At 45.8% G+C, this 144179-nt stretch overlaps 1 protein-coding gene across 1 annotated transcript; it reads left to right on the forward strand.

Annotated features, from left to right (window-relative positions):
• The first annotated feature begins 5203 nt into the window (after nucleotides 1-5203).
• LOC121003064 (cytochrome P450 2A13-like) lies at nucleotides 5204-67883 on the forward strand. Its single transcript, XM_040434620.1, has 9 exons — nucleotides 5204-5371; nucleotides 7794-7956; nucleotides 19776-19925; nucleotides 20779-20939; nucleotides 43258-43434; nucleotides 57966-58107; nucleotides 62079-62266; nucleotides 66979-67120; nucleotides 67392-67883. The coding sequence occupies exons 1-9, from the start codon at nucleotides 5204-5206 to the stop codon at nucleotides 67574-67576; spliced, it is 1476 nt and encodes a 491-aa protein (XP_040290554.1). The 3' UTR covers nucleotides 67577-67883.
• The last annotated feature ends 76296 nt before the right edge of the window (nucleotides 67884-144179 follow it).

Here is a 144179-nt window from a genome sequence, read left to right on the forward strand (position 1 = left end):
ACGCAACTTAAAGTACCATTTGCACGCTTCCCTGAACCAAATAAAATGATCAATCCCCCCAGAGAATCTATCTGGGAAAGTAACTTTAGGTTCAGGACAGGTCAGGTAACCACTACTAGGATCAGCCAACAGTGGTCTCTGCATCTGTGAGACGGTCGTGCGGAGGTCATCCACCTCCAGACACAGCCCCTGTAGCTGTCCGGTGAGTGCAGCGATAACATCCATGGCTAAACTGATACAGACAACAAAATGACGGTTATTCGGCGGTTTATGGGTACTTTCACACTAGCGTTTTTCTTTTCCGGCATAGAGTTCCGTCAAAATGGCTCAATGCCAGAAAAGAACTGATCAGGTATATCCCCATGCATTCTGAAAGGAGAGTAATCCGTTCAGGATGCATCAGGATGTCTTCAGTTCAGTCATTTTGAAGACTTGCCTGAATGCAATGATCCGGCATTTTTTTCCATAGGAACGTATTAGTGCCGGATCCGGCATTCAAAATACCGGAATGCCGGATCCGTCCTTCCGGTCTGCGCATGCTCAGACTGAAAAAAAGGTGAAAAAAAATAAATGCTGGATCCGTTTTCCCAGATGACACCGGAAAGACGGATCCGCCATTTCAATGCATTTTTATGACTGATCAGGCATTTTTAAGACTGATCAGGATCCTGATCAGTCGTACAAATGCCATCAGTTGGCATACGTTTTACCGGATCCGGCAGGCAGTTCCGGTGACGGAACTGCTTGTTGGATCACTCTGCCGCAAGTGTGAAAGTAGCCTATGATGTCACGATCTGTGTGGGGGAAAAATTCCACACTAAACACAGGAGGGAAGGGGAAGGGAACTGGGCCTGGAAACTAGGGAAGAAACAGGTCACCTCCTAAACAACCCTAATCCGGGCACTAATTACCTATCAATATGAATAGACCTTAAAGGTAGAAATATTCATAAGCTGAATACCTAGGCCCTTATATCCCTATAAGGCCCTGGAATGAGGTTAGGACCAGAGACAGCCCATTCCTCCCTAGATGGACGAATGGAAGTCTCTGTCTCAGGCCCAGATACAAATAACCAGGAAATATAAAAAACACAAAACAATAAGAAAAGACTTATCTGAAAGTAGAAAACTGGTGACTCCAGAAGCACCACAGAGAACAACCAACCAGCTAGTTAGAAGGCAGGAAGAAAATCTATAAACCGCACCTCCAAGAGTGAGACGCGGCTACTTATGGGAAAAGTAATTTACAAACAAGCAACACCTGAAGCAAGGGGTGTGGCATTCACCAAAACACAGACTCCATAAGATCAACAGTGAACTTGTCAATTTAACCCACGAGTTGCCAGTCTCTCCGATCTCTTGGTACCTGCCACAGGAACGTCCGTGACAGATATAAGGGCCTAGGTATCCAGCTTATGAATATTCTTACCTTCAAGGTCTATTCATATTGATAGGTAGTTAGGGCCCGGATTAGGGTTGTTTAAGAGGTGAAATAACTGAAATAAAGTGGCCATGGGAGGAAATACTCAAAAACCCCAAACAATGTGGCGTGTTTACAACTGGGTGAGCAATTCCTCCGCATGTGATCCGTTGCTAACGGCAATCTCCAGCAAAAATGCATACAATGGAGGATGTCGGCAGCGGACCACATGCACCACAATGGCATCCTACACAAGATGGGATATTGTGTGGACGCAAATATAAAAATACATAAATCACTGTGAAAGGTGCACCACAATGATATGCAACTGACAACACTGGCTAATCCCTCAAGCTGATGTTAAAGGGATTCTGTCACCTCTTTTTACCCTATAGAGATGCGGACATGCACAGATAGATTGCCACTAGCATGTCCGCAATATACTCGTCCCATATCTCTGTGTGGTTTTATTTAAGGGAAAAACTGATTTTATATATGTGTAAATGAGCCTGGTAAGGAGCCCAAGGGGCTGTACTAACCGTTCTGGAGCCCAGCCACGCCCCCCTGTGAAGGAGCCCAGCACCGCCTGTAACCAGCAATCTCCTCCGTGCTCACGAAATCAGATCGCCGTAATCTCACGATGCGCGAGTTCGCGCATGCGTAGTTCCTTCCCTGAGGCTGATGCTAGCACAGGGAAAGAACACTATGCCGGCACTGCGCATGCGCAAGCTCGCTCATCGCGAGATTACGGCTATCTGACTTTGCGAGCAGTGAGTTTTGTTTAGGAGGTGACCTGTTCCTTCCCTAGTTTCCCCTTCCCTCCTGTGTTCAGTGTGGAGTTTTCCCCCACACTGATCGTGGCAAGATGTGAGGGAATGGGGTCAGAATGCATATGGTAGGATGAGAAGCCTGGAGACTTCTTCTGTGACTGGGTCAAACGCGGACAGTGAGGCAGAGAAGATGTGAGGGGGGAAGGGGATCAATAACACTTAGTAGCAGGGAACTGATTTCATGGATGTTTTCTTTTTTTCTGTGAAGTAGGCGGCCAGGTCGTAGTTTCACCATAGCTGGAGTGCCGGAGGTTAGCCATCACTGTCTTAGGGTGACAGTTACTTACCAGAGAGTAGCTAGAGTAAAGTAAATGTAGAGGTTAATGAGACCTGAGAACCAGTGATTTCCGTACATATGAATTCAATCTGCTTCCAATAAGACTGAATAAGTGGACACGACCACCAGATATAGGAAAAAGATCCTGGAGACATACTGCATCTCCAACAAACATTAGGAACATTTAGGAAGATCTTATGAAGGAACTCTGGGTTCCTGCACCACCTAGTTAGCATCTTATAAGAGTTTTCCTGTATTTGCCAGAAAAAAACAAGTGAATAATGATTTAAGACCATCATTGTCTCCTCTTTAGTAAAAATAGAATCAAGTTCTCTTTCCCAACCTAAAAGAAAACTAGGTTTGGCTGGTACTTTGTCAGACTCTAAGACTCCGTAAATTTATGAGAGTAGACCTTTCGGAAGGTGCGGCAGTAAGAGGTATTGTTCAAGCCATGATGGCTCCATGGCAGTCAAATGTATAGATAGAAATTCTTTGCATACTTGGCGGAAATGTGAGATGTGTAGGAAACAAAGTCTGTTGTACTCCTTTTCATCTAATAATGTGCAAAGGTCCAGGATCTGTTTGTTGCTGAAAACTTAGATGGTATGATTAGGTAATTTATCCCAAAATGATGGCAATGAGTTGCCACTGTTTACTGGGTATAGAAGTTTACGTAGTGGTACCAGAGAAGGTACGCTGTTTGGCAAAGAGGTAAAAAAAGAATGAAAGACTGTTATGGTTCTTCTAAAAGTTGAGCATAATTTAGGCATTGTTGGAGGGAAGGAGCGCAGGCACCAAAGCAAAGTTATTTGCTCACATATGAGAGAGCCGTGATCAGCTTCAGTGTATGGGGAAGAAGTACCTATACCAGTTGGAGTCCCCCATTTACTCAGGGGGTTTGTCCTGTAGTACAACAGAAGGTCAGGAAAGGCCATGCCCTCAGGTAGGGTTTTAAAATCAATTGTCTATGTGGAAGGTGTAGAAGGCCTATTCTTCCAAAGAAACTGATTGATACTTTGGAGACAGTATTGATACTTTGGAGAGAGTTCAGAGAAGAGCTACTAAACTAGTACATGGATTGCAGGATAAAACTTGCCAGGAAAGATTAAAGGACCTTAACATGTATAGCTTGGAAGAAAGACGAGACAGAGGGGATATGATAGAAACCTTTAAATACATAAAGAGAATCAACTCGGTAAAAGAGGAAAGAATATTTAAAAGAAGAAAAACTGCTACAAGAGGACATAGTTTTAAATTAGAGGGGCAAAGGTTTAAAAGTAATATCAGGAAGTATTACTTTACTGAGAGAGTAGTGGATGCATGGAATAGCCTTCCTGCAGAAGTGGTAGCTGCAAATACAGTGGAGGAGTTTAAGCATGCATGGGATAGGCATAAGGCCATCCTTCATATAAGATAGGGCCATGAGCTATTCATAGTATTCAGTATATTGGGCAGACTAGATGGGCCAAATGGTTCTTATCTGCCGACACATTCTATGTTTCTATGTTTCTACGTAAACCTAGTGAGCAAACAGCGAAAGGTGTCAAAGAATGCTTTAGGAAGAAAAGCTGAACTGTTTGAAGGACGTATAGAAGCTAGGGAAGAATATAGGTATTCAGGTCCCTTTTTCTGCCTATCCAAGAAACACAAGGTAATTTGAGTGAATCCAGATGGGTCTGTAGTTTTCAAATCAAGGGTACATAGCAGAGAATAATTTGGCTGGATCGTTAGTTAGTAATTTAATGCATTGTACAACCCACATAGCTTTGAATGGATATGACAGGGTTAACATTCTGGAGTCCGCATCTGTAGGAAGTTAAGAGATGGACTTAAGTCCGCCCCTAACTCAGTTGGTGAAGAGTTAGCCCCATCCTAAATCTGTAACCCTCAGGTGGGAATTAAAGACAAGAACCTTATTGCTAGCCTAAGATTCTAAGAGAAATTTTGGAGATAGAGATCGGAGTACTGCAACCTCCATTCTTGCTTATAGCCCATACGTCTCTATCTGGGAAGATTTGCACTGTGAATTGTTTGGAACTGAGTTTGATACCATTGGATGTATTACAGCTATCATTCTGCACTTCAGTAAAGTGAGACTTGTCTACGTTCTAAAACTGTCCCGGTTACTGACTCCAGCTCTATTCACCGGCCACAGCACCTAGATCTCCTGCTATACAATACTTATAACACCAAGGGCACCCCAACTACCATCAGGCAGGAGCCCCAATGACAGGATATGCCCTAAGGGAAGAAAAGGTGCACCCTCCTATCACTGCCCTGGCCCTAGGGAGCATAGTTCCAGCCAGAGCCACTACCACTTCCACCCTCCGTCTCCGGGGCTTGCAGCAGATCCCCTTGACATGTAAAATCCGTGATAAACCCATAGGCCAAATGTGCCATTGAAGAACTGGATGTGTTTGACCATACATATAAAACTTGTTTGGCTCACAGGTGTCTACCCTGATCACCCCTGTAAACATGGGGAAGCATCACACTTGTATCATTGAAATGTCTCGTGGCAGGTCAAGCTGATAACTTAGGCCAAAAGTTATGTAAATGATAGTTTTTTCCATTAGTTAAAATTTAACAACTGAGCAACATTTAGAGGATGTTAATAATTGTTAGACTCCAAGAACTTAGTAAAAAAACATTATTTCTGTACATTGTGTTACAGAACATGGAGGCACCTGCATTGTATCTGGGTCTCTTCATTCTCATCTTTCTTCTAATTTTTACATGGAGGATGCACAGGAGACGGCTCTCTTTGCCTCCTGGACCGATCCCTCTGCCATTTGTGGGGAACCTGTTTCAAGGAAGTTTTTTACTTTATGAGTCTTACCTCAAGGTAACCCGATTTTCATCTTATTATATTTTTATAGGTGGGTTGTTGTATATTCTCATCTTGGTAGAACATAAAACAAGTAGATGTAATTTCATTTGGAGGGTATTATGAAGTTCTGTGGTGACCCTGAGCCATACCATGCATGGAGCCTCAAATCTGTCACCATCACAACAAAGTACTCTGCATATAACTGAAGATAAGGTGATGTATGCCGCTATATGGTGGGGGCACTTGGGACAATTGTAACCTTTATCTGCCTAATAAAGTGAACTTTAGAGGCTAACATTGTAATCATTCACTAGGGAGTCTTTACATTAGTACTTATGAGTACTGTCTACACTAATTAGGCAATGCAAAAAATATAAGTGACCGTGGTCTTGGCTACACTCTTCCAATCGTATAAATCGAAAGGCACTACTGCGCGGTATAGTATCTCAGCCCCCTTTCCCTTTAATACCAGACACAAGCTATGGACAGGTGTAGTATTCTTAGGGTCAGTCCTTGCTAAAAGGGGTCATTTGGCCATGTATGGTCCGAATTGTGATGGTGGAAGGAATCAGGAAGACACAGGTGAAAAAGGAGCAAAAAGGATTTAACTGCTCACAAATGAAGCAGCTCGCAGTTTTTCCATTGTGTTCAACTGTATCTGTGTTCTGATGATGCAAGTGCAGTTCAGATAGGGATATGCGACATCTTTAACAGCCAAAATTTGGGACTGTCCTGCCAGATCTTTGGTCTCCAGCTTAGTTCTCTCAATAGTTGTCCCTGTTAGGTCAATGGTCCATGCCTGCCACTACCCTCCTACTTACTATGCTGCCCAGCATCCTCTGCAAGCTGTTGTGTCCATTGCACCAGTCTCTATTCCTGCAGGCATGCTCACCTGTGACTTCTTAAAGGACCAGAGCACAAATACTTCCCCAGCCAATGGGTGAGTGCCCCTGAGTATGTAGGGTATCCTCTCTAGGCAGAGGGTGCCTGAGCCTAAGGTTCTCTGTGACCAAAAAAGGTGTTTGGAAGACTTAGTGCTTCAGCGATTTTATTGCATCTTACCTGCGTTATCCAGTCTGTGTTCTTGTCTGTGATCCCTTCCCACCTGTGCACTCCTGGCCTCACAGTTCAGCTTTCAGTTCAAGTCTGTGTTTAAGTTCTCCTAGTCTGTCTGCCCTGTTTGTGCTACTGTCTTAGTTCCTGTGTGTCTGGTTCCTGCATCCACAACTACCCAGCCAGCAAGCTCCCCTAATGTCTTCAGTTCTGTGTTACAAATATCTGCAGTTCCACTATTATAGACTGTCCTGACGGCATCTGCAATTGTGGTGCCAAGGATTGTACAGTCAAGGTTTGCCAAAAAACACATAATCAGTATGTGACTGTACCTGTGGTTTTTGGTGAGTTTTTTGAGCGTTTTCTGAACCTAGAGCCCTTGATGCTTGCAGTAGTTTTCCTGATCTCAGTGAATCAGTTGCAAACTCTACTGGGAATATACCAGGAGGTAGCGCTTTGGTTGCTAACCCGCAGCAAAGTCCAGATCCCTGTATAGGGGTTAAAGAGTGAATACCAGGGGAGCGCCATAATAACACACTTAAGGTTTAATCCAAAACCAATACAATTAGTTGGCACAGTGCGTTCACACTCACTGATCTGTAACACCCTCAATGCTATTCGTAACAAAACGTATCTTCTGCGGCTACAGTATATTAGGTTGGTGACTTTGGCGACTGACATATTGCATGAAAGTAGTAACTCATTTTGTATGATGTATCATAAAGGGGTGTGGTTTCACTTACAGGGAGTAGCTTAGGGTACTTTCACACTTGCGTTTTTTTCTTTTCCGGCATAGAGTTCCGTCCTAGGGGCTCTATACCGGAAAGTAACTGATCTGTTTTACCCTAATGTATTCTGAATGGAGAGCATTCCATTCAGGATGCATCAGGATGTCTTCAGTTCAGTCTTTTTGACTGATCAGGAAAAAGATAAAACCGCAGCATGCTACGGTTTTATCTCCGGCCTAAAAAAGTGAGTTTGCCTGAATGTCGGCATTTTTTTCCATAGAAATGTATTAGTGCCGGAATGTCGGATCCATGCACAGACTTAAAAAAAAAGGTGAAAAAAATAAATGCCGGATCAGTTTTTCCAGATGACACCAGAAAGACGGATCCGGCATTTCAATGCATTTTTCTGACTGATCAGACATTTTTCAGACCGATCAGGATCATGATCAGTCTTACAAATGCCATCAGTTGGCATACATTTTGCCGGATCCGGCAGGCAGGTCCGGCGACGGAACTGCTTGCCGGATCACTCTGCCGCAAGCGTGAAAGTAGCCTTAGTTTTTGCTTTGCATGTATTGTGTTACATGTTGCATGTATTGTATTGTCTGCCTTTTTGACATGCAATGCAACCTTACATATTGCTTTTTTTCTTCCAGCTCTGCAAGCAATATGGTCCAGTCTTCACTGTTTGGCTCGGCAATACACCTGTGGTTGTACTCTGTGGATATTCAGTAGTTAAAGATGCCCTCATAAATTATTCCCATCGCTTCAGTGATCGTGGACCTTTGCCAATAACAGCCAGATTGGCTAAAAGTTACGGTGAGGGCTATGAAAGTGGAAGCTTCAGGGAACATTTGTGGTATAAAATGGCATATGTTCTATTTGGATGAGAGGTTGTCCTATAGAAAAAGTGAAAATGGTGCCAAACCACTATAATGCCACATTATGGTAAAGGAGATACAGATCAAGTCAGCAAACTCTACTTGCTTGCTTGAAGCATCCATACAATTTAGATATTTGTTAGTAGATTCCATCTATTTCCAGGAGATTCGTCAATGTGTGTATCCCATAGTTTTACTGGTCATTTTTTAACCATTATGATCTATCTTTATGTGATAATTTCCACCAAATCCAAAGTGCACTACACATTTATATTTTTAATGCCATTTGCATACACTACATCTATCCAATTCAACCATTGAAGAGGAAGGTAGGATGAAGAAACAGAACAATCCAAGTTTACTGTGTTCCTATGAAAGAAGTATAAACTCTATAGGGTATGCACCAATCTACCAGTTGAAAACCACCATCCTTCTTCACTGAATTAATCAGTCCTTCATGTTTCTTTATTGATAGTGTTGTGAATTCTTACATGTGCCCCAACAGCTCGGCCATTATCCTCCTCCTCGCATTCCTGTGTCTGGCTGTATTAAGCCAACAGGCTGCAGAAGCACATAAAAGAGATCAGAGGGAAACTGAGACCTGTGTTCTCTGCAAGACCGATTGCTCTAGGAATATGCATAAAACGTTTCAGACAGAGAAATTCTGTGGGCAAGTGTATTTCCTAGTAAGAGGGTCAGTTTTTACTGTGTATCCCTTTACCTTATCTTGATACCCCACTCAAGGCTAGCATAGTAATCGAGTTATACACAGTATGATTTAAAGGTACAGCATTTTACTGCAGCTACAGCATAATAGTTATATATAGAGGCACTAAGCTTGGCAGTTACAGTCTCAATTAGGCACACATCTTGGAAGTTACAAGCAATGGCACACATTACTTCGGAACTCACAGAGCAACTCACAGTATTTAGTATTCAAAGGGCCACCATGGCTTGACACTATCTCAGTCTCTGGTTGTACTTTCAAGCAGGGATGACACGACTTCGACCTGCCTTCAGTATAGGATCACGCTGAAAGTGGTCCGAAACCACTCTGTTGAAAAATCTCCCTGGCTGATCATAGTGATGCAGCAGTCTGGTTCGAGATTAAAGAGGATCTGTCCTTGAAAAGCTGCCGGGAGCCTGAATCTCTCACCAGGGCTCCGGTGAGCACAGCAGCTCCCTGAAATACCTAATCATAGGGGATACCAGGACTTGGACCCCCGCTGATGTGTAAGACCGTGAAATGGGGAGGGCTCCCCTGGATACAGCAAAGTCACAGACGAGAAAAGCAACACCAGCATTTGTGCAAAAACTGAAATTTACAAACAGTAGTAAAAAAACACAGCAATAACAGTAGTAACAAACACAGCAATATAGAAGTATGCAAGATACCCTATACTCCGAGCTCAGAGTCACTGTTCCTGTCCAACTGAACAACCCTAACACGGCGGCGCACACAGCAGATTCTGCAAGTCAATACTGTGCCGCAGGGGAACAGACCTGACCGATGGCGCACATGACAGAGCCTACAAGTCAATACCGTGCCGCCGAGTCACTGACCTGAGTATATATTGTATCCGCTGGTTGCTCCAAACCGAACAGCAAGTCCCTGCCACAACATGTCCCTGCAGGACCTGTAATTTTGACCCTCTGTTCTGATCAGCTTCCTGACGCCGATGCTCATCAGTAGAAACAGAATCTGGATCCAAACGGTGCTCTCAGACAGCTCACAAAATGGTGGACTGTTTCTCCAGGCTGAGTAACTTCACCTCTTGTGGCAGCCCCAACCGTTGCACGGCTCTTCCAGCCTTTCGGGAACCAGTCCTCTCTCTCCTGGACGCCATCTGGATCGCTGACTGCCATCAGTCACTTCCAACAGTGACCCTGGCCACTCCAAGTCCCACTGACGCGAGGAGGGCATACAATGCTGTCTTCCAGTCTCTGACCAGACATGTCTGCTCAGCTCAACATTTCCTGCTTCTTCACAGCAGCAGCATGAGTCATCTCCACCTCTTATGCATATTCAAATACTTAGCAAAACTTAACTGTGTGGGGAAGCAGCAGCCTCTTGTGGCAAAACTGCACAATAACAACTCTAATAAGTAAAAACTCACATCAACAGTATTAGAAACCGTATTTAAGCAATGGTGGCCGTTTCACCCTCTTACAGATGTGATAATGATGACCTATCCTGAGGATAAGTCATCATTATCTTTTCCAGGACAACCCCTTTAAGATGTTGGAAGTGGTCTGCAATCACTCCACAGGGTTCTTAATGACTGCAGGCAGGGCCCAACCTAGCTCCCACCCCAACCCCCTACCATTGCGATGCCTCTCGAAACCCTTTATCACTTCCAGAAAAAAGAAGGAGAGGAAAAGAAAAAAAAATTGATAAAAAAGGGGGAGAAGAAAGGACGGCGAGGTAAAGTAAAAAAAATTCAGACACAGAAATGAGGGGATGAGGTTTAACACCTCCAAGCGTCCCATATCTTCGTCCACTTCTCATGAGTGTTTCTTTGCTTGTAAAGTGTCACGGGACGCCAAAGGCGCACTCGGTCTCCCATCAGCCGCAGACCTGCTGCTTAGCTTCGGGAGCGAGGATCTGTGTTTGGCCTCGTTCCCAGGTCGGCTTTGCTAGCTGGGAGGCTCCCTGCTCCTAGGTCTGCCTTGAGCGCCGAGCTGATCACTCGGTGCTCGACTTGTCTGTCTGTCGGTCATGTGACGCTGGCCACGTCACATGACCCTCAGACCCCACTATAAATACAGGCAGCCTGCTTGCCACAGGTTGCCTGTTAATTCTAGGTTCCTGGCTATTTGTTGGACTACTGAATACTCACCTGATCCTGTTCCCTGACGATCCTTTGCCTGCTCCTCCTGTACTGCGAATCTCTCCTGGTATTGTGGACTCGGCTCCCACCTGACTACTCTTTGCAGACTCCTCTGGTACTTCTCTACTCTCCTGGTATTTGAGCCTGGCTTCTCTTGACCATTCTTTGCTTAACCCTTTGTACTGCGTAGCTCTCTTGGTTCTGACCCGGTCCGTTCACGTTCCGTATTTTGTCTTGTCTGTCTTCCCTGCACATATCCTAAGTAAGGGACTGTCGTCCAGTTTTCCCCTGTCATCAGGACTCGTGAGGCAAGTAGGCAGGGCCAGGGGTGAGGGTGGAGCGCAGTGGTCACTATCCTTCCCCCTGTGTGTGTGTGGACGTGACTGTTACAGATTAACAGGCCCAATAACCACTGTATCATGAATCCTCTTGTGACCCTGACTGACCATGTCTCTAACCTGACACAGATGGTGCAGGAGCTAGGAGAGAAACTCCGTTCTTTTGAGTTAGGGCAAGGTTCTTCCACTCCTGGTAGCCGAGACGGCTCTTAGGGCACTGGTTCAGGGCCATATCCCTGCGGAGGAGTATTGCACCCAATTCAGATGGTGGTGTGTCCCCTCAGGATGGAATGAACCAGCCTTGAAGAGTCAGTTTAGGTCTGGTCTGTCTGATAATTTAAAAGATCTATTAGTCAGTTAACAAATTCCAGAGACCTTAGAGGAGATGATGACGCTAGTTGTCCGACTTGACCGACGAGTTAGAGAGAGACGACAAGAACGACAGTTCTGTTCTCAGATGGTGGTCCAGCCAGAGGCCTTTTCCAGGGACAACACTGAGGTCTCCACCGAGGAACCCATGCAGGTTGGCATGACCCGGGGTAATCTTCGTCGCAGACGCGGAGAGTGCTTCTACTGTGGAGATCCTGGCCATTGGATCAACAAGTGTCCTAAGAGGGTCCTCTCTGACAAGTCTCCTAAGGCAAGACAACCTAAAGACCAGGTACACCCTGATTTTTCTAAATGTAAACTTTTGGTACCCATGACAATTTTTCTGGGGGTTAATAAGTGGCTGGGTAAGGCCTTTATTGATTCCGGTTCAGCAGCCAGCTTTATTGACTTTGAATATGCTAGTAAATTGGGTATTCCAATGTTTGCTTTACCTACACCTATCCATGTCATGGCTATTGATGCTACTCCCCTTAATGGTGGTACGGTGAGGTCATGTACCTCTGAAATTTCTCTAACCGTGGGTGTGTGCCACTCTGAGAGATGTTCTCTTTTAGTCCTGGAGAACCTACCGGTTGAGGTGGTACTAGGGTTGCCTTGGCTCCGTTTACATAACCCCACAATAGATTGGTCCAAAGGAGAGTTGGTGAAATGGGGACCTAAGTGTGACTCATGCTTGTCCGTGGTCCAGGCTGGGGTTTCAGTAAGGTCTAATACATTACCCTCAGTTATTAAGGAATATTCTGATGTATTCTCATCCCCTACTCCAGAGGTTCTACCCTCCCATAGACCTTATGATTGCGCCATAGAGCTAATAGAGGGTGCCAAATTTCCTAAAGGGCGAATTTATAATCTTTCTAAGCCCGAACGCAAGGCTATGGAAGATTATATTAAGGAGAGCCTTGCTAAAGGGCATATTAGACCTTCAGTATCTCCTATGGGAGCAGGGTTTTTCTTTGTTAAGAAGAAGGATGGTGGTCTTAGGACTTGTATTGATTACCGGAGATTAAATAAAATCACTGTCCAAAATAGATACTCTCTCCCATTGATTCCGGATTTATTTAACCAGGTTCTGGGCGCAACCTGGTTTTCCAAGATTGACCTGAAAGGGGCATACAATCTAATTCGAATCAAGGAGGGAGACGAATGGAAGACAGCGTTCAATACTCCGATAGGACACTTTGAATATCAGGTGATGCCTTTTAGACTCAGCAATGCCCTAGCTGTGTTCCAAAACTTAAGGAACGATATTCTTAGGGAGTTCTTAGGTAAATTTATTATTGTCTATCTTGACGACATTTTGATATTCTCTCCTGATTTCGAATCTCATGTGTCTCATGTCAAATAAGTATTAGAGGTGTTGAGGGAGAACCAGCTATCCGCTAAGCAAGAGAAATGTGTCTTTGGTGTACAGAAGATACTGTTTCTAGGGCATGTTCTGACTCCTCACGCCTTTAAGATGGATCCTGATAAGGTATTGGCAATTAAGGAATGGGTAAGGCCTTTATCCTTAAAGGCCTTACAACGGTTTTTGGGTTTCGCTAATTACTATCGTAAATTTATCATGAATTTTTCTGTAATTGCTAAAACATTGACCGACCTTACTAAGAAAGGGGCAGATTTGGAGAATTGGTCTACCAAGGCCATTTCTTCATTTGAAACATTAAAAAAGGCATTTAGTAGCGCTCCCATTCTGATCCAGCCTGATCAGGAGAAACCCTTTATTGTGGAGGTGGATGCGTCCGAGGACGGCGCAGGAGCAGTCCTTTCACAAGGTCCTGCTAGCCTCACTAACCTGAGACTGTGTGCCTTCTTCTCCAGGAAATTCTCTCCCACGGAGAGAAACTATGACATAGGGAATAGGGAGCTGCTGGCTATTAAATGGGCATTTGAGGAGTGGAGGCATTTTTTTGGAGGGGGCAAGGCATCGGGTAACTGTTGTCACTGACCATAAAAACCTAATGTTTATCGAGTCTGCTAAGAAGTTGAATTCCCGGCAAGCCCGATGGGCTCTGTTTTTTACCCGTTTTGATTTCTCCATTACGTTCAGGCCGGGAAGTAAAAATGTGAAGGCAGACGCATTATCTCGGAGCTTCCATGCTTTTCAACCCACTGAGGCACCGCCTGAATCCATCCTACCAGCAAACATCTTCTTAGCGGCTCTAACCCAGGATATCTCGGCTCGCATTAAAGGGAACCTGTCACCTGGATTTTGGGTATAGAGCTGAGGACATGGGTTGCTAGATCACCGCTAGCACATCCGCAATACCCAGTCCCCATAGCTCTGTGTGCTTTTATTGTGTATGAAAACCGATTTGTTACATATGCAAATTAGCCTGAGATGAGTGATAGCTTGAAAATATGACTCTTCTCTGGTCACACAAGTAAGATATGACTCTTTTATGTTAATTTGCATATGTATCAAATCAGTTTTTTTACACAATAAAAGCACACAGAGCTATGGGGACTGGGTATTGCGGATGTGCTAGTGGCCATCTAGCAACCCATGTCCTCAGCTCTATACCCAAAATCCTGGTGACAGGTTCCCTTTAAGGCTGAACAACATCTGGCACCGGCATCCACCCCAACAGATAAGTTGTTTGTTCCCGTACAATTTCGTCTCCAGCTGTTGGGGGAGTGTCACGATTCTGCCTTTTATGGACATCCGGGTTTTGAGGGCACTAAGGATCTGGTTTCTAGATCTTATTGGTGGCCCACTCTGACCAGGGATGTCAAGTTCTACGTGTCAGCCTGTGAGGTTTGTGCCAGGTCTAAGACACCTAGGACCCGCCCTGCTGGTAACCTATGACCCCTACCCATTCCCAGTAGACCCTGGTCCCATATCTCAATGGACTTTGTAACTGACCTACCGCTGGCGGAGGGTAAGACAGTGGTTTGGGTAGTGGTCGATAGGTTTAGCAAGATGGTTCATTTCATTCCCCTGTCTAAACTTCTGAATGCAAAAACCCTGGCGTCTATTTTTGTGAGAGAGATTGTTCGTTTACATGGCATCCCGGAAAATATTGTTTCTGACAGGGGTGTGCAGTTTGTGTCCAAATTCTGGAGGGCCTTCTGTTAAATATGTAAAATTTCATTGTCTTTTTCTTCCGCCTACCATCCTGAGAGTAATGGGCAGACTAAACGCCTGTCTGTGGAACAATTCTTGAGGTTGTATGTTGCTGATGACCAGCAATTATGGATCAAATTCCTTCCGTTGGCTGAATTTGCTTTGAATAACCATGTCAATTCTTCTGCTGTGGTCTCCCCTTTCTTTTGTAACCATGGTTTCCATCCCCGTTTTCATTCTGGGTCGTCCCTCTCCTCCTCTAACCCTGAAGCGGATAAACTCTCCTCCGAACTGCGCACAGTTTGCGCCTGGGTTCAATCGAACCTAGAAAAGGCTCAAAGTTCTCAAACTCAAGGCCAATAGGAGACGTTCAAGGGGGGTGAACTTTCAGGTTGGGGATAAAGTATGGTTGTCCTCCAAGAATCTATCTCTCAAGGTAGCTTCTAGAAAATTTGCTCCTCATTTTATTGGACCGTTTAAGATCACGGAGGTGATTAATCCGGTATCCTTTAAGTTGGAGCTGCCTGAGTCGTTCCACATTCTTAATGTATTTTATAAATCTCTACTTAAAAAGTATTTTGAACCTGTTGTACCGTTGAAAGCCTCACCTCTGCCGGTTCTTGTTAGTGATGCTGTCGAGTATGTGGTGTCTAAGATAGTGGATGTCAGGAGAGTGCGTAATTCCTTACAGTACCTGATTCACTGGAAGGGGTATGGACCCGAAGAGAGATCTTGGGTACCCGCCAGGGAGGTTCATGCTCCTAGACTTGAAAATTTCATTTAGAACACCCTGAAAGGCCATCGCCTGAAGTCTTGGGTCCCGTGGCCCCTCGTAAAAGGGGGCATACTGTCACGGGGCGCCAAAGGCGCACTCGGTCTCCCATCAGCCGCAGACCTGCTGCTTAGCTTCTGGAGCGAGGATCTGTGTTTGGCCTCGTTCCCAGGGCGGCTTTTCTAGCTGGGAGGCTCCCTGCTCCTAGGTCTGCCTTGAGCGCCGAGCTGATCACTCGGTGCTCGACTTGTCTGTCTGTCGGTCATGTGACGCTGGCCACGTCACATGACCCTCAGACCCCACTATAAATACAGGCAGCCTGCTGGCCACAGGTTGTCTGTTAATTCTAGGTTCCTGGCTATTTGTTGGACTACTGAATACTCACCTGATCCTGTTCCCTGACGATCCTTTGCCTGCTCCTCCTGTACTGTGCATCCCTCCTGGTATTGTGACCTCGGCTCCCACCTGACTACTCTTTGTGGACTCCTCTTGTACTTCTCTACTCTCCTGGTATTTGACCCCGGCTTCTCTTGACCATTCTTTGCTTAACCCTTTGTACTGCGTAGCTCTCTTGGTTCTGACCTGGTCCGTTCACTTTCCGTATTTTGTCTTGTCTGTCTTCCCTGCACATGTCCTAAGTAAGGGACTGTCGTCCAGTTGTCCCCTGTCATCAGGACTCGTGAGGCAAGTAGGCAGGGCCAGGGGTGAGGGTGGAGCGCAGTGGTCACTATCCTTCCCCCTGTGTGTGTGTGGACGTGACCGTTACAGTAAAGAATATTTTCATAGCTTTTTACCTTATTAACCAAGTTTATCCATTTATTCAGCTCTGGAACATATCGTAAAAAAAAAACAGGCCCAGTAATCAGAAATCTAGCCAGAAACAATATTCTACCCAATAGAATCCTCTTATATTTATGGGTACTTAACTTAGAAACATCACTCAGTATCCAACATTCTACCGTTCAAGGAATCTGCAATCTCAATTTATACGTAATAAAATTATTAATAGCACTCCAGTATTCTTTTAGTTTTGGCCAAGACCAAAGCATATGTAGAAAATCTGCACCAGATAGATCACACCGTGGACACTTAGAACTATCCCTTAACCCACATTTATTAAGCCATAAAGGCGTAACATATAATCTATGTAAAATATTAAATTGTACCAAAACGTGATTAAAATTGTGAGATATAAAACTTAAATTCAACAAAATATTTCCCCATCCCTCTAATTGGATAGTTGTACACTCAACTCCCTAGGCCCTTTGTCCTGGTGATTGTATTTTAATAAATATTGCCTTAAGTAATAATTTATAAATATCTGCAATCTTAACTCTCTATTCTAAATTCATTATTAAATCATTCACAAAAGTGGAAGTATCTATCTCAAAACGTGATTTATCCTTTACACTAGAAAGTGCCGATCGTGCCTGCAGCCTATCAGAGGAAGGGAAAGGGACATGCCTCTCCCTCCCCTGCCTCAGCACAGCCATCTGTATCGCTGTCCTGAGGACGGCGATACAGATGACTATGGAGATGAAGCGCTCATCTCCCTGTGCCCCGCCGCCGCCGCCAGCTCAGGGGGGGGGGGGGGGCAATTGCCACTGTCTGTCTCAAGTCTCATGCTGCAGAATCGATGGCTGGCAATCGTATTCCTGTAACGTCCACTGCGGGATTCAGGGTTTTAGCGATACAACTGTCCAGGTCATGTTCAAGTTAGAAGGCTATCTTAACAGGGTCCCTCACTACAGTAAACTCTTAACAGCTTTTGGTAGCAGGATACCTTCCTGACACCAATGCTGAGCTATGAAGACTCTAGGTTCTCTAGTTCTCTCTTTGTCTTACGCCTTTTTTGCATCTTTAGATCATGCAGAGATCGATAAGTCTCTGTAGCACTTTGGGCCTGCAAAGAGGGAACACAACTTAGTCATACATTCCTCTCCGATCCAAACTCTCCCTATAAATGACTAGAGCTAGGGATGGAGCCAGTCCTCACCTAACCTCCTACCAGAAGTAAGCCAGGATTGTTAACCCTGGCCGTGCCATCTGAACATGGTTATCCTGGGTGCAACACATAGCATGACATAACATTACATTACATGGCATAAAAAAATGAACAATTTGCAGGCACCCCCTTGCAATTGCAAATAGCTGATAAACGGTGATTCACTTACTACTCTTCTATCCTTTATCTGCTTACCAAACCCCCATCTTTCTGCCTTTGTTCAGAGCTCTTACTTATGATAAAATTGATTTGTTAGAATCAATTTACTCATCCCTAGTAGGAAGGCAACTGGAAGTCTCTTAGAGTCGTTTTACATGGGCTGATGATCAGGATGACCTTTCATACAAACGCTCATTCCTGGTAATTGTAAAGGTTGATCTGGTGGTTGCATCTTTTATGTGACACCTAAAATCATCATTTGAGGGTAACACATCACCCTTTCTAAACAGATTTTCTGCAAAAAAAACGGTATCAGGGGTAAGCAATAAGAGTGGTGAGCATTCATTCCAATACAAAGTGGATGATTTTGTAGGTAAATGGAGCTGAATGAGCTGGCAGTCATGGGGAATGGACGATTCATCCCAATCATTGCGCTGAGTGTCAGCCCGTTTAAGTTAGCAATTTTTTTAGATTGCTGTCAGCTGAAAGGTTGTTCTGCTGACAGCAGTCCTTCCTAGCTCCTCAACAGACATGCATCTCTGGCTTGACTAAACATATATTCTTAATGGGGAGAGAAAAATTATCTGCAGCCAGGCTATGGCTAAGGTTAATTTCACAAAAGCTGACAGAGTGGGCACCGATATAGCGAGACATGCAGCAATCATTTACTCTGTATGGGGATGAACAATTGCTACTGCAGTGACCCAGTGGTTCACTGCTAAAGGATTAATAATGTTATTTACTATTAAAAGGGTTAATGTTTAAGTTCACCACTTCAAAATGTTTACTGTGATGATGATTTGTGCACTATGAGTACCAAAAAGGGATGTATAGGTAGGAAATAGTTAAAACTGTCAGTCTTTAGTTGGGTTGCCAGGAGACAAGCTGGTCCACGCTTGCTGCTACCATTATTGTTGATCTCCATACATATTAATAGTTTTTTCGGTAGCAGATTAAACAAATATTATAGGTGCTGCCTAAAAGACAAGATCCCCCAACACGTTTTCTCATTTGTCAAGTAATTGGCAACACTTTTTCGAAACGAGCAATCATAGAAAAACTTGTTTCCAAGAATTGGCCAGATCTTCAAGCTCTGTAAAAGTGTCTTTATCTTACATGAAAACAAAAAGAAAGGGCATGTTTAAGCTCAGTTGCCTGATCCCCATGTTCCCCAACATCTGCCTCTGGGGAACGTCGTGAGGCACATGAAATGGTCGACCAAGCAATGTGCACACAGCCATCCAGCCAACCGAAATCAAAGGCATGGATATAGGCTTGTACCGCTATCTGATGTTCTCTGAACTTGATTTTGACCTGACATGTAGTGACCGGTTTCCCTGACTACCTCTTGGAGTTAAGAAGAATATAAACTCCAGTTTTTGCGATTAGATAAGTTGTATTTAATAGGAAATGTGGCAAATCATATATGCGTGACGTTTCGGACGCAATTCAGCCTTCATCAGACTGGAACCGCTTTGGGAGCTGTTCAGATCGCGGGCACAAGTTTAGTAGATGCAGACTACGTGCTGCTGGTAGTAATAATAGCGCCTGCATCTACTATAGTAGTCTGCATCTACTAAACTTGCGCCTGCGATCTGAACAGCTCCCAAAGCGGTACCAGTCTGAAGGCCGGATTGTGGCCGAAACGTCACGCATATATGATTTGCCGCATTTCCTATTAAATACAACTTATCCAATCGCAAAAACTGGAGTTTATATTCTTCTTGACACTACGGGGTGGGAACCCGACTTCCAGTAGCGTATCTACATAAGAGTGCCACGAAGTTTTCTCTTCAATACCTCTTGGCGTTGTCACACAAGACTGTGCTCCGCCTGAACATTGTTACATGATCCTTGGCTTGTTTCACTATGCTCCTGTCTACTCCACATTGCTATTTTCTTTATCAGTACCACTAACCTGTCCAGGTGTTTTCTGGTTCTATCTTTTACGGATCAGCGGTTAGCAGACCGCAAAAAGACAATGGCCGTGTGCTTGAGGCTTTAGCTTGAAATTATCCAGAGGAACATTGGACTAGCTTAGTTCTGAAGTTCTGGCGCTAGGTGAGAGTACAAACAGTGAATTGTCATTTTTTGCTCAAAATCTGCACAGATGGGTCGGAGTTACCTAGATCCATTATGTCATTTAATATTTATCGGCAGTGTCTTAATGTCTGTTTAATTTCGTTTTATTGATTTAGGTATCATAGGTACCAATGGGGAGCACTGGAGACACACAAGACGATTTGCTATCACCACATTAAGAAATTTTGGAATGGGAAAAAGATCAATGGAGCAAAGAGTGCAAGAAGAAGCTGAGCACCTTATCAAGGCTATAGAAGCTACACGTGGTAAGATCACCATAGGTATCTGGTCAAGGTGTTTCTCTTTCCATTACAATCAGCTTACCTGGTCAAATGGCAACTTCTCTCTATATCTAGTCACCATTGACACTCGTCCATAGATTTTTCATGTGGTGAAACATTTGTAAATTAGGAAGGGGTATAAGCAAATTTTTATATGTATCAGGACGGGTATAGCTAAGAGATGTGGAACAGAAGCATGGTAAGACGGTCCACAAGTTGGCAACAAGACAGATTTATGGTACCAAGGTTAAACTGAAGAGTAGTCAGTAGAGCCAAGGGTCTGGTATGGTGGCTCAGTGGTTAGTTCTGGGGCCTTGCAGCAATAGGGTTCTTCATTCGATCTGACCAAGGACAACATCTGCATGGCGTTCTCCAAAAGTTTGCGTAGGTTTCCCCTGGATACTACAGTTTCCTCCAACACTCCAAAGACATACAGAAAGGGAACTTACTGTAGATTGTGAGCCCCATTGAGAACGGCAAGTGATGACAGTATCTGACAATCACTGCTAAGTATGTCAGCGCTATAGACATGAGCAAAATAAATAAGTAAGCTGGAGCAGGGTAGAGTATGTGGTACCATAGGTGGAAATTCAGGGGAGCAGTGGGTTGAGACAACAGTGATCTAGCAGAGCGAAATAGACAGTGATGCAGAAGTAAAAAAAATAATAATAAAAAAGCGGTCAATATATGAAGGTTTTGAGATATTATATTACACTATGCCTGTTAAAGATAACTAAATAGTGCTCGAAAATTATTTGTCTATGGACATTCACAATATAAGCCTTGCCATTTCCGCCAGAATGCTAGATGATTTATAAAATGTTTGCTTTGTTTCCAGGTGAAGCATTTAACCCTCAAGCAGTTCTTGGACGTGCGGTGAACAATGTTATCAATCTAGTTGTGTTTGGCAGAAGATGGGACTATGAGGACGAGACATTCCTGAAGCTCCTAGACATCACAAATAATCTGTTTAACTTTGTCCGGGCTCCTCTAGGAGTGGTCAGTGCCATTGTTTCTTTATACCGAAAGACAAACTGAGCCTTCCAGCTTTAGCTTATAATCAAGTATAGTATGTGTTCTTATTGGTGGCCATGATGGGGTCCATTGGTAATACACAAACTGGTTTAGATGTGAGTGTATCCCACCTGGCTTGAATGCTACCTATAGGGACTAGTTCAATGCCATTAGGTTATATCCAGAGGCGGTGACCTGGTGGGCACTTGGGAATCACTTGGGGAACCCACTCTATTAATGAACTGAACTTCTTCTTTCACTCTTTTGAATGCACTCACCCCTTTAGCCTGTTCTTTTAATGATATGCTGCCAGCCATACTGTACTTGCCAGTTGATTTTCTAAGATTGTGATGTCATTATAGGCATCCATGCTGGGGGTCTAGGGGGATATGAGGTTCTTCACTACCCTGAAATTTAACTCCTCCTTTAGGTAACCAAACCTTGAATGAGCTCTTTGAAATCCTTAGACACCAGTGGGAAAGCACTTGTCCCTGACCCTTGTTGCAAGGCATTAAGATTGAGAAGTTTGGGGACTAATTAGGGACCCTTCCCCTTTAGGAAAGGGCTTATGATAGACCACATCTGAGTGAGCACCTTTTTAGTTCCACTTGAGTGAAAAAGGCACAATTTCAAAGAGAAGAATTGATTAAGGGTCTGCAAATGGGTCTGCATCCGTTCCGCAACATCGGGAACTGGTGTGGACCCATTTATTCTCTATGGGGCCGGAAGAGATGCGGAGAGCACACTATGTGCTCTCCGCATCCGCATTTCCGGAGTGTGGCCCTGAACTTCCGGGCTTCGGCCCCTAACTTCCGGGCCTCGACTCCGCAAAAAATAGAACATGTCCTATTCTTGTCCACAATTGCGGACAAGAATAGGCAGTTCTATGGGGGGTGCCGGCCGGGTGTATTGCAGATCCGCAATACACTAAGGACGTGTGAATGGACCCTTAAGGGGTTTTCCAGGATTTTAATATTGATGACATATCCTTAGATACCATACAAGTGAGTTGAAGAGAGCTGTAGTAACCAGGCACAGCCACTACAGTGTGTACAGAGAAGTGCCTAGTTCTGGTGCACTGTGACATCTGCAATAAGCTGATTTGCTGTTGCGCCAGAAGTCAGATCCCCAGTTGATAAGCTTTTCAAAGTACAATATTCAATATTACACTTGATAATTTATTGATTGATCTAATATCACATGTTTGTGAGTGTTAAAAGTATGTGAACCTTTAGGATTGGAAGATAATTTGAATTAGAGTCTGGTATTTTTAATCATTGGGATGACAAGCAGGAGTGAGGGAAAGAGCTATTCTATTTAAATAACAGGCATCTATTAAAGTCTGATCTTGAAAACATGTTTGTAAAAATGTATGAACAAAGAAGATTTCTGAGAACCTCAAAAGAAGAGTTGCTGATGCTTATCAGGCTGGAAAAGGTTACAAAACTATCGCTAGACGTGGTACAGGCTCTCCTTAAAGAGACCAGCTGTGTATGGAGACTTAGTGGCAATGCTCCATGGGAAAGTAATATGTAAAGTGGAAGTGGCTCCCTATGAGTCAAAGTCTGAATTTTTAACAAGCCTTGTCACTTGACAAGGGAAAATGGCCAAGCCAATTATTAGTTTGCAGACAGCCATTTCAGCGAAAAACCATCTATAAAAAGTTTGGCTATGACCAGCCCACAGTCAGAGAGATTTAAAGATCACACCAAGAGCAAGGTGTGTAATAGTCTGTGAGGTCACAAAGAAACCCAAGGTAGTGTTTTGGATCTGGTCAAGATACCAGGTAGATTGATGAAAGGTGAAAATCTTCTTAACGTGCACGGAGAAATCAAACTCTCACCCAATTGGAGTCAAAGCAAATCTCTACATTACTGTAAGTGTTCACACAGAATATACCCCCCCCCCCCCCCCCCCCGGTGGGAGGTGACTAAATGTGGTGCATTTTTATTGGTTACTGGGAAGCAATAGCAAGAATTCAATGGGTTAATCTTATTTATTTTTTTGACTTAAGAAATCATCTAACAGCACAGCTCCGCAGCCCCCTCATGACATGTACCTTTGGCTTTGGAATGCGCTCCTTCCCCACTCCCATCTTCAAGATAGTGGGATAGCTGTGTGCGCCTGGTGATACATCCAGGAAGCAGGATTTTTCTACTAAGCAGTGGCTGAGCAGTGTATATAGAACAAGCAAGTATCTATACTGTAGTAATAGAGTAATGAGCGAGCACTCATACACTTGGCAACCAAATTGACATGTGCAGAAAATATTTATTATATCCCCATAAAATACAAGTAATAAAATTTATAAGAACAATGTAGCAATAATATACAACATTACAGTCACATATTGTGGTAGATATGATCAACACTATATTCATATGACTCAATAGTGTCGATAAATTCAATAATATATATCACACCAAGAAACTTCAAGTATATGCTGTTATTTGGGAAGAGGGGGTATTATCTTCTAGCGCTCTATCCCAATTTGGGAAACTGAATGTCACTGAAAATGTTGTAGGTGTATTCACTGGGAGCGCAACATGTTCATAAAGTGTCCACAGGAATCCTGATAATGTGAAAAGTCTCTTATAGCTGATCCTTTTAAGCTCGATATGAGCTTTGGATTGGAGAAAACTTTAAATCGATGTTTGGCTTACCGTCTAGCGTCTGCTGTCTCCCTATTGCTTCAATGGAGCTTTAAATATTTGCCGGCTTATTCAGTCGCTCCATACAGCAAGCTGGTTTAAATTTCGCAGGAGTTCCAAAGATCGCAGGAGTTGCCACTCTGTTCCGCAATTTCCTTTGGTGCAGCTTTCGACGATAAGAATAGTTAATCCTTTACTGTAGAGATTTTCTTCTGTATGGCCATACAGTATTATCGGAGGCTTTTCAATGCAGGTACATCACTTGTTTCACCATACGCGTTACGGGTAGATTCACTCTCCCTTCCTCAGTGGTCAAGTGTCTGCCTGCTCTGCCTCCATTTTTATCCATTCCTTTGATTGCTTCCCAAATCTCGGACACCTGTTGTTCATGCTACTCCCAGTTTGCAAGGGAATCCTCCCACATAATCAAGGGATAATTCTATACAGCCTTGATTTAAAAAAAAAAAAAATAATTTTTTTTTTTTTTTTCCTCTTGCAGTTTCCATGCGTTTTTTATGCGTTTTTTGGGGACACATGCGTTTTTGGCCCAGATGTCCCAATTGGTGTGATATATCATTATGTGAAATATAAACTTGATATCTGATTGCCAACACTTATAAAATGACTTTTTATAATAAAATATTATTAAACAAATTTTCAAGATTAAAATATCAATATAAGAATATAAAACAATAAATAATAAATGTGAGGAATCTTGAAAGTTTCATAGGAATCCTAGAGTTTGATACAATTATTCGGATTTGATAGAGAAAGAAGGGTGGGTATCTCGGAGCCAAGGACACGTCGCAGCGCCGATAGACGGCCTAGCATGCGACGTGCCGTCGGCCTCGAGACATCCAACCTACATAAATCCAAAAATTTCCAACTCCGAATTAAGGCCTTTCGGTTGTAGAGATCCAAATTCATAAATGCGTCTGGATTCTATCCTAGACATTTGTCTGATAAAATCACCGCCTCTCCAGTGTTTCTCCACCTTCTCCAGTGCCGTAAACACCAGACTTGATGGATCCTGATTATGCATCTCTTTATAATGTTTAGATAGGGAATGTTTATCGTACCCCTTCCTGATGTTGGCAATATGTTCGGCCACTCTTTTTTTGAATGGCCTCTTGGTACGTCCTATATATTGTCTATTACAGGGGCACTGGAGAAGGTAGATAACTCCACTGGAGTCACATGTAAGACAATCTTCTATCTCCCAATTATAGTTGTTCTGAGTCGAGGGGACATTAGTCGTCAGGTGGGGTTTTTTATTCATTCTACAACCCATACACCTTCCACATTTATAAAAACCCTTCAAACTCAGCCAAGTTCCTGAAAAACTCAACTTATTCTGTTTCCACGGTTTTACGGTAGGGGCCACCTTGATACCTAGATTGGGTGCCCTAGTGAAGGTAATCGTCGGAACAGTCGGGAGTAAGTGTCCCACAATTTTGTCATTCAACACATGGTGCCAATGGGTTTTAATAATTTTCTGAATCTTCCTATAATTCTCATTAAATGGAAGAACAACTCTCATGGCTTCTTTATTTAGTGTTTTATCTTCCTCATTATCAATCTCATTTTTATCTTTATTGTCCTCCTTATTAAAGAACTCTCTTCTATCTAATTTCCTAATTTGGTTGAGTGACTCCTCCACTAAGTTTTCAGGATATTCCTTCTCAATAAATTGTCTTTTCATCTCAATGGCTTCCATCTGTATCTATACTGTTTCAGTAGTCCATAACAGTCCCCCCTTGGAAACTTGATTGTTGGCTATCCCTAAAGTCTAACGAATCCACTGGGCATACCCTTCGTATCCTCTTCACCTGCAGTGGCGACAACTTATCTCTAATAGTTAAGGTCCCGGTTTCAGGGCTTATGGTAGTACCCCGGGATTCATCTTACCCTATCTCTGCACAGCATCATAGCTGGGAGGGGGAACCGTATTGAATGACGTTTCCTTTTGTTCTTCCTCATCGTAGAGAAGCATGATAGGTTGCTCATCAGTTTTCTTCATTCTTTTTGAAAGGCGCGTCACACAAGTAAGAACAAGCTTAATTACCATATATATCACCAATAGTATTAGGGTTACCTGTAATATTCCTTGGACAATTCCCATGAGCCAACCCCCGATACCTTTAAACCAGTTGGCGGGGTTAAGAAAGGAGAAGGTATCAGACCACCATGTATCTTTATCAGCTTTATGTGCAGCCAGCCATTTATCCCTTAGGTCCACCATTTTCTTTAGACCCACCATAACTTGCAAATTACCCTAGGTAATGGCAACAAGCGGGTCCCACAACCTGGCACATACCTCCATATTTAACTGTAACATAGTCTACAACTAATTTGTGTTGGTTGGTGACAACGATCAACTGGTTCTGCACGATGTTCGAGGTATTCATAAGTCTCATCACTTCCCATATTTGATCATCTAGATAATCAGTTGTTACCACCAAATGATCTCACATCTGCACTACCATGGGATATATGAAAAGGGTACTGAGAACTTTATTGGGAATGCTCATTTCTACAACATGTGGCTTGCCGTTTGGTCTGGGTGTGTTATCTTTGGCCCTATGGTACAAGGTGTTTTTAGGAATAGCATTTATGTCAAGTTTAGAGTGTGGTACTATAAAGGTGTCAGGAGTAAGCCTGGCAATTGTGCACAGTCCTATGACATTCTCGGATAACCATCTGTAAGCTTTGTGTCCACAATCTAAGTATATGTCCTCTGGGACTGCCACTGCTGTGCTATTGAATAATTGGGTAATTAATTTGGCTAATTTTATCCCTTTGGCCAGCTCATATCCTTTTAACTGACCTTCGGTGTTGTTAGCTAATATGCCTGTCAGGAGATCCTGTACAGTATGGCGGTTACAGGGTAGGTCTTTTCCGTTCTCGGCATCTACACCAATACACTGCACGTGGCTGTCTGTTTTTGAGTCATTGCAACCTGAGTGTATGCGTGGACTAAATGTCATGCCTTTGGTTTGTACTTGGAGATAATAACAGTGTGTCCAGCTAGGAAAACATGTGACATTAGCCCAGTATCCCTCTTGCCAGGGGGTAGAGCTATGATCTATCGAGGGTCCTGATCTGTTTATCATGAGCCATGGGGCATCTGGCCACCCTGCGACAGGCAAGGGCACTTCCCTGTCCTTATCTTTACTTAATTTAACTTGGTATATGTTAGTGAGAAAGATAGTAGAGTTAGACAGGTCAATCAGTTCAGAAAGGTCCAGGGGTATTGCAAAATAAGGCATACAGGCTGAGCTCACGGGACTGTGGGTACAGATCCAACAATCTTTCAGAGTTTCAGTCTCCTTTAAACTCTGGACTAGAATTTGATGGTGCCGTATCAGTGAATTGTCCCATTCGTCACCCAGTGGCGTGAACACTGCGGACATGCCTATGGTCAAAGTCATGATAAGTAGGTGGATCCTCATGGATTATTATTCCGGGGTCATTAGGACGGCCTTTACTCTTTTACAATGTGAGGCGTGGATCAAGGTGGGTCTCCTTTCGAGTTTCACAGAAGTTGGGGTAGTCAACAGCACTTGGTAGGGTCCCTCGTATCGTTGTTCGAGTGTGCTTCTGACGTATTTCTTGACAACTACCCACTCTCCAGGTTTCAGAATTTGGCTTCCTGCTAGGGAGTCTGGATCTGAAATGGAAGAGAGAACTTGTGCATGTATGTTAGACAATTGTTTTCTCAATGCTATCACATATTTTGCAAAAGATTCATAATGCATTTGTAGCTGCTGCGGAAAATACTGTCCCATTCTTGGCCCTGTCCCAAATAGGATCTCGTATGGGGTCAGTTTGTGTAGGGCCTTGGTGTGTGCCGAACTGAAAAGAGTGTTATAGGCAAGCACCAAACCCAATTGAGCCCTGTCTCCCTGGTCATCTTCAGAATTTTTTATTTCAACACCCTGTTCAGTCTTTCAACTTTGCCGTTGCTCTGGGTTCGGTAAGGGGTAGGAAATGCTAGGTGTGACCATACCATCTTCCAGACCTCTTGGGTTAGACTAGCAGTGAATGCTGGGCCCTGATCACTCTCAATGACCTCAGGTTCCCCGAACCTACAAACAGTTTCCTGCATTAGTTTCTTAGCAGTGGTGGTTGCTGTCTGGTTTTAGACGGGGTAGGCTTCTGGCCACCCAGAGAACAAGCCTATCACTACTAGCACATATTGAAACCCTTGGCACATTGGCATCTGGATGTGGTAGATTTGGATCCTTTGGAATGGGTACAGGGCTCTGGAAAGGCACTTGGTGGGCGTGGGTTCAGTCCTGCCTGGGTTGCACTCAACACAAATGAGACAAGACTGGGTATGTCTTACCAGGACTGGGGTGATTCCTGGGGCCATCCATATTTTGTAAATTAGTTCTTTCATGATGGTTTTGGATTGGTGGGTGGGCCCATGGGCCACTGATGCTATTAAGGGATAGAGAGCTTTGGGTAGGCACACTCTCTTTCCTTGTGTCCAGAGTCCAGATTCTTCTTCGAGGGCTGACTCTTTCAACCAGGTTTCCTTTTCCATGGGAGTGGCCTGTTTCTGCATTTTTTTTTCAGTAGGTCCCATGCGACTTCTTTTTGTTTCAGGTCTTCTTGTGCTACCATATTCTGGTCTGACTGGACTCTTTCCTCTTCCACTGCTGCTTGTTTGGCTGCTTGGTCAGCTAGGGCGTTTCCTCTGGCTTTAGACGTGTCAGCTCGAGTATGGGCTTTTACCTTGATCACTGCCACTTGGGTGGGCAGGAGTACTGCTGCCATTAGAGCCGCTACTGCTGAAGCATTCTTGATTGGGGTTCCTGCGGCTGTGATGTAATCCCGGGCTTTCCATATTACTCCAAAGTCATGAACCACTCCAAAGACATATCTAGAATCTGTGTAGATATTGGCGGTAGAGTCTTTTGCCATGAGGCAGGCTTCAGTGAGGGCAATGAGTTCAGCCACCTGTGCTGACTGGTCTGGGCGCAATTGTCATGCACAGCACCTCATGCACACTAGTGACGGCCATGCCTGTATGGAACTTCCCTTTGTTATCGGCATACCTTGAGCCGTTCCCAAAGAGAGTCCAATGCGGGTTTGTCAGAGAAGTGTCTTGGACTGATGGTGGTGTCCCCACTTCAGCTTCCATTATTGTGATGCAATCATGATCTTGTTCCTTGTAAAGAGAGTTGGTTGAGGCCCATAGTTCATCTTCCTGAAGATCCTCTTCAGCATGTACATAAAATATTCAGAATCTTGAGTATATTCCCCCCCTTGGAAGGAGTGCAGCAGGGTTGAGGATGTGGCATCTCTGAATGGTGACATTATTTGGCAGGAGCAGACTACACTGGAGCGAGAGGTGGCGCTGTGCAATGAGGTGTTTAGATTGAGTCTGCTGGAGGATGGAAGAAATATCATGGGGAGCCAGAATAGTGAGAGGGTGACCAAGCACAACATCAGATATGATGTCCAGAAGAGAGCTGGCAGCATGGACAGTTCTGACACAGGAAGGGGCGCCTCTGGCTATGGGGTCAAGGCGCTTAGAATAGTAACCATGGGGTCTATTGCGGCCACCATGAGTTTGAGTAAGGACTCCAGTCGCGTGGCCCTGGCATTCCATGATGTACAGTCTAAAAAGGAAGGTTGTAGTTGGGGATGCCAAGAGCAGGAACAGATGCAATGGCGGCCTTCAATGACTGAAAGGCTTCTCCTGCCTCCATTGTCATCTGGAAAGGAGTAGTAGCATTGCGGGGTATACACTCATATATGGGCTGCATTAGGACTGAAGCATCAGGGATCCAGGGTCTGCAGTAGGAGATGAGTCCCAGAAAGTTTAAAACTGATGAGGGGTATCCGGGAGTTGGATGTCAGAGATGGCCTTTTTCCTGGCATCAGTGAGGTGCTTGCTACCTTGAAAGATACAATGACCTAGGAAGACAACTTGGGGAGACAAAGCAGCAATTTGGCTTGTGAGACTTGACAGCCAGCAAAAGCCAAGAACCGGAGAAGTGAAACAGACATGGATTGGCAGATTTGCGGAGAAACAGCACAGAGAAGTAGGTCATCCACATATTGCAGGAGTTCAACTTCCAGGTGGTTGGACTGCCAGGGCTGCAGAACAGAGGACATAGCCTTGCTAAAGCAGGAAGGGCTGTTTTGGGCCACTTGAGGCATAACAGTCCAGGTGTACTTTTTGCCAGCATAAGTGAAAGCAAAAAGGAATTGACAGTCCCCATGTAAGGGAATAGAAAAGAATGCATTGGTGTCACGCTGGACAGGATACAAGATACCACAGAAAACCACAAACAAGTGTCTAGGCCAGAAGCTGGGGATAAAAGGTCACCTCCTTACAAATCCTTACCAGCTCTCCCTAGACTACTGTGCCCACATTCAGACCCTGAAGGTGGGAATAAACGTGTGTAACAGTCCTACAGGCTCACCTGAGTCAGAGGACAGGGTAGGTAGGAGTGGAGCCCAGTGGCAAGGACCGCAGGCAGGTAGTAGGTGCAGGAAGTCTGACAGAGGTGTAGTCGGTAGGCAGGCGGTGGGTCAGGGCAGGCGGCAGTAAGCATGGTCAGACAATCCGGATGGCAACGGTGGTAGCAGTTCAGTAGGTAGGGACAAAGCAGAAGAGTAGTTGGTAGTCAATTCCTGGTCAGCAGTGGATTTCCAGTAGTAGCAAGAGCAGCAGATGAGGAGAAGCTTGATCAAGGCTCAGGAGCTCAATAATCAGCAAGCTGGAGTGCAAGGGGCTGGACTTATATAGGGAAGTACCAGGTGGGGGGAATCAAGGGTGATGACCAAGGCTTGGCAAGACTGAGGTTAAATAATAGGCTTCAGGAAGGAATGTCCAGAGAGGACAGTAGCCTAGTAAGTAGGGCTACCGCCTGGGATGTGGCTGGTCATGGGTTCAAATCCCAACAACGTGCCCCCGTGCCTAAGGCTGAAGATACCCTAAAATCCCTAAGATGGTGACAGGGGAAAAGAGACAGCCTGCTTCCTCATGACCTGGAGTAAAGGGGCGAGTTACAGGGACTGGTAGTGATTTTTATTGCCTCATTCTGTGGGAGGGCCTGCACTTGGAGTGTAATAGCATCTTGTTATGAGACACAAAGGGGATATTACGCTTTGTATTGCAGGACTTCGGGGTCCTTCAGGGTCACAGTGACTGGTGGGACATTGAGGCTTCCGATATCCTGGGGTCCTTTGGCCCAGAGGGTATCGGGGATGAGGTGCAAAATGGTTTGCAGCGAATCCCCTTGCTCATATATATCAGTGACCTGCAGAGTTGTTAATGCCATGAGGAGGCAATTTTCTTCCGGGTATAGGGCTGTACCAAGGGTGACTGCCCCATCCTCTCCGAACTGTATGTTAGCTTGGATTTTCTGAAGAAGATCAGAGCCTATTAGATTGAAGGGGCATGTTTGGCTGACAACAAATTGCGACATGACTCCTGCTGGAAGGTGGAGCCGAGGGGTTTTGGTCTGGGAGAATCCATATGAAGTGACTGAGAGTGGCTTGGTAATGGGGTTATGCTGCACAACCCCTTCTAGTCCAGAACAGGGTAATTGAATGTCAGTGAGCCAGGAAGGAGGTATGGCAGTCTCACATAAAACACTGCGAGCTGCACCAGTGTCTACAAGGAATGAGAGTTCCTTCCCTGCCGCCTCGAGGGTGACTCATGGGGCGGGACCGACAGGAGGGGCGGAGACTGCCATACATGGAGTGTTCCTTCCCTGCACTGCTTTGCCAGGGTCCTATTGCAATGAGGGAGGCAGAGTGTCTCCCTGTCACTGTTGATTGGTTGGCCACAGATATCTGCTACGGCAGTTCCGTTTGATATGTCCGGGCTTGCCACACCCATAACAGACATGAGGTGGCGGACGTTCTCCGCCATCTTCTGACATTATGGCTATCACAGCTGCTCCAGTTTTCTTAGTGTTGCTTTCCAAGCCCTATGCAATTTGCTCCAAGACTTCCAGGGTCAAGGATTTCCACTCAGGACGACAGGTCAAAAGGGCTTTGTTTATCTCTGGTCGCAGACCATTCGCAAATGGGCGGGCCAGGAGTCTGAGGTGTACAGGACCATTCTGGCTGAAACCCATGTCCTTGTAATACTGCTTGACTCTCTGTGCAAATCTCTCAACAGTTTCGGTTTTCTCCTGAGCCATGTCCTGCAACGTGGCAGATTGAGCAGCTAACTTCGCTTTTTCCCATTTGTGTAACCTCTCTATGAAGTATTCCCCAGACTCATGATCCCAAGGGTTGAAGGTCAGACCTCTTAGGATAGGGATGGGGATATGGTCCATTATCAGTGAAGAATACTCCCCTGTCTTGTTTTCCACAATACTCTGTAGGTCTGACCATGTACATCCATACGTTTGCTGTACTGGTGACAGTTTCCTGAAAAAGGGCATGGGATGGGTTTCAGGATCTGGCAGCAGGTTCACTATGGTGAATAACTGCTGCGTGGCAAAGGACACATATTTTGGAGGTCTTTGTGGTTGGGTAAGAGCTAGGGCTTTACAACTTTGAAATTGCCCCTTTCTAAAGCTTGCATATTCCTTTGTAATTCATTAATCTGTTCCTGGAGCAGACGTGGTCTTGGCAGGTTCAAGGGTTGGGTGCTGGAGCCACTATAGTCTATTGGGGGTGGTCGCTTAGGGGTCTCTGTGTCTGAGTCTACAGAACCAACAACACTGTCTGGATTCTCTTGTTCAGGTGCTTCTGACTGTCCCCCTATCATGATCGAGGCAGGAGGTGGATTGCTAAGGGCCATAAACGTGCCATCTGGATTTATCATGCGATATAACAAAGCCACTGGTGAGACTACAGTCGGCTGGGAATAAGATGGCGCCGTAGCAGGGACTAGGAGGATATGCTTGGGGCTTACAGGGGTGTGACTATGTGGGCGTGGTGCACAACAGGCAAAACACATCTCTCAGAAGGTGGGATTTTGTTGACAACATACATTACAGACCCACCTACTTCTTTTCTTCTCTGCGCCATTATAGGGCGGTGGCTTCCCCAGCCCAAGATTCCCAGGTTTACAAAAGTATCTGCCATTAGCTTCATCAAGAGTTTGCTCTCCTCCCTTCTGTTCAAATTCCTTGCTACAGTCCAGCCACACTCGGACTGTATCCACTAACTTCTCATCTTCTAATCTACCTTTCTTTTCTGTCAGTAAAGTTTGCCATGTTGTACAACACAAAGTACCACCTTTACATTTACCATATCTTTTCTCTAGCTTGCTCAGACTTTTCACAAATCGTTTTCCTCTCCTGTCTGCCACGTACTGCTCAGATGAGCAGTAATCCTTTGGAGCCATTTAGAGACCTCTGTATAGAGTAATCACTGGACCTGATGAAGCTTTGAGTCCCAGACAAGCACACTTCTGGGCTGCTGCGGACCGCTCTCCCCCCTTCTGTGGTCGAGTCAGACAACCGGGCTGCACTCCGATACAGGCAAATAGGAGAACTCTGTGTCTCTCACTCAGTAATACTTGTCAACAGAGTCTTCACAGTTTTTAAACACAGTACATCAAGCCTTTAAAACACATGGGGTTCTTACTTTTATGCCCTCGAGGACGCCCCAAGCTGACACGGCACCCCTTCCTTCAGACAGACACAGATGTCCTACACCAAAGGACATATGGAGGTAAGATAACTCCTACCTCTTATCACAGGCTGCAGTTCCGGTGTCCGTTAGTGAAGTCCTCCTCGTCTGCTCATCGGGGGTACTGATCAGGGGGTCATGTCCTTCAATCCCCACGTTGGGCGCCAATTGTTTTGAATCTGGTCAAGATACTAGGTAGATTGATGTACTGCTCCAAATTAGTAGAAAATTGTCTTAACGTGCATGGAGAAATCAAACTCTGATGCACCCAATTGGAGTCAAAGCAAATCTCTACTTTATTGTAAGTGTTCACACAGAATATATACCCCCCTTCCCCGGTGGGGGGTGACTAAATGTGGTGCATTTTTATTGGTTACTGGGAAGCAATATCAAGCATTCAATGGGTTAATCTTACACTTCTTTTTCATCAGGCTGACTTAAGAAATCATCTAACAGCACAGCCCCCTCATGACATGTACCTTGGGCTTTGGAATGCGCTCCTCCCCCCTCCCATCTTCAAGATAGTGGGAAAGCTGTGTGCGCCTGGTGATACATCCAGGAAGCAGGATTTTTCTACTAAGCGGTGGCTGAGCAGTGTATATAGAACAAGCAAGTATTCATACTGTTTCAGTAGTCCATAACAGTAGCCTCTAAGGAACTAAGTTCCTTTCTCACATGAAAAAAATAAGGGGTTGGGTCAGCACAACCTGCCTGTAGGTGCAGATCGCTATGGCGAAATACATATACAAACGGAAAATGCAAATGTGATCGCACACTACATCCAGCACTCTGCCCTCCATGCTGGATGAGACATTGGTTTATATTTTGGCCAAAGCATAGTAAGCCACTCACCGCGGTGAGTGGCTTACTATGCTTTGGCCAAAATATAAACCAATGTCTCATCCTTTCTCACATGAGCTAATATTAATGTTCATGAGTCCACTATCAGGAGGACACTGAAAAAAATTGGTGGGCATGGCCGGATAGCAAAAAAAAGCCACTTGTCTCTAAAAAGAACATATTTGCCCTTCTGCAGTTTACTAAAGATCTCCTGGACAATCCAGAAGGCAACTGGAATAACGTTTTGTGGACACCTTCTGATTTAAGTGAGAAGCGTTATGTTTAGAGAAGGGAACACTGCATTCCAGCATAAAAAACTCATCCCATATGTGAAAGATGGTGGTGGTAGTATCATGGCTTAGGCCTGATTTGCTGCATCTGGGCCAGGATGGCTTGAAATCATTGATGGAACAATGAATTCTAAATTCTAATTACCAGCAAATTCTAAAGGAAAATATTAGGACATCTGTCTATGGGTTGAAACTCTACTAAAGAAGTACAAAGTTAAAGTTCTGGAATGGCCAAGTCAAAGTTCTGACCTTAATCCAATAGAAATGTTATGTTATTGATTACCTATTTTGAGGATAGTCCAACCGATAAAAAAAGAGATGGTGGAGACAGCAAGTCCTGTTTTTAATGCTTTTATTCCAGATGCAAAGTTTTGGCTAAAGAGCCTTATGCTTGAGAAAGGTTCTTTAGCCAAAACATTGCATCTGGAATAAAAGCACCAAGAACAGGACATGCTGTCTCCACCATCTCTAATTTATCGTTTGGATTATCCATGTACTACGGGAAAGCTTACGACTTTCTCAGGAGATTTGCACCCACCACTCGCTACAGGTGTGCTGTTCAACCCTTCCTTTTTCTTGGCTATTCTGAGAATAGGTCATCGATATTAAAATCCTGGAAACCCCCTTTAATTAGTCCAGTACATCGGCTTGGAGGAATTTTAGAATTTCCTCCATTCAAAACAACTTCAGCCCTGCTATGTTGGTGGTTTCCTCCATGAACTGCTCTGATTAAGGTCAGGACTTTAACTTGGCCATTCCAGAAATGTTCTTCTGCTTCAGCCTTCCCTTCATTGTTTAACAGCTCACCATCAACCAGCTGATTGGGGGGGGGGGGGTGCAGGTGTGAGATCCCTGCTGATCTAATATTGATGACCTATCCTGAGGAATGTTTAGTTGCAGTTACTGCTGAAAGCAAAGGTTCCCCTTTTTTTTACCACTCACAGACATCTGATTTTGGATAATTTTCTTCAACATATAAATGACCAAGTGTAATATTTTTGACTCTTTTGTTTGATTTGGTTATCAATATCTACATTTAGGACATGTGTGAAAATCTGATGTAGTTTTAGGTCAAATTTAGCCAAAAATAGAGAAAATTCTCAAGAGTTCACCAACCTTCAAGTACCACTGTGGGTCATCAATATAAAAGTCCCCATACAGCATATCCACATAATAGCATACAGATATATGAACATTATAGTTCTAGCCACCGATATTCCTAGACAGAATGATTGAAAAGAAGAGTGAGATGTATCCCCACTGATGAACATAATCAAAGTACAAATGCACTCCTTGTGTGGTTTACATGAATGAAGGTGTGAACTGTTAAGCCTCATGCAGACGTCAGTGTTTCACGGACGTGTGCTGTACGTGTTCTCCACGGACAGCACCCGTCCCTATTCATTTTATTGTGTGTATTCACACATCAGTGTTCCAGCATGGTCCGTGGGTCCATTTTTTTTTACCACGGATGCATGCTCTATTTTGTCCTTGTTCACGGATCCATCACGCCCATTATAGTCTATGGGTCCGTGAAAACCACGGATGCCATCCGTGTTGCATCCGTGTTTCACAGATCATTAACAAGAGATTCTTTGAAAATTATTTTTCAGCTGTTGAGTGTTAGTGAAACACGGATGCAACACGGACAGGAAAAAAAGGACCCACGGACCCAACACAGATCTGTCACAGGAGAAAACACGGATTGAACACGGTCCGTGTTACCACTGATCCAAAACTGACACGGACGTCTGCATGAGGCATTACAGGGACCTTTCCCACTGCAGTCCATTGGGTGCATATACTATTGTAGCTCATCACTAATCATTTCAATAGGGCTGAGCAACAGTACCAGACGCAGCCCATGGAAGCAGTGGTGCTGTTTATAGAAGAAAGTAGTTATGTGTCCATGAAACCCAGCTCCTAGGCAAATTATTCAGAACCTTGTGCTATATGTAGTCTAAGGGAGTCAAATATTTGGGAAGACCTAAGCCAGGAAATGACTAGGAGTGCCATGGCAATGCATCAGGACACTCAAGGAGAAGAAATATATTAGGGAACATAATAACATTTAGACAGAAAAGACAGGACATTCGCAAAGGGAGCCTGTCTGTGTCAAAATGGAAGAGTTGTCATTAACAACAATTCAGACCTTCATTTATTGAAATCAAAGAGGAGGACACTCGCCAAATAAAGAGAAAGGTTAATTCTCCCAAGGTGATGAGGCTTCTATACCGTAAAAGCAGTAAATACAGGCATAAAGAAAGCTGTACAAATGTTAGAATCCTCTACGTCTTGAAAGAAGGTTTTATCATCATAATCAGAGATTCTTTACTCTAACAGTGGGACTCTCTGTTAGAGGACTAGAGCAGGAGTACTTAACTAGTGGACCATGTGTGGCGTGCCAGAACCGCAGGGGCGACACGTGAGGTGCACAGTGGGCCGATGAGGGGCCAGTAATACAGTTCATCGATTTACTCACGGTTAGCAGAAAGCTCTCTGGGCCAGCAGCACAGTGATGAGGAAGACAGCACGAAATCCTCCGGGGCACACTCTGTGGTAGGGAAGCACCAGCCTAGATGGAGGTTGAGGTGCCCTTGATGACAGTGTTGTTTAGGGTGCTTGTGGTGGCTGGGTCCCTGGTGGTATTTGTCGTGACGCCAGTACCGTTTATGGTGGTACAACCAGTTGTATTGATATTGAAGAATGAAGTAGACAGTGGTAGGATACAACTCACAACTTTTATTGTAGCTGGTTTTAGTTTGCGGCATATACATCCAGACAGAATACAGTCTTTTATTCTTTGGAGGAATTCTGTTGATCCACTGTTAATAGGTTTTGCTAGGTTCTGACTCAGGCTGTGGTTCAGTAGTTCTTACTGGTAGGTGACTTTGCTTCAAGGTCCCTTTTAAACCAGAGTAATTTGGTGAGGTTGCCTGTGGCTAAAGAATCCTTCACCTGGATTCCCAAAGGTCTCGGATGCCTGGGTAGTGGCTATTATCCTTTGGTTTTCAATCTTTCTTTTTTTTTTTTACTTTTTTTTTTACTTTTCTCCTGAGCAGATGTGCATGATCTGCACTCTCTCAAAAATAACCGAAGACTGACCACAGATAAGACCTGAGATGGGCTGGATATCTTAGAGTAGTGCTATCCCCATCTAGTGGTGGGATGTATAAAGCACACTTGACCAGCCTATGAACAGGGATACAACAGGTGTTGTAATGCAAAATGACATGCAACACAGTAATACAGTTTAAAGTTATTTTGCAGTTCCCACGTGTCCGGAGTGGGACCCTGCACATGGTCCAAATCCAGACCATGGTAGCCAGTTGTTCGGACCCCAACATGCCCTGCTCTCAACAGTTGAATATAATGTAGTGAAGCAGGGAGTAGTTGGCTCATTGCTTGAACGTTCCTCTGCTGCTGGCGGTTAATCTCTGGCAGGTGAGATGGGATGATGTCACCAAGCCTGCCACAAATATGTGACAATAATCACCACTTGGCACCAGAAAAGAATTTTATTAATTTTATTTTAATTCTTAGGGTAGACTGACACTTTCCTAATGGTCATTTTACATAGGACGATGCAACAGGGAATTATCGCAAGCAAACCAAAAGTTCTGATAATTGTTTGATCATCAGCAGATGTGAGAGCTGCATGTACAGTACAGACCAAAAGTTTGGACACACCTTCTCATTCAAAGAGTTTTCTTTATTTTCATGACTATGAAGGCATCAAAACTATGAATTAACACATGTGGAATTATATACATAACAAACAAGTGTGAAACAACTGAAAATATGTCATATTCTAGGTTCTTCAAAGTAGCCACCTTTTGCTTTGATTACTGCTTTGCACACTCTTGACATTCTCTTGATGAGCTTCAAGAAGTAGTCCCCTGAAATGGTCTTACAACAGTCTTGAAGGAGTTCCCAGAGATGCTTAGCACTTGTTGGCCCTTTTGCCTTCACTCTGCGGTCCAGCCAGGGCCGGCGTCATAACCCGGCATCCCCGGGCAAGTGCCGGGGCCCAATGCTCCTGGGGGGGCCCACTGAGCTGCTATGAGCACTTCCATCAATACAGATGGGAGCTCTCACTGCTGTCATTTCACATACGCAGTACCCCTTTGGTGGGCCCCCTGAGCTGCAGAGACTCAGGACACGCCCCCTCTACACAGGACACGCCCCCTCTACACAGGACACACGCTGCCTGAGGAGACTGGAGAGAGACCGCACGGCTGGAGCTGGAGCAGAGAAGTGTGGAGACAGTCTGTGAGTCTGCACTGTGACTGTCTCTTCTCTGTGGGACAGAAGGAAAGGGGGGGACACTGCTGCTTCATTCTATTTAGTTGTGTTACTGTTTTATTAAGCTGATTGTCTCCATGACACCTGCCCCCCCCCCCCATATCCTGTCCTATATCACCCTTATGGAGCCCCTGCTGTCTCCTTTCCTCCCTCATGTATCCAGAGCTCCTGTCCCACCCTCCTATCTCCTATTGCTGCCCTGCACAGACCTCCTGCCACTACTTGTATGAATCCCCCTCAGAGCCCCTTCAACCTACTTGCTGTGTCCACCCCTCCTGTCCATCCAGGGCCCCGGGCCCCTGTCTCACTCCTCTTCCTCTCATTATGGTGGCATCTGAACCGCATTCACCATAAGGACCTTCTAACATCACAGGGTCATGTGACTGTGCCCCCCCACCCCGTACTGTGCCCCTTTATACCCTGCATTGTGCCCTCTTACCACACTCTGTGCAGTGCCCATAGTCATTCCCTGTACTATGCCCTCTTATACCCTTTTATCCGGTCACTGTATGGTGGTTTTATCCTTGTATGGCGGTGTTATCACTATATGGCGGTGTTATCACTATATGGCGGTGTTATCACTATATGGCGGTGGTATCCAATAACTGGATGGCCATAACTGTATCCCTTTCTGCCCACACCACTTTTTTTAGACCTGGCATGAGCGGGAAAATATGCAGATTGCGGTGTTAAGGACCTTTGCGCGACATCTGTGTCAGAAATACGCCTAATATAGACGTATTTCTATATAATAAATGACCCCCTAATCGTATGATTATTCGGGGGGTGGGGCTAATATCTTTATATTATATAGATTCTAGTGTATTATACTGTGCCCTGTATTTTCCAGTAGAAAATGATCCTTGGGAAGCACAGTCCTCATCCCTGACCACCGGGACCAGGCAGCGCTCTGTCAGTACATGGCGGCCTTCCCTCTCCGCCACACTGCTCCGCTGTGTACTGGGGCTTATTCTGACACTAGGGCTGGGTTCACATCACATTTTTGCCATCCATTTAATGCATACTGAAAATGTATGCATTGACAGATGCCTCAGACTGATGCCGTACAGTGGCGCCCGTTCACCATACAGTTCCATGGTAAAAAAACATATACGTTAACGTATGCATTTTTTACTTGACTCTGCAGGATACAAAAACATGGAGTGCTGCACATGTGTATACATCAAACCGATAGGAAAAACGTAATGTGAACACACGTTGGGGGGGAGGGGGGCGTACTAAATTTTGCTGTGGGGCCCAGTCAGTTCTAGCTCCATCACTGCACATCTCCTTCTCTCCTCCAGGCCTGGCTCACTGCTGCAGCGGGCCGCAGTGAATGACAGGACCACCAGCTCCCCTGCAATGATAGGTATGTGAGGGGGCCACTGGGGGGTCATTCATCACACTGTGAGGGTCCCTTACACAGTATAATGACTCCCAGTGCCCCCCATTTAGTATAATGATCCCCATTGACCCTCCATTTAGCATAATGACCACCAGATCCCCCATTAAATATAATAACCCCTCGTGCCCCCTCCATACAGTATAACCCCCAGTGTGGGGGCGACTGGGGGTCATTATTCTGAATGGAGGGTCACTGTGGGGTCATTATACTGTGAGGGCCCTTTACATAGTATAATGACCCCCAGTGTCCCCCATTTAGTATAATGATCACCAATGACCCTCCATTCAGTATAATGACCCCCAGAGCCCCCTCCATACAGTATTCCCCCCGTGTGGGGGCTACTGGGGGTCATTCAGGGCCGGCTCCAGGTTCATGTGGGGAGCTGGGAGCTGTGGTTAGTGAATGACAGGACCACCAGCTCCCCTGCAATGATAGGTATGTGAGGGAGCCACTGGGGGGTCATTCATCACACTGTGAGGGTCCCTTACACAGTATAATGACTCCCAGTGCCCCCCATTTAGTATAATGATCCCCATTGACCCTCCATTTAGCATAATGAACACCAGAGCCCCCATTAAATATAATAACCCCTCGTGCCCCCTCTATACAGTATAACCCCCAGTGTGGGGGCGACTGGGGGTCATTATTCTGAATGGAGGGTCACTGTGGGGTCATTATACTGTGAGGGCCCTTTACATAGTATAATGACCCCCAGTGTCCCCCATTTAGTATAATGATCACCAATGACCCTCCATTCAGTATAATGACCCCCAGAGCCCCCTCCATACAGTATTCCCCCCGTGTGGGGGCTACTGGTGGTCATTCAGGGCCGGCTCCAGGTTCATGTGGGGAGCTGGGAGCTGCGGTTAGTGAATGACAGGACCACCAGCTCCCCTGCAATGATAGGTATGTGAGGGGGCCACTGGGGGGTCATTCATCACACTGTGAGGGTCCCTTACACAGTATAATGACTCCCAGTGCCCCCCATTTAGTATAATGATCCCCATTGACCCTCCATTTAGCATAATGACCACCAGAGCCCCCATTAAATATAATAACCCCTCGTGCCCCCTCTATACAGTATAACCCCCAGTGTGGGGGCGACTGGGGGTCATTATTCTGAATGGAGGGCCACTGTGGGGTCATTATACTGTGAGGGCCCTTTACATAGTATAATGACCCCCAGTGTCCCCCATTTAGTAATGATCACCAATGACCCTCCATTCAGTATAAATACCCCCAGAGCCCCCTCCATACAGTATTCCCCCAGTGTGGGGGCTACTGGGGGTCATTATTCTAAATGGGGGCGACTGGATGTTATTATTCTGAATGCAGGGCCACAGGTGGTCATTATACAGTGGGGGGGAATTGGGGGTTCATTATACTGTGTGAAGGGCCACTAGTAGTCATTATACTGTATAGGGGCCACTGGGGGTCATTATACCGTGTAGGAGCCACAGGGGGACATCTCAATGTAAAAAAATGCCTCATGGGGGCCCACTGGGATTTATCGCCCAAGGGCCCACATGAACCTGGAGCCGGCCCTGGGTCCAGCTCACCCCAAACCATCTCGATTGGGTTCAGGTCCGGTGACTGTGGAGGCCAGGTCATCTGGCACAGCACCCCATCACTCTCCTTCATGGTCAAATAGCCCTTACTTTCAAAGTTTTCCCAATTTTTCGGCTGACTGACCTTAATTTCTTAAAGTAATGATGGCCACTCGTTTTTCTTTACTTAGCTGCTATTTTCTTGCCATAATACAAATTCTAACAGTCTATTCAGTAGGACTATCAGCTATGTATCCACCTGACTTCTCCTCAACGCCACTGATGGTCCCAACCCCTTTTATAAGGCAAGAAATCCCACTTATTAAACCTGACAGGGCACACCTGTGAAGTGAAAACCATTTCAGGGGACTACCTCTTGAAGCTCATCAAGAGAATGCCAAGAGTGTGCAAAGCAGTAATCAAAGCAAAAGTGGCTACTTTGAAGAACCTACAATATGACATATTTTCAGTTGTTTCACACTTGTTTGTTATGTATATAATTCCACATGTGTTAATTCATAGTTTTGATGCCTTCAGTGTGAATCTACAATTTTCATAGTCATGAAAAAAAAAAAACTCTTTGAATGAGAAGGTGTGTCCAAACTTTTGGTCTGTACTGTACATGCAGCAATCATCTCCTCTGTATGGGGATAAGTGATCACTACTGTGATTGCTCATCCCTATAGAGAATAATTGTTTGCTGCCAGCACATTCCTGATGATATGATGCTCAGAATTGATGATTTTATTTGCTGCATAAAGGATGTGATCACCAGATGAATGAGCCCATGTTCGTTTATTAGGTGATCAGTGGTAAATTAACAAGAGCAATTATCAGGAACAATTATTTATAGGACAGCTTACCCTGATAACTGTTCAGATCTTCAGCCAATGTAAAAAGGTCTTTTCTCTCTTTTTCCATTTACAACAAGTGCATGCTTGGTTAAAGGGGTTGTGTCATGCAAGTAGCATTTGTGATGTAGAGGAAGTTATTACAAGGCACTTACTAATGTATTGTGATTGTCCATATTGCTTCTTTTGCTGGCTTGATTGATTTTTCCATCACATTATACACTGCTCATTTCCCTGGTCACGAATCTCACGACCACCCTGCAATCAATCGGTGGGGGTCGTGTTCGCACACTATAGGAAAAAGTGCCGGCCTGTCTGGTGATTGGGACTGTGGAAGCGCACATGGGCTGCTACTTTTTCCTGTAGTGTGCAAGCACGGCCACTGCTGATGGATTGCAGGGTGGCCATAACCATGGAAACGAGCAGTGTATAATGTGATGGGAAAATGAATCTAGCCAGCAAAGAAAGCAGTATAGATAATAACAATACATTAGTAAGTGGCTTGTATTAAAATTCTCTACATAATAAATGCTATTTGCTGAAGCGAGACAGCACCTTTTAGCCACACATGCATGTGCATAAGAGAATTGGGAGAGATAGCCATATCCAGCAGAGCAGGAGCCACTTTACCACTGCCTCTCTATGTTATAGCACAAAAGGGGTTTCTAGAGCTGGGGGATCCACCTCTAGGAGGTCCTAATATGACATATGAACAGGGGTTGTCTTCATGAGAGCTATTGATGAGAGAACCATAAACCCAATGTGTCATGATAAATCTTTACACATCTCCATTCCCCAGGCATATGTAGCATTTGAAAGGATAATGAAGCATCTGCCTGGCAGTCATCAGAAGATCTTTCAAGACTGCGAAGACATGAAATCTTTCATCAGGGAGCAAATAGAATCTCACAAGAAGACACTAAATCCGGATGCCCCCCGAGATTTCATAGACTGCTTCCTCATAAAGGCAAACAAGGTAACAGAATATGTGAAATACATAGGAAAAAAAGCAACCCATTTGTAGTGTTAGAGGAGTTTTCCACAATTCAAATAAAGGGTCTATCACTTTTCCAGACTTGTCTTATGGCTTTGAATAGGGATGAGTTGCAATTCTAGCCAACAGTAAACAGGTGAAACTCGAAAAATTAGAATATCGTGCAAAGTTCCTTTATTTCAGTAATGCAACTTAAAACGTGAAACTAACATATTAGATAGACTCATTACATGCAAAGCGAGATATTTCAAGCCTTTATTTGTTATAATTTGGATGATTATGGCTTACAGTTTATGAAACCCCAAAGTCACAATTTTGAGGTACCGTTTGCTCAGGGGGTATGGATTTATTAGCTGACTAGAGGGTGACTCTCACCGCCAGCTCTCTGAGAAGCTCTGGCAGACGTTCTTCTGTACCTCTTGCATGATGTTCTTTGTTTTGGTTTCACTTTGTCATCTCTTTTCCTTCTCCCAGCTGTCATCTATTTACACTGATTGCTTCCCTTTATATTCCCTCCCATACTGCCTCACTTTGCGGTTTATACGTCTTCCTGGATTGTGTTGACTGCTAGAGGTTGCAACTGCTGGTTCCTCAGATAAGTCTTTTCCTTTATTTGTGTTTCCGTGCTGGCTTAATTCTAGGTGACCCTGACTCCGTCCGTATTAAGTGCAGGGAGCCGGTGGTCGTGTCCCCTCACTATTATAGGGTTTTCAGGTGTCACACAGTCTAGGTACGAGGGCGTGCAATTATCTATCTTAAAGATCTTTGCATGGGCATAGCAGTCAGGGAGAGCTCTAGGGGTTTTATAGGGCTCACCCATATGTTCCTTAGTTTGGGATCAAGTCAGTCGGATGTTTATTTATAACTTCCAGTTTTCTGCAACACCATCCGAAACATTATAAACCGACATAACCGTCTTAAGCATGGATCCGGTTTCAGCCTTGATTGACGCATGCAGGGTCTTTCACTGGAGCTAGAAGATCTCCGTAAAACTGTGTCTCAGTTTCAGGTGACCGGTTCTGCTTGCGTTCATGGAGTTTGTTCCGAGCCTAAGATCTCGCTTCCGGATATGTTCTCCGGGGGTAGTGAGAATTTTGTTCGTTTTAGAGAGGCTTGCAAACTCCATTTTTGCCTACTTCCCCATTCCTCTGGTGATGAGGAGCAGAGGGTGGGGATCATCATCTTGCTGCTCAGGGATAACGCTCAGTCTTGGGCCTTTTCGCTGCCAGTGGGGGCACAGCCCCTCCGATCGGTGGATGAATTTTTTGTAGCCCTGGGGCAGATATATGATGACCCGGATCGTATTGCTCTGGCTGAATCTAAACTGCGTCTTTTATGCCAGGGTAAACAGTCCACAGAGATATATTGTTCAGAATTTCGGAGATGGGCAGCTGATACTGGTTGAAATAATGCTGCACTCCGAAGTCAATTTTGCCATGGTCTTTCGGAGGGATTGAAAGATGCATTTGCCTTTCATGAGAGACCTGCCTCGTTGGAGTCTGCCATGTCTCTAGCTGTTTGTATTGACAGGCGTCTTAGAGAGAGAGGAGAGATCACTCCTTCCTGTCATATTCAGTCCAAGGACAGTGGGGCGGTCTCATTCAGTGCACAGGGGCCTCAGTCTCTCTCAATCCCCTCTGAGGAGGAGGCCATGCAGCTGGGTTGCTTGCCTCTGATAGTAGAGGATTCAGCTCTCAGAGGAGGGTTTGTTTCTGTTGTGGAGGTATAAATCATTTGGCAAATGTTTGCCCCTCTAGGAGATTCAGGGAGTTTTCTGAGGGTAATAAAGAAACAAAAAGAAAAAAACCCTCTAAAAACTTTCCATCTGTTACTATTGGCAAGGTTGATGTGGAAATTGAAGGTTTGCCGTTTGCTTGTAGTTACCGTTTTGTCCTACCTTCCAGGGTGGCGCTAGATAGCAAGAACATTGTTTGTGAGATTTTTGTAGATAGTGGAGCAGCTGTCAATCTCATTGATAATCAATTTGCTATAACACATGGTTTCCAGGTATGCACTTTGGGAAAGGATATACCTGTTTTTGCTATCGATTCCGCTCCACTTTCTCAAAAATCGTTAAAGGGCATAGTTCACAATATCCGTTTGACTGTGGGTAATGCTCATGTTGAGGATATGTCATGTTTCGTCCTAAGCGGATTACCTACTCCTCTAGTGTTGGGGCTACCCTGGCTCACTAAACATAACCCCACCATTGATTGGCAAGCAAGGCAAATAAATGGTTGGAGTGACTTTTGCAGAGAGAATTGCCTCACGGCGTCTCTTTCAGAGGTTTCTATTAAGACTGTACCATCTTTTCTCTCTGAATTGTCGGATGTGTTTTCAGAAAATGGTGTCCAGGAGCTGCCCCCTCACCGGGAGTACGATTGCCCTATTAATCTCATCCCAGGCGCCAAGCTGCCAAAATCACGTTTATATAATCTCTCTCAACCGTACTTATATCTCTGAGAGCCTGAGAAAAGGACACATCCGACCCTCGAAGTCACCTGTTGCCGCTGGGTTTTTTTTGTTAAGAAAAAAGATGGTTCTTTAAGACCATGTCTGGATTTCAGGGAGCTGAACAGTATCACAATTTGTGACCCTTATCCGCTTCCTCTGATCCCGGACCTGTTTAACCAGATTGTTGGATTTAAGAGGGGCATACAACCTAGTCAGGGTCAGGGAAGGGGACAAATGGAAGACGGCCTTCAATACCCCTGAGGGCCATTTCGAGAATTTGGTTATGCCCTTTGGTTTGATGAATGCTCCAGCCGTCTTCCAACATTTTGTGAACAGCATTTTTTATCATTTAATGGGGAAATTTGTACTGGTGTATCTAGATGACATTTTGATTTTTTCTCCTGATTTCAAAACTCTTAAATGTAGTGGCGGCTGGGCCCCAGGCGGAGAGCTGTTTGGCACACATCCTTCCGCCTCCAATGATCGCAGGGCATCATTCTTTGCCTCCTGTTGCCTCCTCTTCCTACTCGGCTTCCTCCTCCTCTTTTACCACCTCCTCATCCGGTCAGTGACAGACCTTCACCACCAACTTCAGCACAACCAGGGGTAAATGTCAGCAGGCCATTCTGAAACTGATGTGTTTGGGGGACAGGCCCCACACTGCGCAAGAGTTGTGGAGGGGTATAGAGCAACAGACCGACAAGTGGTAGCTGCCAGTGGGCCTCAAGCCCGGCCTGGTGGTGTGCGATAATGGGCAAAATCTCGCAGCTCTGGGACTGGCCGGTTTGACGCACATCCCTTGCCTGGCACATGTGCTGAATTTGGTGGTGCAGAAATTCATTCACAACTACCCCGACATGTCTGAGCTGCTGCATAAAGTGCGGGCCGTCTGTGCGCGCTTCCGGCGTTCTCATCCTGCCGCCGCTCGGCTGTCTGTTCTACAGCGTAACTTCGGCTTTCCCGCTTACCGCCTCATATGCGACGTGCCCACCAGGTAGAACTCCACCTTGCACATGCTGGAGAGACTGTGCGAGCAGCAGCAGGCCATAGTGGAGTTTCAGCTGCAGCACGCACGGGTGAGTCGCACTGCGGAACAGCACCACTTCACCACCAATGACTGGGCCTCCATGCGAGGCCTGTGTGCCCTGTTGCGCTGGTTCGAGTACTCCACCAACATGGCCAGTGGCGATGATGCCGTTATCAGCGTTACAATACCACTTCTATGTCTCCATGAGAAAACACTTAGGGCGATGATGGAAGAGGATGAGGCCAAGGACGAGGAGGAGGAAGAGGGGTCATCTCTAACACTTTCAGGCCAGTCTTTTAGAAGTGGCCCAGAAAGAGGATGTTTGCAACAGCAGAGGCCAGGTACAAATTTGGCCAGCCAGGGCCCACTACTGAAGGACGAGAAGGAGGAGGATGAGAAGGAGGATGGAGATGAAGCATGTTAGACGATACGCCTCCCACAGAGGACAGCTTGTCCTTACCTCTGGGCAGCCTGGCACACATGAGCGACTACATGCTGCAGTGCCTGCACAATGACTGCAGAGTTGCCCACATTTTAACGTGTGCTGACTACTGGGTGGCCACCCTGCTGGATTCCCGTCACAAAGACAATGTGCCGTCCTTAATAACCTCACTGGAGCGTGATCGGAAGATGCGCGACTACAGGCGCACGCTGGTAGACGCGCTCCTGAGAGCATTCCCGACTGACGCCGGGGGACAAGTGGAAGCACAAGGCGAAGGCAGGGGAGGAGGAAGAGGTCGCCAACGCAGCTGTGTCAGCGCCAGCACCTCAGAAGGCAGGGTTAGCATGGCCGACATGTGGAAAAGCTTTGTCACCTCGCCGCAACAACCAGCCCCAACTGCTGATATGGAGCATCTTAGCAGGATGCAGCATTTGAACAACATGGTGGAATAGTACCTGTGCACACGACTACACGTACTGACTGATGGTTCTGCCCCATTCAACTTCTGGGTCTCCAAATTGTGCACATTGCCAGAGCTTGCCCTGTATGCCTTGGAGGTGCTGGCCTGCCCTGCAGCCAGTGTACTCTCTGAACGTGTATTTAGCACGGCAGGAGGCAGCATTACAGACAGACGCAACCGCCTGTCCACAGCCAACGTGGACAAGCTCAAGTTCATTAAAATGAACCAGGCTTGGATCCCACAAGACTTGTCTGTACCTTGTGCAGAATAGACATTTATACCACCATTAAACATACATTCTTGTACTCAAGTCAAGTGCAATGATTATTTGTTTTATTTTTTTTTTATTTGTCCCAATATTTTGGGGCTACCTACCCCAATAAAAAATAAAAAAAAAACATTGTTGGCTACCTGTTCCTCCTCCATTGCTGCCTCCACCTACAACACCACATTCACCGCCTCCTCAACCTCCGACTTCATATCCACCTCCTTCTCTGAGTTGCAGGTTAATAATTAGTAATTTTTAGTTATTTTATTTCATTTTAAGTTATTTCCCTATCCACATTTGTTTGCAGAGCAGTTGCCATGCTCTTAAGCACATTTTACTGCCTTTTATATCCCTCTAGCCTTTTCAATGACTATTTTAGAGTCATTTTAAATAAATAAAAAAGTGCTAATTTTAGTGCCCTAAATTGAAAAAATTCTTATTTTCAATTGTCCGGTGACATTTTACCATTTTTGGCGTATACAAACCCCTGCTGTGCCTGGGTGACAGGGGCCTAAATCTCTCAAAATCCTCTGTTCTATTGCTGGGTGACATGAACCCCCTTTTGCCGTGAATGAACCCCTTCTCTGCATTGCTGACAGGGGCCTAAATCTCTCAAAATCCTCTGTTCTATTGCTGGGTGACATGAACCCCCTTTTGCCGTGAATGAACCCCTGCTGTGCCTTGGTGACAGGGGCCTAAATCTTTCAAAATCCTCTGTTGTATTGCTGGGTGACATGATCCCCCTTTTGCCATGAATGAACCCCTGCTCTGCATTGCTGGCAGGGAACTAAATTTAGTGAAAACATCTGTTACTGATCGGAAGATGCGCGACTACAAGCGCATGCTGATGATAGCATTCCCACCTGACAGCGGGGGCACAGTGGAAGCACAAGGCGAAGGCAGAGGAGGAGGAAGAGGTCGCCAACGCAGCTGGGGCACCACCAGCACCTGAGAAGGCAGGGTTAGCATAGCCAAAATGTGGAAAAGCTTTGTCAGCCTTGGAGGTGCTGACCTGCCCTGCAGCCAGTGTATAGTGTGAACGTGTGTTTAGCACGGCAGAGAGCATTTGTCACGGATGATGTTGCAGATAGCTGGAAGTTATGGATAAACATCCGACTGGCTTGATACCAAACTAAGGAGCATAAAGGTGACCCCTATAAAACCCTAAGAGCTCACCCTGACTGCTAAGCACATACAAGGGTCTCAGAGGTAGACTATTACATGCCCTCGTACCTAGACTGTGTGACACCTGAAAACCCTATAATAGTGAGGGGACACGACCACCGGCTCCCTGCACTTAATACGGATGGAGTCAGGGTCACCTAGAATCAAGCCAGAAAGGAAACACAAATAAAGGAAAAAGACTTATCTGAGGAATCAGCAGCAGCAGGCTCCAGCAGTGAACAACTCATCCAGGAAGAAGTATAAACCGCAAAGTGAGGCAGTATGGGAGGGAATATAAAGGGAGACAATTAGTGTAAATAGGTGACAGCTGGGAGAAGGAAAGGAGATGACAAAGTGAAACCAAAACAAAGAACTTCATGCAAGAGGTAGAGAAGAACGTCTAACAGACCTTCTCACAGAACTGACAGTGAAAGTACCCCTCCCTCTACGGGTGGACTCCAGACACTCAGAGCCCACCTTCTCAGGATGAGACCTATGGAAAGCCCTGATGAGACGAGTGGCCTTAATGTCCGCCACTGGGACCCACATCCTCTCCTCAGGACCATAACCCTCCCAATGAACGAGGTACTGGAGAGAACCGCGGATAATGTGAGAATCCACAATGCTAGAGACCTGAAATTCAAGATTACCATCAACAACAATCGGAGGAGGAGGCAAAGAGGAGGGTGCAGTGGGTTGGACATAAGGTTTTAATAGGGACCTGTGAAAAACATTATGGATCTTCCAAGTCTGAGGAAGATCAAGACGGAAGGCAACGGGATTGATGACGGACAAGATCTTGTAAGGCCCAATAAACTTAGGACCCAACTTCCAGGAGGGAACCTTCAGTTTGATATTCTTTGTAGACAACCACACCAGATCACCCACATTTAGGTCCGGACCAGGCACACGTCTCTTATCCGCCACACGCTTATATCTCTCACTCATCCTCTTCAGATTACCCTGAATCTTTTGCCAAATAAATGGCAAAGACGAGGAAAATCTCTCCTCATCAGGTAAACCAGAAGACCCCTCTCCAGAGAATGTCCCAAACTGCAGATGAAACCCATATGCACCAAAAAATGGTGACTTATCAGAGGACTCCTGGCGACGGTTATTTAAAACAAACTCAGCAAGGGACAAAAAAGAACACCAATCCTCCTGATTCTCTGCCACAAAACAGTGCAGATATGTCTCCAGATTCTGATTGACGCGTTCGATCTGACCATTCGACTGCGGGTGAAAAGCAGAAGAGAACGACAACCGAACCCCCAAGCGAGAACAGAAGGCCTTCCAGAATCTGGAAACAAATTGCGTGCCCCTATCAGAAACGATGTCTGAAGGAATGCCATGCAATTTGACAATGTGATCAACAAATGCTTGCGCCAGCGTCTTAGCATTGGGTAACCCAGGAAAGGGAATGAAATGCGCCATTTTGCTAAAATGGTCCACTACTACCAGAATCACAGTCTTCCCCGAGGAACGAGGCAGGTCCGTAATGAAGTCCATGGAGAGATGCGTCCAAGGACGGGAAGGAATGAGTAACGGGAGGAGAGAACCCGATGGCCGTGAATGAGGGACCTTGGCACGAGCGCAGGTCTCGCAGGCTGCCACAAAACCCTCAACTGTCTTACGAAGAGCCGGCCACCAGAATCTCCAAGCAATGAGATCCACTGTGGCTCTACTCCCTGGGTGCCCAGCAAGGACAGTATCGTGGTGCTCCTTAAAAACCTTGTGTCGTAAAGCGAGAGGCACAAACAACCTCCCAGGAGGACAAAGATCAGGAGCCTCTGCCTGGGCTGCCTGAACCTCTGCCTCCAAATCAGGATAAAGAGCAGAGACGACCACTCCTTCAGCCAAAATGGGACCCGGGCCTTCAAAGTTCCCCCCTCCCGGAAAACAACGTGACAGGGCATCAGCCTTCACATTTTTAACCCCAGGGCGGAACATGACAACAAAATTAAACCTAGAAAAGAATAAAGACCATCTGGCCTGTCTCGGGTTCAGACGCTTGGCTGATTCCAAGTAGGCCAGATTCTTATGGTCGGTAAACACGGTAATAGGGTGTCTGGCTTCCTCTAGCCAATGGCGCCATTCCCCAAAAGCTAATTTGATGGCCAACAACTCCCTATCTCCCACATCGTAATTTCTCTCTGCGGAGGAGAGTTTCCTTGAGAAAAAGGCACACGGTCGCCATTTGGCAGAAGAGAGACCCTGAGATAAGACCGCACCCACACCCACCTCAGAAGCGTCCACCTCAGCAATGAAAGGTAGAGAGACATCAGGATGTACCAAAATGGGAGCGGAAGCAAAACTCTCTTTGATACTAGAAAAGGCCTTAAGCGCATCTACCGACCAGGAGGAAAAATCTACCCCCTTTTTAGTCATATCAGGGAGTGGCTTAACAACAGAGGAATAATTCAAAATGAACTTTCTGTAATAATTGGCAAAACCCAAAAACCGCATCAGCGCCTTCTGATTCTCAGGAAGCCCCCAATCAAGCACAGCGCGGACCTTCTCACGGTCCATGCGAAAACCAGAAGCGGAGAGAAGAAAACAAAGAAATTGAATCTCCGGAACCACAAACACACATTTTTCCAGTTTAGCGTACAATTTACTCTCCCGCAGAATGAGCAAGACCTGACGTAGGTGGTCCCTATGAGTTTTGAAATCAGGAGAAAAAATCTAAATGTCATCTAGATACACCAGTACAAATTTCCCCATTAAATGATAAAAAATGCTGTTCACAAAATGTTGGAAGACGGCCGGAGCATTCATCAAACCAAAGGGTATAACCAAATTCTCGAAATGACCCTCAGGAGTATTGAAGGCCGTCTTCCATTCGTCCCCTTCCCTGACCCTGACTAGGTTGTATGCCCCTCTTAAATCCAACTTAGAAAAAACCTTAGCCCCAGCAACAGGTCCGGGATCAGAGGAAGCGGATATGGGTCATGAATCGTGATACGGTTCAGCTCCCTGAAATCCAGACAAGGTCTTAAAGAACCATCTTTTTTCTTAACAAAAAAAAAAACAGCGGCAACAGGTGACTTCGAGGGTCGGATGTGTCCCTTTCTCAGGCTCTCAGAGATATAAGTACGCATAGCGACTCTTTCAGGTTGGGAGAGTTTGTATAAATGTGATTTTGGCAGCTTGGCGCCTGGGATGAGATTAATAGGGCAATCGTACTCCCGGTGAGGGGGCAGCTCCTGGACACCACTCTCTGAAAACACATCCAAAAATTCAGAGAGAAAAGATGGTAGTGTCTTGGTATAAACCTCTGAAAGAGACGCCGTCAGGCAATTATCTCTGCAAAAGTCACTCCAACCATTTATTTGCCTTGCTTGCCAATCAATGGTGGGGTTATGTTTAGTGAGCCAGGGTAGCCCCAACACTAGAGGAGTAGGTAATCCGCTTAGGACGAAACATGACATATCCTCAACATGAGCATTACCCACAGTCAAACGGATATTGTGAACTATGCCCTTTAACGATTTTTGAGAAAGTGGAGCGGAATCGATAGCAAAAACAGGTATATCCTTTCCCAAAGTGCATACCTGGAAACCATGTGTTATAGCAAATTGATTATCAATGAGATTGACAGCTGCTCCACTATCTACAAAAATCTCACAAACAATGTTCTTGCTATCTAGCGCCACCCTGGAAGGTAGGACAAAACGGTAACTACAAGCAAACGGCAAACCTTCAATTTCCACATCAACCTTGCCAATAGTAACAGATGGAAAGTTTTTAGAGGGTTTTTTTCTTTTTGTTTCTTTATTACCCTCAGAAAACTCCCGGAATCTCCTAGAGGGGAAAACATTAGCCAAATGATTTATACCCCCACAACAGAAACAAACCTGAGAGCTGAATCCTCTACTATCAGAGGCAAGCAAACCCAGCTGCATGGCCTCCTGCTCAGAGGGAATTGAGAGAGGCTGAGGCCCCTGCGCACTGAATGAGACCGCCCCACTGTCCTTGGACTAAATATGACAGGAATGAGTGGTCTCTCCTCTCTCTCTAAGACGCCTGTCAATACGAACAGCTAGAGACATGGCAGACTCCAACGAGGCAGGTCTCTCATGAAAAGCAAATGCATCTTTCAATCCCTCCGAAAGACCATGGCAAAATTGACTTCGGAGTGCAGCATCATTCCAACCAGTATCAGCTGCCCATCTCCGAAATTCTGAATATTATATCTCTGCGGACTGTTCACCTTGGCATAAAAGAGGCAGTTTAGATTCAGCCAGAGCAATACGATCCGGGTCATCATATATCTGCCCCAGGGCTACAAAAAATTCATCCACCGATCGGAGGGGCCGTGCCCCCACCGGCAGCGAAAAGGCCCAAGACTGAGCGTTATCCCTGAGCAGCGAGATGATGATCCCCACCCTCTGCTCCTCATCACCAGAGGAATGGGGAAGTAGGCGAAAAAGGAGTTTGCATGCCTCTCTAAAGCGAACAAAATTCTCACTACGCCCGGAGAACGTACCTGGAAGCGAGATCTTAGGCTCGGAACAAACTCCATGAACGCAAGCAGAACCGGTCACCTGAAACTGAGACACAGTTTTACGGAGATCTGCTACCTCCAGTGAAAGACCCTGCATGCGGTCAATCAAGGCTGAAACCGGAGCCATGCTTAAGACGGTAATGGCGGTTTATAATGTCACGGATGATGTTGCAGATAGCTGGAAGTTATGAATAAACATCCGACTGGCTTGATCCCAAACTAAGGAGCATAAAGGTGACCCCTATAAAACCCTAAGAGCTCACCCTGACTGCTAAGCACATACAAAGGTCTCAGAGGTAGACGATTGCATGCCCTCGTACCTAGACTGTGTGACACCTGAAAACCCTATAATAGTGAGGGGACACGACCACCGGCTCCCTGCACTTAATACGGACGGAGTCAGGGTCACCTAGAATCAAGCCAGCAAGGAAACACAATACATGAAAGGACTTATCTGAACAAGCAGCAGCAGAAGACTCCAGCAGTGAAGACTTCAATCCAGGAAGTAGTATAAACCGCAAAGTGAGGCAGTATGGGAGGGAATATAAAGGGAGGCAATTAGTGTAAATAGGTGTCAGCTGGGAGAAGGAAAGGAGATGACAAAGTGAAACCAAAACAAAGAACATCATGCAAGAGGTACAGAAGAACGTCTGTCAGACCTTCTCAGAGAGCTGGTGGTGACAGCATTATAACAGGCCGCAGCCAATGTGGACAAGCTTACGTTTATTAAAATGAACCAGGTATGGATCCCACAGGACTTGTCCATACCTTGTGCAGAATAGACATTTATACCAGCCTCAACCATCCATTCTTGCACTCAAGCGCCCTTATTCGTTGTTTTATTTTGTTATATGTCCCAATATTTTGGGGGATACCCCAATTTAAAAATAAAAAATAACACAAATCAGTGTTGGCTACCTATTCCTCCTTCACCGCCGCTTCCACCTACACCACCACGTCAACCTACACCGCCACATCCACCGCCTCCTCAACCTCCTACTCCTAGATCCTGATTGTTATTTTACATTTTTCTGTATTTTATGTTATTTGAAGTCATTTCCCTATCCACATTTGTTTGCAGAACAGTTGTCATGCTCTTAAGCACATTTTGATGCCTTTTGCAGCCCTCTAGCCCTTTCCAGGACTATTGTAGAGCCATTTTAGTGCCCAAAAGTTCGGGTCCCCATTGACTTCAACTTTTTTGTCAAGTTCAGCCGAACCTGCCGAACCCGAACATCCAGGTGTCTGCTCAACTCTAGTCCTGAGAGATAACGGAATTACTCCTCGGTTGTCTCCAGGGTACGTGTCTATGTTTACTGCAAGGGTTGTGACATTATATGTTTGAATGGTGATTTCTGTCCTGTTGTTTCCACGTGTATGGTGGCGATCTCCCTTTGTCCTGAGAGATAATTTAATTACTCCTCGGTTGTCTCCGTGGCAGAGAGGAGGAAACCAGGATACATTGTGGGGATGTATTGTGTCTGTGTGTCCTGAATTGTTGTTTATCTGTCCTGTGTCACAGTCTTCCATCTGGTCCCCCTAGGGGAGTGTCCACCAGATGGGGACCTGCATAAATACGGGCGGGTAGCCCTCAGTAAAGAGAGATTCTGCTTCTTACCCTCAATTCGTGCTTTGACTCGTTTTGTACAGCATCACTAATCACTAGCCCTTGTCAGAGCTCTCTGGATTTCATCTACACTTACAGGAGCATGGATGACTGCTAAAAAGAACCTAACAGCGCTCTCTAGAATTCGGGGACAAGGACATCTAAGCGGTCCAACCCTAAGCCAGCCTTAGGCAACCGTAACAGGCGCGAATATTCGAATCGCAAATTTTAATCGCAAATATCGCCACTTCGAGAATTTGCGAATATTTAGAATATAGTGCTATATATTCGTATTTGCAAATATTCTAGATTTTTTTTTCATCTGGATCCATGATCCCTCCCTGCTTCTTGCTTGTGGGCCAATGAGAAGGCTGCAATGTCTTTGTCTGAGCTTAGCAACATCCCTAACAACCAATAGGAAAGTTGCCTACCCCTTACTATATAAGAACCTCCCCAGGAGCCATTTTATGCAGTTTTTTGCAGTTCTGAGAGAGAGAGCAGTGTCATTGCTGTGCTCTGTGCTTTGCTGTGTCATTACATTAGATAGTTAGTTAGCTTATATATATAATACATATAGTTAGTGGGAGATAGTCAGTGTAGGTTAGATAGTGATATAGTGTAGCTGGTTCTGCTGTCCATACATACATGCTACAGACAACAATACATAGTGCACCAATCAGTAATATGTAGTCAGACCTGCTAAAATGTGAAGTTGCATGTATTGCGCCAAAATATGCACATCATTAATTGCCGATTTGCGCAATTGCGAATATATTGGAGCACTCTATCTGCATATAAAGCTATTGTAATGTCCTGCCGTACCAACCATTTTCTCCAGTCTCAGGAAACTTCTAGCAGCTTGAAAAATTTAGCAAATGTGACCCACGCCTGTATTGTGCGCGCAATATACGCATATTACATTGCCAATTTTCGCAGTCAAGAAAATAATGGCGAATTCTCGAATTCGCTAATTTATGACGAATATTCTCCCAAATATTTGTGGAATATTGCAAATTTGAATATTGCCCCTGCCGCTCATCACTACTTATATGCCTGTTTTAATAGCTTCATGCATTCCACATTTAATAACAATTCTGGAGTATATATTCTTATGGCTCTATGTTTTGCCATTCCTTTATTATTTCTACTAAATGTTATGAATGAATTGCTAGCAGTCTGCAGTAAGGGTATATAGGGGTGGTAACCAGTTGAGGGGGGTGTACCTGCATAGTCTGAAAATGGCAGCACTGATTGGATAGAGTGAGTCTGCGCAGGTACACCCCCCCAACTTGTTACCATCTCTCTGTACCCTTACTGCAGACTGCTAGCAATTCATTCATAACTTCTAGTTGAAATAATACAGGAATGGCACAACATACAGACATAACAATAGATGCTCTGGAATTGTTATTACATGGGTAAAGCATGAAGCTATTAAAACAGACATGTCAGGAGTGGTGAAAGATCCTCTTTAAAAAGGAAATGTCACCTCTTTCCAGTGTATGTAACAAATGGTAATTTAGTTTACCATCATCACAACCTTTGTTGTAGATATCACCGTTTCTGATCAGAAATTCTAATTAGCCTTCCAAGTGCCCAGCAGGGTTGATTAATGGTTGCAGGAGCCCAAGCCCGCCTCTTGCAAGTGTACAAGCCCACCTCCATGAAGAGCTCAAGCCTGCCTTTACTCAAGTTCCCACTGCTGCCCCTTCATGTTCGTGACATTATGACCTGCACAAAACTCCGCCCACATGGTCATTGTTAGGTCTCGCCAAAATCTTGCGCATGAGCAGAACAGTTGAGCTTTGTGCAGATCGTGACGTTGCAGAGGAGCGGCCGAACATGAAAGTGCAAGGGGCGGCACTGGGGCTTGGGCTCCTGAAACTGCGATGTCTGTAACAAAAGTATAGTTGTGGTGATGATAAACTGAACTAGAATTCATTGTCATTTGTTACATACACTGGAAAGAGGGGAGATTTCATAACATTAGCTAAGTGTTGGTCGAACATCCTCATGACTCTCCTCCAGTGGCAGATTTTGGTAGAGATGAAGATCAGGCAATTGCATTTCAATATGGCTGATACTTTTGATTCCAGATAAATAAGTCGCTGCTAGAGGTGTCTGCCGGTGCCTTTCTCACTGTCCGTAACACATGCATGATTGGCTGAGCTGAGGATGCACGTATATGGGGAGGTCAATAGGAATAGCTGTCTGTTTAATGTGTATGACTGGCCTAAATGCACCCTCCTGGCCAATTCCCAACATTTCTCCTGGCCAATTCCCATACAGAAATGCTGCAGCCATCCGCCCTATTGCAGGAATTATATGATTCTTCACATCTCCGTTGCTACTGCCATTAATAATGTAGCAATAACTCAAAGCTGGATCCATCATTGGATGGCTCCCAGACCCTTGCCAGACCCCACTGATAAGAATAGTGCTGCATGCTGTGTTGTTCTTGCTGTTAATACTCATCAAACTGCTTACCAAGTCTCAGTGTCAGTGTGAACTAAGCCACGTTTTTTAATACCCAGGCTACAAGGGGTTTAATACAGGACAATGTGTATTCTATCCTTAAATTCCAGGACAATGAAACAAATGGTGAAGAATTTAACCAAGAAAATTTGGTTGTCGTAGCCTTTGAGCTTTTCACAGCTGGGACAGAGACCACATCGAATACTCTCCAGTTCAGTCTTCTGCTGATGATGCAATATCCACATGTCCAAGGTGAGAGATGGATTCTGATGAATAGGCTTTTATTAAAGAGGAGCTGTCATCTCCCCTAACAAGTCTTTTTTAGTAACTACTTGTATTCCCCATGTGATAACAATTAGGGAGCATCTATTCTTATGACTCTCAATGTTGGCGATTCCTTTATTATTCCTCCTAGAAATTATGAATGAATTGCCAACAATTGGCACATTCTGATACTGGCAGTCCTAATTGGATAGTGTCAGACTGTGCAGGGACACACCCCTAACTGGTAACACCCATCTATAACTTCTAGCAGGAATAATAAAGGAAGGGCACAGCGTAGAGTCATTAGAATAGGTGATACAGAATTATTATTACATGGGGAGTGCCAATAGTTCCTAAACAGACATTTGAAGATAGGTCCTTTTTAAGCATGATATATTTCTGTAGCCAAAACTAATGGTCAAATAGCCAGTCAGATTTGGTATCATGATGGCTAGTGCTTTGACGTTTCCTGCCATCATATCGTTTATTTTCACAAAGTATAAAGTTAGTAAACTAGTAGCAGAGACCCTGAATGAAGGGCCATTTATCTTTTTTGTCTATTTGATTTAATAAATAAACATGTTGATCAGCTCCAGCACAAGCCAAGGGCTGGAATCCTCATATTTATGGGCTGCGGCTCTAGCTCTGCTGCATCAGTCCAGATCTGCTATTCCAGTTTTGCTACATCTCTTACACGTCCTCTACTCTAACTCTACATCTGCTTCCGCTCTGATATTCTACCTAATGCACAACTTCTTCAGCTACACTATACTATAGACTCTACTTCATCTACTTTTGCATCTACGGTCCAGCTTTATCATCAGCTCAGCTGAATCTCCAGTTCTGCTACATCTGCAGCACTGCTACATCTGTGCTTCCTCTCTGCTGCATCAGGCCACTTGCCAATGCTGTGTAAGACCTGCTCATCTGTACCAAGGACCTAGGGAATCCACCTCACCAGGTAAGAATAATTAAAGCCTTATTTTTGTAATAATTGTATTAACTCCCTACTTGTTACTGAACAGAACACTATAGAAACACCAATATTACCATCAGGTGGTTAATCCATAAAATGCAAATTCCAGGGAGGTACACAAACAAGGATTAGACAATGCTGTCCCTACAGCCAGGCCCTGTGAAAACTGTACCCTTAGTACCTGCATAAGTGCCATCCCTGGTCTGGCCATCCACAAGCTCCTGTCTTAAACTTCACCGGAGTAGACAGAGAAGTTTTTGGACCTTCTTGATCTTCTGTGCCCGTATGTACTTGCAATACTCATCTATCACAAAAACCTCTCCCTGTGCTCCCTTTTATTCCATAGATCGCCTCCTCATCCATAAGGACTCCTCCCAACAGTCATCATGCTCAAAGTTCCCTCTCACAACTTTTCTTCCCCTTGTATTTATTATAAGTAAGACAGTTGGTGTCTGAATCATTGTTCCTCTGTTGCCAACTTAACAGCTGCCTCTTGCCCATAGCAACCACCAACCACTCCCGTCAGACACCAGATCAGGTGGACACCTAAGTTGTAGGGTTTGCCAAGTACCTTGACCGAAATAAGAAATGTTGGAAAGGGTGAAATGAAAGTATGTTTGGTTTGTTCTAAATTCCCAACTCTGCAGCTGATTATCTTCAAGGCAAGTCTTGGAAATTCAACCTGACCAATTCATGTTTTTCCTGACAGTAGACAACTGGATGTAATCAGGTTTCCCTATACACATATAGTAGCTGTTGAGCTGTCCGGACTGTGCTGGGAGGGTTGTCATTTTGAAATCCCATGTGGTCAACCTGTGAGTGTGACTGGAAGCCAAGCCAATCAGGTTGCTGACTGTATCCAATCTCAGAGCTGACCTTGGCCTGCATCTGGATGTTATCTTTATTTTACCCCTGCTTGCTAACTCTACTTTGTACGTCCCTGCTCATTTTGGAAGGTTTGCCACTACTGTGCCCTTCGGCCAATTTCTGTTATCTACTCTGCAGACATAACCTGTAACCCTAGAAGCTAAGTGCATCTGGCCTTGCAGCAGGTTCTGGTGAACCTAGGGGTAGCCTTAGCTTTCTACCACCTGGAGTTGTCTTGGAAGGCAGGTAGCAGGTTTTGGGGTTCACTGGCTGTGGTCTGGATAATGACCTTAGTAATCCCTAACAAAAGACCTACACATTTAACAATTATAGCCTCATTGCCACTTTAGGGTTAATGATATATGCTTAGGTGATGTTCCTCTTGGGTTCCAGAAATGTCCTTTTTTTCCCCATGAATCCAATTTCTGCTCAAACCGTTATGTTGAAGTCGTGAATACCAGCATTAGCTGAGACTAAACAGGTCTATAATTCTTGGATGTTCTTCAGTGAATTTTATAATACGTAATTTCTCAATCCTCGGAGTGACCTTGAAAGCTCCTACTTCTGGCATGATTCTCTACTGTTCTAAGCCAATATGCTGATAATTGCCACCAAGGGGGAAGTTGTTCTTTTATATTGCTTTTGTAATTGGATAACTTTGTTCCTTGCCCCAACCAATTATGACAGCATGAGTAGCTGTGCGTACCCTCATGCATCTTCTTCCTAGACATTGTGCAGTGCCTGGCTTTGGGGTGGCCCCAATGCTGCACTGGGTCCCCCAGACACCATCAAGGTGTCACCACATATTGCTGCTCTCCAGAAGGGATGTTAAGGCATGGTGCACCCCAATGGGAAATAAGTCCAGAGAGTCAGGGTCTGCAATTAACCAGTGTGTTTCTTTACTGGAGGAATTCAGTGGCAAAGCAATACAGGCAAGTCATAGGGCTGGCTTCTCCAGTCTCCTCCCTGGCAGAAGAAGGTTTGATGCTGAGGAAAGCCCTCTCTCTCTAAGAAGGCTAGTACTCTGGCCAAAGGCTGGAGGCCCACGTTCTGTAGCTCAGTAGTTAAGGTGGATCCTTGGTCACAGGGCTGGTGACCCATGGTCTGTGGCTCAGTGTTCCCATCTCAACGTCTTCTTCTGGTAACTCATGCAGACTGGTATGAGTCTCCCCCTCCAAGCACTGGTCTCTGACTGCAGAATACTAGGGGCTCTGTCTACTCTCCTTATATATCATTTTTAGCTACACTGGAACCTTCTAGTGGGAGGGGTGGAAACTCAGCACAAACAATTACAAAGTTACCACACCTGTCTGTCATTAACTTGCATTAAAGCTTCAATGATACTCAAAGGCAATGACACAGCAGTTTTTCCAGACAAAACAAGCTTCCAGACATAAAAACAGAGCTAAATCAGACATTCAAAACATCAGTCTGGTTTTGCTGGTAAACAGGGCAGTGGAAAATTACCAGCTTCTCATTCAAAGTCCCAAACATCTCTCAGTATTCATTAACCCTTTCCACAGAGCCTCTCAAATACAGTGCAAATGAACAAGATAAAGATAGCACAACATACATATAAAATGCAGTTACACAGTATTAGGCCTCTTGCACATGACTGTATGGCTTTTTTAGTATTTTGCGGTCGTCCGGATGATGTCCGTGTACATTCCGTTTTTTGCGGAACGGAACAGCTGGTCCCTGATAGAACAGTATTATCCTTGTCCGTTATGCGGACAATAATAGGGAAAAGTAAATACGGAAACAGAAGGCATACAGAGTACCTTCCGTTTTTTTTTTTTTGCGTATCCATTGAAATGAATGGTTCCGTATACGGAACGCAAAAAATTGAACGTAAACGGGGGGAAAAAAAAACGTACGTGTGCAAGAGGCCTTAAACAGTGCACGTTAATCCTCTCAAGTGAAATAAATTAAGAAGTGTATAACTTTGCATAGGAGAAACAGGCAAATGTCCACAAATGTCCAGACTTCAGAGTGTCCCTTCTCCAAGGCACTGCAATTGTCCATAAGAACACACACATATAATATTTGCCATGATATGAGCTGGGAAGAGATTATAAGCAAGGTCCAATTTGTTGCAATTTTATTCGACTTTCAGAAAAGGTGCAGAAGGAGATCGATACAATCATTGGTTCAAGCAGGATGCCTGGAATGGCTGACCAGTCCCAGATGCATTACACAAATGCTGTGGTACATGAAATCATGAGATATGTAGATATTGTTCCAATGGCTCTTGCTCACCAGGTGTCAGAGGACACATTCTTCAGAGGTTTTATGATCCCTAAGGTAAGAGACTTTACTCGTTTCAGGAAAAGTTTATACTTTCTGGCTGGGTCTACTTTTACTGCGGAGATTTCCATCTGAGAAAGTCCATTTATTTCAGTAATGCAAATTAAAAGGAACTGCATTAATGCAGCTTAAAGTTAGAATTTTGTGAAAAGGTTCAATATTCTAGGGTCAAAGTGTCGCACTCTAGTCGGCTAATTAATCCATACCCCCTGAGCAAAGGGTACCTCAAAATTGTGACTTTGGGGTTTCATAAGCTGTAAGCCATAATCATCCAAATCATAACAAATAAAGGCTTGAAATATCTCGCTTTGCATGTAATGAGTCTATCTCATATGTTAGTTTCACCTTTTAAGTTGCATTACTGAAATAAATGAACTTTGCACAATATTCGAATTTTTTCGAGTTTCACCTGTATATTATGATGGGTACATTCCCTTTAATGTGTCAAATGAGGTTCAAAGGATTCATCTTTGGCCTCCTTTTGACCTGTTTTCCATTTGTTGTCAGTGTTTTTGCTGGGCAGAATAGTGATGTCTACCACGCCAAACAGTCTGGAAACAAAAAGCCAGAAACAAAAATGAAGTCCAAAGATGAATACTTTGAACTCAGTTTCGCATATTAAAATGAATATACCTGTCATGGTATATGTTTGAATACCGTATTTAGACATATAACTAGGGTTGAGCGAACTTTAGGATTTTTGGACCCCGGACCATAACCCGAACATTTTCATAAAAGTTCGGGTTCGGTGTTCGGCGCTTTCTTGGCGCTTTTTGAAAGGCTGCAAAGCAGCCAATCAACAAGCATCATACTACTTGCCCCAAGAGGCCATCACAGCCTTGCCTACTAATGGCATGGCTGTGATTGGCCAGAGCAGCATGTGATCCAGCCTCTATATAAGCTTGAGTCACGTAGCGCTGTACGTCACTCTGCTGTTACAAGTGTAGGGAGAGGATGCTGCTGGACTTGTGATTTCAGGGAGAGCATAGGAGAGAATCTAACTCAGCGATCTATGGAGAAATAGTTGTGTGGGTGCAGGGCACTATCGTTTTACCCTGCCCTGAGCTCATTGACCAGAAATACTAACTTTTAGAATTCTGTTAGTTAGGTGGGTGGCGGCGGCCATTTTATGCATGCTCAGTGCACCAGCACTGCATCTGAGCTTTTGGGACATTGCAAATCACCATTTTTTTGGGGCAAACTACAACATCTGGATTAGTCAGTGTGCAATTTAAGGTAGAAATACACCCATCATTTTCTGGGGTTTGAAAAACACACTTTTTTTTTTTTTTTAAATCAGTATTTGTCAGATCTGCAAGTGTTAAATTCAAGTTTAATATAGACAGCATTCATATTCTGTTGGCAAAAAAAGACTTTTTGGGCAATCTACAACATCTGTATTAGTCAGTGTGCAATTTAACCACCTCAGCTCCCCTAGCTTATAAATGACCAGACCACTTTTTACAATTCTGCACTACACTACTTTCACAGTTTATTGCTCGGTCATACAACTTAGGCTACTTTCCCACTTGCGTTGTCCGGATCCGTCGTGTGCTCCATTTGCCGGAAGTGCCCGCCGGATCTGTAACACCGCAAGTGAACTGAAAGCATTTGAAGACTGATCCGTCTTCAAAATGCGTTCAGTGTTACTATGGCAGCCAGGACGCTATTAAAGTCCTGGTTGCCATAGTAGTAGTGGGGAGCGGGGGAGCAGTGTACTTACCATCCGTGCGGCTCCCGGGGCACTCCAGAATGACGTCAGAGCGCCCCATGCGCATGGATGACGTCATCCATGCGCGTGGGGCGCCCTGACGTCACTCTGAAGCGCCCCGGGAGCCGCACGGACGGTAAGTATACTGCTCCCCCGCTCCCCACTACACTTTACCATGGCAAACAGGACTTTAGCGTCCTGGCAGCCATGGTAACCATTCCGAAAAAGCTAAACGTCGGATCCGGTAATGCGCCAAAACGACGTTTAGCTTAAGGCCGGATCCGGATTAATGCCTTTCAATGGGCATTAATTCCGGATCCCACCTTGCGGCAAGTGTTCAGGATTTTTGGCCGGAGCAAAAAGCGCAGCATGCTGCGGTATTTTCTCCGGCCAAAAAACTTTCCGGTCCTGAACTGAAGACATCCTGATGCATCCTGAACGGATTTCTCTCCATTCAGAATGCATTGGGATAATCCTGATCAGGATTTTTCCGGCATAGAGCCCCGACGACGGAACTCTATGCCGGAAAAGAACAACGCAAGTGTGAAAGAGCCTTTACCACCCAAATGAATTTTACCTCCTTTTCTTCTCACTAATAGAGCTTTCATTTGGTGGTATTTCATTGCTGCTGACAGCAGCCAAGCTGCTTTTTTGATATTAATCAAAATTGACCGAAATTTTTCACTTTCTGTTGTAAAATTTTTCTAATAAAACTACATTTCTATATAAAATTTTCTCTAAATTTATTGTTCTACATGTCTTTGATAAAAAAAAATGCAATAAGTGTATATTTATTGGTTTGTGCAAAAGTTATAGCGTTTACAAACTATGGTACAAAAATGTGAATTTCCGCATTTTGAAGCAGCTCTGACTTTCTGAGCACCCGTCATGTTTCCTGAGGTTCTACAATGCCCAGACAGTAGAAACACCCCACAAATGACCCCATTTCGGAAAGTAGACACCCTAAGGTATTCGCTGATGGGCATAGAGAGTTCATAGAAGTTTTTATTTTTTGTCACAAGTTAGCGGAAAATGATGATTTTTTTTGTTATTTATTTTTTCCTTACAAAGTCTCATATTCCACAAACTTGTGACAAAAAATAAAAACTTCCATGAACTCACTATGCCCATCACGAAATACCTTGGGGTGTCTTCTTTCCAAAATGGGGTCACTTGTGGGGTATTTATACTGCCCTGGCATTTTAGGGGACCTAAAGCGTGAGAAGAAGTCTGGAATCAAAATGCCTAAAAAATGCCCTGTGAAATCCTAAAGGTGCTCTTTAGAATTTGGGCCCCTTTGGGCACCTAGGCTGCAAAAAAGTGTCACACATGTGAAAAAAAAACATTGTTGGCTACCTCCTCCTCCTCCATTGCTGCCTCCACCTACAACACCACATTCACCGCCTCCTCAATCTCCGACTCCATATCCACCTCCTTCTCTGAGTTGCAGGTTAATAATTTGTAATTTTTTGTTATTTTATTTTAAGTTATTTCCCTATCCACATTTGTTTGCAGAGCAGTTGTCATGCTCTTAAGCACATTTTACTGCCTTTTACATCACTCTAGCCTTTTCAAGGACTATTTTATAGCAATTTTAATGCAAAAAAGTGCCAATTTTAGTGCCCTAAATTGAAAAAAATCTTATTTTCAATTGTCGGGTGACATTTTACCATTTTTGGCGTATACAAACCCCTGCTGAGCCTGGGTGACAGGGGCCTAAATCTCTCAAAATCCTCTGTTCTATTGCTGGGTGACAAGATCCCCCTTTTGCCGTGAATTAAGCGCTGCTGTGCCTGGGTGACAGGGGCCTCAATCTCTCAAAATCCTCTGTTCTTTTGCTGGGTGACAAGATCCCCCTTTTGCCGTGAATGAACCCCTGCTGTGCCTGGGTGACAGGGGCCTAAATCTCTCAAAATCCTCTGTTCTATTGCTGGGTGACATGAACCCCCTTTTGCCGTGAATAAACCCCTGCTGTGCCTGGGTGACAGGGGCCTAAATCTCTCAAAATCCTCTGTTCTATTGCTGGGTGACATTTATTAAAATGAACCAGGCATGGATACCACAGGACTTGTCCGTACCTTGTGCAGAATAGACATTTATACCAGCCTCAACCATCCATTCTAGTACTCAAGTGCACTTTTTCTTTGTTTTATTTTGTTATATGTCCCAATATTTTGGGAGATACCCCAATTTAAAAATAAAAAATAACACAAATCAGTGTTGGCTACCTATTCCTCCTTCACTGCCGCTTCCACCTACACCGCCACGTCAACCTATACCGCCACATCCACCCATCCACCGCCTCCTCAACCTCCTCCTCCTAGATCCAGATGGTTATTTTAAATTTTTCTGTATTTTATGTTAAGTCATTTCCCTATCCACATTTGTTTGCAGAACATTTGTCATGCTCTTAAGTACATTTTGATGCCGTTTGCAGCCCTCTAGCCCTTTCCAGGACTATTTTAGAGTCATTTTAGTCCCCAAAAGTTCGGGTCCCCATTGACTTCAATGGGGTTCGGGTTTGGGTCAAGTTCGGGTCCCGAACCCGAACTTTTTTTTCAAGTTCAGCCGAACACGTCGAACCCGAACATCCAGGTGTCCGCTCAACTCTACATATAACCCCAATGGAAATCACTACAAGCATGTCTGACAGCCAGAGCTGGAGAGCCACATTTAATAAGAGCTATCACTACTTGATTTGTTTCTATGAATATATTTTTATTGCATATGAATGTATGACACTTCTACCAGTTGATAGTTCCCCTTTCCCTGCCAGCAGAAGGTCTGTAAATGTTCAGAAACCAAGACAGTCACTGAATAAACAGCTCAGAATTAAGACTAACAGGGAGAGGGGGAGGAGGGGGATGCAGCTGCAGTTTCTCTTTCAGTAATCTGTTGAAACAGCTTAAAAGGGAGAAGGAGAAGTTGAAAGTCTTTAGCTCATTACTTCCACTGTTATGTGGTGTTTGTTGTATATAATTTCATAATGTCTCAACAGGGAACCATCGTATTCCCTCTCCTTGGCTCAGTTTTAGCAGATCCAGACTGCTGGAAGACTCCTTATGATTTTAATCCAGAAAACTTCTTGGACCAGAATGGATTGTTCTGCACACATGGTGCTTGGATGCCTTTCTCAGCAGGTACAGTTCTTGATAGGTGGTCTATTCATTTTTCGGTCCATTTTGCACTTTTAAAGAGGCTCTCTCATGACAAACATCTCTTGGAGTGACCACAGTGATCAGACAGCACTCAAGCATTGTGGCTGGCACAGGGTGTACTGTGGCTTTTATGGGGGTATTGTAGCTGATATGGAGGCTAATGTAGCTTTTGTGGTGTCATTGTGTCTGTCTTTAGTGGCACATTGTAGCCTTCATGAATAGACATCCTCATGGGTAAAATATTTGCTTGCAGGAAAAAGGATCTGCCCCGGTGAAGGACTGGCTCGTATGGAAATCTTCCTCTTCTTGACTGCTCTGCTTCAGACGTTCACAATAAAACCTGCAAATCCATCTGACACATATGACCTGTGGACCCTTAGAAGAGCCTTCAGAAAAAAAGGACTTTCTTATTGTTTGAGTGCCTATCCCCGCACATAACAAAGGAAGCACACCAGTAGTAAAAAGTCAGAGAATCTCGACTTGTATTTTCTCTTCGAGAAGTCCAGTTGCTCTGCATTTTTACTACTGATATACCATGACCTCGATGAATGAGAATCTTCATAGATGTATGAAAGGAAAATTCATACTTTCTACACAAATATGGCAACTACAGAAATTGATATTTAGATTCACTGACGCTTTTTCTCTAATTTCTCACTTTTTTAATCACATGACTTTTGTTTTTGTTGATTTCATTATAGAACAAAATGTGGCAAGACAAGTCAACTATAAATTCTACAATTTCTGAATCTTATTTATGGCTTTAATGAAGGGTATAATAAACTTAATAAACTGGTTATCTTAAAGGTGTTATCTAGAATAGAGCTCTGTTTAAGGGCTCATGCACACGACCGTATGCCCTCCGAGACATACTGTCCGAGAGCGGGCCATATGTCCTGGAGCGGCATACATCGTGATCACGGGAGTACACTGCATCATAGATTACAATGATGCTGTGCACGTCGGGCCACCCGTGGGGCTATTGTCCCGCACTCATATGATCTTATTAGTGCGGGACAATAGTTCCGCGGGCAGCTCGATGTGCACAGCATCATTGTAACCTATGATACAGTGCACTTCCGTGCACACAATGTATGCTGCTCCCTGACATATGGCCCGCTCACGGACCGTATATCTAGGAGGGCATACGGTCGTGTGCATGAGCCCTAAGAGAACCTTTCCTTTCTCCTGAGAATTTTCTGTGAGAAAGTAATTAGTTAGCCTGTTAACTCAGTGGTTAGCACTGGTACTTTCCAGCATTGGGGTCCTAGGTTTGGGGGCCTGGGTTTCCTCCGGGTACTCTGGTGTCCTCCCACACTCCAAAGACATACTAATAGGGAGCTTAGATTGTGAGCACCATTGAAGACAGCAAGTAATGTCTGTAAAGAGCTGCACAATATGTCAGAAATATGCAAGACAGCTCTGCCACTGATTTGTCACATAATTTGGTTGCAGATTTGCAACACATTTCACCTTGCAAACGATCAAAAGCCACAGCGAACATTAACACATGTATTAAAAATTCAGCACCACAGGTTAATTTACTCTACAGATTTTATTCTCGCAGGATATGGATGAACTTTCTTAACTCTTAGGATACTGGAGTTTTTTTTATGTTTTTGTGTTTTCATTTTTCTTTCCCATCTTCCTTGAGCCATAACTTTTTTTATTTTTCTGTTCACATAGCTGTATGGGGCTTATGTTTTGCGGGACAAGTTGTACTTTGTAATGCCACCATTTAATATTCCATACAATGTAGTGGGAAGCGGGAAAAAATTGGATGGAATTGGAAAAGAAAACACAATTCTTCCACCGTTTTAAGTTTTTTTTTTTCACGGCGTTCCGTTTGCGGCAAAACTGACCAGTGCTCTTCATTCTCTAGATCAGTACTATTACAATGATACCACATATGCATAGGTTTTTATGTCTAAATAGTGTACAAATAAATCTAAACCTTGAGAAACATTTTTTTATTACATCACCATATTCTGACCCCCATAACTTTTTTGTTTTGTTATATCTACTGAGCTGTGTGGGGGCTCATTTTTTGCAGGACAATCTGTAGTTTTTATTGATACAGTACCATTTGGAGTGTGTGTGACTTTTTCATCATATTTCAATACATTTTTTGGAGTAAGAGAAGCAATGAAAAAAATGGCAAATTGTCCATTTTGACCCGTTTTTCTGTTACGCCAGCCGCATTTTTATATTTTAATAGTACGGGCATTTTCGGTCATGGTGATACCCATAATGTCTTTTTTTTGTTATTTATACATTTAGTTTTTTATTCAATTGAAAGAGGGGTAATTTAGACTTTTATATTTTTTAAATTTTTATATATTTTTAACAGTTTTTTTTTTACTTTTTTTGTTATGCTTTTGAAGCTTTTTTTTTTTTTTAACAATCATGGACTTTTTATATTCATTAATTGTTCAGAATTGTTCATTTCTTATGTTGTCCTGTTTGCCAAAATAAGAATTGTAGATTTAATGCCCTACATCTCTTCAGCGAGACCCAGCGCATTAAAATCAATTACTGGAATCCTCATTGGCCAGAGAGGATGTCGGTAAGAAGCCCGAAAGCCCAAGCTGCCGGGTTTTTCACCCTTTAGATTCCGTGATCTCACTTGATCACGGTATCTAAAGGCTTTAATGTCTGCGATTGGCATCATTGCCAGTCACGGTCATTAGCCGTAGGTCTCTGCTGTTTAAAACAGCTGAGACCTGCAGGCCATGACGCCCATTGCACATGGGAGCGGGCACCATGTTTACCTATTGCTCCAGCGCTGTGCTGGTAACGAAGGGGTAAAAGGGCATCTGTCAGCAGATTTGTACCTATGAAACTGGTTGACCTGTTGCATGTGTGCTTAGCAGCTGAAGGCATCTGTGTTGGTCCCATGTTCATATGTGCCCGCATTGCTGAGAAAAATTGTGTTTTAAAATATGCAAATGTGCCTCTAGGAGCAACGGGGGCATTACCATTAAACCTAGAGGCTCTGCTCTCTCTGCAACTGCTGTATCGTCTGCACTTTGACTGACAGGGCCAGACAGTGTAAATGTGATCACATTCAGGGGCGTAGCTAAAGGCTCATGGGCCCTGGTGCAAGAGTTCAGCTTGGGTCCCCGTTCCTTCTGCTACCTCTGCACCCCCTATAGCTACGCCCCTGATCACATTTACACTGTAATGAGTATAACCAGCACCAGCAGTATTGTATTCACCGCTCCCAGGTCCTACTGTGTACTAATGAGTGCACTGGCATTCTCCCCCCACTTTTATCAGAAAAAAAGAGCAAAAAATACAGTATCTATGCATTTTCCCGCATAAAGGGCAGTAGATAGGTGGGGCTATGTGTCTCTCCGCATAGTGAGGAGCTAGATCAGAGTAGTAAGTGGGGAGGAGGCAGCTAGAACACCGTTGGAGAAGCAAAAATGTAGAGAAAATTTAAGAAAAGAGCAAAAGAAAACTTTACAAAGCATGCCAGTGTTGAGATGAGGGGAAAGTAGATAATCTGTGTAGAAAAGCTGTCTGAACAGGACATTTGGAGTCTCCATAGCTAAATGTTCAGGAGATGTAAGTCTTATCGTAGCTGGACATACTTTACAAGCACACTGTAGAAGTTGCTAAAGATTCACATCCTGCCGAAGACAAGGAATCATTTCTTGTGAGTATAGCAACCAGTAAAGAAAGGTGCAGACTTTAGTCCAATGCTGAGGTCCACTCTGTAGTTGCATAGTGAGAAGTGTTGCACCCGTATTTCTTGATGCTTAGGCTTGAGAATAAAGTGCAGTGTGAGGCAGGGGTGTACAGTCGTGGCCAAAAGTTTTGAGAATTACATAAATATTGGAAATTGGAAAAGTTGCTGCTTAAGTTTTTATAATAGCAATTTGCATATACTCCAGAATGTTATGAAGAGAGATCAGATGAATTGCATAGTCCTTCTTTGCCATGAAAATTAACTTAATCCCAAAAAAACCTTTTCCACTGCATTTCATTGCTGTCATTAAAGGACCTGCTGAGATCATTTCAGTAATCATCTTGTTAACTCAGGTGAGAATGTTGATGAGCACAAGGCTGGAGATCATTATGTCAGGCTGATTGGGTTAAAATGGCAACTTGACATGTTAAAAGGAGGGTGATGCTTGAAATCATTGTTATTCCATTGTTAACCATGGTGACCTGCAAAGAAACGCGTGCAGCCATCATTGCGTTGCATAAAAATGGCTTCACAGGCAAGGATATTGTGGCTACTAAGATTGCACCTCAATCAACAATTTATAGGATCATCAAGAACTTCAAGGAAAGAGGTTCAATTCTTGTTAAGAAGGCTTCAGGGTGTCCAAGAAAGTCCAGCAAGCGCCAGGATCGTCTCCTAAAGAGGATTCAGCTGCGGGATTGGAGTGCCACCAGTGCAGAGCTTGCTCAGGAATGGCAGCAGGCAGGTGTGAGCGCATCTGCACGCACAGTGAGGCGAAGACTTTTGGAAGATGGCCTGGTGTCAAGAAGGGCAGCAAAGAAGCCACTTCTCTCCAAAAAAAACATCAGGGACAGATTGATCTTCTGCAGAAAGTTTGGTGAATGGACTGCTGAGGACTGGGGCAAAGTCATATTCTCCAATGAAGCCTCTTTCCTATTGTTTGGGGCATCTGGAAAAAGGCTTGTCCTGAGAAGAAAAGGTGAGCGCTACCATCAGTCCTGTGTCATGCCAACAGTAAAGCATCCTGAGACCATTCATGTGTGGGGTTGCTTCTCATCCAAGGGAGTGGGCTCACTCACAATTTTGCCCAAAAACACAGCCATGAATAAAGAATGGTACCAAAACACCCTCCAACAGCAAGTTCTTCCAACAATCCAACAACAGTTTGGTGAAGAACAATGCATTTTCCAGCACGATGGAGCACCGTGCCATAAGGCAAAAGTGATAACTAAGTGGCTCGGGGACCAAAACATTGACATTTTGGGTCCATGGCCTGGAAACTCCCCAGATCTTAATCCCATTGAGAACTTGTGGTCAATCCTCAAGAGGCAGGTGGACAAACAAAAACCCACTAATTCTAACAAACTCCAAGAAGTGATTATGAAAGAATGGGTTGCTATCAGTCAGGAATTGGCCCAGAAGTTGATTGAGAGCATGCCTAGTCGAATTGCAGAGGTCCTGAAAAAGAAGGGCCAACACTGCAAATACTGACTCTTTGCATAAATGTCATGTAATTGTCGATAAAAGCCTTTGAAACGTATGAAGTGCGTGTAATTATATTTCACTACATCACAGAAACAACTGAAACAAAGATCTAAAAGCAGTTTAGCAGCAAACTTTTTGAAAACTAATATTTGTGTCATTCTCAAAACTTTTGGCCACGACTGTACACTTAGCCAGCTATAACAGTAGAAGTCTCATATTTTTTCAATCAGTGGCAAGGCATCTCTTATGGCTGTGTGGTTAGGTGCTTTGCCTCTGATACAGAAGGTCGTGGGTTTGAATCCCAGCAGAAGCTTTTCTGAAATACAGGCTAAATTAGAATACACAAGCACTGATTCCATATATGGACATACAGGGCGGGACACAGGAAGAGGCTGCATCGCATGGCTGACATGTAGGTAAGTAGAAGTGTTTTTTTTTTTTTTATTAATACCTGCCATGGGGGGAGCGGGAGCCACTTGATACTGGCACATGGGGAGGGGGTTTGGCACTATGATACACATGGCACTGGCACATGGGGAGGCACCTGATACTGTCACATGTGGGAGGGAGATGGGTTGGCACCTGATACTGGCACATGGGGGGTGGGGGGGGGGGGTTGGCACTATGATACTGGCACTTGGGGGGAAGGAGAGAGGCACTTGATACTGGCAATTTTGGGGGGGGTGGCACTATGATACTGGGACATGGGGGAGGAGAGGCACTTGATACTGGCACTTTTGGGGGGGAGGGGGTGGCACTATGATACTGGGACATGGGGGGGGAGAGAGGCTCTTGATACTGGCACTTTTTTTTGGGGGGGGGTGGCACTATGATACTGGGACTGCCATACATACATGTAATTTTTGTAGAAAACTGTGGCTGAAATGGCCCTTAGCAGCGCTCTCTGAAATGAGCGTTGCTAAGGGCCACCCGTCTTCTATTTGAAAAGGGGAGACGGGCTGTGCGGGAGCTGTGCTTCTGCCTCCTGTGCCCCCGCGGTGGCCACAGGCGTCTTAAAATCGAATGCTCGGGTACACTAACTAACCTGCCTTCCCTGCGATAATCACTCATGAAGACAGATGGACCTTAGCATTTCAGGGGGCCCAAGGAAATTCTTGCCCAGGGTCCAATCAATATTAAAGACGGCCCTGGGTATAATACATAGCACATCACACATGGCATATCTTGAGTGTGTCCAAACTTGCAAGCTACACGGCACACTTAAGAGTATACAGATATAATAACATGCATGAACACAGCAATTACATTACGGGCATGTCCTCAGTCACATAATAATTTAATCAGGTGGTATTGCCACTGCAACATTGTCAATGGTAACTCATGCAACAGAAGATAGTGAAGGATACAGTTGCTGTAAGAGGGGCATGGTTGTTTCAAGTCCTCTTATTAGAAGTTATCAGCAATGTTTTTCTAATCCTGGACAACAGCTTTAACAGCTATGTACACCTTCAGGGGCATTTCGTTATGATTGTATTTTACTCATTTCGGGCTAAAAAATCTATTCTTTAATAGGTCTTTATTAAACATGTTTAGCCGTTTCTGAGATACAGGGTTAAGAATCAGTCTGCAGGCTATCAGTTTCTGTTTTCTTTGTAACTGTAGCTCTTATATCTAATCTCCTGAACCCTTAAACACCTATTTAAGCCATATTCTTATCAGTTTAAAAAGTATTGAGCTATAATGTGTGCTCATGAGTTCAGGAGATCAGAGATAAAAGCTACACATGAGTTGTCAGATGCTAACAGACAAATTTTTAACCCTGTATCTCAGAAACGACAGAACATTTTTAATAAAGACTTATTGAAAAAATTATTTTAACCCAAAATTAGATCACAAAACAAAAATTGCCCCAAAGGTATCCATAGCCTTTAATCATTGAGTGATGAAGAGGTCACAACATATGCTAGACAATTCTAATCATGAAGTTCATTGCATAGTCTTTAGGGTGTTTGGACTGAGCTGCCACTGGGTCCACCCAAAAGAAGCAATGAGGATTATGGATACCCCTTAGGCCAAATGAAATCTGATGAGTTCATAAACTATATCAACGTGTAGTGGGTCTGGTATACATTAATCATAAGGTTTCTGGCTTTTATCTCAGTCAGTTTAAAAAAAAAAAAGAAATCCATATAGTGTTTCTTTACAATACAAGGAGGTACTTTATAAGTATTCTAACACTATGGGTTTATTACATATCTTGGGGTAAATCATTACTAGCGTTCTGGCAAACTTTAGACCCTGATTTCTCATACCTTCTGTCTTGAAAAGGTAGGGCCAAGTGCAGCCCTGTTCTCCACCCCCACCACTGTCCCTACCTACTTGCACAACTGGACGACAATCCCTTCTTAGCTAAATGCAGGGGCTTAAACCACACTGGGAAAAGAGTAGTAAGAAATTTGAAAAACAGACAGGCAAAACCAGGACCAGATCAGGATCCCAAATCAGATATAAATACAAAGCAAAGTAAAACAAGGAGAAAACTTCAGAGACAAAGTCAGCCGGCAAAGGTGAGGTCACAACAAGTAACAGGAGGTCATGTTAGAGGCAAAATCTGTAATCCAAAGCAATGTTGAAGTCAGCAGGCAAAGGTCAGTGATCCAGGGTAGCACATAGCTAGCTAGTGAGGCTTATAAAACCAATCACAGTCACCTGTGGCCTGCAGCTGCCTGTTTATTCTGGAACCATGTGATGATGGCACAGAGTCTGATTGGTACGGTGTCCTGGCTCCATGATAGATTGAGCAACCACACTGTCAGCAGGCCTGTTTGTCATAGCAACAGAGTGACGCCTGTGATGCCACCATATTGTGGTTGGACTTCCTCCCTGTCGATATTCTTTAAAAAAAGACTTGCGCGCTCTTATTGTGTGCGCCTCAAGAAAATCTTCAGAATCCGCCATTTTCTCATGGTATAAACGGCCAAAACTCTTGTGTTTTTGATTAATTCTCTTCTTGACTACTGTTACTCATTACTAATCCGTCTTCCTCTCACTAAAATCTCCCCCCTTCAGTCTGTCCTAAGTGCAGCAGCCAGGATCATCTATCACCGATGCCTCAGCACTGTGCCAGTCCACCACAGAATGCCGTTCAAACTTCTCACCCTCACCCACAAAACCTTCCACAAGGCCTCACCTCCATGCATCTCCTTCCTCATTTACTTCTACCACCCTACTTGTGCTCTGCGTTCTGCCAATGATCTAAGATTCAAAGATAAAATAAACTTAGGCACTCCTTAAGAATTGCTTAAAGTATCGTGTTCTGCCAATGATCTAAGATTCAAAGATAACATATACTTAGGCACTCCTTAAGAATTGCTTGATCGTGTTAATTTTTATTTGGTTTTCATGTGAAAGGCAACTTATTCATGTACATGTGACGTTTCGGTCCTACATAGACCTTTTTCAAACACTTGTCTGGGGGAGAAGAACAGAACTGGATCGCACATCCACAATGCTATGCTGTGATCTAACTCGCTTCTCAGCGCTATATTAAAGTGTACAGCCCCCCATACTGCATGCTGTACAAGAGGCATTAGTGTACATTTTGATCAAAAGGCATAAGCCCACTCACCACGCCAAGGTCGTCTCTTTGAGTGGGACCAACTCTGACAAAAAGGCGCGGTGACAAAGCGGCACTGCCCTAGTAGGCGATGGGACCCAGGAGTCAAACAGCACCTCTGCTGTATGCCAATACCACCCCTGGCACTGGGTCCCACCAACCCACCAGTACAGCACCACAAAAACAAAGGCCACCACACAGTACTGCACCATGTGGACAGTTGTCTAACACAACATGTCCATTGCTATCAGGAGCTACAGGTCAATGACCACTTCTATGCAGACTTCTGTGATTAAAACCACCTGTGCCGAATGAGAGGAGTGCTGATACCAGTAGTAAGGAAGAAAGATACAAATAATTGTCTGGGGGAGAAGAACAGAACTCGATCGCACATCCACAATGCTATGCTTTAATCTAACTCGCTTCTCAGCGCTATATTAAAGTGTACAGCCCCCCATACTGCATGCTGTACAAGAGGCATTAGTGTACATTTTGATCAAAAGGCATAAGCCTACTCACCACGCTAAGGTCGCCTCTTTGAGTGGGACCTACTCTGACAAAAAGGCGCAGCGACAATGCGGTGACAAAGCGGCACTGCCCTAGTAGGCGGTGGGACCCAGGAGTCAAACAACACCTCTGCTGTATGACAATGCCACCCCTAGAACTGGGTCCCACCAACCCACCAGCACAGCACCACAAAAACAAAGGCCACCACGCAGTACTGCACCATGTGGACAGTTGTCTAACACAACATGTCCATTGCTATCAGGAGCTACAGGTCAATGACCACTTTTATGCAGACTTCTGTGATTAAAACCACCTGTGCCGAATGGGAGGAGTGCTGATACCAGTAGTAAGGAAGAAAGATACAAATAATTGTCTGGGGGAGAAGAACAGAACACTCCTCCCATTCGGCACAGGTGGTTTTAATCACAGAAGTCTGCATATAAGTGGTCATTGACCTGTAGCTACTAGGGCAGTGCAGCTTTATCACCACATTGTCGCTGCACCTTTTTGTCAGAGTTGGTCCCACTCAAAGAGGCGACCTTGGCGTGGTGAGTGGGCTTATGCCTTTTGATCAAAATGTACACTAATGCCTCTTGTACAGCATGCAGTATGGGGGGCTGTACACTTTAATATAGCGCTGAGAAGCGAGTAAGATGAAAGCATAGCATTGTGGATGTGCGATCCAGTTCTGTTCTTCTCCCCCAGGCAGTGGCGTTGCTAGGGCTGGTGTCACCCGGTGCAGTAGAAAATAGTGTCACCCCAGTCCACTTCTTGCTCCTCTGCAGAAAGCTTTCTAGCAAAAGCATCCGAAGAATCAGCTTGATAAATTGGCGGAGTGTCTTTTGATGAACCCTGGCCATCATCTGGTCTTTTGACATACTTGAGCATGGATCCAGCAAGGGTTTTGATTGCTTGAATTTTTGCCTCTTTTGTTCTCCTTTGCTGGAATCCACTTGGCCTCTTTGACTTATGCACTCCATGTGGCATAGTGGAATATTCGCTTAGGAATTCAGACTTTGCTTTCTGAAATCCATTTGAAAAAAGGACAGCATGAAAACATATAATTTGTCTCTTGTGCTTCTCATATTTTGCTAATCGTATGGATAAACCATATAATACACCGTCGTTTGATTTAACTTTGTGGGGGTGCTAGCAGACAGATCGCCGATGGGAAAGGGGGGTGCTAGTGGCAGGTCTGGTGGAAGTATTTTTGCCAACACAAGCAAAGCTACACTTTGGCGCATTCTTCCCCTTCCCCCCCCCCCCCAGAACTCCCCCTAACACCAGTATCCGGAGCCCACTCCAATCTCACAAACTCCCTACTGCCGCCTGCCGCCTCGGCTCCAGTCACACACCCCTGACCCTGTGTGCTGCTCTCTGTGTGAGTGAGGGGCTGTGCCGCCGTACGGCACATGTAGCACACAACACATCTGTCAGAACACCCACCCGCAGTGGCGGATCCAGAGCCTGGTCTCAGGAGGAGCACTTCCAGATTGTTTTGTGTCGGCAGACAGAAAATAATAGCAGGCTCAGGCTGGCAAGGCAACTTGAATTATGCTAAAATCATTGGGCTAGGGCCATTTTAATGAACTCTTTTAGTGTGACAGTCGATTTGCATGTGGTCATCACAGGACTGTCGTGCCGGCCATTAGGCCATAGTAGTGTCACTATGACACTATGGCCGGTGTGATGGTCCCGTGATGACCACATACAAATTGACGGTCACACTAAAAGATTAACTGTAGGCTATATTACAGAAGGCTGGTCCTGGTGGTAAGTGGTGCGGCCTGTGTTCTACAAGGCTAATTTACATTACTGAGAAATACAGGGCACACTACAGCATAATATACTGGAATCTACAGTATACACTGTAAATATATCAGTCCTCAAACCAAATAATAACACTGCCATACAATGACCAGATAACACCTCCATACAGTGACTGGATATAGGATATAAGGGGGCACAGTATAGAGCAGTGATGGTGAACCTTTTAGAGACCGAGTGCCCAAACTGCAACCCAAAACCCACTTATTTATCAAAAAGTGCCAACATGGCAATTTAACGTGAATACCAATATGGTCTGTCTTCCATGTACTTTATCATTTACATAGCTGTAATATCCAGCCTACAGTCAATGCGCTGCCTGTGCTGTTTATAGCGCGCCCTGCACTGATGAATGGCAGAAAAAGTCTAAGGCATATTGGTACACCATAGACTTTTTCCCACGGGGTGGGATGGGTGCCCACAGAGAGGGCTCTGAGTGCCTGACATCTCTCCAGGTCCAACCTAGAGTCCAGGTTAAAGTTTGGAAATTCTCCCCGCCCCCAAATATAATTAAGTAGGCCGCAGAGCGGCACAATGACAGAGTGTGGATGTGGAATCAGCATGAGGAGACCACAGAGTGGCCCAATGACAGAGTCTAGAGTTGGAGTCAGCAGCAGCAGTGTCAGGAGAAAGCCAACGAGTGGCACATTGACCGAGTCTGGAGTTGGCAGCATCAGGAGAAGGCCACCGAGTGGCACAAGCACAGAGTCTGGAGTTCAGGGCAGCAGCATCAGGAGAAGGCCACGAGAGGCAAAATTACAGAGTGAGGAGTTGGCAGCAGTATGAGAAGGCCAAAGAGTGGCACAATGATAGAGTCTGGAGGTGGCGACAGGAGCAGCATCAGGTGGATACCACAAAGTGGTCAAGGTGAAATAGTGTGGAGAGGGCAGCAGCATTAGCATCAGAAGACCACAGAGTGGCAAGGTGACATAGTGTGGATATGGCAGAAGCATCAGCATCAGGATACCACAGAGTGGCAATGAGAGTGTGAATGTGGCAGCAGCATGAAGAGACCACAGAGCGGTACAATGACTGAGTCTGGAGGTGGCGGCATCTTAAGGGGCGGCGTCATAACGGCCGATGCCCAGGCCGCGCGCTCATCTTCATAACTTTCCACTCCCCCTTTCACCCAGAAGGCCCGCCCAGTGTCTTCAGCTTGTCCTCCTCCTCCAGTGGCCAAATCCCTCGCCTGCGCCGAGGATCCGGATGCCCGCAGGCCCGTACAGTGACACTCCTGCAAGCGCCGCATCGGAGGGCTGTTCAGAGCTCCAAGAAGAGGCGTGCCGTGTTGGAGCTGCCAGCCTGCCTACCTCCTGACTTTGGCAATAGCAATATTTTTACAGCACAGTATGTGTCCCCTATATTTTTATATAATAAATAAAGAGTCCCACATAATGTGGGCAAAATATACCTAATTACATAACATTCCCAATACATAAACTTATTTTTATGTGGAAAATGGTGCCAGGTGGTGTACCATAATAAAAATGCCAGGGTACACCCCCTGGCACCTAAGAGTATCACTAATAAAAATGTAAAATAGCCTTTTTTTCCCAAAAAATAAATGTATTTATTGGGAATGTTATGTAATTAGGTATATTTTGCCCACATTATGTACTGTGGGACTCTTTGCACCGGCCCTGTCACGTGGACGTGGCCAGGGCCTGTGCAAGGATTTTTTGGCAACACAAGCGAAGCTACATCTTGGCGACCCCCCCCCGCCAGCAGCTCACCTGGTCCTGGTTCTGTCTGCAGCAGCTGGCTTCTCCTCTGTGTGGTCCTGATATCTTCGCTCTGCTTCAATATGGTTTGAGGACTGTACTTTTCGCCCTATAAGACGCACATAGGTTCTAGAGGAGTATAATAAGAAACAATATTTTCCATTATACCTCAGGTCAGACCACCAATCAGACCCCCAATGTTAATCATACCTCAGATCAGCCCCCCATATCAGCCGTCAGCCCTCATCCATCATGCCCCTCATGTCAGCCCCCATCCATCATGCCCCTCATGTCAGCCGTCAGCCCCCATCCATCATGCCCCCCATGTCAGCCGTCATGCCCTCATGTCAGCCGTCAGCACACCATGTCAGGCGTCAGCGATCAGCCCCCCATGTCAGCACCCCATCCATCATGCCCATGTCAGCCGTCAGCACCCCATCCATCATGCCCATGTCAGCCCCCATCCATCATGCCCCCCATGTCAGCCATCATGCCCCCATGTCAGCCGTCATGCCCCCATCCATCATGCCCCCCATGTCAGCCATCATGCCCCCCATGTCAACCGTCAGCACCCCATCCATCATGCCCATGTCAGCCGTCAGCACCCCATACATCATGCCCATGTCAGCCCCCATCCATCATGCCCCCCATGTCAGCCATCATGCCCCCATGTCAGCTGTCATGCCTCCATCCATCATGCCCCCCATGTCAGTCGTCATGCCCTCATGTCAGCCGTCATGCCCCTCATATCAACCGTCAGCACCCCATCCATCATGCCCATGACAGCCGTCAGCCCCCATCCATCATGCCCCCCATGTCAGCCGTCATGCCCTCATGTCAGCTGTCAGCACTCCATCCATCATGTCAGCCGTCAGCCCCCATCCATCATGCCACCCATGTCAGCCATCATGCCCCCCATGTCAGCCGTCAGCACCCCATCCATCATGGCCATGTCAGCCATCAGCCCCCATCCATCATGCCCCCCATGTCAGCCGTCAGCCTCCCATCCATTATGCTCCCTAATGGGGGACAATGTTGGAGTCTGCACCATCAGGGGGGGTGACATGATGAGGGACAATGTTGGAGTCTGTGCCAAAGAGGGGTGACGGTGACAAGATGACATCCCCCCTTCCCCATGGCACAGACTCCAACATTGTCCCTCCCTTCATGATTGTTCCGGGTCCCCTCATCATGTCATCCATGATCCCCTCCCCCCATGGGTGGCACAGACATTTCTTCTCTTCCCCTCCAGGCTCCATGGCACAGACATCTTTGTACATTTTGTCCCCCATCTCCCCCTCTCTGTTACAATTACAATACACTTAAAGTACCTGATATATCACTGGGGTCTGGCTGGAGTGGGGTCGGTTGGGTCCTGACTCCAGTCTCAGCTGGCTCTGCCTTAAAGTGTCTTCTCCAGACTAGAGTCCAGCATGGTCGGCCAACAAGTAGTGCCTCAGTCACTCAGTCCTCTGTGTTCTTCTGCTGCCAGCCTGGAGAGGCAGCTTTTACAGGCCACAGCAGACAGAGCAGCTCCGCCTCCGTCCATCCAGAGTCCTCCAGACAACTGAGCATGCGGTGCCGTCCGCGGCGGCCCCACTGACAGTCAGTCACGCCTCCTTTGGCCTGAGTGCCGCACGGCACAAATGTAGGCTGGACAGCCACCGCCCGCCCGCCAGACAAGACAGTAGCAGCCTGCAGCCGCACTGTAAGTAAGTAGTTAGTAAGGCCCCCGCACTTACTGCAGTGCAATTTCAATGTGTTACATAATTTAATTAATCACCTAGGTAGGTCTGGCTGGCGGCTGCTGCTACAATGGGGTGTCACCTGCCCCCGCCAGGGGCGGGTGACACCCCATTGTAGCAGCAGCCGCCAGCCAGACCTACCTAGGTGATTAATTAAATTATGTAACACATTGAAATTGCACTGCAGTAAGTCAGTCCGGTGGTCGGGTGACACCCCTCAGACTGGTGTCACCCGGTGCGGCCCACACCCCCCGCACCCCCCTTGCAACGCCACTGCCCCCAGATAACCTTTTTCAAACACTAGTTGCCATAAGAAGAGAAGAGGGAAATGTGCTTTGAGGAAGGTGACTTATCACCATGTGTTCAGGAGACACGAAAACTCAAGCAATTCTTAAGGCGTTCCTAAGTTTATTTTATCTTTGCTTGCTACAGGGGTGGGACCCCACTAGAGCACCCAACAAACAGGACACAAGTGCCACATCCTACCAAAGATTAACATCCTTCATAATTCGAACCTCTCACTCCAGTCTTAAAAAACTTTTCTCAAGCTGCAGCAGCTCTCTGAAATGTACAATCAGGTTAATCCCCAACTTCCGTAAGCTTCAAACGTGCCGGGAGACTTGTCTAAATCTTCACAACCACCTCATTATTTAGGACCTAACTCTTCACACTACGCACCACTCTAGTACGAAGATGGCTGGACAACTTTATAGTAATGATGCCTACTTAGCTCCCCCCATGAATCATGCCCCCTTAGTGCTATAGTGCCCCTAGTGTTGCCCCTTGATATCCTCACACAGCATGATGCCTCCTTAGCGCCTCCCCACCCAGAATGATTCCCCCTTAATGACTTCTTCCACAGTATGGTATACCCTAAGTGTCCCCATCACATCAGGATGCCCCCCACACAGAATGATGCCCCCTAAGTGACCCCACATGGTATGATACCCCATACAGCATGTTGACCCTTTACATTCCCACCAAACAACCTGATTCCCTCAAGTAGCCCAGAAGAGCACAATACCCCTTAAATGCCCCACATGCACAATACCCTATTAAGTGCTCCACACAGTATGATGTTCCCTAAGTCAACAATACATAATAGAATTTCTTCTAAGTGCCCCCATACAGCATGATACCATATTTAGTGCCTCCACACAGTATGATTCCCCTCTTAAGTGTTCCCCCCCAAATGGGATGTCCATCTGTCATCACCTACCTGGATGTGTAGATGTGCGCTTGTCAGATGAAAGAAACGCACTTGACCCTATGTTGGTATGTGCCCCCAATTCTGAAAAAATAAGCCTTTGTAGTTTATGCAAATGAACCCCTAGGTGCAACAAGGGTGTTAACGTTGCACCTCATTTCACCAGAAGCTACATCAGTTTCTGTGCCAGCCATGTATCCCCCTTTTCCCCCCTTTGACCAAAAGGGCCAGGCAGTGTAGATGTAAATTTCCCCAGGGCCTGAAAACTCACGGCTGTGCAGTACAGGACTGGAGATCGCTGGGCAAATGGAATGGACCTCTGCCAATAACAACCAGATTGGCTAAGGCTACTTTCACACTAGCGTTTTTCTTTTCCGGCATAGAGTTCCGTCCTAGGGGCTCTATACCGGAAAATAACTGAGCAGTTTTATCCCCATGCATTCTGAATGGAGAGCAATCCGTTCAGGATGCATCAGGATGTCTTCAGTTCAGTCTTTTTGACTGATCAGGACAGAGATAAAACCGCAGCATGCTACGGTTTTATCTCCAGCCAAAAAAACGGAACACTTGCCTGAATGCCGGATCCAGCATTTTTTTCCATAGGAATGTATTAGTGCCTAATCTGGCATTCAAAATACCGGAATGCCAGATCCGTCCTTATGCGCAGACCGAAAAAAAGGTAAAAAAAATGAATGCCGGATCCTTTTTTCTGGATGACACTGGAAAGACAGATCCAGCATTTCAATGCCATTGTAAGACAGTTCAGGATCCTGATCAGTCTTACAAATGCCATCAGTTGACATACGTTTTGACGGATCCGGCAGGCAGTTCCGGAGACTGAACTGCCTGCTGGATCACTCTGACTCAAGTGTGAAAGTACCCTAAAGCATACGATGAGGGCTATAAAAGTGGAAGTATCAGGAAACTGGCAAAAATTGTAGCATAAAGTGCTACAGAATTTCCTATTGCTGTGTTCTACATGAATCAGGATAAGTTCACATCACAATATAAAAACGGATCCTTTAAAAGTTTAAAAGAACAGATCCTGTAAAAAAAAAACTGATCCTGTGTATATTTGGCATCAATTTCAGCCATTTCCGTCTGAGATCATTTTTTTTAGACGGGGGAAAAAAAGTCCTGCATGCAGTACATTTTTTTTCCTGTCTAAAAAAACTGATTTTAGAAGGAAATGGCTCAAATGGATGCCAAATGTGCATAGCTGATGCACAGGATCCATTTTTCCTTTATTTTTCTGTTCTTCTGACAGATCAGAAGAACAGAAAAATAAATGGTGATGTGAACTTAGCCTTAGAGGTTGTCCTATTGAAAAACTGAACATGGTGCCAAATCACTAGAAATCCCCATTATGGTAAGGACTCGGAGGATCCAAATGCTAATCACCAAGCTCTACTGGGCTGCCCTTGTCAACCATACACTTTAGATATTTGTTAGCAGATTCCCTGAATTTCCAGGTGATCTATCAATGTGTGGATCATGTAGGTGGACTAGTTAGTTTTTAACCATTACAATACAATCTATCTTTAGGAGAAAATTGGTGCTAGACATCGGCAAGATGCGTATTTATCTATTTTACTCATTAATAATAATGTTTATTTATATAGCGCCAACATATTCCGCAGCTCTCTACAGTTTAGGGGTTTATGTACAAACAGTCATAAATATCATAGCAACAAACAAGTCAATAATTAGATCAAGAGGAATGAGAGCCCTGCTCGCAAGAACTTACAATCTATGAGGAGATAGGGGGTGACACAAAAGGTAAAAGTGCTTGTTTTGTATAATGGTCCAGCCATCTTGAGAAAATAGGGGAGCTGCATGAGCCAGTCAGCAGCCGATATCTGTAGTGCTTCTGGGTGCATAGTTGTGGTGGAGAGTTTGGTGCAAGACGAGGTTCAGAAAATAGTGATAAATTAGTTATATATGGAGAGGAGTTAAATCAGGAGATGTGATAGGCCACCCTAAAAATATATTTTTTTTAGGGAGCAACTAAAACTGTGTAAATTGCGATTTAACCTAATTTATTGGGGTAGGGCATTCCAGAGAATTGATTCAACTCTTGAAGCCAGAAGTGAGAGGTTCGGATTATGGTAGATGTCAATCGTAAATCGTTTGCAGAGCATAGAGCACAGGGAGGGTGATAGAGATGTGGGAGGAGATATAGGAGGGGGGTGCAGGTCTATGGAGAGCTTTGTGGGTGAGAACAAGCAATTTAAATTGAATCCTGTACTGTATGGACAACCAGTGCAATGACTGGCACAGAGTTTAGTCATCGGAGTAGCGGCTAGACAGATAGGTGACCCTGGCTGCTGCATTAGGGATAGATTGAGGAGGGGAAAGTCTGGTGAGGGGGAGGACAAATAATAGTAAGTAGACTGAGAGTTGTGGATGAGTTGTGGATAGAAGGCATGTCCCACAGTCTGTGGCTCTCCATAATTCATTTGCAGCACTTTCAGAGTGCAAGAGCAACATGGAGGATGGCTCAAGCACAGTGGGTGAGAAACAATCATCTCCCATGCCTAAAGTATGTAAGACTGCAGCCAAAGACAAAAAGGAGAAGGTGAGGATTGATAGTAAGCAGCTGTTGGTGGGCGATTCTATCATAAGAGGTGTGAAGTTTGAGGAGAATGGTGTTGTGAGATGTCTCCCTGGTGCTACCGCTAGCAGGGATAGACGACGGATCCTTAATATTGTTAGGCAAGCAAAGCAGGAAAGGGAAGTGGATGTTATTCTCCATCTTGGGACAAATGATCTGGCTTGCAATGAGGTTTCAAAGGTGAAAGAAGCTTTTCACACACTTGGAAAGGATATACGGGAGGTTGCATCAACTGTTTCATTCTCTGCAGTTTTGCCTGTGCATAACCTTCAGCATGACAGGAAGATGCGCATTAAGGAATTCAATGTATGGCTTGGTAAATGGTGTCTGAACCAAGGGTTTGGCTTTGTGTCTCATGTTAGCTCTTGTTGGAATGGAAAAGAACTGTACAAGAAAGATGGTTTGCATCTTTCTCTCAAAGGAACGAATGTCCTCGGTGAACAGTTCCAGGTATTTGCTAAGAAGCATTTAAACTAGGAAAGGGGGGCAAAAGAGTGATAATCCAGCAGTCCAACTGCCCCCCGGAACAATGCCAGAAGAGGCCAGTAGCACAAAGGTTAAGAAATTACAAGCTCAGAGTCTTGTCTACAAATGCTCGCAGTCTAGGGAATAAGATCAATGAACTTGAGGCTATAATGGCATCTGAGAATATAGATGTAGTGGCTGTTACTGAGACGTGGTTCAAGGGGAGTAATGACTGGGATATATCAAAACCAGGGTTCTCTCTATACAGAAAAGACAGAGAAGGCAAGAAGGAGGGAGGGGTGGCCCTGTATGTGAAAGATAACATAAAATCTAATTTGATACAAGTTAGCGAGAACAATTTAGAGTCAGTTTGGGTTACCGTGCAGCTTGATAATCATAAGGTAACTCGGGTAGGTGTGATATATAGACCACCTAGCCAAGTCAAAGAATTAGATGATCTATTAGTTGAGGAAATAGCTAAAATGACATTGAAGGGGGAAGTTATCATTATGGGAGACTTCAATCTTCCAGATGTAAACTGGAAAACCAAAATAGCTAGTTCTGCCAGGAGTACAGATATTCTAAATTCCCTACTGGGATTATCTCTACAGCAAGTAGTGGAGGAGCCAACCCGGAAGGAGGCCATTTTAGATTTAGTATTCACAAATGGGAATTTGGTATCTGATATTACTGTAGGGGAAAGCTTGGGATCTAGGGATCACCAGTCAGTGTGGTTTACTATAAGTACAGTGACTGAGTCAGACCACACAAAAACAAAAGTTTTAGATTTTAGAAAAACAGACTTTTCTAAAATTAGATTAGTGGCATACAAGTCCCTATCAGACTGGAACAGTTTCATTGGAGTCCAGGAGAAATAGGACTACTTAAAATTGCATTAGGCTTGTCAGTAAAAGCAAAAAAAAGGAAGAGACCACTGTGGTACTCAGCAGAAGTGGCCAAAATCATTAAAAACAAAAAAATAGCATTTAGGAATTATAAAAAAAAACAAAACGAGGATGACAGACAAATTTATAAGATTAGGCAGAGAGAGGCCAAACAAGTTATAAGAGCTTCCAAAGCACAGGCAGAAGAGAAATTAGCTCAGTCAGGGAAAAAAGGCCAGAATGCATTCTTCAGATACATAAATGAAAAAAGGAAACTAAAACAAGGAATTACCAAATTAAAAATAAAAGAAGGAAGGTATATGGAAGAAGATTAAGAACTAGCTGACTGCCTCAATGAATATTTCTGTTCAGTTTTTACAAAGGAAAATGAAGGAGAAGGACCTCAGTTAGGAAAGAAGACTAATGAATCTTTTGATGCATGTGTCTTTACAGAGGAAGAGGTTCTAAGTCAGCTGTCTAAAATTAATACAAATAAGTCACAGGGACCTGATGGGATACACCCAAAGCTATTAAAAGAGTTCAGCGTTGAACTAGCAAAACCATTAACAGATTTATTTAACCAATCGCTGGCAACAGGAGTCGTCCCAGAAGATTGGAAATTAGCAAATGTTGTGCCCATTCACAAGAAAGGTAGTAGGGAGGAATCGGGCAACTATAGGCCAGTAAGCCTGACATCAATAGTGGGGAAATTAATGGAAACTATACTTAAGGAGAGGATTGTGGAACATCTAAAATCCCATGGATTGAAGGATGAAAAACAGCATGGGTTTACTTCAGGGAGATCATGTCAAACTAATCTTATTGATTTTTTCGATTGGGTGACTAAAATAATAGATGGAGGAGGTGCAGTAGACATCGCTTATCTAGACTTTAGTAAGGCTTTTGATACTGTCCCACATAGAAAGCTTATCAATAAAGTGCAGTCTTTGGGCTTGGACTCCCATATTGTTGAATGGATTAGGCAGTGGCTGAGGGACAGGCAACAGAGGGTTGTAGTCAATGGAGTATATTCAGACCAAGGTCTTGTTACCAGTGGGGTACCTCAGGGATCTGTTCTGGGACCCATATTGTTTAATATCTTTATCAGCGAAATTGCAGAAGGCCTCGATGGTAAGGTGTGTATTTTTGCTGATGACACAAAGATTTGTAACAGGGTTGATGTTCCTGGAGGGATACACCAAATGGAAAAGGACTTAGGAAAACTAGAGGAATGGTCAAAAATATGGCAACTAAAATTTAATGTTGATAAGTGCAAGATAATGCACCTGGGACGTAAAAACCCAAGAGCAGAATATAAAATCAGTGATACAGTCCTAACCTCAGTATCTGAGGAAAGGGATTTAGGGGTCATTATTTCAGAAGACTTAAAGGTAGGCAGACAATGTCATAGAGCAGCAGGAAATGCTAGCAGAATGCTTGGGTGTATAGGGAGAGGAATTACCAGTAGAAAGAGGGAGGTGCTCATGCCGCTCTACAGAGCACTAGTGAGACCTCATTTGGAGTATTGTGCTCAGTACTGGAGACCATATCTCCAGAAGGATATTGATACTTTGGAGAGAGTTCAGAGAAGAGCTACTAAACTGGTACATGGATTGCAGGATAAAACTTACCAGGAAAGATTAAAGGACCTTAACATGTATAGCTTGGAAGAAAGACGAGACAGAGGGGATATGATAGAAACTTTTAAATACATAAAGGGAATCAACAAGGTAAAAGAGGAGAGAATATTTAAAAGAAGAAAAACTGCTACAAGAGGACATAGTTTTAAATTAGAGGGGCAAAGGTTTAAAAGTAATATCAGGAAGTATTACTTTACTGAGAGAGTAGTGGATGCATGGAATAGCCTTCCTGCAGAAGTGGTAGCTGCAAATACAGTGGAGGAGTTTAAGCATGCATGGGATAGGCATAAGGGCATCCTTCATATAAGATAGGGCCAGGGGCTATCCATAGTATTTAGTATATTGGGCAGACTGGATGGGCCAAATGGTTCTTATCTGCCGACACATTCTATGTTTCTATGTTTCTATGTAATCAAGGCGGGAATGGATCAGGGCAACAATGAGAGTTTTTGTTGTTTCCATAAGGATAAAGGGGCAGAATTTAGAGATATTTTTGAGATGTAGGCGACAAAAGCGGGCAAAAGATTGAATATAGGGGGTGAAGGAAAGATCAGTGTAAAACATAACACAGAGAAAGCGGGCATGCTGCCTAGACTTTATGGCTGTGCCATACACTGAGAGGGAGATAGATGAGTGGTGACAGCTGGAGAGAGAGACTGGAGTAGGTGTGAGGGAATGTGGTCAGAAGTGCAAGTGGTAAGCCAAGAAGAAGAGAGGAGCCTGGAGACTTCTTCCATGACTGGGTCAATGATGATTGTGGAGTGTCTGTAAGTGTATGAGGGTCAATGGCCTGTAGATTTCTGAAAGTGTAATAAGTAGGAGTGTGCGGGGATGGGTGAAGATTTGAGTGATGTTGTGGAGTGGCAGAGGTGAGTTATGAAAGTTAAAGCTGAACAAAGGCTATAACTGGAAAAAATTATAAGATTTTAAAAGTAACAAATCAGAATATCACAGACAAAAAAATGAATTTCCATATAAAACGGAGCTTTTACTTTTAAATGTTAAAATAATACACCATATAAATAAAGAAAATAATCGTGAACTATGTCAGATAAATAGACAAAGCCTTGCTTTGGAAGTGCAGATGATAATACAATCCAATAAACAAAAATGCAATAACCGTAGACCTGGACAATGGATATACGTGAGGTGAAGTCAGGACAGGGGAGGGGGAAAAAATCCCTAATGTATCCCTCAACGTTACCCCTGCCTACAGGCGGAGCACCCACCCCAAAATGGGCGACCCCAACCCTTCGGTGGCTAAGCCCTCACGGTCACCTACTGTAACCCTGCCAGTGGAATTTTCAGGTTCTTGTCCCTTTACAGGTACTTGTCCTGACGCGTTTCCCCAGTGTCCGTAAAACTGGTTCATCAGGAAACCAAGGATAAAGTAATTTTTAGAAGCTGGGAGATCGAACTGTTTATGGGGATATTAAAGTCTTCCAAGATAAGGGACAGGAAGTGTTGTAGCCAGGCAGCAAAGTGATCCTGGAACTGAGTGGGTGAGCCAGAGGGATGGTATACAACCAGTACTCTGAGGGAGAGGGGATGGAAGAGCTTGAGGGTCTGGATCTCAAAAGAAGGTAATAAGAGTGACAGAACCTGGGGGGATGACCTCGAAAGTCTATTGTGGGGACAGGAGTATGCCGACTCTGCCACCATGTCTGTTCTAAGGTCTTGGGGTATAGGAGAAGTGTAGGCCGCTGTAGTAAAGAGCAGCAGGGAAAGCTGTTTCAGATTCCAGGTTTCAGTGAGGGCCGGCAGGTTAAGAGAGTTAGTAAGGAAGAAGTTATAAATGTAGGGCAGCTTGTTACATGCAAACAGTGGATTCCAGAGCACACAATTAAAAGAGGGAAGAGAAGGCAGACAACTAATGTTAAAGGGGTTGTCTCATCTTATGAAGTGATACTTATGTTGTGTAATAACCTAATAGAAGTAACTTACCAATATACTCTATGTGACCATAATGCCTCCTGTTCTCACTTCTCCCAATTTTCCTTGTCATTATAAACTGCTCGTCTCTAGGGGATACGACTACCACTGCAATGCCTTAGCGGTGGCCGCGCTTGCGCTGTGAAAAGAGCCAAAGCCGATCTTTCTGGTGGCTGGGATAGTGGGGACGAGCGCTAGTCTAACGCGCATGCGCATTAGCTCACGCCCCCAGCCACCTCGTATTGCTTGAGTCTGAAGTGCCTTTTGGTATTAACCTCATTTGTGGTATGGAGCTGCTACGGTGCTGCGCCCCCCCAGCTATCCTTCTGCTGAGCCGACCGAGGCTGCTACTGAATGATTAATAGCCCTAAGAGAGGATGTTCAGGGCACCGCCCCCTAGAGAACCCGAAAGTCCGAACCTGCTGCGCTGAACACAGAAGGTGTAATGACCGACGTCACGCACAGGGAGGAAAACAGAGAAAGCCCTGCCCAAGGGAGAGGGAAAGGTGGTGACCCCTAACTCACCTTGCGGCTGGCACCTGACTGCCCTGACGTCCCTAGACGGGTTCCTCACCCGTGCGGCGATCACGTGCCTAATCCCTGGCTTTCCCTAATATGAGCCCTAGATAGTGAACGGGCCGGTGGGATCGCTAGTCCGCACCACTATCACTAAGAGGGAAACACCAGGGAGAGGACAGACAAAACAGACAAACACATACACCCAGGTGGGCGACCACAATAGACCAAAAAGGTCCAACAGGGATCCAGAGGGTAGCGTTCTGGATCAACTACCAGAGAACGCAGCAACACAGCTCCAGATGGTCAGAATAGATGTCCAGGCAGGAAGCTCTATCTCTGGCAACCAGAAAAGTGTGAGAGAGGAATATAAGGAGGTCTGGGAGTGCTGGACAAGGAACAGCTGAGGAGAAGGAGCTACGGATCCCTGAGTGAGCCAAAAGGGTTTGCAAAGCAAACCCAGAAAGCTACCATGAGGAAAACAGCCCTATCTTAAATAGAGCGTGCAGCCAACCGCTGCGACTTCCTGACCCCAGGTATAACGGAGTCAGGCGTGGTTCTCGATACCCTCGTGACAGTACCCCCCTCTCTACGAGGGGACTCCGGACACTCAGGACCAGGTCTCTCAGGATGAGAGGCATGAAAAACCCGAACTAACCTGTCGGCGTTTACTTCAGACGCAGGAACCCACATTCTTTCCTCGGGACCGTAACCTCTCCAATGCACCAGATATTGAAGAGAGCGGCGGACCCGATGAGAATTAACAATTTTGGATAACTGAAATTCTAGATTACCATCCACGACAACAGGAGGGGGTGGCAGCGGTGATGGTTCTAGAGGTGGAACATATTTTTTGAGTAACGACTTATGAAAAACATTATGAATTTTAAAAGTCTGAGGTAACTCCAGGCGAAAAGCCACGGGGTTGATGATGGCTACAATTTTGTAAGGGCCAATAAACCTAGGACCCAGTTTCCAAGAGGGAACCTTCAATTTAATGTTCCTAGTAGACAACCACACATAGTCATTCACTCCTAGGTCCGGACCTGGCGACCGTCTCTTATCAGCCATGCATTTGTATTTACCTCCCATATTTTTCAAGTTAGCTTGCACCTTCTGCCATACCGATGAAAGAGATGACGAAAACCGTTCCTCTTCGGGAACCCCAGAAGACCCCCCCTCTTTGAAAGTACAGAATTGGGGATGAAAACCATATGCACCACCAAGAAATGGTGACTTGCCAGTGGATTCCTGACGACGAATATTTATGGCAAACTCAGCTAACGGTAAATATGATGACCACAACTCTTGGTTTTCAGACACAAAACATCTTAGATATGTCTCAAGGTTTTGGTTGGTACGCTCAGTCTGTCCATTCGACCGAGGATGAAAAGCTGAGGAAAAGGACAAGTGTACCCCCAAACGGGAACAAAAAGCTTTCCAAAATTTAGAAATAAACTGGGTACCCCGATCCGAAACAACATCGGAGGGGACCCCGTGAAGCTTCACGATTTCACTGACGAATACCTGAGCAAGAGTCTTAGCATTAGGTAGTGCGGGTAATGCAATGAAGTGTACCATTTTGCTAAACCTGTCCACTACTACCAAAATAACTGTTTTACCCGCAGACAAAGGTAAGTCAGTGATAAAATCCATTGACAGATGTGTCCACGGTCTATTGGGAATGACGAGTGGTAATAGAGACCCTGCAGGACGTGTATGTGAAACTTTTGCGCGCGCACAGGTAGAACAAGAAGACACAAAATCCAATACATCCTGACGCAACCTTGGCCACCAAAAACGACGAGACAATAGCTCCAAGGTTGCTTTACTACCCGGGTGCCCAGCAAGTGCCGAATTATGATGTTCCTTTAATAATTCGAAACGTAAGTTCAACGGTACAAACAATTTCTCTGAGGGGCAAGAGACTGGGGCGTCCCCCTGGGCCTCTAACACCTTCCCCTCCAAAACAGAGTGTACCGCAGAAACAACCACTCCTCTTTGAAGAATGGGCACCGGATCACTCACATTACCCCCTCCAGGGAAACAACGAGATAGTGCATCAGCCTTGGTGTTCTTTGCCCCAGGACGATAAGTCATCACAAAGTTAAACCTGGTAAAAAATAGCGACCACCTAGCCTGTCTAGGGGTGAGACGCTTAGCTGATTCGAGGTACAGAAGATTTTTGTGGTCCGTAATCACAGTGACGGGGTGGACTGCCCCCTCTAAGAAGTGACGCCACTCCTCAAACGCAAGTTTAATAGCTAATAGTTCCCTATTGCCAATATCGTAGTTCTTTTCTGCTGCAGATAGTTTTTTAGAAAAGAAAGCACAAGGACGCCATTTGCCAGGAGACAGACCCTGAGACAGCACCGCCCCCACTCCCACCTCTGACGCATCAACTTCAACAATAAAAGGCTGAGAGACATCAGGTTGGACTAGTACAGGTGCCGAGGTAAACCTCTCTTTTAGAGAGGAAAAAGCAACTTTAGCGGCGTCAGACCATTTAGAAAAATCAGTCCCCTTCCTAGTCATGTCAGTAAGCGGTTTTACAATAAGTGAATAATTTTTAATGAATTTCCTATAGAAATTCGCGAAGCCCAAGAACCGTTGTAGTGCTTTGAGGTTCTCAGGAAGATCCCAATCTAAAATTGCCTGGACCTTCCTAGGATCCATACGGAAACCTGAAGCAGATAAAAAATAACCCAGGAATTGTATCTCCTGAACGGCGAAGACACATTTTTCAATTTTAGCATATAATTCATTCGTCCGTAGGACCTAGTACTGTCTGACATGCACCTCATGTGTTTTCAGATCAGACGAATAAATTAAAATATCATCTAGGTATATTACCACAAACCTGCCGATTAGATGACTAAAAATGTCATTAACGAAATGTTGAAAGACGGCAGGAGCATTGGTCAGACCGAAAGGCATAACTAGATTTTCATAATGCCCCTCAGGGGTGTTAAACGCTGTCTTCCACTCATCCCCCTCCTTAATACGAATCAGATTGTAGGCCCCCCTAAGATCAAGTTTGGAGAACCACCTAGCACCCGCAATCTGATTAAACAGGTCAGGAATGAGAGGAAGAGGGTATGGGTCTCGGATGGTTATCCGATTTAATTCGCGAAAATCTAAGCAAGGACGCAGGCCCCTATCTTTCTTTTTAACGAAGAAAAACCCTGCAGCCACGGGTGAAGAAGAGGGTCTGATGTGTCCCTTAGCCAAGCTCTCGGAGATATAATCTTTCATGGCTTGTCTCTCTGGACCCGAAAGATTATATAACCTGGTCTTGGGTAATTTTGCGCTGGGAATAAGGTTAACCGGGCAATCATAAGGACGATGAGGTGGTAACTTCTGACAACCCTTTTCAGAAAAAACATCCTCAAAATCCAAAATAAATGTAGGTAGGGTAGTTATGGAGGCGACTAAGCAATTGCTATTTAAGCAATTTTCTCTGCAATGCTCACTCCACTCTGATATCTCCCTGGCCTGCCAATCCACTACTGGATTGTGCGCTACCAACCAGGGAAGACCCAGCACTACCGGAGTGGGAAGCCCCTCCAGAACATAACCTGAAAGCATCTCGTTATGGTGGTCCCCTACCCGAAGGTGTAAATTATGAACAATGTGGGTGAGGTTTCTCTGAGACAGGGGAGCAGAATCAATAGCGAATATGGGAATGGGTCTCTGTAAAGTACAGAGAGACAAACCCAAAGTGCGGGCAAAATGGGCATCTATCAAATTTACCCCTGCTCCACTGTCTAGAAAGAAAGAAATAGTCTCCTTCTTATCACCAAAAATAATAACCGCTGGCAACACAAATTGCGATGTTCGTATGGAGGAAACGTATACCCCCCGGCTGACATCCTCCACACAGCCTGGGGTTAGTAGTTTTTCCGACGGTCTTTTGTTTCTGAGGAAAGAAGGACAGACATTAATGAAATGACCCCTCTCCGCACAAAAAAAAACAAACCCCACGCCTACGGCGAGCCTCAGGAGGACGGACCTGACGAGTAGTTCCTCCTAGCTGCATAGGCTCGTCTAAGTCCGTACAGACTAACTGCTGCTTGGGAGGGGTTACCAATTGCTCCGGTTTTTTCAACCTGTCCCTAAGGCGTCTCTCTATACGGATAGAAAGGGACATAACCGCATCAAGGGAAAAGGGGGTCTCATATAATGCAAGCGCATCCTTAACCCTTTCGGATAACCCAGAGCAGAACTGACTCCTGAGAGCCGGGTCGTTCCATTGGGTATCCGTAGCCCACCTACGGAATTCAGAGCAATACTCCTCTACCGGCCGCTCTCCTTGTAAGAGTCTCCGTAATCTTGATTCAGCCAGTGCGACTCGGTCAGGGTCGTCATATATGAGACCCAAGGCCCCGAAGAACTCATCCACTGACCGAAGAGCCTGGGAATCAGTAGGTAAAGAGAACGCCCAGGACTGCGGATCCCCCTGCAGCAGGGAAATAACAACCCCCACCCGCTTCATTACCAGAGGAGTAAAGGCGCAGTTTAAAATATAACTTACAGGCCTCACGGAATGTCAAAAACTTGTCCCTTCCCCCAGAAAATCTGTCAGGGAGAGGGACCTTGGGTTCCGCAACAACCTGGTTACCAGTAGCAACCGCTGGGCTTGCGGTCACTTGTAATTGCTGCTGTTGCTGGAGGACCGACGCCTTCAATCCTACCACCTCCAAAGACAGGCCATGAAATTGTTTGGACAGAGCAGCAATTTGATCCATACTGGATTCTAAGTAGGTAAAAAAAAAAAAAAAAAAAATTTATTTTTATTTTTTATATATTTTTTTTTTACCTACACAAAATAAGGGCCAGAGATAATGTAATGACCGACGTCACGCACAGGGAGGAAAACAGGGAAAGCCCTGCCCAAGGGAGAGGGAAAGGTGGTGACCCCTAACTCACCTTGCGGCTGGCACCTGACTGCCCTGACGTCCCTAGACGGGTTCCTCACCCGTGCGGCGATCACGTGCCTAATCCCTGGCTTTCCCTAATATGAGCCCTAGATAGTGAACGGGCCGGTGGGATCGCTAGTCCGCACCACTATCACTAAGAGGGAAACACCAGGGAGAGGACAGACAAAACAGACAAACACATACACCCAGGTGGGCGACCACAATAGACCAAAAAGGTCCAACAGGGATCCGGAGGGTAGCGTTCTGGATCAACTACCAGAGAACGCAGCAACACAGCTCCAGAAGGTCAGAATAGATGTCCAGGCAGGAAGCTCTATCTCTGGCAACCAGAAAAGTGTGGGAGAGGAATATAAGGAGGTCTGGGAGTGCTGGACAAGGAACAGCTGAGGAGAAGGAGCTACGGATCCCTGAGTGAGCCAAAAGGGTTTGCAAAGCAAACCCAGAAAGCTACCATAAGGAAAACAGCCCTATCTTAAATAGAGCGTGCAGCCAACCGCTGCGACTTCCTGACCCCGGGTATAACGGAGTCAGGCGTGGTTCTCGATACCCTCGTGACAGAAGGTGAGACAACCCCTTTAATGAGGCTTGCAGGCTTTCTATGTGAGATGGAGGAAGGGTTGATGTCAGAAAAGGGTGAGATGGGGTTAGGAGAGATATCCCCTGAACTAATAAGTAAAAGTAAAGAAAGAAAGAGCTGTTGGTTGTTGGATTTGTGAGAGAGTTTATTGTGCTGCACCCTGGGACATGATGGGATGAGATAATTCAGGAAGGTGAATAAAGCATGCGCACTGTACATGGGAGAGTGAAGAATGGAGGGGCTGATGTGGATAGAAGGTAATAGGGAATGAACAGTGTGGCAGGCGCAGCACTATGAAGTGCCTTTTGCGCTGTGGCATTAGAAGAATTTTGATATAAATTTAGACTTTTTGTCTAACCAGACTGTCTATCTCTCTGTAATTCCTCTAGCGTCGTTCTATGGAAACAGTGGGTTTAAAGAGCACACCAAATGCTTGAAATAACTTCTTTATTAACTTCAACTTTTCTTCATATAACACCGCCGCCTCTGCAGCACATAGTCCATGTACATAACACGTGTTGAAAAGATATCACACAATGGCGGTATGCATAAGATGGTGGTTCAACTGTTCAATCTTGTCATTCAACATAAAATGGTGGATATATTTCTCTCTTGAGTATCTGTACTCTCACTTTAAGTTATTTAAGCACTTTATGATCTCTCTGAGAGGTACAGTATATCCGAGGTTAACCAATAGTTCACTTTGCTCTATACAATTGCTTATGATCTGGTATGAGCAATTCACATTTGTATGCAATTTGGATTGCAATATGGAATTTGAATTTGGATTGTGAACTTTGTAGTTTGCAATTGATGGAACTGTAAGTAAACGCATATATAACTAGTTCAGTATACAGTTCTAATCACTATATTAACAGTAGGAACATTATATAACTGTTTTAAATACCTATTTTGGCCTCTCTGCTTCCATAAAACACAGCTCTTAGTGGAGTGTGTGTGTCTGTTCAGCTCCTCTCTCTGGTGAATAATGATTCCAGCAGCTCCTGCTAGGGGAATTTCGCACACAAGCTGTGTGTGATGCTGGCTGTAATTGATAAAAACTCTTGCTGTGTGTGAGGTTGGCTGTGATTGGTCGAGACTCCTGCCCAACAACAACAGTTTAACTCTATGCTTTCTGTTGTTTCTGCTGTGTCATTGAGCTTACCTCACATCATATAATATATCTTAAAGGCATATTATCTTTTCTGCTTCTGTGAACACAATATAGATAACCGTTATATGACATCCAAACATGAAGTCACTGTAAATAACTCTGCTTTTGTCTTTAACACACAAACATAGGAACTGTATTAAGGTTATTGGCAGGTCTAGCTGTATAAACATATAAGCTATTGTGAGGATTCGCTCTGGTAGGCAGGGTAAGCGGACGCAGAACAGAGGCAACAATCCAGTTTGTAAAACAAAACTTCAGTGTTTATTCACACACAGGGCAAAAACAAAACAACATTTTTCAGTCTTAGTGCTGGGTCACACAAAGGAAAGTCCAAAGCACAAAACAATCACCTTGTTAGCGGGTTTTTCCAGCAGTCCTCAACAGGCTTTAGGGGGCCTGTTTCCCCGCATGCGGCTCTCAGCCCTCTAGCACGGCACCATGCCTCAGATCCCAAAACAGAGACAACTTGCTGCTGAGCCCAGCTGTCTTTTTAGGACAGCTAGGTGTTGTCAAAACCCGGATCAGCACCTAAAATCCAGTCCGGAGTTTGACTCCACATGGCTGCAAATCAGCCCAGCAGCACACACTGGGAGGAAAATACCTGTCCTCCTAGACCATACCTTTCACTGCGTCACACTATATTGGCAACCTAGGACAGGTCTTAGCAGGCCAGCTACACTCCCACCAAAATTACCTACAATTCTATGTTCTTAGTGGTAGGACTTGAACATGAATTTGAGGAATTTTCCATCAGGTTATCAACTTCCAAGTGTCTTTTATCACTCTCAAGTAGAACAATTAACTTCTGTATAGGACTTTCCAACTTAAGTGGAGTAGTGAGACGTTTTCCTTTTTTGCAAAGTTTTGAGTCTCCTATTTGTAACAGCACTCTTCTTACTAGCTTGTCTTCATCCTTTTGAACTTCTAGAACTTTGGCTAATTTCCATTTACTTCTAGGTAAATCTTCTTATTTCACTAACTTGCTTACTGATGCTGAAACTACGGCTGCTGTCAGTTCAAGTCTTGGTATTGTCTGAATACTGGTAGGTGCAACTCTGGCCTTCCCCATAACCAGGGCACAGTGTATCTTTTATTCTGCTATTACTCTGATGTAGGAGCACTGACCATAACAATAACTACTGGCATCTGAAAAATGATGAAGTTCTATTTTCTTGTACTTTCCGAAATCATGAGGTACAAAACATCTGGGTATCCGAACTTATCTCAAGTTTTGCAAGTCTCTTATCCAACTCTCCCACCTTGGATTCAAATTTTCAGGTATGGGCTCGTCCCATCCCAACTTCTGTCTGCATAATTCTTGCAGTATTTATTTTGCTCTGAGGATTACTGGGGCCAAGAATCCCAATGGATCAAATATAGAAGCCACTGCGGAAAGAATGGTACGTCTAGTTGCAACTTTCTCTTCAATCGATACTTCAAAGAAGAACTTGTCATTCTCTACATTCCATCCCAATCAGAGAGCGTTTTGAACTGGAAGATGATCATAGTTGAGATCTACATTCTTCATTGTTGCTGCATTTATGAATGAATTTATGAAGCCACAGGTTTCCTCTTGCGCATAACTCTTGGCTTTCTTTCACTAGTTTGATTTCAGATTCTGTGGACTCTAGACTTTTGAGACCATCATCAACATAAAAGTTTTTCTGCAGAAAATTTGCTGCTGATGGGCAATCCTTTTCATTCTGATTGGCCAGGTACTTCATACAATAATTGGCGCAACCTGGAGACGATGCTGCTCCAAACAAGTGTACTTTCATTCTGTATTCTTCTGGCTCTGAATCTGTATCTCCTTCCTCCCACCATAGAAACCTCAGGAAGTCTCTATTTTCATTCTTCACATGAAACTGGTGGAACATCTTTCCAACGTCACACATGTCTGCTATGGGATACTGTAACGGTCACGTCCACACACACACAGGGGGTGGGATAGTGACCACTGCGCTTCACCCTCACCCCTGGCCCTGCCTACTTGCCTCATGTGTCCTGATGACAGGGGACAACTGGACGACAGTCCCTAACTTAGGATATGTGCAGGGAAGACAGACAAGACAAAATACGGAACATGAACGGACCGGGTCAGACCCAAGAGAGCTACGCAGTACAAAGGGTTAAGCAAAGAATGGTCAGGAGAAGCCGGGGTCAAATACCAGGAGAGCAGAGAAGTACAAGAGGAGTCCTAAGAGAGCAGTTAGGTGGGAGCCGAGGTCACAATACCAGGACGGATGCGCAGTACAGGAGGAGCAGGCAAAGGATCGTCAGGGAACGGAATCAGGTGAGTCTTCAGTAGTCCAACAAATAGCCAGGAACCTAGAAATTAACAGGCAACCTGTGACTAGCAGGCTGCCTATATTTATAGTGGGGAGTGAGGGTCATGTGACGTGGCCAGCGTCACATGACCGACAGACCAACCAGTTGAGCACTGAGTGATCAGCTCGGCGCTCAAGGCAGACTTGGGAACAGGGAGTCACCCAGCAGTAAAGCCGCCCTGGGAATGAGGTCAAACACAGATCCTCATTCCCAAAGCTAAGCAACAGGTCTGCGGGTAATGGAGTGCACCTTCAGAACCCCGTTACAAATACTTTCTGAATCTACAGAGTACTCCAGGCAGAGTCTTTGTAAGATCTGGTCCTTTTAGTAGATGATCGTTTAATGCAACACTATCGTACTTTGCTGAGCAATCAAATACCACTCTAATCTTATCTGGTTTCTTTGAGTGGTAGACACCTTGATGTAGGATGTACTACACTTCTCCTTCTTTAGGTTGGTTATTAACTTTCTCTGCATGTCCTTTTTTAAGGATGCCTTCCATGAATTTCAAATAATCATTCTAGAGTTTGGGATCTCTTCCCATCCATTTCTTCAAACATTTCAATCTTGCTAGGGCAAGATTTCTGTTATTTGGTAGACATGGTCGCTCTCTAAAGGGTAAGGGCATTTCAAGATGACCTTGTTGATTCTGCTGAATACTTTCTTCTAGAGTGTGTACAAACTATGTCTTTTTGGGATATACTCTTTTTTTTAGAACTTACAGTCAGGGCCATAAATATCGGGACATCAACACAATTCTAAAATTTTTGGCTCTATACACCACCACAATGTATTTGAAATGAAAGGAACAAGATGTACTTTAACTGCAGACTGTCAGCTTTAATTTGAGGGTATTTACATACAAATCAGGTGAACAGTGTACGAATTACAACAGTTTGCATATGTGCCTCCCACTTGTTAAGGGACCAAAAGTAATGGGGCAATTTGATTCTCATCTGTTCCATGGCCAGGTGTGTGTTATTCCCTCATTATCCCAATTACAATGAGCAGATAAAAGGTTCAGAGTTCATTTCAAGTGTGCTATTTGCATTTGGAATCTGTTGCTGTCAACTCTCAAGATGAGATAAAAAAAAAGAGCTGTCACTATCAGTGAAGCAAGCCATCATTAGGCTGAAAAAACTAAACAAACCCATCAGAGAGATAGCAAAAAGATTAGGCCTGGCCAAAACAACTGTTTGGAACAGTCTTAAAAAGAAGGATTGCACCGGTGAGCTCAGCAACACCAAAAGACCCGGAAGACCACGGAAAACAACTGTGGTGGATGAGCGAAGAATTATTTCCCTGGTTAGGAAAACACCCTTCACAACAGTTGGCCAGATTAAGAACACTCTCCAGGAGGTAGGTGTATGTGTGTCAAAGTCAACAATCAAGAGAAGACTTCCCCAGGGTGAATACAGAGGGTTCACCACAAGATGTAAACCATTGGTGAGCCTCAAAAACAGGAAGGCCAGATTAGAGTTTGCCAAACAACATCTAAAAAAGCCTTCACGGTTCTGGAACATCATCCTATGGACAGATGAGAACAAGATCAACTTGTACCAAAGTGATGGGAAGAGAAGAGTATGGAGAAGGAAAGGAACTGCTAATGATCCTAAGCATACCACCTCATCAGTAAAGTATGGTGGTGGTAGTGTTATGGCGTGGCATGTATGGCTACCAATGGAACTGCTTCTCTTGTATTTATTGATGATGTGACTGCTGACAAAAGCAGCAGGATGAATTCTGAAGTGTTTCGGGCAATATTATCTGCTCATATTCAGCCAAATGCTTCAGAACTCATTGGACGGCGCTTCACAGTGAAGATGAACAATGACCCAAAGCATACTGCAAAAGCAACCAAAGAGTTTTTTAAGGGAAAGAAGTGGAATGTTATGCAATGGCCAAGTCAATCAGCTGACCTTAATCCGATTGAGCATGAATTTCACTTGCTGAAGACAAAACTGAAGGGAAAATGCCCCAAGAACAAGCAGGAACTGAAGACAGTTGCAGTAGAGGCCTGGCAGAGCATCACCAGGAATGAAACCCAGCGTCTAGTGATGTCTATGAGTTCCAGACTTCAGGCTGTAATTGACTGCAAAGGATTTGCAACCAAGTATTAAAAAGTGAAAGTTTGATTTATGATTAGTATTCTGTCGCATTACTTTTGGTCCCTTAACAAGTGGGAGGCACATATGCAAACTGTTGTAATTCCTGAACCGTTCACCTAATTTGGATGTAAATACCCTCAAATTAAAGCTGACAGTCTGCAGGTAAAGCACATCTTGTTTGTTTCATTTCAAATCCATTGTGGTGGTGTATATACACTGCTCAAAAAAATAAAGGGAACACTTAAACAACACAATGTAACTCCAAGTCAATCACACTTCTGTGAAATCAAACTGTCCACTTAGGAAGCAACACTGAGTAACAATCAATTTCATATGCTGTTGTGCAAATGGGATAGACAACAGGTGGAAATTATAGGCAATTAGCAAGACACCCCCAATAAAGGAGTGGTTCTGCAGGTGGTGACCACAGACCGCTTCTCAGTTCCTATGCTTCCTGGCTGATGTTTTGGTCACTTTTGAATGCTGGCGGTGCTTTCACTCTAGTGGTAGCATGAGACGGATTCTACAACCCACACAAGTGGCTCAGGTAGTGCAGCTTATCCAGGATGGCACATCAATGCGAGCTGTGGCAAGAAGGTTTGCTGTGTCTGTCAGCGTAGTGTCCAGAGCATGGAGGCGCTACCAGGAGACAGGCCAGTACATCAGGAGACGTGGAGGAGGCCGTAGGAGGGCAACAACCCAGCAGCAGGACCGCTACCTCCGCCTTTGTGCAAGGAGGAACAGGAGGAGCACTGCCAGAGCCCTGCAAAATGACCTCCAGCAGGCCACAAATGTGCATGTGTCTGCTCAAACGGTCAGAAACAGACTCCATGAGGGTGATATGAGGGCCCGATGTCCACAGGTGGGGGTTGTGCTTACAGCCCAACACCGTGCAGGACGTTTGGCATTTGCCAGAGAACACCAAGATTGGCAAATTCGCCACTGGCGCCCTGTGCTCTTTACAGATGAAAGCAGGTTCACACTGAGCACATGTGACAGATGTGACAGAGTCTTGAGACGCCGTGGAGAACGTTATGCTGCCTGCAACATCCTCCAGCATGACCGGTTTGGCATTGGGTCAGTAATGGTGTGGGGTGGCATTTCTTTGGAGGGCCGCACAGCCCTCCATGTGCTCGCCAGAGGTAGCCTGACTGCCATTAGGTACTGAGATGAGATCCTCAGACCCCTTGTAAGACCATATGCTGGTGCGGTTGGTTGGCCCTGGGTTCCTCCTAATGCAAGACAATGCTAGACCTCATGTGGCTGGAGTGTGTCAGCAGTTCCTGCAAGACGAAGGCATTGATGCTATGGACTGGCCCGTCCGTTCCCCAGACCTGAATCCAATTGAGCACATCTGGGACATCATGTCTCGCTCTATCCACCAACGTCACATTGCACCACAGACTGTCCAGGAGTTGGCAGATGCTTTAGTCCAGGTCTGGGAGGAGATCCCTCAGGAGACCGTCCGCCACCTCATCAGGAGCATGCACAGGCGTTGTAGGGAGGTCATACAGGCACGTGGAGGCCACACACACTACTGAGCCTCATTTTGACTTGTTTTAAGGACATTATATCAAAGTTGTATCAGCCTGTAGTGTGTTTTTCCACTTTAATTTTGAGTGTGACTCCAAATCCAGACCTCCATGGGTTGAAAAATTTGATTTCCATTTTTAAATTTTTGTGTGATTTTGTTGTCAGCACATTCAACTATGTAAAGAACAAAGTATTTCAGAAGAATATTTAATTAATTCAGATCTAGGATGTGTTATTTTTGTGTTCCCTTTATTTTTTTGAGCAGTGTAGCAAAAAAATTTAGAATTGTGTCCATGTCCCAATATTTATGGACCTGACTGTATATATGCAAAGTCGGATTCAAGGATCTTGATTACTTTTGCTGGACTTACAGTTGGTATTCGATGACGCAATCCTGTCACCAGTCTTGAGTTTGCGATCTGCTGTTTTCCTCCAACAACACGGCATCCTAGATCAGCTTGAACAGCGTAGGGTTCACCCTTTCCTCCTGTGATTACCTTTTGTGGTACAAAGGCTTTGGGACAATCGTAGCCTATCAACAGTCCAACACCAAAATTCTTCAACGGGGACATTTCATGAGATATGACAGATAGGTGCTCCCATTTATTGGTTTTACAGGTAGGTATGCGATCTCAATCTAGAGGTATATCATCTTTTGTATAAGCCGGAGGTAGATCTAATGTGAAGTTTGAATGAAGTCCTCTAAGTCCTTTGACCCTTTGACTGTTCACTAATATGTCTCTCCCCATCATTGTAGTGAGTTTGAGCTTCACTGGTTCTGTAGCCACTTGTAATTTCTTGCAGATTTCTTGATCAATGAAGGTGACGTCACTCTGGGCATCCAGTAGCGCATGGGCATATATCTTCTTGTTCCTCCTTTTAGGATTTGAAATGCAAACTGGTAAATCAATTGATGTGTCGTTGCTTTCTCCTTTCCTCACTCTACTTTCTTTCCTTCCTAAGTATCTTTAGGTATTGAGGATTTATCTTTCTTTGGACGTTCTTCATGTAGTAGTGTAGGATAGCGCTCTTTGTAAATGCTGCATGTGGCCTTTTTCTTACACTCCTTAGTAACATGGCCTTTTCTTAGACAACCGAAACACAGTTGGTTCCCAAGTACAAACCTTTTCTTTTTATCTGGGGACTTCTCCTTCAATTTTTGGCACTTGTGTATGTAGTGGTTCTCTCCACAGAACATACACTTGAAGGCAGTCTGAAGATTTGTCGGCTCTGTCTCTCTACTGATCCCAGTAGTGACTTTGAACTTACTCTTGTAGGTCTCTAAACCATTAGTTGCTGTGTTGGTTGCAAAGCTAGTTGCTCTTGCACGTCTTATCTCTCTTGCAAGCCTTTCTTCTAAGGACTTTAAGACGTAAGATAATGTTACTGGATTACATGCTATCCGTGCTTCCTTATTGACACACTCAGAGAACTCTTTAAAACTTGTGAAGTTCTTGTCTAGATCTAACTGTTCAGTCACATAGCAATTCCATCTAGAAGCCACTTCTTCAGGTAGCTTAGTTAGCATCCTGTGGTTTTCTAGATAGTTGTTCAGTACTTCCAGTAATTGAACATGTGGGATGGCATTGCTGCATGCTTGCAGGAAGTCACCTTACTCTTGGAGTCTGAAGTGTTCTTTTTAAGGACCTATTTTAGGCCAGTTACTCAATTTCTCTCTAAAAGCTCTTTGTACTAAGAAAGTGTGGTGTCTCACAGGGTGAAGTAATTGAGGGTATATATGTGTCTCCCAGGTTCTTAGCATATGCTGAAGAAAGTTATTTAGGAAAGGGTTAAAAAACCTAAGCCTGGGTCCTGATGAGCTGCACCTGGGGAGTTGCTAGAAAACTGGGCTGTCAACACACTTGCTCAGAACTTCCACATCTCACTGAGGGACCCTGAAGGTCCAGAGCCTGCAAACTGCAAGTATCACAGGTTGCTGTTCAGACAGCGTGCTTATTTTGGGTGGACTGAGGATAGCTCATCCACGTCCTAGAGAGGGACCTATTGTTTAGTTAGAGCCTGGACAAGGCTAGGTGTTCCGTTTATGTTTTTGTGTTTTAATGCAACCTGTGAAATAAAGCTGGCAGGACGCCAGTTGAAATGCACTTCTGTCTCCTGAGGTCTCCTTCTGCGAAATAATCTGACTAATCCCCCTACCTTTTCACCTCTGGAAAGGTGAGCTAAATAACGGACTGCCACAATTGGTGTCGGATGCGGGCAACGACACCTCAGAAAAGCTGAATGCTGCAGTGCTGTGTGGGAACTTAAAGGGCCAGAAGCCCGTTTGCTCAGTGGAACAGGTGCTGCTGAATACTTTAAAAAAAAAAAACTGTGTGGAGTTAAAGGGGGCTTGCCTCTGGAAATTTTTCTGGTCCTTGAACAGCTGGTTGCTAAGGGTAACGCCTGAATACAAATTGTTTCTGGACTTGGGAACAGGTATATGTCCTGGGTAAAACCTGCTACATTGCTGCAGAGAAAGACTCCTGACATGGAGGATATGTTAAAGGCTTTGCTGCAAGCCACCGCAGCCCAGCAACATGCAAACAAAGTGCAGCAAGAAGCTAATCGGCAGACAGAGGATCTGGCGCGGTCTATGGCAATGCAACTTACCACTCTAACCGAGATGCAAAACAAAGATTGTGTTGCTTTGACTGAGGTGGTGCAGCGCTTTGCAGACCAGACCCCTTGGTCGACTGAAATTGGTCCCATGGGGAAGAAGGACATATGTGCTGGGAACTACCTACAAAAGATGGCTGCCACGGATGATGTGGAGGCTTATTTGATGACCTTTGAGCGCACCGCTGAGCGTGAAAGATGGCCACCAGATCAGTGGGCCGGGTTAATAGCCCCCTTTCTGAGTGGAGAGGCTCAGAAGTCTTATTATGACTTGGATCCTGCCGACGCTCAGGATTACTGTAAGCTGAAAGCGGAGATTTTGGCCCGTCTGGGAGTTACTTTGTCGGTTCGGGCCCAAAGAGTGCACCATTGGGTTTTTCAGGCAGACAAACCAGCTCGCTCCCAAATGTACGACCTGGTTCACTTAACCAAGAAGTGGTTACAACCAGATGTTCTATCGGCTCCAGAGGTTGTCCAACGTGTGGTAATGGACAGATATCTTAGAGCCCTTCCACCTGAAATATGCAAGTGGGTTACCCACGGTGACCCTAACAGCGCAGATGAGTTGGTCTCTCTGGTGGAAAGATATGCTGCGGCAAAGGACCTGTTACAAAAGCCCCGCCTAACTCAGGAAAGTACCCGGCAGGGGGGTACTCCTGCGAGGGGTGGGGCCCCTAACAGGGACACAAGGTCCAAAGCTGAACTCTGGCCAGAACGCTCCAAAAGGTCCAAGTCTGACTTTCTGAGACCAGAACCTATCAAATGCTTCCATTGTAGGGGACCAGGACATATTGCTGCTAACTGTCCGTTAGACTGCCGGTAGGCCAAGCAACCACACACACACCTTCCCATCCTCCCGCTAAATAGAACCTTCTTACCCAATAAAGACACAAAACGCCACTGGGTTGGGTGGTGATCGATTGCCTCCAAACCGCCAGCTGTGACTTGAGAATACGATGTAACCTATACTAGGAAATAGAAAAATGCATGAACATTCCAATAACCAATGGGAGCCGTAAACGGCAAACCAGAAAACATAACATCCAGGGAAGGGAGGGAGGGAGACGTTCCAGCAGCCAAGAGACCGGCCGGAAGAGGGAGGGGAATTATATAGCCTCATCCAGGGAGGGGCGTCAGTGCCCCTTACAAGGGATCATGGGAAAGTCTTAACCCATGACTCCCTGGAGAAAAGGAGGATAGGAAGGGAGGGAAAACGACCACATGGGGGCCACCCTCAGTCCCACAGCACCAACCCTAATCGGATTGGCGCTGTACAGACTGCCGGTAGGCCAAGCAACCACACACACACCTTCCCATCCTCCTGCTAAATAGAACCTTCTTACCCAATAAAGACACAAAACGCCACTGGGTTGGGTGGTGATCGGCCACAGCTTTTCTTTATTTGTTATTGAACATAACCAAACCACGAGCTTAAGAACTGCTCCAGAAACCGTTACAGGGAGCGGTATGCCAGCCGCTGCCCTCGCAGCGGGCAAGTCTGCCCTTTACATTTCACACCGGGTATTCCGATTGCCTCCAAACCGCCACGAAGGAGCCCACTACCTACACCGGGCTCCGACCACCACCCAACAAGAACATGGCCTGTTCCACCCCGTCCTGAAGCCCCGAGAGGAAAATGTCCAACCCAATGTCGGAAAGGTGGACACCATCGGACCTCAACAATGCCCTGTTGTCGCCCTCCAGCTGCCGGTGGCGAACGGCTACACCACCCCGGGATCTAATAAACCTAGAAATACGGGCATTTATGGTCCTACGACTTTTCTCCATTGCGTCTGGGTCTCTAGCCCCTTGCCACACCACCCGGGGGATGATCTCCGACCAAACCAGGACCAAATCGGGAAAAAAGGAAGAAAAACGTTCCATGTCGGAACGCATTAAGGTCATGAGCTCCGCAATCCGTAAGGAACAGAGATCATTCCCCCCGGCGTGGACAACGAGAATCACTGGGCCGGAGTTGGACCGGCTGATTCCCACAACCTCTGAAAGAACCTGAGGCCAGCGAAGGCCCCTAATACCCCTCCAGAAAACATCGACCTCACGAAAGCCCAGGGTCCGGCCTCCCGGCCTGCATTCCGCCCTTCGCGCCGCCCAAAAGACGTAGGAGTGACCGAGGATCCATACGGCCGGACGGGGAAACCCTGAAAAGACACCATATAAATATAAAACATGGAATTAAGCAACAACAGAACATCCTGATACCACCAATTATTATTGTATCATATAAAAAAAAAAATAATAATAATAATTTTTTTTTTTTTTTTTTTATTATTATTATTATTTTTTTTATTCTATCAATGGCAACAGGTCAGGGCAAATATAACTGGTAAAGCAACGGGAGCGCCAGCGACCAATGCGCATAACATCACCCTCAGAAAGGCCCGCTCTAGCCGCCTCCGTGGCCGCCCCAATACGAAACGAATGGGTACCAAAGTCACGTGGATTACAACCTACCGACACTAAGCAGCGCTGAAAAAGTGAAGAAAACTGGTACCTGGTAAGCGGGGAGCAATCCTGGTGTACCAGGAAATGATCGCCTCCAGGCCTAACCGCTAGGTAGGAAGCGACCAAATGAACTGGGCAAACGGGTCCCGGAATGGTGTGAATAGGGATCCACGCTCCGTGACCAAACGTGTCGGTTTTGGAACGGCAAATTTTTACCCTAACCGACCCATTGCCAAACACCACATCCCGAAAAAGGAGTCCTCCAGGCTTAAGGCGAGAAGGAGGTACCAGTTCGCAAATGCGAAGGGCAGCAAAAACCGATAACAGTAGGGCCTCAAAAGGGGAACCACAAGTTACCGAGCATTCCGCAACCAACCTAACGAGTAATGAGTAAGAAACAGGGCGGCGGCATTCACGCCGAATGGATTCTTTACGCCAACCCCGCAATGCCTGAGTGACTAAAAAATGCTTGGTGACATCGGGCCATCCCATCAGGCGAAAGTAAAAGGCCACGCCAGAGAGGCGTCGCTGCGCAACCACCGCCGAGGAACCCAGTGAACGCAAGCGCAGCAATAATTCAACCGTTACCTCCAGTTTTACGTCATCGGGAGATACATCCCGTGATCCAGCTAATTCAAGCCACTCCCCCCACGCCTTACCATGAGCTCTCCATGTCGCCGGGGTCACTGAAGAGGAAATCAAGGACATCAATTCCCGTCAACCAGCCGCCAAAGGTGAGTTGGGCACTGCACCCCAATCTGCTCCGCTCCAGGAAGGAGGGCCCGGAATTCCTGCCAATTAAAACGAGAGAGAGAATCAGCGATAAGATTACATGCACCGGGGACATGACGGGCCCTGAAATAGATGTTCAATTCCAGGCAACGCAACACCAAATGGCGGAGAAGACTTAGAACCGGAAGGGATGACGAAGATAAGCTGTTAATGCAATGAACCACACTTAAGTTATCAGTCCAGAAACAAATATGCCGGTAAGAAAACTGTAAACCCCAGATCTCAACGGCTACTATTATAGGGAATAATTCAAGCAAAGTTAAGTTCCTGCAAACGCCAGCCGCAGCCCAAGGTTCAGGCCACCGAGAGGCACACCATGAATTATTGAAAATGGAACAAAAACCACAGGAACCATAAGCATCTGTAAACAAAGAGAGCTCCGAGTTGGTCAATACAGGGGACAAAAAACATGTGTGGCCATTGTAAGACGCTAAAAATTTTCGCCATACAAGCAAATCAGACTTCATGGATTTAGTTACACGGACATGATGGCGTGGTGACTTCAAACCCCGAGTCGCAAGCGACAGGCGTCGGGAAAAAACTCTGCCCATAGGCATGACCCTGCAGGCAAACACTAATAAATCTAACAGGGACTGAAGCTGCCGTAGAGTGACCTTAGTCATTGACAGGAAACCTTCTATTAGGGAAAACAATTTGTCCAACTTATCCCTGGGAAGCCTAAAGACCATGTCAACCGTGTCAATTTCAATCCCCAGGAAAGACAGACAAGTACAAGGACCCTCAGTCTTCTCCGGGGAGAGAGGAACACCAAAACGTCTCATCAACTGGAGAAAGGTATTTAGTAGGTGAAGGCAAGAGTCATCAGAATCAGGGGCCACAAACAAAAAATCGTCCAAATAGTGAATAATGGACCGGGAACCAGTTTCGTACCTAACCACCCATTCTAAAAAGGTGCTAAACATCTCAAAGTAGTGACAAGAGATAGAGCAACCCATGGGCAAACATGTATCATAAAAATAAAAACCGTCAACATAACATCCCAGTAGGTGATAACAGTCCGGGTGAACCGGAAGCAAACGGAAGGCGGATTCTATGTCCGACTTTGCCAATAGGGCCCCCCTGCCAGCTTGCCTGACTAACTCCACAGCCCTGTCGAAAGAAACGTAGGACACAGAGGAGTCCTCATCGGGGATGGCATCATTTACAGAGGAACCCTTGGGGTGGGAAAGGTGATGAATTAAACGGAACTTACCCGGGTCCTTCTTTGGAACCACCCCCAGAGGTGACACTCGCAGATTAGGGAAAGGAGGGGACAAAAAGGGGCCCTCAATCCTGCCTAACGACACCTCCTTAGTTATTTTCTCACGGAGGGCCGCTGGATGTTCCTGGGCAGACTGCAAGTTATGAGAAAAAAACGGTAGCCTGCTCAGGACAAATAATATAAAGAACCCGTACGTAAAACCAGAACGCAACTGTGCCGCGTCAGGCTTATTGGGGTAGAGATCTAACCAGGGGGACATCTCGGAGACGGTCACTGGAGTCTTTTGGGTCAGGAGGGATGGGGGATTTTTGGGGCCTAGTGGGTTGCCGAGCGCAACGAATGGCCGCGTGGGAGGCACCACAGGAAGAGCATTCATGCTTAAACCTGCAGAGGCCTGCGAATCGGCAATGGCCCTCATTGAATAACCAGCAGGTTCCTGGACGGCGAACGGCCACCGACCCAACGGTTGAGGAACCAGGGCCGGCAGCCGCTCCGGGAAAGGGCCTCTGAGCCAGCATCAGCCGAAGCCAGACATCAGTGGCTTTAACACCCCACCCCAGTTCGGGTTGAAGCGCTAAACGGCGACGAAATTCTTCGTCGTATCTCCACCATGCCGAACCACCATGTGCCTTATAAGCGCTATATATCACATCCTGGTAAATAAATAGCTCCGAACAACGCTCAGGAAAGCGTTGCCCCATCACACAACCTAACACTGAAAAGGCCTGAAGCCAGTTATTCATGGTTTTAGCGACTCGCGGCCGCCTCTCGTACGACTTGTCAGAAGGACGTCGCTCTTTATCCACTGATTGTTGATCAATGGTGACTAGGGACCAAATATCCACATACTGATTTGCCCATATTTTCTCCCTGATCTCCTCCGCCAAGTGAGCCCCTAGTGGGCTAACCCCGCAAAAGAAAGAGTCCTTGTGTATAGACGCTAAAACCGGGGGAGGTTTTTGCGACGCAAGAGGAGGAGAAGGATTTACAGATTGAAATTTCTCCAATACCGCCTTAAGGGCTGAGACAACCTCCGAACTCTGACCGCCCGCCTCCCACGCCCCGTATACTGAAACTCACCAGTTGAAGACGGACCCGGGAGCACGGGAGGAAAAACCGCGGTACTCGTAGATGGAACCGGATCTGGAACCGACGATGGACCAACCGGAGGAGGGGCCAGGCTAGGAGTCCTGGAAGCAGCGACAGGCTCCCGCCTCTTGCGAATGGTGTGTGACACCGAACCAGACTCCCCAGATTCGCTCGTCGAAACATCCGAAGATGACGGTGAGCGCCATCTTGAGGATCTGGAGCGCCTTCTTCTCCCGGAATCCCTGTGATGGTGTCGGGACTGGCGCCTACCAGAAGCATGGCGGGACCGATGCCTGTACTCCTCAGGTGAGGAGGAAGGCGAACGGCGACGACGTCTCCGGACAGGTGCGGTGGGAGGAAGAGGAGGTGCTGGGAAAACAGGAGGCTGCGATGAAGGGGCAGAGGGGGTAGCAGCTATATAAGAGTTCCCAGGAGCGCTCCCAGCTTCAACCTGGGAATGGGTATGAGAGGGGGTAGTAACCCCTCCCCCTGCTGCAGCTGTGATGTGTGGCAGACAGACCCCACCACCTTTATCTACTGGTGGCAGGGGTTCATTACTGGTGAGGAGATTGTTCGTTGGTGGAGGAGTGGGAGGCTGCTCCGACAGAGAAGAGGAGCTTGCTTGCGCTCCCATGTTCGCGGCTGCCGCATGTAACAGCGCGCGAACCCGATGGGCGGAAGTGACAGCTGCCGGGACCGGAAGGGGCGGAGCTTGAGACGAAGAGCGCACCGAACGCTCTCTTCCCTGTACTGGACCGCCGGCAGCCTTGTAACCTGCGCCCTGGAGGTGAGACAGAGGGGGGCTATGGCCTAAACGAGCGGGGGGGCGGGTCGGGCGAGCCGACCGCCGACTTTGTGGTAGCGCAGGGGGATCGGGAGCCACAGACGGCAGGTGCAGGGAAGGAGCCAAGGGTTGAGGGAAAGGAAGGGACAAACCGGCCACAAATGCCGTTAACCAACCTTCTCCCTCAGCCGAAAAACGCGCCAGAAGCGCCTCCCTAAGGGCATCATCCGCGGACATCTTGGCCAGGAGTGCTGAGGGCAGACGTTCCAGCAGCCAAGAGACCGGCCAGAAGAGGGAGGGGAATTATATAGCCTCATCCAGGGAGGGGCGTTGGTGCCCCTTACAAGGGATCATGGGAAAGTCTTAACCCATGACTCCCTGGAGAAAAGGAGGATAGGAAGGGAGGGAAAACGACCACATGGGGCCACCCTCAGTCCCACAGCACCAACCCTAATCGGATTGGCGCTGTACAAACTCAGAGCCCATGCAGTGTGATATGAGTGCTATGGCAAATACGAAATCGATGTTTGCCCAAGGGGTTTGTTCTACTGGGACCCCTGAAAAGGTCGATAAACATCTGTGTCCTGTTTCAGTAGAGGGGAGAGAGGTGCAGGCTCTCCTGGATACTGGCAGTATGATCACGTTAGTCAAAGCCAGTTTAGTAAACTCCGATAGCTTACAGACCCAGTCAGTAGGGGTCACCTGTATTCATGGGGAAACTCGCGAGTATAATACGGCACGTGTTACCATAGGAACTGTGCTCAACCAGGTAACCTGTCAGGTAGCGATAATACCCACTCTCATGTATGACGTACTACTGGGGAGGGATTTTACTTTTTTCTGGGAATTGTGGGAAAAAAGGGTTAAAGAGCCAACAGTGGTTACGATCTCTGGAGAAAGGGCAACAGGAGTCACAGAACCTGAGCTTCTTCATGAGGTTCTGTCATCTCCTGATAAGGCCGTGTTTCCTTTTGATGTAATGTCAGGGGACACCGAAACCACTGATGTAAGTGGGGAGCCAGAGGAGAGGGTTGAAAATGTCTTAGCGGATATAAAGGTTTCACGCGACAATTTTGCCACAGCGCAGCTGAATGACCCTACTTTGGTTCGGGCCCGGGAAAATGTAAAAATAATAAATGGTGTTCTGGTTTACCCAGATGTCACGCTTGCTTATCCCCATATCGGGATGCAAAATAACTTACTGTATCAGGTAGACAAGCAAGGTGAAGACATCGTAGAACAACTGATAGTTCCCAAGCCATTTAGGAAGATGGTCTTGGATCTAGCACATGGTCATTTGTTGGGGGGACATCTGGGGATGGAAAAGACAAAAGAACGAATTTTAATGCGTTTCTTTTGGCCAGGGCTAGTAGCAGAGGTACGAGATTACTGTGCATCTTGTCCCGAGTGCCAATATACATCTCCGTCCCCTAACTTTAGAAGCCCATTGGTACCCTTACCCATTGTGGAAGTGCCATTCGAACGAATAGCTATGGATATGGTAGGCCCTATAGTGAAATCAGCTCGCGGACATCAGTACATACTGGTGATCCTAGACTACGCCACCAGATATCCAGAAGCTATTCCATTAAGAAATATGACGGCAAAGACCATAGCCAAGGAGTTGGTCCTGGTGTTCAGTAGGGTTGGGATCCCTAAAGAGATCTTAACGGATCAGGGCACCCCATTTATGTCCAGGGTGACCAAAGAATTATGTCGGCTATTCAGGGTGAAGCATATCCGAACCTCAGTCTACCATCCACAAACGGATGGATTGGTGGAAAGATTCAATAAAACCCTGAAAAACATGTTAAGAAAGGTGATTGCCAAGGATGGTAGGGATTGGGATTGCCTACTTCCCTATTTACTGTTTGCCATACGAGAAGTACCGCAATCGTCTACGGGGTTTTCACCCTTTGAACTTCTGTATGGCAGGCAGCCCCGAGGGCTACTCGACATAGCTAAAGAGACGTGGGAGCACGAATCTACCCCGTACCGCAGTATAATTGAGCATGTGTCACAGATGCAGGACCGGATCAAGGCAGTCATGCCCTTGGTTCGAGAACATATGCAGCAAGCCCAACAGGCCCAAAGTAGAATATATAACCGGGGTGCGAAACTGCGACATTTTAGTCCAGGGGACCGGGTGCTTGTATTAATACCCACAGTAGAGAGCAAATTCTTAGCAAAATGGCAAGGGCCCTTCACAATTGTTAAAAAGATAAGCGAGGTGAACTATCTAGTTCATCAGCCCGGGAACAGAAAACCCAAACAGAACTATCATATTAACTTGATAAAGCCCTGGAAAGATAGGGAAACTCTGGTGGTAAACTCAGTACCATGAAGCTACACCGTACCTGAGGTTAGAATTGCTGAGTCCCTGTTTCCCCATCAGAAACAGGAATCACAGGAATTCGTTTTGAGAAATAACGATTTCTTCTCAGAACTCCCAGGCCTCACTCATGTGATAAAACACGATATTGTCACAGAACCCAGTGTTAAGGTGAGGATTAAGCCCTACCGGGTCCCCGAAGCGAGGCGTAAGGTCATTACCCAAGAGATTAACAAGATGTTAGACCTAGGGGTAATAGAAGAGTCCGTAAGTGAGTGGTCTAGTCTCATCGTTTTAATTCCCAAACCTGATGGGTCCATAAGGTTCTGTAATGACTATCCCCAGTTAAACTTGGTCTCAAAGTTTGACGCCTACCCAATGGCGAGAGTAGACGAACTAATAGACAAGCTGGGTAGTGCTCGGTACTTAACAACATTGGACTTAACTAAAGGGTACTGGCAAATTCCGCTAACTGAAAGGGCCAAGGAAAAGACGGCTTTTTCTGCACCCAGTGGTCATTTCCAATACACTAGGTTGCCATTTGGCCTCCATGGGGCCCCGGCGACTTTTCAGCGTATGATGGATAGGATCCTAAGGCCACATATTGGTTATACATCAGCATATCTGGATGATGTAATAATTTACAGTAGCGACTGTGAATCTCACCTACAAAAAGTGCAGGCGGTCGTGGATTCACTAAGACAGGCGGGTCTCACCGCAAACCCTAAAAAGTGTGCCATCGGCTTGGAAGAAGCCAAGTATTTGGGATACACCATTGCGCAAGGTCTGATCAAACCCCAGCTAAACAAAATAGACTCCATACAAAACTGGCCTAGACCCCTAAACAAGAAGCAAGTGAGGTCGTTTTTGGGAATTGCAGGGTATTACAGAAGGTTTATCCCTAATTTTGCATCTATGGCGGTTCCCTTAACCGATCTTACAAAAGGAAAAAATTCGGTGATGATAAAATGGACCCCAGAGGCCGAGAGGGCGTTCCAATCCTTGAAACAAGCCCTGTGCTCCCAGCCGGTACTGGTATGTCCGGATTTTCATAAACCCTTCTCACTGCAAACCGATGTTTCGGAGGCTGGGTTAGGAGCAGTGTTATCACAAATAATTGATGGGGAAGAACACCCTGTCTTATACATAAGTCGGAAGCTGAATGACCATGAAAAGAGGTATGCCACTGTAGAGAAAGAGGCTTTGGCCATTAAATGGGCCCTGGACGCTCTCAAATACTGCCTACTGGGCAGAGAATTCACCCTCATCACAGACCATGCACCCCTAAAGTGGATGCAGAATAACAAGGAAAAGAATAGTAGGGTTACCAGGTGGTTTCTGTCCCTCCAGCCTTTTAGGTTCACAGTACAGCACCGAGCAGGCAGCCTCCAGGGAAATGTAGATGGTTTGTCTCGTACTTACTGTTTGTCAAGCCAGGGTGCCCCAACCCATAGGTTAGTGCAAAAGGGGGGGAATGTGGTGTCTCACAGGGTGAAGTAATTGAGGGTATATATGTGTCTCCCAGGTTCTTAGCATATGCTGAAGAAAGTTATTTAGGAAAGGGTTAAAAAAAACTAAGCCTGGGTCCTGATGAGCTGCACCTGGGGAGTTGCTAGAAAACTGGGCTGTCAACACACTTGCTCAGAACTTCCTGGGAGTGAGATAAGCCACATCTCACTGAGGGACCCTGAAGGTCCAGAGCCTGCAAACTGCAAGTATCACAGGTTGCTGTTCAGACAGCGTGCTTATTTTGGGTGGACTGAGGATAGCTCATCCACGTCCTAGAGAGGGACCTATTGTTTAGTTAGAGCCTGGACAAGGCTAGGTGTTCCGTTTATGTTTTTGTGTTTTAATGCAACCTGTGAAATAAAGCTGGCAGGACGCCAGTTGAAATGCACTTCTGTCTCCTGAGGTCTCCTTCTGCGAAATAATCTGACTAATCCCCCTACCTTTTCACCTCTGGAAAGGTGAGCTAAATAACGGACTGCCACAAAAGGATGACCATATTTTGCATTTCATTTTTCCCAATCTTGCTTGTCGGCTTCTTCGTCTTTTCTATAAAATTTGCATTCAAGAACTTTCTTTGCTTCCCCACCAACATATCTCTGAAGGCAGAATAACTTGTCGACTGGACTGAAGCAATGATGCTCAATGATCATTTCAAAACTTGCCTTCCACTCTATGAACTTCAGTACGTCTCCTGAAAATACAGTAGGTTCCGGAACGGGAAGTCTAGCTAGGACTGTTCTCTGTGGTCTTGCTGGGACAATGTTTGTAACATTCTCCTGTGCATTGCTGTGGCATCTAGGAATAGAATCATCCGGTTCTATTTTCTCACTTAGTTCTGAATTAGGTGAGTTCCTTTCTTCTTCTTTTCCGGTAGAGATAGAGGGTAAATCCACACACCTTTTTCCTAATACTGGACTAGGCCTCTCTTTCGCTTTCTGAGCAGGGATGGAAGGATAATGACTTATTTTCTCACTAAGTGCTGGATATTTCCTTCCATTCTCCTGGGGGTATGTAATAAAGTAGGAGTCTGCTTCTTCACTTAGTACAGAATTGAACCTATAACTACTCATGATTCAAATCCTCTTCATGTACTCTGAGTCTGGCTTCTATGATCTTAACTTTTTTTTGCCTTTCCAAACTTTTCAATTCAGCTTCCATTTAATGGCACTGTGCCTCCATTTCAGCTTCCATTTGATGGCGCTGTGCCTCCATTTCAGCTTCCATTTGATGCCGCTGGGCTTACATTTTACAGCGCTATGCCTAGATGGCAGCTTCTATTTAAATTTCTGATCTCTTGACAGCAAGTTGTTCAGCTAATTCCTTTCTTTTAGCTAAAGTATTTGAGGACTCTGATATATGGGTGGCACTTCTGCTAGTGAAGGAAGTCACACTTGACATTGTGGTTCCCCCTAATGACCTAGCATAGTCTCTCATAAAAAGCTCATTCATTCTACTTCTTGCTTTAACTTCATCATAATTAACTGCATATAAAAAGTTCTCTCATGAGCTTTACTAAATCTTTAGTGACTACAGTACATGTGTCTATGTTCCTTACAATATCCTGGGAAGGTGTCGACTCATAAACGACTGCAGGTTGACATATACTGCCATAAGCTCTGATTTGGATTCTTCTACCGTCTCTACCATGTCACTCAAGTTCCCTTTTATACTTTCTTGTTTTAACTTTCCACGAATACCTTTAATGTATAATTTTCACTTATCATACATTCTGGCGAACTTTTTACCTTTAAGTGTTGCTTCTTGCTCCAAATTTTCCAACATCTTTGGGGTCGGTTTTCTGGCACGTGATGAACGTCTTAGTTCATCTGCTTGGGTTATATTTGTATGAGGCAAGACTAATGCTAAATCAGACTCTTCTACCTCAGACAGATTCCCTTGCTCTTCAACTTCTACTCTATCTATCTTTGCATCCTCTAACAGTGGCATGGTAATACTAGGCTCAGACATTTTACTTTCAATGCTATCACAATCAATACAAATGCAGAAATAAATTACTTACACTTTAAATGCAATACTGTGGTGCAGAAATTAATAACTTTCACTTTAAATGCAATAGCAATAGATGCAGGCAATAAATTACTTTCACTTTAAATACTTTAGAGTCCATATACTACAAACTGTCCTTTGTTTTACTTTAGAGTCTTTTATTCCTGAACACCGAAATGTCTCTTTATGCGAAAACCTATGTGCAATGATAAGTAATAAAAGTAAAGCTCTGGCCTTATTCTGAAGAGCAGGAACAAATGTTAATCTTAAGGGAGACGTGTCTTTTCTTGATGTGTTATGATGCTTGCGCAGACTTGCGATGCGCTGGTTTGGATACGCTGCTGCAGGCTTTGGGCCTAGTGGCGGGAAACTAGCTGGCTGCAGTACGTGGCCTCTTCGTGGATAGCGGTGCGGGCACTCTAGCTCTGGACTTTGGCCTCCCACCATGCGTCTCTTTCTCTGTCTAAAGATCGCAGGAGGGTTGGCGCTCTTTCTCTGACTATTTTGCCTTTGCCGTTCTGCCACTTTAAGAGTCGGCTCCAGTTTGACTAATGCACACGTTCTATGGCTCCGCTGAGGTGTCTTTGTTTGCTCACTCAGGGAGCAGTTGCTGCGCGGCGGTATATGCTGGCGCTCTGCTGCTCTAATGCGCTCTTTACTGTACAAGTTGAGGAGCGCTATCACTTCGCCCTCTGAAGTAAATAGTTCCACTATGGCAGACGCAGCACTAGGATGTGCCTTTTGCGCTGTGGCATTAGAATCATTTTGATATCTCTGACTTTTAGTCTAACCAGACTGTCTATTACTCTGTAATTCCTCTAGCGCCATTCTATGAAAACAATAGGTTTAAAGAGCCGCTAGCACATCCGCAATACCCAGTCCCCATAGCTCTGTGTGCTTTTATTATGTAAAAAAACGGATTTGATACATATGCAAATTAACCTGAGATGAGTCCTGTCCCTGAGATGATTCCAGCGTGAAGGAGCCCAGCACTGCCCCGCATCCTCAGAATCTCCTTCTTGCTCCCCGACGTCAAAAAGCTACAGTGCTGTAATCTCGCGATGCGCGAGCTAGCGCATGCGCAGTGTCCTCATAGTGTTCCTTCCCTGTGCTGGCATCAGTCTCAGGGAAGGAACTGCGCATGCACTATCTCGCGCAACGCGAGATTACGGCGCTCTAGCTTTCTGACGTCGGGGAGCAAGGAGGAGATTCTGAGGATGCGGGACGGTACTGGGCTCCTTCACGCTGGACTCATCTCACGTACAGGACACATCTCAGGTTAATTTGCATATGTATCAAATCGTTTTTTTTACACAATAAAAGCACACAGAGCTATGGGGACTGGGTATTGCGGATGTGCTAGCGGCCATCTAGCAACCCATGTCCTCAGCTCTATACACAAAATCCCGGTGACAAGTTCCCTTTAACTCTATGCTTTCTGTTGTTTCTTACATTATATAATGAATCTTAAAGGCATATTATCTTTTCTGCTTCTGTGAACACAATATAAAACAGTTATATGACATCCAAACATGAAGTCACTGTAAATAACTCTGCTTTTGTCTTTAACACACAAATATAGGAACTGTATTAAGTTTATTGGCAGGTCTAGCTGTATAAAAATATAAGCTATGTTAGCAACATAGGACAGGTCTAAGCTGGCCAGCTACAACCACTACCTTCAGGAAGCTGTGCACCGCTAGCTGTTTCCTGGACAGTTAGGTTCATGAGTAGCAGACGGTCTACTCCAGGCACGTTTGGCTCCAGATCTCACACTGCTACCATTCTGCTGGCTCACGGCCATGCTTGCACCCTGCTGGCTCAGCCGAACGCTGCAACCCTGCGGCTGTCTCACGGGCAAGCTGCCACCCTCGTCACCTGATGATGATGATGATGAAACTTCCTCTTCATCTGGCTCCTACGTGTGATCAGCTACATCATCACCCACTGTTGTGTGCTCATCACTTATGTCACCCTCACCAGTTTCATTGCCGTATCCCTGCCTGCTCGCAACATCTGCTGCTACTTGACTCTCATCATCACTACTTGCACTCATACAGGAGGAAGCAGTGGACCTCTCCTCCAAATCTGGGCTGGGCAGTAGCTGCTGACTATTCTCAGTAATATCTTCCTCGCTGAAAAGCAGAGCATAGCCAGCACCATACATCACTTCCCTGGCAGAAGGAGTGCAGCGACCGGGCCGCAGGGGCAGTATGTAAATGTTGGTGTGCCGATGGGGGTAGTAGTTGTTTTACTCACAGTTAGCAGCACTCCCTGGGCCGGCGTGTAGTGAAGGGAATGATAGTACTGAATCCTTCGGGGCACTCTCTGTTACAAAGGGATCACCAGCCAGATGATAGTTGAGGTGCCTTTGGTGGTGTGGGTGTGTTGTGACACCAGCACTGTAAGGTGCAAATAGGTTATAATAGGAGACCAGTTCTCTTAACAAATTCCCAGTACTTTACTGAGGCTGATCCAAAGGTCATTAATGTGCGCAAAAATCATTTACAGCAATGCAGCTTCTCCAATGACTTAAGTTAGTTCCCAGAAGTTGCATAAGGAGTAGTTTTACTCTATAGCAATCAATCTTTCTCCCTTGTTTATCCAGGATGGAGGGATGTACTATCTCTGCTGTACTGTATAGTCATATACTTTTGTATCCTTTCTAGGAATACTATCTCCTGACAGGTGGCCTTTCTGTCTTTGGTTATGGTGGGCAGCTGGTAGCTTAGAATCTCTCCACCTAATGCAAAGGAGACTAGAGCCCGATAAATGACAATTACCTTTCCTTTGCCTCTCTGGGTTGCCTGGATCTTCTGTATTCTTTCCCTTCTATGGGCCAGTACATGGAACTAACTCTGTTTAGATAACTCTCCAAAATGGCTGCTGAGGTGCAGCTTTTCCTCAGACATCACACTCTCCTCCTTATTCTCTTCTCCAGAGTCAGCCCTAGGAGGGTGTTAGAACTTCCCCCTTCCTGTGCAACTTTATGGGAACTCAGGTATAAGCACATTTTCATGAAATACAATCACAGTATTAAGCAGTGTGTTTCAGGACACTGCATCAGCATCATAGGAAAGAGGCAGGTTCACGATAGGTGAAGGCACAGAGCTTATTCCTGGGCCATTCCAACTAAGTGTGGTGTCAGAGGAACCCACAGACTCCTGGCTATGGGTGTCTGATGTCAGTTGAGATAATGTTGAAGACAGAGTCAACCATTCCAGGACAGCGGGATTGGTGGTCAAAACACGACCGCTGGATGACACTGGTAGCTCCGGCCTGTTGGTGCATCTGCTTCTACAACCACCCCTTCTTCTGCTTCTACTTCTGCTGGCTCCAGCAACATTTTTGCCACTGTCTGTTCCTTTGGAGGGTCCTGGCACCTCTTTGTTAGATATACTGTACGCTAACAGTAACTATATATGTAAAATAAGTTATTCAATGTCAATGTGGACACCCCAATAGCAGTAGTATTAGACAGCGTATTCACCCCAATGTGAGAATCAAGGCCTAATGGAATTGTTTATCCATGAAACAAGGTGGACACCCCAATAACAGTTACATAGGTGTAATGACCGGCGTCACGCAAAGGGAGGGAAATGGGAAGGCCCTGTCCAAGGGAGAGGGAAAGATGGTGACCCCTGACTCACCTTGCGGCTGGCACCTGACTGCCCTGACGTCCCTAGACGGGTTCCTTACCCGTACGCCGATCACGTGCCTAAACCCTGGCTTTCCCTAAGATGAGCCCTATGTAGTGAACGGGGCGGTGGGATCACTAGTCCGCACCACTGAGACTAAGAGGAAAACACCAAGGAGAGGACAGACAATACAGACAAACATATAATCCCAGGTGAGCGACAACAGCAGACCACCAAGGCCCAACAGTGATCCGGAGGGTAACGTTCTGGAACAACAACCAGGAAACACAGCTACACAGCTCCAGTGGGTCAGTATAGAAGTCCAGGCAGGAAGCTCTATATCTGGCAACAAGAGAAGTGAGAGATGGGAATATAAGGAGGTTGGGATTGCTGGACAAGAAACAGCTTAGGAGGAGAATCTACGGATCCCTGAGTGAGCCAAAAAGGATTGCAAGGCAAACCCAGAAAGCTACCATTAATAAACAGGACTGTCTTTAGACATAGAGCGCGCAGCCACCCGCTGCGACTTCCTGACCCCGGGTATAACGGAGTCAGGCGTGGCTCTTGACACCCACGTGACAGCACCCCCCTCTCTACGAGGGGCCTCCGGACACTCAGGACTAGGTCTCTCAGGATGAGAGGCATGAAAAGCCCGAACTAACCTGTCGGCATTTACCTCAGACGTTGGAACCCACATTCTTTCCTCGGGACCGTAACCCCTCTAATGCACCAGATATTGAAGAGAGCGGCGGACCCGACGAGAATCAACAATTTTGGATATTTGAAACTCTAGATTACCATCCACAACAACAGGAGGAGGTGGCAGCGGTGACGGTTCTAGAGGTAGAACATACTTCTTGAGTAACGACTAATGGAAGATGTTATGGATTTTAAACGTCTGAGGTAGCTCCAGGCGAAAAGCCACGGGGTTAATGATGGCTACTATTTTGTAAGGGCCAATGAACCTAGGACCCAGTTTCCAAGAGGGAACCTTTAATTTAATATTCCTAGTAGACAACCACACATAGTCATTCACTCCTAGGTCCGGACCTGGCGACCGTCTCTTATCAGCCATGCATTTATATTTAAACGGAAAATACAAATGTGATAGCACTCTACATCCAGCATTCCTCCATGCTGGATGAGGCATTGGTGTACATTTTGGCCAAAGTGTAATAAGCCACTCACCACGTCAAGGTCGCCTCTAATGAGTGGTCCCTAACACTAGTTCCTACCTGTTCATGGGCCATGACAGCCACACAAAGCCCAGGGAATGCAGGTCAGCATACACGCCAAGCACACTCTGCTTTTAACCCCATCCGGTGCCATTACAGCTTTCATCGGATCCAGGGATGCAAGTACCAACATGCACGCTGAGCCCACCATATACTTCTCCTGGAGCCAAATGGCTACTGGTAGGTTCTATATAAGCAGACTCAGTTTAATACTGACTTTAAAACCAGCCTCCAGGACAGATTGCCTGGTCAGGTGTGCATGACTCCAAGGAGATCGCCACGCCTCCAATAGATACTACAAAGAAAAAATGTGGGGGATTGGGTCAGCACAACCTGTATGTAGGTGCACATCACTATGGCGAAATACATATACAAACGGAAAATACAAATGTGATAGCACTCTACATCCAGCATTCCTCCATGCTGGATGAGGCATTGGTGTACATTTTGGCCAAAGTGTAATAAGCCACTCACCACGTCAAGGTCGCCTCTAATGAGTGGTCCCTAACACTAGTTCCTACCTGTTCATGGGCCATGACAGCCACACAAAGTCCAGGGACTGCAGGTCAGCATACACGCCAAGCACACTCTGCTTTTAACCCCGTCCGGTGCCATTACAGCTTTCATCTGATCCAGGGATGCAAGTACCAACATGCACGCTGAGCCCACCATATACTTCTCCTGGAGCCAAATGGCTACTGGTAGGTTCTATATAAGCAGACTCAGTTTTATACTGACTTTAAAACCAGCCTCCAGGACAGATTGCCTGGTCAGGTGTGCATGACTCCAAGGAGATCGCCACGCCTCCAATAGATACTACAAAGAAAAAATGTGGGGGATTGGGTCAGCACAACCTGTATGTAGGTGCACATCACTATGGCGAAATACATATACAAACGGAAAATACAAATGTGATAGCACTCTACATCCAGCATTCCTCCATGCTGGATGAGGCATTGGTGTACATTTTGGCCAAAGTGTAATAAGCCACTCACCACGTCAAGGTCGCCTCTAATGAGTGGTCCCTAACACTAGTTCCTACCTGTTCATGGGCCATGACAGCCACACAAAGTCCAGGGACTGCAGGTCAGCATACACGCCAAGCACACTCTGCTTTTAACCCCGTCCGGTGCCATTACAGCTTTCATCTGATCCAGGGATGCAAGTACCAACATGCACGCTGAGCCCACCATATACTTCTCCTGGAGCCAAATGGCTACTGGTAGGTTCTATATAAGCAGACTCAGTTTTATACTGACTTTAAAACCAGCCTCCAGGACAGATTGCCTGGTCAGGTGTGCATGACTCCAAGGAGATCGCCACGCCTCCAATATATACTACAAAGAAAAAATGTGGGGGATTGGGTCAGCACAACCTGTATGTAGGTGCACATCACTATGGCGAAATACATATACAAATGGAAAATACAAATGTGATAGCACTCCACATCCAGCATTCCTCCATGCTGGATGAGGCATTGGTGTACATTTTGGCCAAAGTGTAATAAGCCACTCACCACGTCAAGGTCGCCTCTAATGAGTGGTCCCTAACACTAGTTCCTACCTGTTCATGGGCCATGACAGCCACACAAAGTCCAGGGAATGCAGGTCAGCATACAGGCCAAGCACACTCTGCTTTTAACCCTGTCCGGTGCCATTACAGCTTTCATCGGATCCAGGGATGCAAGTACTAACATGCACGCTGAGCCCACCATATACTTCTCCTGGAGCCAAATGGCTACTGGTAGGTTCTATATAAGCAGACTCAGTTTTATACTGACTTTAAAACCAGCCTCCAGGACAGATTGACTGGTCAGGTGTGCACGACTCCAAGGAGATCGCCACGCCTCCATATATACTACAAAGAAAAAATGTGGGGGATTGGGTCAGCACAACCTGTATGTAGGTGCACATCACTATGGCGAAATACATATACAAACGGAAAATACAAATGTGATAGCACTCTACATCCAGCATTCCTCCATGCTGGATGAGGCATTGGTGTACATTTTGGCCAAAGTGTAATAAGCCACTCACCACGTCAAGGTCGCCTCTAATGAGTGGTCCCTAACACTAGTTCCTACCTGTTCATGGGCCATGACAGCCACACAAAGTCCAGGGAATGCAGGTCAGCATACACGCCAAGCACACTCTGCTTTTAACCCCGTCCGGTGCCATTACAGCTTTCATCGGATCCAGGGATGCAAGTACCAACATGCACGCTGAGCCCACCATATACTTCTCCTGGAGCCAAATGGCTACTGGTAGGTTCTATATAAGCAGACTCAGTTTTATACTGACTTTAAAACCAGCCTCCAGGACAGATTGACTGGGCTCAGCGTGCATGTTGGTACTTGCATCCCTGGATCCGATGAAAGCTGTAATGGCACCGGACGGGGTTAAAAGCAGAGTGTGCTTGGAGTGTATGCTGACCTGCATTCCCTGGACTTTGTGTGGCTGTCATGGCCCATGAACAGGTAGGAACTAGTGTTAGGGACCACTCATTAGAGGCCACCTTGATGTGGTGAGTGGCTTATTACACTTTGGCCAAATGTACACCAATGCCTTATCCAACATGGAGGAATGCTGGATGTAGAGTGCTATCACATTTGTATTTTTTGTTTGTATATGTATTTCGCCATAGTGATGTGCACCTACATACAGGTTGTGCTGACCCAATCCCCCACATGCATTTATATTTACCTCCCATATTTTTCAAAATAGCTTGCACTTTCTGCCATACAGAAGAAAGAGATGACAAAAACCGTTCCTCTTCGGGAACCCCAGAAGACCCCCCTCTTTGAAAGTACAGAATTGGGGATGAAAACCATATGCACCAAGAAATGGTGACTTGCCAGTAGATTCCTGACGGCGATTATTTATGGCAAACTCGGCTAACGGTAAAAATGATGACCACACCTCTTGGTTTTCAGACACAAAACATCTTAGATATGTCTCAAGGTTTTGGTTGGTACGCTCAGTCTGTCCATTCGACTGAGGATGGAAAGCTGAGGAAAAGGACAAGTGTACCCCCAAACGGGAACAAAAAGCTTTCCAAAATTTAGAAATAAACTGGGTTCCCCAATCCGAAACAACATCGGAAGGGACCCCGTGAAGCTTCACAATTTCACTGATGAATACCTGAGCAAGAGTCTTAGCATTAGGTAGTGCGGGTAACGCAATGAAGTATACCATTTTGCTAAACCTGTCCACTACTACCAAGATAGCTGTTTTACCCGCAGACAAAGGTAAGTCAGTGATAAAATCCATTGACAGATGTGTCCATGGCCTATTGGGAATGACAAGTGGCAATAAAGACCCTGCAGGACGTGTATGAGAGACTTTCGCGCGCGCACAAGTAGAACAGGAAGACACAAAATTCATTACATCCTGACGCAACCTTGGCCACCAAAAACGACGAAACAATAGCTCCAAGGTTGCTTTACTACCCGGGTGCCCAGCAAGTGCCGAATTATGATGTTCCTTTAATAATTCGAGGCGCAGGTTTAACGGTACAAGCAATTTCTCTGAGGGGCAAGAGATCGGGGCGTCCCCCTGGGCCTCTAACACCTTCCCCTCCAGAACAGAGTGTATCGCAGAGACAACCACTCCTCTTTGTAGAATGGGTACCGGATCACTCACATTACCCCCTCCAGGGAAACAACGAGATAGTGCACCTGCCTTGGTATTTTTTGCCCCAGGACTATAGGTAATAACAAATTTAAACTTTGTAAAAAATAGCAACCACCTAGCTTGTCTAGGGGTAGGACGCTTAGCTGATTCGAGGTACAGAAGGTTTTTGTGGTCCGTAATCACAGTGACGGGGTGGATTGCCCCCTCTAAAAAGTGACGCCATTCTTCAAACGCTAGTTTAATAGCTAAAAGTTCCCTATTGCCAATATCATAGTTCTTCTCTGCTGCAGATAGTTTTTTAGAAAAGAACGCACAAGGACGCCATTTGCCAGGAGACGGACCCTGAGACAGCACAGCCCCACTCCCACCTCTGACGCATCTACTTCAACAATAAAAGGCTGGGAGACATCAGGTTGGATTAGTACAGGTGCCGAGGTAAACCTCTCTTTTAGAGAGGAAAAAGCAATTTTAGCGGCGTCAGACCATTTAGAAAAATCAGTCCCCTTCCTAGTCATGTCAGTAAGGGGTTTTACAATCACCGAATAATTTTTAATGAACTTTCTATAGAAATTTGCGAAGCCCAAGAACCGTTGCAGTGCTTTGAGGTTCTCAGGAAGATCCCAATCTAAAATTGCCTGGACCTTCCTAGGATCCATACGGAAACCTGAAGCAGATAATAAATAACCTAGGAACTGTATTTCCTGAACGGCGAAGACACACTTTTCAATTTTAGCATATAATTTATTCGTCCGTAGGACCTGCAGTACTTGTCTGACATGCACCTCATGTGTTTTCAGATCAGACGAATAAATTAAAATATCATCTAGGTATATCACCACAAACCTGCCGATAAGATGACTAAAAATGTAATTAACGAAATGTTGGAAGACAGCAGGAGCATTGGTCAGACCGAAAGGCATGACTAGATTTTCATAATGCCCCTCAGGGGTGTTAAAAGCTGTCTTCCACTCATCCCCTTCCTTGATACGAATCAGATTGTAGGCCCCCCTAAGATCAAGTTTGGAGAACCACCTAGCACCCGCAATCCGATTAAACAGGTCAGGAATGAGAGGAAGAGGGTATGGGTCTCGGATGGTTATCCGGTTTAATTCGCGAAAATCTAGGCAAGGACGCAGGCCCCCATCTTTCTTTTTAATGAAGAAAAACCCTGCAGCCACGGGTGAAGAAGAGGGTCTGATGTGTCCCTTAGCCAAGCTCTCGGAGATATAATCTTTCATGGCTTGTCTCTCTGGACCCGAAAGATTATGTAACCTGGTTTTGGGTAATTTTGCACCGGGAATCAGGTGCACCGGGCAATCATAAGGACGGTGAGGTGGTAACTTCTGACAACCCTTTTCAGAAAAAACATCCTCAAAGTCCGAAACAAATGTAGGTAGGGTAGCTATGGAGGCGACTAAGCAATTGCTATTTAAGCAATTTTCTCTGCACTGCTCACTCCACTCCAATATCTCCCTGGCCTGCCAATCTACCACTGGATTGTGCGCTACCAACCAGGAAAGACCCAACACCACCGTAGTGGGGAGCCCCTCCAGAACATAACATGAAAGCAACACGTTATGGTGGTCCCCTACCCGAAGGTGTAAGTTATGGACAATGTGAGTGAGGTTTCTCTGAGACAGAGGAGCAGAATCAATAGCGAATATGGGAATAGGTCTCTGTAGCATACAGAGAGACAAACCCATAGTGTGGGCAAAATGGGCATCTATCAAATTTACTCCTGCTCCACTGTCTAGAAAAAAAGAAATAGTCTCCGTCTTAACGCCAAAAACAACAACCGCTGGCAACACAAATTGCGATGTACGTATGGAGGAAACGTATACCCCCCGGCTGACATCCTCCACACAGCCTGGGGTTAGTAGTTTTCCGATGGTCTTTTGTTTTTGAGAAAGGAAGGACAGACATTAATAAAATGACCCCTCTCCCCACAGAAAAAACAAACCCCACGCCTACGGCGAGCCTCAGGAGGACGGACCTCATGAGTAGTTCCTCCTAGCTGCATAGGCTCGTCTAAGTCCGTACAGACTAACTGCTGCTTGGGAGGGGTTACCAGTTGCTCCGGATTTTTCAATCTGTCCCTAAGACGTCTATCTATCCTGATAGAGAGGGACATAACCGCATCAAGGGAAAAGGGAGTCTCATACAGCGCAAGCGCATCCTTAATCCTTTCGGATAACCCAGAGCAGAACTGACTCCTGAGAGTCGGGTCGTTCCACTGGGTATCCGTAGCCCACCTATGGAACTCTGAGCAATACTCCTCTACTGGCCGCTCTCCCTGTAGGAGTCTCCGTAACTTTGATTCAGCCAGTGCGATTCGGTCAGGGTCATCATATATGAGACCCAAGGCCCCAAAAAATTCATCCACTGACCGGAGAGCCTGGGAATCAGTGGGTAAAGAGAACGCCCAGGATTGCGGGTCCCCCTGAAGCAGGGAAATCACAACCCCCACCCGCTGTTCTTCATTACCAGAGGAGTAAGGGCGCAGTTTAAAATATAATTTACAGGCCTCACGGAACATCACAAATTTGTCCCTTCCCCCAGAAAATCTGTCAGGAAGAGCAACCTTGGGTTCCGCAACAACCTGGTTACCTGTAGCAACCGCTGGGCTTGCAGTCTGTAGCAATTGCTGCTGTTGCTGGAGGGCTGACGCCTTCAATCCTGCCACCTCCAAAGACAGGCCTTGAAGTTGCTTTGACAAAGCAGCAATTGGATCCATACTGGATTCTAAGTAGGTAGAAAGAAAGTTTTTTTGTTTTTTTTTTACCTACACAAAATAAGGGCCAGATATAATGTAATGACCGGCGTCACGCAAAGGGAGGGAAATGGGAAGGCCCTGTCCAAGGGAGAGGGAAAGATGGTGACCCCTGACTCACCTTGCGGCTGGCACCTGACTGCCCTGACGTCCCTAGACGGGTTCCTCACCCATACGCCGATCACGTGCCTAAACCCTGGCTTTCCCTAAGATGAGCCCTATGTAGTGAACGGGGCGGTGGGATCACTAGTCCGCACCACTGACACTAAGAGGAAAACACCAAGGAGAGGACAGACAATACAGACAAACATATAATCCCAGGTGGGCGACAACAGCAGACCACCAAGGCCCAACAGGGATCCGGAGGGTAACGTTCTGGAAAGACAACCAGGGAACACAGCTACACAGCTCCAGTGGGTCAGTATAGAAGTCCAGGCAGGAAGCTCTATATCTGGCAACCAGAGAAGTGAGAGATGGGAATATAAGGAGGTTGGGATTGCTGGACAAGAAACAGCTGAGGAGGAGAAGCTACGGATCCCTGAGTGAGCCAAAAAGGATTGCAAGGCAAACCCAGAAAGCTACCATTAATAAACAGGACTGTCTTTAGACATAGAGCGCGCAGCCACCCGCTGCGACCTCCTGACCCCGGGTATAACGGAGTCAGGCGTGGCTCTTGACACCCACGTGACAATAGGTTTTTCATCCCAATTTGAGAATCACTGCGTAACAGAATTGCTTATCTATTAAACAAGATGGACACCATTTAATTGGATAGCTCTGTGCCCTACAGAGGGGATTGATGCAAACTGCATTGTCTTATGGATCCCTTCAGCTCACAGAGCCTGCATTCTACCTATGCTCTCACTATGCCCTCCCTACAGTGTCTGAAAACTCTCCCTATGATCTCCCTACACTGTCCCTGTCCCAGATTATACTATTAGCTACTATACTAGCTTTGCAAAACACTTTCCTATGACTTGTCACGTCTCTCCCTTTGCCCACATCACAGTGGCTGGGTGCTGATTGGCTGGCTGCACGGCATTATGGGTGATCCCTTGTTACCGGGCTTTATACTTTCACTTTGTAACATGTGCAGCAACCTTTTATTTTATTTTTTTATCTTATTTGTTACCACGAAGCACAAGGAAATTTAGATTCGTAGAGAATTTTTCCAGAAATTCAGATCGAATTCCTCTTCATTAACTTTGATTTACTCAACACTAGAGATTATATTGAGTGGAAAGATTATACTGGAGGAGAGGAGGTGATACTGGGGAAGAAGTGATACTAGAGGAATGAGGTGTTGTTGGAGAGGAGATTATGCTGTAGGAGAGGTATTGATACTGGAGAGAAAGTAATACTGGAGGAAAGGAGGTGATACTGGAGGAGAGGAGGTGATACTGGAGGAGAGGAGGAGATGCTGGTGAGAAAGTGATACTGGAGGAGAGGAGGTGATACTGGAGAGAAGGAGATACTGCAGGAGAGTTGATGATACTGGAGAGGAAGTGATTTTTGAAGGAGAGGAGGTGATACTAGAGAGGAAGTGGTGTTGGTGGAGAGGAGATTATACTGGAGGAGAGAAGATGACACTGGAGAGGAAGTGATACTGGAGGAGAGGAGGTGATACTAGAGAGGAGATTATGCTGGAGGAGAGAAGCTAATACTAAGAGAGGAAGTAATACTGGAAGAGAGGAGATGATGCTGGAGGAGAGATGCTAATACTAAGAGGAAGTAATATTGGAAGAGAGGAAGTGATGCTGGAGAGGATATGATAATAGGGAAGCGTTGATACTTTATAGGATGTGATACTGCACGAGAGGAGATGACAATGTTGAGGAGGTTATGCTGAAGAGGAGGTGATACTGCAGGAGAGAAGATGATAATGGTGAGGGGAGGTGATGCTGTAGGGGAAGTGATACTGGATGAGAGGAGGTGATAATGGTAAGGATGCAATATTGAAGAGGAGGGGATGCTAAAGGAGGAGAGGTGATAAAGGAGCAGGGGAGTTAGGTGATACTAGAAGAGGATACTTGAGGGGGTAATATGGGGTGGAGGGGTGGGGATTATACCAGAGAAGGGGAGTAAAAGAAGGAGTTATATCTAAGAAAGAAGATTCTAGCCATGTATACATATTAACTTCAATGGGAAGAGAAGAATAAGCTGCCGTAGACCCTCTTACTGGAAAAGGAATCAGGCATGTTAATGCACAATCCTTTCTCTCATACACATTAGATTATTGACCAATTTGCCAAAATTTGGTGGATTTGGCCAAGGTTTATCAGATGTATTGTTCTGTTACAGTTACTATATAACAGATGGAAAAGAGGTACAGTATAATAAAATGTAACTTTGAATAGAAATTTTTTCCATTCTTTTTCCCTTTTTTTCCCTTCCTTGTGGGGAACTGGGAGACGCGTCGCAAAAGGGTATTGGGGTTTTGTAGGGATCTGGGGGTTAAGGGATATTAAAAGAAAAAAGTGGAAAAGTGATGTTTCAATTTATATGGAAATATTATGGATTGCTTTTTTGAAGAATAAAATATAAAAAATAAAAATATATGTAGAAATCAAACTGTGTATCAGATCTGTAAACATGGGGAAAACCAAAACAACAAATAGATCACACGTCCAGGTAGTTGTTTACAGGTATCAGACCATGCAGATAACATGCAGCAAGTGGAGGCTGTGTCAATACAACCCATGCACTACTATTAAGTTGTCATAAAAGTTATACAGGACTTTGACATTGATGGCCTACACTTAGGCTAGGTTACCAATATCAGATCATTTGGGGTATGACTCACACAAGCAGCCCATTCATTGTTTGCCAGGCACAACATTGCACATTTGAAGTAGCTTAGACCCATTCAAGTCAAAGAAAAGAGCTGCAATGCCAGGCACTGCTACTACCAAATGTACCCTGCTATGCCTGGCAAACATTAAAAGGAATGAAAAACGACCAGTGAAGTAAGCCGATTTATAAGGATTCATTTGTAATGCACTTTTCTCACAGGGACTTAAAGTACAGGGATAGTTGTGTGGCTGGGGCAACTCCATGGGATGTCAGTGGCTGCCATAAAGGAGCTTGACCCCAACACACAACGCACGCTAGGGTCAATTTCTTAGGAGGCCAATTTTCTTATTTCTATATTTTGGATGTTCCAGAATTGTTATTACATGGGGAGCACAAGTAGCATGGTTTGTAAGGCTGAATAAATACATTCAGTTCAGCCTATTATCCTGCAAGTTGATAGAGGAAGTCAAAATAACTTGTGAGGTAGAAGACAATTTTCCATATTTTAAGAGAAATAATATCCTTCGCGACTCAAATCAAGCAATCACAATAACTCTCTGGATCGACGACCCTTCTCCAGAAATTGAATAACTATATTATTACACTCCAGAAATACATCCAGGCCCCTCTTGAACTCTTTTACTGAGTTCTCCATCACCACCTCCTCAGGCAGAGAGTTCCATAGTCTCACTGCTCTTACCGTAAAGAATCTTCTTCTATGTTTGTGTAGAAACCTTCTTTCCTCCAGACGTAGAGAATGTCCCCTTTTTCATTTTCGTCATTTTGTCGCACAGGATGGTATTTTGTGACACAGAATACATTTTGAAACACAGAATTCATTTCGTGCCACCGAATTCATTTTGTGTCACAAAATTAACAGGATTATATTTTGTGGCACAGGATAAATTTTTAATCCCAAAATTCATTTTGTGACACAATCCTTTTGTTGCACAGAATGTTATTTTGTGACAGAATTCATTAGTGTCATTTTGCCAAACTGTGACTTAGAATTAATTTTGTTCCATTGATCAGAACCAGAACATTTTTGGCGCCCATCGTGAGACTCGAAGGTTGGATCCCCCTGTTCCTGTACCCCCGGAGATCAGACATAGGAGGGGTGCACCACCGGACACCGGGATCACTACCCGTGATATGAGGTAAGAAAACTGAGTAATCTTGCCTATACTGTGTCCTCTGGTGTAGCCTCTTGTCATCTGTCTGAGGAAGCGGTGCGGCAGCAGTTGGGGCGCCTTTGAGGGCACGCAAGTTAGAACCCCACAGTAATTAATGAGATTTTGATACACTGTGTTTTATGTGTTGTGTTGTTCTGACGTCGTTATGACCTTGAGCACCTGTGTATAAACTACCGAGTTGAGTTACAAGGAAGCCTACCTCATTAGCCTACATCGCGGTACAGACAGAGGCGTCTGTCCGGATAGTAGAAGGGGAGGAGGCAGTCAGAACCGGTCCAAAGGTGTACTACGTGTCTGACTCAAAGAAGAACTCAGGTAGTTCAGGAACACAGGGTGCAAGCACAGGTTACGGACTAGACGGCTCCAGGAGATATCAAATTATGGGAAATGTTAAAAGTGTCCCGAAGGGATGCTGCTCACCGGAGCAGTACTTGGCGGACAAGAGAGGGAAACGCTTCGTAAAGTGTATACCCAGGTTGGAGAAACATTATGAGATGTGTAAAGGTGGCACTCTTTGTGTTGATACATGGAGACCACTGTTAAATGAAGAAAAAAAGGCAAACTTTCTTATGAAAAGATAGCAGATGCAGTGGAAGTGTGGCTTGACTACAGCAAGGAGTTTGAACGGACGGGGGGGGAACAGAAATATAATGAAAAGACAGGAAGATATTACTGTATGCCTGGGCAGCCACCTTATAATTATGGTGTCATCAAGAAGAAGGGGGGGTGGACCTGTGCCGTATGTGGGCAACAGAATCCCCCCTCCAGTGTTACGTGCCTCGTATGTGTTTCTTCACGCCCACATAGCCACATTCCTGTAGCTCCCCGACACCTCCTACCCAAAGCTCTTCATGAGACACCATCATATTCCCAGCCGACACCCACGGCTGGACTGTTAACCCCCAGTAACCCAGATCACTCCATCCTGCCTGTAAGCCCACAAGTTCAAGCACTCTATCCCATGATAAATCCTGATGGCACATTCAGTCTGCCACAGCAGGTTGCTCAACTGATGGTTGGGAAGAAGGAGGAGGAGGATGGTGGCGATGAGAGCCCAGCAGAACCACCCCCCGTGCATACAACTTTCCCCTCTCCTGCAGATATTAGCACTCCAAAACGGCGGTCAGACTTGACCGAGGAGGAGCGGCGGATACAATATGAGTTACATGAGATAAAAGAACAGATGAAGAATGTGGCAGGAGAACAGTCTGAATTTTTGAGATATGCAAATTAGACCATTTATCCAAAGCAATATCCAGGGGGCCACCTAGATATGTGTCATTCACACCAAATCAGCTGTATTCAATTGTCAGTCAGTTGCCGGACCCGAGACCCACGCCATGTCGTTTTACCGTAAATTAGATCAAATATACAAAACATATGGGTGGACGTGGTCAGATCTACAAAGTATAGTAGAGAACAAAACTGGATAAACTCAAAAAGCCAGAAGGCGGAAATGATGACCGTACATCAGGATCGGGGTATGACGTCATAACACGAATGGGAAAATGGGCGAAGGACAAGTTAGCTGACCAGTCATCCACGCTGCAAGACATGACTCAGGACAGGATGGAATCAATGGAGAAATTTGTGCAGAGAGTGAAACAAAATTATAAGTACATGGGGTTCAGCGTGAACGAGCCCGTACACATTAGGCTTCTATCACGCTCCTTTGTTGAGGGTCTGAGACCGGACATCAACAAAGCACTAACCACATGTCGCCCCGAGTGGAAGGCTTTACCCATAGATATACTCGAACAAGTTGCCAAATGACTTGAAGGGAACAACAAGAGAACCAGGGTGGCTGTGATTGCCGTCATGTCAGGGGAGGAGAGTGGGGACCGTTCCCCCCCTACACGTACCTATACCTGCTATGGGTGTGGAAAACCGGGGCATATAAAAAGGAACTGTCGCAGTCGACACCTCTGGCCTTCCTATCAGCAATGGCGGCAGCAACAGCAGCAGCAGGAAAGCATGCTACCACCCCCACCCGACAACCAATAGGACACCGGCAAGCCGGTGCCGGGAGGGGATAACACCTACATGGCGCTTCACACCCCTCCCGCTGGTCCCGCCCCTCGAGTGACACTCGATGTAGCCAGGGCTGGTGCAAGGATTTTTGCCACCCTAGGCAAAAGCAAATTTTGCCGCCCCCTTGACTCCGCCCATTGACCACGCCCCTTTTACTCGCCCCTTTTTCTGCCACCTATTGCATGCAATATTTAACTATGGTCGTGTAACCTGTGCCAGTCTATGATCATGTACCCTGTGCCAGTCTGACTATGGTCGTGTACCCTGTGCCAGTCTGACTATGGTCGCGTACCCTGTGCCAGTCTGACTATGGTTGCGTACCCTGTGCCATTCTGACTATGGTCGTGTACCCTGTGCCAGCCTATGGTCTTGTACCCTGTGCCAGTCTGACTATGGTTGCGTACCCTGTGCCAGTCTGACTATGGTCATGTATATATAATATCCAGCCATTGTCTGCCACCTAGTACCATCCCAGTGATGCCAATCACTCTACGCTGTTCAGCAGGTTGGCACACCAAACATGAGCAGTGCCACCTATTCACTGCGAGGTGCCATTCAGCCACTGTCTGAAATCCTGTGCCACCAGGGCAACATAAAACAGTATGCTGCCTTGTGCCCTCTGCCAGTCTGGCACTGTGTCACGGAACCATGAACCAGACGTACAACAGGAGATAAGTGAAAATAAGAAGGCTTTATTGAAAATAAAGCTGTAAAGCAAAAGTCCAAACGGATGGTGAAACCAAGCAGAGTCTTTGCGAAGCCAGAGGTCAGGAACCAGAAGGGTAGTCAGACGAAGCCAGGATCAGGAACCAGCAGGGTAGTCAGACGAAGCCAGGATCAGGAACCAGCAGGGTAGTCAGACGAAGCCAGGATCAGGAACCAGCAGGGTAGTCAGACGAAGCCAGGATCAGGAACCAGAAGCAGCAGCAGTCTTAGAAGCATGTGAACACAAGAGGACCAAGCAAGGAACTGAAGCCACAGACCTCCTATATATATGAGCTAGGCATCCAGCTCCTCCCAGTGGGAAGGAGGAGCCGCAGGGTGGAAGGCTACAAGAAACCCAGAAACCAAGATGGCCGCCAGCACATGTCAAACGAAGGAGAACAGCAAGAAGGTAAGACCATGACAGTACCTCCCCCTCAAGGGCCCCTCCTCTGCAGAGCACAAAATGGTTTCTGAGGGAAGCGTGCGTGGAAGGCTCGGAGCAAGGCAGGAGCATGGACATCTGCGGAGGGAACCCAGGAACGCTCCTCTGGACCATAACCACGCCAATGGACCAAAAACTGCAACCGACCGCGGACCAGGCGTGAGTCCAGGATATTGCTCACCTCATATTCCTCACGATTGCCCACTTGGACCGGACGAGGCCGAGGAACCGAGGAAGTGAAACGATTACACACCAGTGGCTTCAACAGGGAGACATGAAACACGTTGGAGATCCGCATGCCAGGAGGAAGCGCAAGGGCATAGGCTACCGGGTTTACCCTGCGAAGCACTCGGAAGGGACCAACAAAGCGAGGCGCCAGCTTGGGAGTGGGCACTCGAAGGTTGAGGTTGCGGGTGGACAACCATACACGGTCTCCGACCTGGTAGGAAGGAGCAGGCGCTCGTCTGCGATCAGCCTGGAGTCTCTGGCGCTGCACAGAGACCTCAAGGGACTTCTGGATCTGTACCCAAGAAGCACGTAGGACGGAAAGGTGATCCTCCACAGCCGGAATATCCTGGGGAGAGAATACCTCCGGTAACACGGCAGGTTGGAACCCATAATTGGCCATGAAGGGAGACGTCCCAGAGGAAGAGTTCACCGCCGTGTTCCTGGCAAACTCAGCCCAAGGCAGGAGGTCAACCCAATTGTCTTGGTGATCGGAGACATAGCAACGAAGGAATTGCTCCAAGGCCTGATTGGATCGTTCTGCGGCCCCATTGGACTGAGGGTGGTAGGCCGAGGAGAAGGAGAGATGAATCCCCAACTGGGAGCAAAAGGCGCGCCAGAACCTGGACACAAACTGACTCCCCCGATCCGACACAATCTCCTTGGGCAAACCGTGCAACCGGAAGACCTCCCTGGCAAAAATCGTGGCCAACTCTTGTGCAGAGGGTAACTTCTTGAGAGGAACACAGTGGCACATTTTGGAAAACCGATCCACAATCATGAGAATGACCGTATGGCCTCGGGATGCAGGGAGGTCCACAATGAAATCCATCCCCAGGTGTGACCATGGGCGCTCCCCGGTGGCTATGGGTTGCAGAAGGCCCAACGGAAGGTGCCGAGGGGACTTACTCTGGGCACAAACGGAGCATGCCGCTACATATGCGGCGATGTCGGAACGTAGGGAAGGCCACCAGAACAGACGTGAAACAGCCCAGGACAGCTGATTCTTTCCAGGATGCCCCGCGGTCTTTGAGTTATGGTAGGTTCGCAACAACCGAGTGCGCAACTCCTCAGGCACAAAACATCTGCCGTTGGGTCTCCCAGAGGGAGCACCAGATTGAGCCGCCAAAATCTGCTCACCCAGGGGAGAGGTCAGGCTGGTGCGAATGGCGGCCAGGATCTGATTCGGAGGTATGACCGAAGTCGGATTCGACTCCTCCCTGGACAGCTCGGAGTACTGCCGTGATAAGGCATCCGCCCTGATGTTCTTGGAACCGGGTAGGTAGGAGACCACGTAATTAAAACGTGACAAGAACAGAGCCCATCTGGCCTGACGTGGTGTCAATCTCTTGGCCTCAGAAAGGTAGGTCAGATTCTTGTGGTCCGTCAGGATGAGAACCGGAACCACCGAACCCTCGAGCAAGTGCCTCCATTCTTTAAGGGCCTGCACGATGGCCAATAACTCCCTGTCACCAATCTGATAGTTGCACTCCGCGGAAGACAGTTTCCGGGAGTAAAACCCACAAGGAAGCAGAGGACCCTCTGGTGTTCTACGCTGAGACAGAAGGGCGCCTACTCCCATCTCAGACGCGTCCACCTCGAGGACAAAGGGCAACCCAGGGTTGGGATGCGACAGAATCGGAGCCGACACAAAGGCGGACTTTAGGGCCTCAAAAGCTCGGATGGCCTCGAGCGGCCAGACCTGGGAATTACTGCCCTTCCTGGTCAGATCCGTGAGAGGCTTGGCCAGCATGGAAAAGTCCCTGATGAACTTCCGATAATAATTGGCGAAGCCCAAAAAGCGCTGCAGGGAACGAAGACCACTGGGCTGGGGCCACTGTAAGACAGCCGAAACCTTCTCAGGATCCATGGAGAACCCCTCAGCGGAAATGATGTAACCTAAGAAGGTTACCTGGGATCGGTGAAATTCGCATTTCTCAAGCTTACCGAACAGCTTGTTCTCTCGTAACCGTTGCAACACTCGTCTGACATCCAGAATGTGGGCCTCCATGGATTCAGAATATACCAAGATGTCATCCAAATAGACCACCACACACTGCTGCAATAGGTCACGGAAAACATCGTTGATGAATTCCTGAAAGACTGCGGGCGCATTGCACAACCCAAAGGGCATAACCAAGGATTCGTAATGACCGGTCCTGGTGTTAAACGCGGTCTTCCACTCATCGCCCGCCTTGATCCTTACCAGGTTATATGCCGCCCTCAGGTCGAGTTTGGTAAAGACCGTGGCCCCTTTAAGGCGATCGAACAGCTCGGAAATCAAGGGTATCGGGTAAGCGTTCTTGATCGTGATGCGATTGAGACCCCTGTAATCGATGCAAGGCCTCAACTCACCGCCCTTCTTTTTCACAAAGAAAAATCCAGCCCCTGCCGGGGACGAAGATTTGCGAATGTGTCCGCGTGAAAGCGCCTCCCTCACGTACTCCTCCATGGCCTCATTCTCCGCTACCGACAGTGGATAGACTTTGCCACGAGGAGGAACGGCACCAGATTGTAACTCTATGGCACAATCGTATGGGCGGTGCGGAGGTAGGGCAACCGCGCGCACCTTATCGAATACATCCCGGTACTCCTCGTATTCAGGAGGCAACAGAGAGTCCGAGGAAGTACACAGCAACTTGACAGACCCATGGATGCAACTAGCCCCACACTGCGGTGACCATGAGAGGATCTCGACCGATCTCCAATCGAAAGTCGGATTATGCTTCTGGAGCCAGGGGTACCCCAAGACCACCGAGTAGTGTGGAGACGAAATAACCTGGAGGCAGACCGACTCTCTGTGAACGGCACCAATGGCTATCCCCACTGGAAGGGTCTCATGAGTCACGTGTGGCGGCAGAAGGGGTCTGCCGTCTATCGCCTCAAGAGCCAGTGGGGAACCTCGAGCCTGCAGAGGAATGGAATTGGCGGCAGCGAACACACTATCAATGAACAAACCACCAGCACCAGAGTCCACCAACGCCTGGGTCGTCACCGAGCCCCCGACCCAGGAGAGGACAACAGTGATCAGTGGTTTGTCAACACGGGAAACCGGGGACGAGGAGACTCCACCCAAGATCTGCCCCCGACAGGATCTCAGGTACGAGCGTTTTCCCGGACGGTTTGGACATGCCAACCGAAAATGCCCACCGAGACCACAGTACATGCATCGGCCCTCGCGTCTCCGGAGTGCCCTCTCCCCCTCGGACAGGCGAGCAAACCCCAGCCGCATGGGTTCACCCCCAGACAAGTCATCCCCAGGAGGCGTGGGAGGAGAGGGAGGCACGGGTGGGACAGCAAACGTAGGCACCAATCTGTTAGAAGACCTCCGCAGGTTCTCCTTAAAGGAAGGTCACTCCCTGAGTCTGGTGTCAATCAAAATCAGGAAAGAAATAAGAGACTCGAGCTCAACTGGTAGGTCCTTAGCTGCAACCTCATCCTTCAAGGCATCCGAGAGACCATGAGAGAAAGCAGCGACCAGAGCCTCATTATTCCAGCCCACCTCTGCTGCCAGGGTACGAAACTCAATGGCGTATTCACCTACGGATCGTGAACCCTGTCTGATGGACATAAGTAGCTTCGCAGCAGAGGCAGCACGAGCCGGCACATCGAATACCTTCCGAAGAGAAGCAACAAAACCGGAAAACTCGGCAACCACCGGATTGTTGTTCTCCCATAAAGGGCTGGCCCAGGCCAAGGCCTTGTCCGAGAGCAGCGAGATCAAGAAGCCCACCTTTGATCTCTCAGTGGGAAAGGCATGTGGCAGCAACTCGAAATAAATGCCCACCTGGTTAAGGAAACCTCGGCACTGAGTTGGCTCTCCCCCAAAGCGCTGTGGAAGAGGGGCAGAACCGGTCATACCCCGAAACACCGCAGGCGCAACAACAGGTGTCGGGGTAGACTCTGGCGCAACAACCGGAGCGGCAGTAGGAGCGAGCCCAGGAGCGACAACCGACCCATCGGCAACGGGAGCGAAATGAGCCGTGCGTTCAAGCAGGGTTTGCAACGCCACAGCGAACCGACCCAACAGGTGATCCTGCTGATCAAGTCTGGCAACCAGCGTGGGTAGCGAGGATGGCCCTGTACCGTCAGAATTCATGGCTTGGTCCTAATGTCACGGAACCATGAACCAGACGTACAACAAGAGATAAGTGAAAATAAGAAGGCTTTATTGAAAATAAAGCTGTAAAGCAAAAGTCCAAACGGATGGTGAAACCAAGCAGAGTCTTTGCGAAGCCAGAGGTCAGGAACCAGAAGGGTAGTCAGACGAAGCCAGGATCAGGAACCAGCAGGGTAGTCAGACGAAGCCAGGATCAGGAACCAGCAGGGTAGTCAGACGAAGCCAGGATCAGGAACCAGCAGGGTAGTCAGACGAAGCCAGGATCAGGAACCAGAAGCAGCAGCAGTCTTAGAAGCATGTGAACACAAGAGGACCAAGCAAGGAACTGAAGCCACAGACCTCCTATATATATGAGCTAGGCATCCAGCTCCTCCCAGTGGGAAGGAGGAGCCGCAGGGTGGAAGGCTACAAGAAACCCAGAAACCAAGATGGCCGCCAGCACATGTCAAACGAAGGAGAACAGCAAGAAGGTAAGACCATGACACACTGTCCTGCACCCTGTACCATTCATAGCCTATTAGGCTCCCTGTGCCACTGCTGGGCACCCTGTGCCAGTCAGAATCTATGGCCCCTAGTCAAGCAGCAGGTGTGCCTTGACCCCTGTACACACTTGTCCCGCAGCCTCTGACACCCTAGTGCAGGTTGTCAGAGTGCGGTTGCCAGGGGTGCTCACCAGGTACTGCTACTCGCTGTGCTCCAGGTCCACATTGCCTTGGCTCTTGCCAAGATCATGTGTCTTCGGTGCGTGATCCCGCGCATCCGGCCGGCAATTACAGGAACAGAAGGAGTCAAGGAGATGATGTCAGGTGGATTACAAGTAGGGGGCGGGGAGCAGGCGACGGCTGGGTGCTAGTGCTTGGGATTCGGACTCCAGAGTGCCTGGATGTAGAGAAACATTGTAATTTCTTGTAGACACTGGTGCAGCCCGCAGCGTCCTCTGTGAAACCGCCGCCCTCCCATGCTGGCTCACGAACATTCAACTACCGTGTTCGGGGTTAGAGGGGGTTGTGCAACACAACCCGATCACAAAATCCCTTTCCATCACCTCACCACAGCTGCGCTTACCCAGCGGCATCATGACCCAATTCATTGTTAGCCCTTTAATCTTCTGGGGGCGGATTTCCTCCAGAAAATAAGGGCCAGCATACAATTTCAGAAAGATGGAACAGTACTGTTGTGGTAAATATTAATAGTTGTAATCCGCTGGCATCAAAGTTTGTGTAAGGAAAAAGGTGAATCCCCTCCCTCAGCCCCAGTCAGAGAGAGACACATCTGTTACCATCTTGGTTGAAAATTCTGAGAGACTCCTCCCGCCCTTCTCAGTCTGCTCACTTTTATTTACTAACAAAAGGTGTAAAAGGGGCTGGCCCAAGACAAGGATACAGGAAGTTATAACATGCAGGAAGTGATGTCAAAGGACAGGGCGGGGCAATCAATGTGGCTAGGCAGACAATGCACACGCCCCATCCTTGTCTAAGGAAGGATGAGTCATGTCCACCGTCTGATCAGCCAGGTGGCCGCCCACCCCCCATCACTGTCAGCATGGACCTCATTCAACACTGCTCAAAGGTGATCAGTGTCTAATAAAGATCATTCTACTGGTTCCCATAGATTTGAATTTATCTGTGAGGCATTGCTACGGCTATTGTCAGTATATGGTACTAGTATACCGACAAGGCAGATATGCATGTCTTAAAGGCAGATATGTCTCCAAGCCAATGAGAAGTTTTTCATACTGACGGTTTTGCCACTGGTCCCGATTCAGCCAAAGTGCCCTCTGCTATAGCGCTTCTTGGCTAAATCAGACACAGGGAGACAGATGACAATCTATAAAAACACACCCACATCCTAAAGTAAAATGTCCGCATAATAAAATTTCCACAACAGTACTCCTCGGGACAACCCTGTGCCCCGAGGAAAGTTGCCTCCTAATAGCCCTCAGAATAATCAGTGACAACATTGTAACTCCACCAGACAAAGATGTGTTGAACACCCTATTACCACATATCCCAGAATGCCTTTGGGCTAAGGGGCCCGAAGACATAGGACACCTGAATGTCCCTCCCATCTCGGTGCTCTTAAAAGACCCTAGCGTGCTGCCTTCCAAGGCCCAATACCCGCTGTCAATGCAACAGCAGGATGCCATTATGCAGCAGGTACGTGCCCTGTTGCAAAATGGAGCATTAGTGGAGACCACCTCTCTGTGTAACACGCCCTTGTACCCGGTACGGAAAAAGCCAGAGAGAGGTAAATCCTCGACATACAGGATGGTACAAGACTTGAGAGCAGTCAATGAAGCAACTGTAATCCACACACCCTTCTGTCTGGAATTCCATCGGTTGCCAGTACCTTCACTGTGATTGATCTGGCTAACACTTTCTTCTCTGTTCCTCTAAAAGAAGATTGTCGATATCTCTTTGCATTCACACATGCAGGCAAGCAATACACTTGGACTGTGATGCCTCAGGGAGCACAGAATAGCCCCTCATGCTTTAGCAAAGCCATGTCCTCTGTGCTCCAACCATGGCAGGCAGACAATCCGGAGGGCAAACTCCTACAATACCTGGATGACCTCCTCCTTTGTGCTTCAAGCTTTCAGGAATGTCTGTCCTGCTCAATCTCTCTCCTACAGTTCCTGGCCAAACCTGGCAGCAAAGTATCTCAAACCAAACTCCAATTGTGTTTACCCAAAGTAGTAAACACTTGACGGATTCCAGGAAAAAGGCGGTTTCAAACATACGAATACCAGACACTCCACACCAATTGCAGACCTTCTTAGGCCTCATTTCCTACTGCCGACCCTGGATCCCCGATGCCTCAATACTGATGCAGCCCCTATATGACTGTATTCCCCAGAATGCAACCTCTCCATTCCAGTTAACAAGGGAGGTTAATGAGTCCTTTGACAAGTTGAAGACAGCAATTGCAAGCGCTCCGGCCCTTGGGATTCCTAACTACAGCCTTCCCTT

The sequence above is a fragment of the Bufo bufo genome, chromosome 6 (genome assembly GCF_905171765.1).
Source record: "Bufo bufo chromosome 6, aBufBuf1.1, whole genome shotgun sequence".
Taxonomy (NCBI): Eukaryota; Metazoa; Chordata; class Amphibia; order Anura; family Bufonidae; genus Bufo; species Bufo bufo.

Bases quoted from the DNA above. Each gene is read 5' to 3' on its own strand.
- LOC121003064 (XM_040434620.1), top strand. From the start codon at position 5,204: ATGGAGGCACCTGCATTGTATCTGGGTCTCTTCATTCTCATCTTTCTT. The intron at 19,926-20,778 runs GTAAGATCACCA...CTTTGTTTCCAG, and splicing joins GGCTATAGAAGCTACACGTG to GTGAAGCATTTAACCCTCAA. The intron at 58,108-62,078 runs GTGAGAGATGGA...TTCGACTTTCAG, and splicing joins GCAATATCCACATGTCCAAG to AAAAGGTGCAGAAGGAGATC.